At 40.6% G+C, this 126,493-nt stretch overlaps 2 protein-coding genes and 2 pseudogenes across 29 annotated transcripts; all 4 read right to left on the bottom strand.

The window, feature by feature from the left end:
* Positions 1-12,907: 12,907 nt before the first annotated feature.
* OR5AU1 (olfactory receptor family 5 subfamily AU member 1) lies at positions 12,908-14,110 on the bottom strand. The gene has a single exon (XM_004054882.3). It carries the CDS (start codon positions 14,066-14,068, stop codon positions 12,980-12,982), a length of 1,089 nt encoding a protein of 362 aa, XP_004054930.2. The 5' UTR covers positions 14,069-14,110; the 3' UTR covers positions 12,908-12,979.
* Positions 14,111-17,209: 3,099 nt separating this feature from the next.
* LOC101132380 (SWI/SNF-related matrix-associated actin-dependent regulator of chromatin subfamily E member 1-like) lies at positions 17,210-18,467 on the bottom strand (annotated as a pseudogene).
* A 22,193-nt stretch (positions 18,468-40,660) lies between these two features.
* LOC115930600 (myoneurin-like) lies at positions 40,661-41,296 on the bottom strand (annotated as a pseudogene).
* A 24,110-nt stretch (positions 41,297-65,406) lies between these two features.
* On the bottom strand, positions 65,407-125,029 carry LOC115930071 (heterogeneous nuclear ribonucleoproteins C1/C2). Of its 28 annotated transcripts, none has more exons than XM_063698280.1 (11): positions 124,200-124,346; positions 118,522-118,730; positions 118,213-118,238; positions 117,504-117,601; positions 88,850-89,126; positions 85,878-85,953; positions 85,200-85,247; positions 67,832-67,989; positions 66,674-66,787; positions 66,270-66,430; positions 65,407-66,170 (listed from the first exon to the last, which is right to left on the bottom strand). In XM_063698280.1, the coding sequence occupies exons 5-11, from the start codon at positions 89,088-89,090 to the stop codon at positions 66,087-66,089; spliced, it is 882 nt and encodes a 293-aa protein (XP_063554350.1). In that variant the 5' UTR covers positions 89,091-89,126; positions 117,504-117,601; positions 118,213-118,238; positions 118,522-118,730; positions 124,200-124,346; the 3' UTR covers positions 65,407-66,086. The 28 variants fall into 28 exon arrangements, with proteins under 28 accessions (XP_063554350.1, XP_063554351.1, XP_055218409.1 ...); XM_063698281.1 differs by having other exon boundaries at positions 117,497-117,601; positions 118,569-118,730; XM_055362434.1 differs by having other exon boundaries at positions 118,569-118,730.
* Positions 125,030-126,493: the final 1,464 nt, after the last annotated feature.

Raw genomic sequence — 126,493 nt, 5'->3', positions numbered from 1 at the left:
TTGAGACCATCCTGGCTAACACGGTGAAACCCCGTCTCTACTAAAAATACAAAAAATTAGCCGGACGTGGTGGTGGGCGCCTATAGTCCCAGCTACTCAGGAGGCTGAGGCAGGAGAATGGCGTGAACCCGGGAGGCGGAGATTGCAGTGAGCCGAGATCGCGCCACTGCACTCTAACCTGGGCAACAAAAGTGAAACTCTGTCTCAAAACAAAACAGAACAAAACAAAAAATGCTGCTATGAACATGGGTGTACAAACATCTCTTTCAGAGCCTGCTCTCAATTCTTTTGGCTATATATCCAGAAGTGGAATGGAATTGATGGATTATATGGTAATTGTTTTTGCTTTTTTTGAGAGTCTTGCTCTGTCACCAAGCTTGGAGTGCAGTGGCACAATCACAATTCACTACAGCCTTGACTTCCCAGGATCAAGCGATCCTTTCACCTCAGCCTTCCAAGCAGCTGGGATTACAAGCATGTGACACTAAGCCCAGATAATTTTTATTTCTATTTTTTGTAAAGACAAGGTCTCACTATGTTGCCCAGGCTGGTCTCAAACTCCTGGGCTCAAGTGATCCTCCTGCCTTGGCCCCCCAAAGTGCTAAAATTATAAGCATGAACCACTGCAGCTGGCCGGTAATGGTATTTTTAATTTTGTGAGGAACTGCCATATTGTTTGCCACAGCAGTTGTACCTGTTGCACTCCCATTAACAGTGCACAAGGGTTTCAATCTCTTCACATCCTTGCCAACACTTTTTATTTTCTGTTTTCTTGATAGTAGTCATCCTAATGCATGTGAGGTGATATCTCATTGTAGTTTTGATTTTTATTTCCCTAATGATTAGTGATGTTGAACAACTTTTCACGTGCTTATATTCAAATCTTTTGCCTTTTTTGGGGGGGAGAGCAGCGGAGAGGGTCTCACTCTGTCACCAAGGCTGGAATGCAGTCATGTGATCATAGCTCAAGTGGTCCTCCCACCTCAGTCTCCTGAGTAGCTGAGATTACAGGTGTGCACCACCATGCCCGGCTAATTTTTATTTTTATTTTTAGTAGAGATGAGGTCTGACTATGTCGCCCCGGCTGGTCGCAAAATCCTGAGCTCAAGTGATCCTCCTGCCTCAGCCTCCCAAAGTGTTAGGATTGCAGGTGTATGCCACCACACCCAGCCCTTTTGCCCATTTAAAAATACGTTTTGGGGATTTTTTTATTTTTATAATTTTTTTGTTTTAATTTTTGTAGGAACATAGTAGGTATATATATTTATGGGGTGCATGAGCTATTTTGGTACAGGCATGCAATGCATAACAATCACATCATGGAAAAACTGTGTATCCATCCCCTGAGGCATTTATCCTTCATGTTACAACCAATCAAATATCCTTCATGTTCAAACAATACTCTTTTAGTTATTTTTAAATGTACAATTAAATTATTATTGACTACAGTCATCCTGTTGTACTATCAAATGCTAGGCCTTATTTATTTATTTAAATTTTTTTTTGTGCTCGTTAACCATCCCCACCTCCCCCACCCACTACGACCCTTCCCCACCTCTAGAACCATCCTTCTACTCTCTATCTTCATGGGTCAATTGTTTTGCTTTTTAGCTCCCACAAATAAGTGAGAACATGTGATGTTTGTCTTTCTGAGCCTGGTTTATTTCACTTAACATAATGACCTCCAGTTCCATCCATGTTGTTGCAAATGACTTAATCTCTTTCTTTTTTCTAGCTGAATAGTACTCCATTGTGTATAAGTAGCTATGGTGAACAGTGCTACAACACACAAGGGAGTGCAGATACCTCTTCAATATACTGAGTTCCTTTCTTTTGGGTATATATCTAGCAGTGGTATTGCTGGATTGCATGGTAGCACTATTTTTAGTTTTTTGAGAAACCTCCAGACTGTTCTCCATAGTGGTTACTAATTTACACTCCCACCATGTTTGGGTGTTGTTGTTGTTGTTGTTGTTGTTGTTGTTGTTTAGCTCTAGAAGTTCTCTATATATTCTGGATACTAAGCCCTTATCAGATATAAGATTTGCAATTGTTTTCTTTTCCCCATCCGGTGGGTTGCCTTTTATTCTGTTGATATTATCTTTTAAGGCAAAATTTTTTAATTTTCATGAAGACCAATTTGTCTATTTTGTGTTGTTGTTGCTTATGCCTTTGGTGTCATATGCAAGAAATAATTGCCAAATCCAATGTTGTGAAGATTTTTCTTTATATTTTTCTTTATATTTTCTTCTAAGAGTTTCATAATTTTAGGTTTTACATTTAGGTCTTTGTTGATAGCATTAGGCAAGGCTACAACTTTATACTTTTGTGGATATACAATTTCTTCAGCACTATTTCTTAAAAAAAAAAAAAAAAAACTCTCCTTTCCCCCACTGAATAGTCTTGGTACCCTAGGCAAAAATTATTTTACCAGGCTGGGTGTGGGGGCTCGTGCTTGTAATCCCAGCACTTTGGGAGGGCGGGGCACTGGATCACTTGAGGCCAGGAGTTCAGAACCAGCTTTTTCAACATGGTGAAACCCTGTCTCTACTAAAAATACAAAAATTAGTCTGGAGTGGTGATGGGTGCTTGTAGTCCCAGCTACTCAGGAGGCTGAGGCACAAGAATTGCTTAAGCCTGAGAGGCAGAGGTTGCAGTGAGCCGAGATCATGCCACTGCACTCCAGCCTGGGTGACAGAGTGAGATTCTGTCTCAAAAAAAAAAAATCGTTTTACCATATATGTGAAGATCTATTTATGGGCTGTCTAATCTACACTGTCGGTTTATATGTCTGTCTTTATGCCAATGCCACACTGCATTGATAAGAGTAGCTTTGTAGTAAATCAGAAATCAGAAAGTGTGAGTGCTCCAGTACTGCTGAAATCAGGAAGTGTGAGTGCTCCAGTACTGTTCTTTTTTTTTTTTCAAGATTAATTTGACTATTTAGGGTCTCTTGAAGTTCCATATGAATTTTAAAATGGTTTTCTCACTTCAACAAAAACATCATTGGGAGTTTGATAGGGATCACATTGAATCTATAGATTGTATTGTATAGTATTGACATCTAACACTATTAAATCTTCCACTTCATAAACATGGGATATGTTTTCATTTATTGCTGTCTTCTTTAATTTCCTTCAGCAATGTTTTGTAGTTTTGTTTACAAGTCTTTCATCTCCTTGGTTAATTCGTAAGTGTTTTATGCTTTCTGCTGCTATTGTAAATGAAATTGTTTTCATAATTTTCTTTTCAGATTGTTCATCATTAGTGTAGAAAAATGCAATTAATTTTTGTGTATTGACTTTGTATTTGGCTACTCAACTGATTTTGTTTTTTAGTTCTAACAGTTTCTGAGTGCGTTTGTGCAATCTTTAGGGTTTTCTACAAATCAGATTATATCATCTACAAATAGAGGTAATTTTACTTCTTCCTTTCTAATTTAGATGCATTTTATTTTTTTTTCTTGCCTAACTGCTTTGTCTAGAACTTCCAGTACTATGCTGAGCAGAAGCAGTGAAAGGAAGCAGCCTTACCCTGTTTCTGATCTTTGAAAGTAGCTTTCAGTCTTTCACCATCGCACATGATGTTTGCTGTGGGGTTTTTGTATATACTTTTTATTATGTTGAAGTAGGCTACTTCTATTTTTTGTTTGTTGAGTGTTTTTATCATGAAATGGTGTTGACCTTTGTCAAATGCTTTTTCTGTATCAATTGAAATGATCATATGGTTTTTTTCCTTCCTTATGTTAATATGGTACATTACATTGACCAATTTTTATGTGGTGAACCATCCTTGCATTCCAGGAATAAATCCCACCTGGTCATGGTGTATAATCCTAATAATATGCTGCTGAATTCAGTTTGCTAGTATTTTGTTGAGGATTTTTGCATCAATGTTCATAAGGGATATTGGTCTGTAGTTTTCTTTGTAGTGTCTTTGTTTGGCTTTGGTATCAGGATAATGCTGACCTCATAGAATGGGTTAGAAAATGTTTTCTTTCTTTCTTTTTTCTTTCTTTCTTTCTTTCTTTCCTTCTTTTGTTCTTTCTTTCTTTCCTTCTTTCTCTTTCTCTCTCCCTTCCTTTATTTATTTCTTTTTCTCTTTCCCTCCCTCCATCCCTCCCTCCCTCCCTTCTTTCTTTCTTTCTTCTTTCTTTTTTTAAAAAACAGGGTCTCACTTTGCTATCCAGGATGGAGTCCAGGTGCATAATTATAGTTCACTGCATCCCTGAACTCCTGGGCTCAAGGGATCCTCCTGATTCAGCCTCCCAAGTAGCTAGTACTACAAGCATGTGCCACCACTCCCAGATAATTTATTAACATTTGTGGAGATGGGACCTCACTATGTTGTCCATTCTGGTCTCAAGCTCCTGGTCTCAAGTGATCCTCCTGCTTTGGCTTCTCAAAGAGCTGGGATTGTAGACATGAACCACTCCCAAGCAACTGGGACTATGGGTGTTCACCACCTTGCCCAGCTAATTTTTTGTATATTTTAGTAGAGATGAGGCTTCACCATGTTGGCCAGGCTGGTCTTGAACTCTGGGCTTCAAGTGATCCCCCACACCTCGGCCTCCCAAAGCGTTGGGATTACAGGCATGAGCCACCGCACCCAGCCTAATAATTATTTGGGTCTTTCTCATCAATTGTGTTTTAATATCTGGAAGTATGAGTTCAGTATATTGAACTGGCAGAAACAATTAGATTAGTAGAGATTATGCAAAACAAAGAATGGAGGAAAAAAAGAATGGAGAAAAATAAGCAGAGCCTCAGGGAAAAGTGGGACATAATTATTAAGCTCACCAACATATGTGTAATGGGAATACAAGAAGGAGCAGACTCAGAAAGGAGCAGAAACAATTTTTTAAGAAATAATGGCTGAAAATTGCCAAATGTCTTGAAAATTGCCAAATATATTGAAAACCAATGAGTTCACGTCCTTTGCAGGGACATGGATGAAGCTGGAAACCATCATTCTCAGCAAACTGACACAGGAACAGAAAACCAAACACCACATGTTCTCACTCATAAGTGGGAGTTGAACAATGAGAACACATGGACACAGGGAGAGGAACATCACACACCAGGGCCTGTCAGCGGGTCGGGGGCTAGGGGAGGGATAGCACTAGGAGAAATACCTAATATGGATGATGGATTGATGGGTGCAGCAAACCACCATGGCATGTGTAAACCTACGTAACAAACCTGCACGTTCTGCACATGTACCCCAGAACTTGTGGTATAATAAAAAATAATAATAATAAAAATATATTAAGCTTGTTAAAAAAATCTGCAGCCTGGATGACACAGTGACACCCCATATCTGCAAAAAATAAAATATTAACCAGGCATGGTGGTGCATGCCTGTGGTCACAGCTACACAGCTACTCAGGAGGTTAAGGCAGGAGGATCGCTTGAGCCCAGGAGTTTGAGGCTGCGGTGAGCTATGATCATGCCACTGAACTTCAGCTTGGACAACAGTAAGACCCCATCTCTAAAAATAAAATAAAATACATTTTAAAAACATTCGATAAACTATGACTACATAGGGACTTCTTCAACCTGATAAAACCGCACAGCTAACATTATATTTAATGGTGAAAGGCCAGATACTTTTCCCCTAAGGTCAGGAACAAGACAAAAATGTCCACTCTCGCCAGTTCCACTTAACATTGTACTGGAGGTTCTAACTAGGGCTATCAGGCAAGAAAAAGAAATAACAGTTATCCAGACTGGAAAGGCAAAAATACCCACAAAACTATATCTATATACAGATTACATAATCTTACACATGGAAAATCCAATGGAATCCGGTAAAAAAACTATTGGAACTAATAAATCAGTTCAGCAGATTTGTAGGAAATAAGAGCAGTAGGCCGAATTTTTATAGACTTGCAATGAACAATCTGAAATGAAACTAAGAAAATTTCGGCCAGGTGCAGTGATTCATGCCTGTAGTCCCAGCACTTTGGGAGGTGGAGACGGGCAGATCACTTGAGTCCAGGACTTTGGAACCAGCCTGGGCAACATGGTGAAACCCCATCTCTTAAAAAAAAAAAAAAGGAAAGAAATACAAAAAATTAGTAAGGCATGCATGGTGGTGCATGCCTACTAATCCCAGCTACTCCGGAGGCTGAGGAGGGAGGATCACTGAGCTCAAGAGGTCAAGGCTGAAGTGAGCTGTGATTACACCAATGCACTCCAACCTGGGTGACAGAGTGAGACATTGTATCAAAAATAAAATAAAATAAAATTTTATTTATTATAATGCGTCAAAAACTATAGTAACACATTTGACAAAAGAAGTGCAAAACCTATACTCTAAAGACTAGAAAACATTGTTGACAAAACTTAAATATCTAAATAAACAGAAAAAAATCCACGTTCATGGATCAGAAGACTTAATATTGTTAAGATGGCAATATTCCCCAAATTGATCTACAGATTCAACACAATCCATTTCAAAATAGCAGCTGACTTCACCATAGACATTGACAAGCTGATTCAAAAATCCACATGGAATTGCAAGTAAGCTAGAATAGCCAAAAATATCTTGAAAAGAAGGACAAAGTAGATGGACTCACATTTCCTGATTTCAAAACTTACTAAAAGCAACAGTAATCAAGACAGTGTGGTTCTGGGGTAAGGATACACATGTAGATCAATGGAATAGAATAGAGAATCCAAAAGTAAACCCAAACATTTATGATCAACTGATTTTTGACAATGGTGCCAAGACCATTCAATGTGGAAAATATTATTTTCTACAAATTGTACTGGGACAACTGGATAGCCACATGCAAAAGAATGAAGTTTTTCCCTTATCTCACACCATATAAAATCAACTCAAAATTGATCAAAGACTTTAATGGAAGAGCCCTGCGTCACCTACCTTTTGCACTAGAAATGTCCCGTTTTGCAGGTTTATCACGCTGCCTCCTGACCATAAAAGTTTGGGAGTTTTGAAGGCTCTTTTAATTTTGAACTCTGCCCTTTTTAGCCCAAGAGATCACCCTTCCACCAATATAATCCTTTCTAAAAACTTTGTGGGGTTCCTAGGAATCCGGTTTGGGTTCATTCTATTATTCAAAAGCCATACTCACCAATCTCTTCTAGACAGGCCATTCCTAGTTTGGACTGTGGGTCAGGAGGCTGCAAGGTGTCCTTAAGATTCTTCAAAGTCTTTTTTTTTTTCTAGTTAAAAGAGTCTATAAGGAACTGATTAAAGTCTTAATAAAGGGCCTCTCAGCAACACCCTTAAGATTGTCTTGACTTTGAGTTATTTTTGCTTGTTTTGGTTTTTAGTTTGAGAACATTTTGCCATCTGAATAAGATGGGAAAGAGAAACAGTTTTTGGATTTCTTTCAATTAAAAAAATTTTGGGGTAGAAATGGGGTCTCACTATGTTGCTCAGGCTGGTCTTGAAATCCTGGCCTCAAGCAATCCTCCGACCTCGGCCTCCCAAAGTGTTGAGATTATTGGCATGAGCCTTCACACCTGGCCCAGTTTCAGTTTTAATCCAGCAAGCCCTGGCTACTTTATACTCCCTCTAACTTTTGCACACTGAACAGTTTCTTTTTTATTTCATCTTTTTTTAGCCATATCTCTAGTGTAGCCATATCTCGAGTGTTAATCTAATGTAGCCGTATCTCTTAGTATATGCAGCCAAATAAACCATTTGGCACCTTAAACATTCTGCTTGAAAATCTCCTTTGTTGGAGCTACCAGTTCATTAGATACATTAGGTACATTCTATTTTCAATGTTACCAAAATCAACACTTTCACAAAACTTCTTATCACCACATAATGTGTCATATCTTCTCCAGCTCCAATAACATTCTCCTCATTGTCCTTCAAGATTTCACTATCAGTCTCTTCATGGCCCTTCCAGTTTCTGCCCACTGCCCAGTACCAATGTCAATGCCACATGTTTTTGTTACAAAAGCACTCCCGACTTCCAAGTGACTAATTCATTTTTTGTTATCTACTGCTGCGTAATAAACTGCTCCAAAACTTTCCAATGACTTTAAACAACAGGGATTTTATTGTAACACATCTCACAGTTTCAGAAGTTAGGAATTCAAACAGGGCTCAATTGGGGTGATATTTTTTTCCATATGACAGTAACAAAGGTTACTCTGTGGTATTCAGCTGGCACCTGGGCTGGTGTGAGCTGGTCACCCATACATCTGGCACTTTGATGGAGAAGGCTGGGCTCAGCTGGGAGCCTCAACTGGAGTGTCTACACATGGCCTCTCTAGCATTACAACCTCAAGGTAGCCAGACTTCTTATGTGGCAGCTCAGGGATCCCAGAGAGTGTTCCCAGACAGCTGTGCCAAAGGTGCAAGTCCTCTTATGACCTAAGCTCAGAAGTCCTAATATCTGCTACGTTCTAATGGTCAAACCAGACACTAAGGCCAACCCAGACTCAGGGGAAAGAGAATTAAAATCTATCTCTTACTGAAAGCAACAGAAAAGAGTTTGTGGCCCTATTTTGACATCTAGATTGATGTATAATTGCCATTAAATAAACACAAATATTTATAGTGTAAAATTTGGTTAAGTTTTGACACATGTATATCCATGAAACCATCACCACTATTATGATAATAAACATATACCTCATCTCCTACAGTTTTCTTGTGTCCCTTTGTAATCTTCCCTTCTTCCCCTCATGTCTCTTCAGGCTCCATCACCATGGCCTGACCTGTTGGACTTCTAGAATTTTATACAGATGAAAATGTACAATATATACATTTTGTCTGTTTTCTTTTATTTGGCATATTTTGAGATTCTTTTGTGCTGTAACATGTAAATAATAATTCATTTTATTGCTGAGTAGTATTGCCTTGTAGGGACCGGGGGTTTTTCCCCTCATTTACCTGTTAATAGACATTTGGGTTATTTCTAGTTTTAGAGTATTCCAAATAGAGCTACTAAGAACATTTGAACACAAGTCTTTTGTATAGTTTACCATATACGACTATTCCATTTATTATATTCCACCAAGAGAAATAAAAGCATATATCATAAAGCACATATATCGTATGCTTTTATTTCTCTTGGTAGAATATAATGAATGGAATAGTTGTTTTATATGGTAGGTATCTATTGAACATTTTGTGAAACCACCAAACTGTTTTCCACGTGGTTTTACCATTTCACATTCCCACCAGCAGTGTATTAGAGTTCCAGTTGCTTCTCATCCTCACCATCACTTGCTATAGTCAATCTTGTTCATTTTACCTATTTTTTAGGTGTTTTGTTGTCTCGTTGCATTTAATTTAACTTGCATTTTAATTTGCATCTCCTTATGATGTTAAACGTCTTTTCATGTGCTTTTTTGCTTTCTGTATATCTTCTTTGGTGAAGTGGCTGTTCAAATCTTTTGCCTCTTTTCTTACTGAGATGTTTTTATGGAGCTTAGAGAGTTTTCTATGTATTCAGGATGCTAGTGCTTTATCACATATACAATTGAAAATATTTTCTTATAACCTGTGGCTTCTCTTTTTAGTGTGTGTGTGTGTGTGTGTGTGCGCGCGCACATATGTATTTTCAGAGACAGGGTCTCATTATGTTGCCCAGGCTGAAGCGCAGTGTCTATCCACGGGTGAGATCATCACACTGCAGCCTCCTCTAAATCCTGGGCCCAAGTGATCCTCTTGCCTAAACCTCTCATAGTGAGGACTATAAACACGCACCACTGCACTTGGCCTTTTTACTACTGTAAGTCTCTTTTGATGTATTTTAGTTTGAATGAGGCTCAATTTATTAATTTGTTCTTTTATAGATCATGCTTTTTGTGTCATATCTCAGAAATCTTTGGCTACCTCAAGGTCACAGAAGTTTTCTCCTATGTTTTCTTTTAGAAGTTTTATAGTTTTAGGTCTTACGGTCAGGTCTACGATCCATTCATAATTGTTCTTATTTGATGTGATGTATGAATAAAAGTTGATGTTTATGCATATAGATAACTAAATATTCCTACGCCATTTGTTGAAAAGACTATTCTTTCCCCATTAAATTGCCTTGGTAACTTTGTTGAAAATCAGCTGTCCACATTTTGTTTGTGGTCAAATTGTGGTCTCTCTATTCTGTTCCATTGATCTATTTCTACAGCAATCACACTGTCTTGATTACTGTAGCCATATAATTCTTGAAATCAGGTAGTCAGACTTTCAACTTTGTTCTTTTTCAAAGTTGCGTTGGTTATTCTAAGTCTTTGCATTTCCATATGAATTTTAGAATCAATTTGTCAGCATCTGTAAAAAGACTGGTGGGATTTTGATTGGGATAGAATTGAATCTCAAGATCAATTTGGGGAGTATTTACATCTTAACAATATTAAATTTGGTAACCAATAAACTTGGTATATATCTTCATTTATTTAGGTGTTCCATATCTTTAAACAGTATTTTGTTGTTTTAAATATACAGGCCTTTTATGCTTTTGTCAGTTTTTTTTCAGATAAGTCAATTGAGCATAATCCAAGGGATTATTTCTTGATTCTCAGTTATGTTCCATTAACCTAAATACTCATCTTTATGCCACTACCCCCATTATTTTGGTAATTATAGCAGTATGGAAAGTTTTAAAATTGGGTCTGTATTCTTCCAACTTAGTCAATGTTTTTAAATTTTTATTTTTAAGACAGGATCTTGCCCTGTTGTCCAGGCTGGAGTCCAGTGGCACAATCACGGCTCACTGAGGCCTCGACTTCCCAGGCTCAAGTGATCCTCCCACCTCAGCCTCCCGAGTAGCTGGGATTAAAGGCGTGCACCACCACAACCAGCTAATTTTTGTATTTTCAGTAGAGATGGGGTTTTTTCCATCTTGCCCAGGCTGGTCTTGGGTTCCTAGCCTCAAGCAATCCACCTGTCTTGGCCTCCCAAAGTTCTGGGATTACAAGCGTGAGCCACCAAGCCCAACCTGTCCTTCTTTTTAAAATTGTTTAGGTATTCTGGTTTATTTGTATTTGCATATACATCTTAGGACCAACTAGTCAAATTTTTAAGATACAGCCTCTGAGATTTTCCTAAGGATTATATTGAATCTATAGAACAGTTTGGGAAGTATTGCCATGTTAATGATATTGATTATTCCAATCCATGAATATTGAAGGTCTCTCTATTTATTTAGATCTTCTCTAACTTTTCTCAGTAACATTTTATGATTTCCAGTATATGGAAATGACATTTTTGTGAAAGAATTGTTTTCTTAATTTCATTTTTGGATTGTTTCTTGCCAATATATAAAAATATAATTAATTTTTCTATATTTTTTATATGCTGTAATTTTACTGAACTTGGTTATTAGTTCCAGTGGAGTTTTTTAATAGATTACTTGGAACTTTCTATATTCAGGATCATGTTATCTACAAATAAACTCAATTTACTTCTCCCTTTCCAATCTAGATGCTTTGTTTGTTTGTTTTAATGTACTTGCTACAATCTTCAGAACAATGTTAAATAGAGATGGCAATAGCAGACAACTTGCCTTGCTTCAAATCTTAAGGGGAAAGCATTATTTCACTAGTAAGTATAATGTTGGGTGTAGATTTTTCATAAATGCCCAGATATTAGGAAATTTTAAAAAATCCACTCATGGATTAAAGAATAAATGATAATAAAAATTAGAATATACATAGAACCTAATACTAAAAACACCATATTTCAAAACATATGGGATGCAGGCTAAATAGAATTTGAAAAAATTTGTCTTAAATGCCTATATTTAAAAAGAAGACAGCCAGTGCAGTGGCTCATGCCTGTAAACCCTGCATTTTGGGAGGCCGAAGTGGGCAGATCACCTGAGGTCAGGAGTTCAAGACCAGCCTGACCAACATGGAGAAACCCCATCTCTACTAAAAATACAAAATTAGCCAGGCATGGTGGCGCATACCTGTAGTCCCAGCTACTCGGGAGGCTGAGGGAGGAGAATCGCTTGAACCTGGGAGGCAGAGGTTGTGGTGAGCCGAGATCACACCATTGCACTCCAACCTGGGCAACAAGAGCAAAACTCTGCCTCAAAAAAAAAAGAAAAGAAGAAGAAGAAGTAAAAGAAGAAGAATGACAGGCCAGCATGGTGGCTCATGCCTGTAAACCCAGCACTTCGGGAGCCAAGGTGGGAGAATCACTTGAGCTCACGAGTGCAAGACCAGCCTGGGCAACATAGGGAGACCCCATCTCTACAGAAATTAAAAATAGCCCTCTGAAGATGAGTCTTATTTAGGGCATTTGGCTTTGTAGATGAAACTCTGTCATAGAGAGGGTCTTCTCTCCTTGGTTGGCTGGTTGGTTAGCTGACAAGCATTACTTGAGCAGCAATGGAAAATATAAGAGCAATATCCACAATTTGGTCTTGGGGATCTTAAAAATTCTAAGTAATGAAACAGTCACTCACCAAATATATATTCATAGTTTTCCATTTGCTTAGCTCTGTGTTCTCCCTATCAGGAATTTAGCCAGGTGTGGTGGCATGAACCTGTAGTCCCAGCTACTCAGGAGGCTGAGGCAGGAGGATCGCTTGAGGCCAGGATGTTGAGGCTGCAATGAGCAATGTTCATGCCACTGTGCTCCAGCCTCGGGGGTGGAGAGAGAGAGAGAGACAGAGAGAGAGGGAAAGGAAAGAAGGAAGGAAGGAAGGAAGGAAGGAAGGAAGGAAGGAAGGAAGGGAGGCGGGGAGGGAGGGAGGGAAAGGAAAGGAAATACACTAACTGGGAAAAATGAATGAAGCATCTCAACATGGATTACTAAATCTTGCCAACAGGTTGAATTATGCAACAAGCAGACACACCCTTCTCACTTCTTAGTCTCTAGGACACCATCATTTCTTCTGTGGCAGGCAGATGCAGAAGCACCTGCAGACCAGAGGGCATGCCCAATATTCACAGGGGCGGGCATGGGAATGTGCTCAGGGTGACACCACCTAAGGTAAAAGTTCCCTTGACTTTCTAAAGATATGTGGTAATGCATTGAGAAATCATTCCATTGTTTTCCTACCCCAAACCTTTATTAAAGCTTTCTTCACATCCTTGTTTCTCAAAGAGTAGATGAGGGGGTTCAGCATTGGAATCACCACTGTGTAGATGACAGCAACCGTGCGGTCCTGTGTCAAGGAGTAGCTGGACCTGGGGCGCAGGTACATAAAAAGTGTTGTGCCAAAGAAGAGGCAGATGGCAGTGAGGTGGGATGCGCAGGTGGAAAACGCCTTAAACCTGCCCTGGGCCAAGCTCATTCTCAGGATGGTGTTGAGAATTAAGAAGTAGGAGATCAAGATGGTGAGGGTGCAGCTCAAAAGGTTGAAACCAGCAAAAATGAAGAGCAGGATCTCACACAGTGAGGTGTCTACACAAGACAGGGACAGGATGGGTGGTCCATCACAGAAGAAGTGAGTGACGACATGAGCGCCGCAGAATTTCAGACTAAAGATACAACTAGTGTGGATAAGAGAATTGAGGAATCCTGCACTGTAGGAGCCCACAATCAGCGAGGCACAGACCTCAGGAGACATGATGGTTGAGTAGAGCAGGGGGTTACAAATAGCGGCATAGCGGTCATAGGCCATGGCAGCGATGAGATAGCACTCACTGGTGGCAAAACCCGCATAGAAGAACATCTGAGTCATGCAGCCAAAATAAGAGATCACTTTCCTCTTGGCCAAGAAGTTCACCAGGGTCTGGGGCACAACCGTGGAGGAGTAGCAGAAATCCAAGAAGGAGAGGCTCTTCAGGAGGGAGTACATGGGTGTGTGCAGGGTGGCACTCACATGGATCAGGAGGAACATGACCGGGTTCCCCAGCAGAGTGGCGGTGTACATGCCCAGGAACACCACGAAGAGCAGCCTCTGGAGCTGGGGGTCAGTGGTGAGGCCCAAGAGCTCAAACTCCATCCCTTGGCTCAGGTTTGCCCCTTTCATCCTTCTCCAGTACTCTGCGATGGAGAAAGAAGGCGCCACCATAAATGAGGTTGAACACCTGGGGCTCTGACTGGGTTTAATTCTGCCTAAGGACAGCCTTCTGAAGATGAGTCTTATTGAGGGCATTTGGCTTTGTAGATGAAACTCTGTCATAGAGAGGATCTTCTCTCCTTGGTTGGTTGGTTGGTTAGTTGGTAAGCATTACTTAAGCAGCAATGGAAAATATAAGTGCAAATTTGAACACAGAACATTAGCAACTGCTTTTAGAACTCATGGAATGCAATTTGGTGACTTATTTCATGTCACTTAGATGTAACATTCAGTTATCCTTAATCTAACAGCTGTCATTTTATAATAAATCCCACTATTGTAGAATGTGGGCAGTCCTAGATTTGGGTTGCAAATGTCTTTGGCGCCATTGGTGACAAAGGCCAATTCGACTTCCAGGCAAATTAGAGGAATTTAGATAAATGACTGTAAAACTCCCAGAGTGGAAATAACTTGCAGGCGCTTTAAGAAAATAGAAAGGTGGTCATTAGGAGTGGAGTAGAATTTTCAGACCCAGCTTCCCATCTTCTTTCCTTGGTGGGCTGTTTCAATTTAGGTAATAGGTCTGCAAGTATCTCTCTGATTAAAAGAACAAAAGAAGAGAAAAATAGAAATACGTGCAATGCTCCGGACAGTATGGATGAGGCAGGAAGCATACACTGGGGTGGAGTGGTGGGATGGGATGGGGTAGGGTGATGGGTAATACAGTGGATAGCTGATCAGAGCCTCCAGATTTATCATTTACTTTAAAACCACACTCTCTCTTCTGCTCCCCTTTCCTCTTTCATCTCTCTTCTCCAATCTGCACTAAATTCAAAATTCTTAAGAATATAGAATGACTTAAGGAGAGGATTATGGAGAAATTGGCATCTCTGACAGTTGCTCAAAGGATGCTGGAATTACCACTATTTCTATTGGCTATAGTTTGTACCTGTGAATGAAATGTAGGAGGAAAACTTAAAGGTGATCTTATCATATGGGAATGGATTATGGAGTGGAGTGCATAAGAGTGAGAGCAAATGCCTGGGGTCTGTGGATGAGGGAGGCATAGGAAAGAAGCTCTGTTTCTACCCGACTCATTGCCCCCATCCCTGGGATAGCACAGTGAGAGCACATGTGGATATGAAGGGCAGGCAGCCAAGAAAAGCAGCCAGTGAGATTCCTTGAGCAACAGTGATCCCAAACAATGGTTCTTAAACAGTAAACTGCCTTGCCCAAGGTTCACAGGAGAAGCTTGTTACATGTGCAGATTCCAGGTCCCAACCCATGGAAAATTTGATCCAATAGGTCTATAGCTTGGCCTCAAAGTCTGGTGATTCTGACTGAGACAGGAGGTCTCTGAACCTCACTCTGAGAAACACTAAACCACGGGGTACTTGCAGGAGCAGACGGATCTTCCTGAGCCACATATACATATCTCTTCCTAGCTTGCTGGATTTGTCCGTGTCCTGGGAAATCAGCCTGTGGGTAGGATGGTCATCCTGGACATGCTCTTCCCTCCAGAAGACCTATCTGTGGTTAACCATTTCCGGAAATCTGGGTTACTACCTGATGATAATCTAACACCAGAGCATTTCTTCCTTCAAAGTTGCTTCAGATGTCCTTCAGCAAACCATGTAATTCCAGCAAAGCGCCTGGCTTGATGTCAGAGCTGTTGCTGTGGGGGTCAGAACACAAGTCTTCCATAGAAACACAGCAAAGACAAAGCCAGACTCATTGTATTCATAGACTGAGTCTGGGGATCAGAGCCTGTCACCAACTTTAGTCTTTCACGTTGTCAGAGGTGTGAGGCAGCCCCACTCCCTGTGAGCTCCTCACAGCTGATCTTGTGCTGGCAGGAGCCACCCCAGAGCCATCTTTTCCCCTGGCAGCCCAGCAGCTCACCACTGGGGAGGAGGATGTGTTCACTGATTAAAGTTTAAAAGGCAGGTGAGGAAGTGGGACTAATCAGCCCCATGGAGGCCCATTAAAGTGTTTGAAAAGTTACCAGCATCTCTGAGAGTCTACCCATGAGGAAACAAGTGGCTGGGAAACTGGGAATGAGGGGACTAGATCACACAGATCCCTGCAAACATGACGCTCATTCGCCCCAAAACACTACTCCACCTTCACTCTAAACTTGACTCTTACGTGATTATCTGTATTTCCTCGACACTGGAAAACCAGGTTTTTCTTTCTTCTATGCCAGTTACCCAATGTACATTTGTGCTGTAGATGACAGCTGAGGACCTTCCTGCCCTTCAAGATTATAGTAAAGTTAGAGGCATGTTATGTGGTTCCCAAATATTTGGGAATTTTCTAGGTATCTTTCTGTGATTGATTTCTGATTTAAAAGCATATGGTCAGAGAATACATTTTGTATGACTTGATACTTTTGAATTTATTGAGACTTACTTTAAAGCCCAGAATAGGACCTATCTTGGAGAATGTTCTATGTCCACTTGAAAGGAATATATATTCTGTTTTGTTGAGTGGAGTGTTCTATCTGTAACTGCCAATTAGGTCAAGTTGGTTGGTATTTTGGTTCGAGTCTTTCGAGTCTTTCTAATCTGCTGTTAATCTCATCCAGTGTATGTTTTCATATCAGACATTGTAGGTTTCATCTACAGAAGTTTGTTTTCAGTCTCTTTTTATATCTTCATGTCTTTACTTATTTTTTGTGCATATGGAATACAATTATAATAATTGTTTTAATGTGCTTCTGTACTAACTCTAACATCTGTGTCATGTCTGGGTCAGTTTCAGTTGGTTGATTATTTTTCTTTTCATGGGTCATGTTTTCCTGCCTCTTTACAAATCTAAATAATCTTTTTTCAGATACTAGAGATTGTGAATTTTATCTTGTTGGGTGGTGGATATTTTTATAGTCTTATAAGTATCTTTGATTCTGGGATGCAGTTAAAGTTATTTGGCAACAGTCTGAGCCTCTTGGTCTTGCTTTCATGATTTGTTAGGCAGGTCCACAGCAGGGTCAGTCTAGGGCTAATTATTCCCCAATACTGAGGAAATAACTTCCGGAATACCCAAACCCCCATGAGCTATGAGCTTTTCCTGTTCAGCTGGTAGAACCGGCACTGTAATTGGCCCTCTGTAAGCACTGGGCCGTGTTCCCTCCAGTATTTTCAGGTTGTTCCTTCCCTGTCCTTGGGTAGTTTCTCCATATGATGTACTCATCACGACTCTTTTTTTTTAAACAAAAATTTTTTCATTTAAAAAAGTATTTAGAACACATAAAACAAGGCAACACTTATTCTTTTTTCTCATCTTCTGGTACGGGATCTGTTGGTGACTCCTCCACTGTTGGGCTGTTGCTCTCCGAGTCAGTGTTACTATCACTGGTTCCTTCCTCTGCCATACTGTCGATCCCCTCCTGCCCACTCTCCTTGTCTTAAGGAGTAGATGTGCCTTCTTCACTGTTCTGTTGGCTCTCTGTCATTTCTTCAAGGTGTGTCTCCCCTGTCTCCATTGGAATGTTCTCGTCGTCTTTCTTCTCCTCACCTTAGTTGGCCGCGTGCTCTTGCTCAGGAACGATGCCGCTCTGACTGCGCTTAGCTTGCTCTGCCACCTCCCTCTCCCTTTCCTCCTGCCTTTTGTGGGCCTGTTCCTCTGCCTGTGCAATCTCAGCTGCAATTTTCTCCGTATCCACTTCTACCTTCAGACTGCACAACCTTTTAAGTTATTGCTAAATGAATCTGTGCTTTCCAGGAATTTCCTCGTCTTCTGGTATCGTTCCTCTGCTTGAAGAAGTTCAGCTTCTAGTTTTTGCTGATGAACCATTAAGGACTGGACCTGTCATTTGAGGACCTGCATTCTAGCCATTGCGACAACTGACTGAATGTCTGGCACCACACTGTCACTAAGGATTTCATTGATGAGGCTGTGGTTTCTCTGGAAACAGGCAGTGGCTGTATGCTTGCTTCACTGAAACGCCATCATCACAATCATCTGGATCTTCATCACGCTGAATGCTCATGTAAGGTTTTCCTTTCTCTATGCAAGACTGTCTCTGTCGACTTTCTTTCTCTAAAGCAGCTTCTGCACAACTTTTTGCATTTATGTAAGCAAGGTACACGGGAGAATTATGATAGGACTTCATATATTCATAGTACTCTATCTTTTCTGCTTTGTATTCATTTAAATATTCTTGTTTTTCTTCATTAGTGAGATCTTGCCACGTGCCATCAAATAATCTTGCCAATCTCCCACAACTTTAGGTCAGGGTTGGAAGCCTTGACTTTGTCCCAGACCTTTTGGCTGTACCTCATGTAGGGCATCAGCAGCTTATCTGATGGTTTTGGTGGCTTTGGAATCGTAATACCAGAGGATGCCATGACCCGGCTGTTGGTGCCCGTGTTCTCTCCCAGCCTGTAGTTGTTGTAGGTGAGATGACTGTATGGATTGTATCCCACAAACCCTGATGTGCTGGGCATTTGTGTTGCAGGAGCTGGGGTGGGAGGTGAGGCATAAGACGGTCTTTTTGACATCTTAGAAGATTAAATTCTCAGTTCCTAAGAATGAATCTGAGACCCTGCAGGCAGAAAAAGCGCCCGCAGCTCTGGCTTCGCTTCCCTTTGTCCTCTCATCACTGCTCTTATGAATACTTGAGAGACGGCCCTCTGGGTTTCTCCCTCTATGGAAGTTTCTCTGTCTAGTACTCTGTCATAGGAACATTGGCCCATAGGTCTTTCCAAAGTCCCAGTTCCTTCTCAAGTCAGAGTGTCCTCCAGGATCCTTCTCAGTCCACCCTCTCTGCCCTGAGGTCTGGAAACTCCCCAAAGGCAGTAAGCTGGGGCAACTGTTGTGTTCACCTCATTTGTTTCCCACTTCTTGGGGTCATTGTCTTTCATTGTGTCATGTCTGATGTCTTAAAAACTGTTTTATGTATCTTAGCTTATTTTCTTTTTAATTTTTGATGCGATTTTAGGTAGGGAGGTAAATTTGATCCCCACAACTCCATTTTGGCCAGAAGTTAAAGTCTCCCATGGGTAAATTCGATTATAAGATTTCCGCAAATTTGAAGACTTACCATGGTCTGGCTATCTGTTGGTTTCTGTTTTTGCCCATCATATCTTCATTCAGCACTGTGCAGATCTAACAGAAATCTAATACCTTCTTTGCTGCACACACATACCTCTTAGACAAAGCATTCATGTTGAGAATCTATCGAAGATTTTTGTGGGTGATAAAAGAGAGGTTTATATTTAATTTATTCATACATCGCCAAATTGCTTTTATGGCTTTATTGTACTTAAAATTCTCTTTGGCTATCTGACACCGAGGATAGCTCTCTGAATTTCACCCAGAAGTCAGAAGTATATTCTGACTTCTCTCTTTTCTTCTCTTTCTCTTTATCATTTTTCTCCCTTCACTCCTCTTTTTCTCTTTTCTCCTCCAGGCTTTCTTAAGAAACCCAAACACAGGCCAGGCACGGTGGCTCACTCCTGTAATCCCAGCACTTTGGGAGGCCGAAGTGGGTGGATTACCTGAGGTCAGGAGTTCGAGACCAGCCTGGCCAACATGGTGAAACCCTGTCTCTACTGAAAATACAAAAATTAGCTGGGCGTGGTGGCACGTGCTTGTAATCCCAGCTACTCAGGAGGCTGAGGCAGGAGAATCACTTGAACCAAGGAGGTGGAGGTTGCAGTGAGCCAAGATTGTGCCACTGCACTCTGGCCTGGCTGACAGAGTGAGACTCTGTCTAAAAAACAAAAAACAAAAAACAAAAAAGAAACCCAAACACAAATCTTTTTCCTTGTCTCAGTTTGTGCTTTTTTTAAATTTAAGTTCAGTTCCTACCTATATTCATGCCCTTTTGACCACATCTTCAACTCCAAGTTTACATAAACTCAAGAATAATAATAGCTAATATTTACTATGATCAACTGTGATCTATTATGCTAAATCTTTTGCAAAGATGGCAATTCTTCTGACTGACACTCTTGTGGCTAACAGTTCTTCACAATGCTATGCGTACATGCCATTGCCACCATCAAGAGATACAGTCTGTTTTCTTTCCTCCTTGCATCTGTGCTGGCCTTTTGACTTTCTTTGACCAGTAGAATGCAGCCCAAGTGACATTGGTGACTTCTATAGACGAAAATTACAATGTCTGATAAGAAAACATACACTGGATGAGATTAACAGCAGATTTAGAAAGGATACAGTAGACTTCAACAACAGTATCCACCAATTTGACCTAATTGGTTGTTATAGACCTAATTGGAAAGTTATAGATAAAACATTCCACTCAACATTTCAAGTTGAAATAGAACATTCAAGTGGACATAGAACATTCACCAAGACAGATCATATTCTGGGCCTTAAAATAAGTCTCAATAAATTCAAAAGTATCAAGTCATACAAAGTGTATTCTCTGACCATATGCTATTAAATTAAAAACGAATAACAGAAAGATCCCTAGAGGATTCCCAAATATTTGGAAACTACGTAAGATGCCTCTGATTTTATTATAATCTTGAAGAGTTCCAGAGTCCAGCCTTAAGATGCCTGGAAGCTTCTGTATCTCTCTTTGAGCCCTGAGCCACCATGTGATGAAAAGTCTGATAATTCTCCTGAAGATACCATGAAGGGAAAGGTCTAGGCAGCCTCCAGCTATTCCAGCCCGTCACGCTGAAGTATGTGAGTGAAGCCATACCGAACCATCCAGCCCCAACTGAGGCTCTAGATGACTGTAGCCACATGAGTAACTTCAGGTGACATCAGCAGTCTAACCACTCAGCTGAGCCCAGCCAAGATTACAGATATTTGAGCAAATATGTGATTGGTTTAAAACGTTGAGTTTTAGGGTGCTTTGTTAAGCAGTAATAAATAAGAAATATTTATTGTGGGGATCATTACAAATGTTGTCTTATTAAATTCAGTCTTATCAACAGGTATATGAGGTGGGTACTATTATTATCCACATTTTACAGGTGAGAAAAATGAGTATCAGCAAAGTTAATAAACTTTCTAGATGTCACCTAGCTAACAAATTGTTAAGCAGGGATTTGACAACAAGCTGTCTGATTTCAAAGCTGTACTGCACATTAAAACAGTTATAATGGTATTCCATATGTACAAAAAATGTAAAGACAGGAAGATATAAAAAGAGACTGAAAACAAACTTCTGTAGATGCAAACTGCAGTGTCTGCTATGAAAACATAAACTGGATGAGATCAGCAGCAGATTAGACTCAAACAACAACATCAACCAACTTCACCTAAATGGCAGTTACAGATAGAACACTCCACTCAACAAAACAGAATATATATTCCTTTCAAGTGGACATAGAACATTCTCCAAGATAGGTCCTATTCTGGGCCTTAAAGTAAGTCTCAATAAATTCAAAAGTATCAAGTCATACAAAATGTATTCTCTGACCATATGCTTTTAAATCAGAAATCAATCACAGAAAGATACCTAGAAAATTCCCAAATATTTGGGAACCACATAACATGCCTCTAACTTTACTATAATCTTGAAGGGCAGGAAGGTCCTCAGCTGTCATCTACAGCACAAATGTACATTGGGTAACTGGCATAGAAGAAAGAAAAACCTGGTTTTCCAGTGTCGAGGAAATACAGATAATCACGTAAGAGTCAAGTTTAGAGTGAAGGTGGAGTAGTGTTTTGGGGCGAATGAGCGTCATGTTTGCAGGGATCTGTGTGATCTAGTCCCCTCATTCCCAGTTTCCCAGCCACTTGTTTCCTCATGGGTAGACTCTCAGAGATGCTGGTAACTTTTCAAACACTTTAATGGGCCTCCATGGGGCTGATTAGTCCCACTTCCTCACCTGCCTTTTAAACTTTAATCAGTGAACACATCCTCCTCCCCAGTGGTGAGCTGCTGGGCTGCCAGGGGAAAAGATGGCTCTGGGGTGGCTCCTGCCAGCACAAGATCAGCTGTGAGGAGCTCACAGGGAATGGGGCTGCCTCACACCTCTGACAACGTGAAAGACTAAAGTCGGTGACAGGCTCTGATCCCCAGACTCAGTCTATGAATACAATGAGTCTGGCTTTGTCTTTGCTGTGTTTCTGTGGAAGACTTGTGTTCTGACCCCCACAGCAACAGCTCTGACATCAAGCCAGGCGCTTTGCTGGAATTACATGGTTTGCTGAAGGACATCTGAAGCAACTTTGAAGGAAGAAATGCTCTGGTGTTAGATTATCATCAGGCAGTAACCCAGATTTCCGGAAATGGTTAACCACAGATAGGTCTTCTGGAGAGAAGAGCATGTCCAGGATGACCATCCTACCCACAGGCTGATTTCCCAGGACACGGACAAATCCAGCAAGCTAGGAAGAGATATGTATATGTGGCTCAGGAAGATCCGTCTGCTCCTGCAAGTACCCCATGGTTTAGTGTTTCTCAGAGTGAGGTTCAGAGACCTCCTGTCTCAGTCAGAATCACCAGACTTTGGGGCCAAGCTATAGACCTATTGGATCAAATTTTCCGTGGGTTGGGACCTGGAATCTGCACATGTAACAAGCTTCTCCTGTGAACCTTGGGCAAGGCAGCTTACTGTTTAAGAACCATTGTTTGGGATCACTGTTGCTCAGGGAATCTCACTGGCTGCTTTCCTTGGCTGCCTGCCCTTCATATCCACATGTGCTCTCACTGTGCTATCCCAGGGAGGAGGGTATACATAGAGCTTCTTTCCTATGCCTCCCTCATCCACAGGCCCCAGGCATTTGTTCTCACAGATAGAAACCAAACTCCTTTTTAGAAGGGTCTCTATGATGAGAGTTATAGATATACAGTGAGAGACCCTTTTTAAAAGGAGTTTGGTCTCCAGCTGTGAGAGGAATGAAAAATGTTATTCCTTAAATACATAAAATAAGGATATCTTTTGACATCATGTCATCTAAAATACTAGACTTCAGTTGTCCAAGCAACTGGTTCCCTTTCTTCTTAGCTGTCACCTCAGAATTTTGCTTTTGTCTTCTAAGACAGTGATTCATAAAGTATGATCCAAGGGCAATAGCCATGAATTTGTTTTTTAAAAATAAAAGTTCTTTCTATGGTTTTTTGGAACCAATTATACACCATTCTTTAGATTTTAACTTCTATGTAAATCTAAGAGTTTTTTGCTGGTAATTTCCTACGTGATTAATTGAGAAATACTAAAATTTTGTGAGGGTTATGGTTTTTTAAAAAGGCAGTATTTTTCAGATTTTTGAGAAGCCATATCTTTCCTCAAATAAAAGGAGAGGGAGTCCCTCTATGCAAAATAACAGAAATAGGAGCCTCTTTCAATTTTTTTTCTTCCTCATAGGTGGGACATGAAAAAGTCCCCGTGTAACTCATAATGACCCCTCGGAATAGTTTGAACAACTGCTCTAAAAAGATTACTGTTTTTTATTTGAGGGGAATGACCAGCAGGTAACAAAAATAATAGCTATAGAAAAGTGAGAAAGATTAAGAAGATGAGTTTGAATTAAAATATTACTGACAGATCAAATTAACCCCTCTCCCAAAGTGAGGATGGGGAATTTCTGAGACTGGAAGAGACAGAAAAAAGAACAAAGTGAAACCTGAAGATAAAATTGTACTAGTCAAAAATTCTCTGTAGGGAAATAATACCAGGATAATCCATTAGTAATCAATGATGACCTATTGAAAAAAAATTGTAGTTTATATCTGCTGCAGCAGACTCCTCTGGAAGGAATAAAAATTTACCCTTATCACTAGTAAGTAATTGAGTAGGAGAGGAGTTGTGGAGACTGCAAAGTCTGGGGAACTGTAGGACAGCAGTCCCCAATGTTTTTGGCACCAGGAACTGGTTTTGTGGAAGACAATTTTTCCATAGACTGGGGTAAAGGGAGGGAAGTGGCGGGATAGTTTCAGGATGAAACTGTTCCACCTTAGATCATCAGGCATTAATTAGATTCTCACAAGGTGCATGCAACCTAGATCCCTTGCATTGCATAGTTCGCAATAGTGTTCCAGCTCCTATGACAATCTAATGCCGCCACTGACCTGACAGAAGGCAGAGCTCAGGCAGTAATGGAGGTGACGTGGAATGGCTGTAAATACAGATAAAGCTTTGCTCACTTACCCACCATTCACCTCCTGCTGTGTAGCCTGGTTCTACAATATCAGTCTGTGGCCCAGGGGTTGGGGACCCCCTTCTGTACGACCTTAGGAGAAAATAGCTGCAGGTGCTCCTGGATAGAAACACCATGGCCTTGGGACCTAACCTATTGCAAAAGGGAGAGGAGATTCTAGCAGAGCAGCCAAACTTGAAAAAAACACTTGGATTTACTAAAAAGAGTAAGCAAACAGCATGCTTGCCTCTGACAGAATAGCAACATGAGAAGAGGGTCTTGTGATATTAATTCTGAAATTTGTGGTTTCATACATGGTCTCTCTACTAAGTTCTGATATAGGTATATGCAATTATACATATAAAATAGATAAAGGTATATCTTCTTAATTGAAAGATGAAATGTTCTACACTACCAAATTTTTAACAAGTCCATTTCAGATAGAAAAATATTAAAATCTTCTAATGACTTTGGATTATAAATTTCTCCCTCAAGTTCTGTTGTTTTTGCTTTTTGTATTTAGAGGCTATGTTGTTAGGTGCAAAACGTTCATGATTGTATCATTTTGTTATATCATTAATTTAGATAAATAAATAATGTTATTTCTGATTTATTTTTTAAAAAAATAGCTTTGAAGCAGGGCTAGCCAAGATGGCTGACTAGAAGCAGCTAGTTTATGTTGCTCCCACTGGGAGAAAAGAAGGGGCAAGTAAATACAGCATCTTCAACTGAAACATCCAAGTACGTGCATTAGGACTCGTCAAGAAAACAACTCGACCCAGGGAGGATGGAGAAAAGCAAGGCAGGACAACTGTCCACCTGGGAACAACATGGAGCAAGGGGAGCCTCCCCAACCCAGGGAAGTGGTGAGTAAGTGAGTGAGCAATCCTGGGGACTCATGCTTCTCTCAAAGATCTTTGCAAACCTCAGGACAGGAGATCCCCTTGTGAACTCACTGCACCAGGGCCTGTGGTCTGACACTGAGAGCTACGTGGAGTCCCAGCAGAGCAGCCACTCAGGCACACATGGAGCCCCAGGAGCTTTAGATATCTGGACTTCCCAAACAAAAGCAGCTGCAACTCTGGCCAAGAAGGCTAGACCCGGCCGGGTGCGGTGGCTCACGCCTGTAATCCCAGCACTTTGGGAGGCCAAGGCAGGCAGACCACCCGAAGTCAGGAGTTCGAGACCAGCCTGGCCAACATGGTGAAACCCCGTCTCTACTAAAAATACAAAAATTAGCCGGGCATGATAGCAGGCACCTATAATCCCAGCTACTCAGGAGGCTGAGGCAGGAGAATCGCTTGAACCTGGGAGACAGAGGTTTCAGTGAGCCGAGATCATGCCATTGCACTCCAGTCTGGGGCACAAGAGTGAGACTTCATCTAAAAAAAAAAAAAAAAAAAGAAGGCTAGACCCTTGTACATATCTCTGGGAAAGGGGCTGAATCTAGGGGGCTGAGCGGCAATGGTGTGCAGGCCCTACTTCCGTGGCACTTCACAGGATAAGACCCACTGGCTTGGAACTCCAGCCAGCCACGGTAGCAGCATTTCATCTTCTTGAGATGGAGCTCCCAGAGGGATGGCAGGCCACCATATTTGCTGTCTCACAGCCTTAGCTGTTGTTGCCATCTGGCTCTGGGAAGTCCAAGATGAGTAGGGACTGGAGCAGTCTCCTGGCACAGCACAGCAGCTCTCCGGAGAGATGGCCAGGCTGCTTTTTCATGCAGGTCCTGGATCCCATTTCTCTTCACTGGCTGAACCTCCTGACCGAGGTCTACATCCACCCCCTCAGCTGTTTTCCAGCTGGCAGCAATTCCAAACCTCCATGGGACAGAGCTCCCAGAGGGAAGCATGGACCACCATCTTGGTTGTTTTGCAGCCTTCACTGTTAATACCTTCAGATACTAAAAAAAATGAGGTGACTAGGGACTGGAATGGACCCCGAGCATATTATAGCAGGCCTACAGAAAAGTGGCTAGACTATTTGTTATGTGGGTCCCAATCCCATAACTCCTCACTGGGTGGGTCCTCCCAGCCAGTGGGTTTCCAGCCACCCCCCACTGGGGCTATAAAGCCAGTAGCAGCTCTGAAACTCCCTGAGACAGAGCTCCCAGTGGGAAGGGTGGGTTGCCATCTTTGCTGTCTTGCAGCCTTTATCCTTACTGTCTCCAGGCCTGGGAGAGTCTGTGGGGACCAGAGGCTGGTCAAAACCCCCAGCACAGAGCACCCACCTTGAAGAAAAGTGGCTGGGCTGTTCTCCACCCAGGTCCCAGTCCTCACTTCTCCTCACTGAGCAGGGCCACCCAACCTGGGACTCCAGCACAACCAACCTACTCCCGCCTGACCACTTCAATCACAAAGGCAGCCCAGCATTTCTCCAAGGAGGAAATCCCAGAGTCAACCCACAACCCCTCCACTACTGCAGTTGAAGTGGTACAACCTTAACAGCCCTTGGGCTGGGGAAGGAACAAAGGGCCTAGTCACTACACTGGCACCTCCAGCACACCACAGCCACAATAGAGAGAGGAGCCCAGCCCTCTTCCCTGGGAACCCTTGGCACCCATTCTTCACTAGACAGGGCCCCCAGCTCATGACTGCAGAACAGCTGCCCCACCGACAGCTGATTATACCCATTGGAAGTGGCCCAGGGTTTTCCCTGGGGAGAGAACCCCAGAGGCATCCAACAGCCCCTCTGCCACGACCACAGCAGCAGTTCTATCCCTGCTGTCTTTGGTCTGGGGAAGAAACAAAGAGCCTGAGGGCTACACCTGAGCTTACAGCACACCACAGTAACCATATGAAGAGGAGACCAGTCTCTCTTCCAAGTGAGCCCTTGACCCCCGATCCCCAAGCGGAGCTCCAAGCCTATGCCAGCAGTTCAGCTGCCCCACCTCACTGGCTGAACACTCCCAGTAACAGTGGCTCCACATTCCTCAGAGGTGAAGCCCTCAGGGGCAAATGAAAGCCCCTCTGCCAGTGCCTCTGCAGTGGAACTGCCCTTGCTACCCTGAGACTAATGAAGGAGCAAAGACCCTAAGTACCTTATCCACACCTCCAACAAGCAGCAGTCTACCCAAGGAGAGGAGGCCAGTCCATCTCCCATGGGTCCCACCTACTCCTCACTTTCCCCTACCCCACACACTTATCACCCAGCAGGGAACCCTCAGCTTGGGCCCACAGCCCCCATTCAGGGCTGATTGCACTAAGTGATTGCTGACCTGTATCTTTCTGGGGTAGGGCCCCCAGGAGATAAGTGAAAGACTTTCAGCCACAGCCACTGCTAAAGTTCATTCCTCTGATGCCTCCAAGTTAGGGAGGAAACATAAACCCTAAGAACACCCCAGAGCTGCAGTGGGAAGCATGGGAGTGTCAAGCCACAATCTACAGGCAGCACTCAAGTGGGAGAGGAGGGCACACTTTCAGAGCATTGAGAAGGAACATGGCTGCAACTGTGAGGAAATATAGGAGAGCCACAGGACTGAGCAAGAGCCTACCAACTGACCACTAAACCTAAGTGCCACCTACTGGATCACACCCCAAAGCTTCAACACCAAAAATACCTCACTAACCTACCCCTCTGTGAAACCAAACATAAGTCAGCTACAAATAATGACCCTGCACAAAGCCTCAGACCTGTGAAAATACCCAGAAAAGAAGTCAATTTTCTGTACTCAATCTACACCACAGTTAAAGGAATCCCCACGTACAGAGATAAGAAATAACCAATGCAAGAACTCTGGCAACTCGAATGGTCAGAGTGTCTTATGTCCTCCAAATGATCGCACTAGTTCTCTAACAAGAGTTCTTAACCAGGCTGAGTTGACTGAAAAGACAAGAAATAGAATTCAGAATGCGGATAGGAATGAAGATCATCAAGATTCAGGAGAACAGCAAAACCCAATCCAAGGAAACTAAGAATCACAATAAAACAATACGGGAGCTGACAGACAAAATAGCTAGTATAAAAAAGAACTTCACTGATCTGATAGAGCTAAAAAACACACTAAAGGAATTTCACAATGCAATCACAAGTATTAACAGCAGATCATGCTGAGGAAATAATCTCAGAACTTGAAGACTGGCTTTCTGAAATAAGACAGTCAGACAAAAATCAAGAAAAAAGAATGAAAAGGAATGAACAAAACGTCCAAGAAATATAGGATTATGCAAACAGGCCAAATGCATGACTCATAGGCACCCCTGAAAGGGGCAGAAAGAAAGCAAACAACTTGGAAAACATATCTCAGGATATTGTCCATGAAAACTTTTCCAACCTTGCTAGAGAGGCCAGCAGTCAAATTCAGGAAAAACAGAGAATCCTTGCAAGGTTTACACAAAAATACTATCCCCAAGACACATAATTGTCAGATTTTCTAAGGTCCAAATGAAAGAAAGAATGTTAAAGGCAGCTAGAAAGAAAGGACAGGTCGTCTACAAAGTGAACCCCATCAGGCTAACAGCAGACCTCTATAAGCCAGAAGAGATTGGGGACCTATATACAATACCTTAAAAAAAATCTTAAACCAAGAATTTCATATCCAGTCATACTAAGCCTCCTCAGTGAAGGAGAAATAAGATCCTTTTCAGATAAGCAAATGCTAAGGGAGTTTATTACCACCAGACCTGCCTTACAAGAGATCTTGAAAGGAGCGCTAAATATGAAAAGGAAAGACCACTACCAGCCAATACAAAAACACTCCTACAAACAGACCAGTGACACTATAAAGCAACCACACAAACAAGCTGACATCATAACCAGCTAACACCACAATAACAGGATCAAATCCACACATGTCAATACTAACCCTAAATGTAAATGAGCTAAATGCCCCATTTTAAAAGGCAGAGTGACAAGCTGGACAAAAAAGCAAGACCCAATGGTAGGCTATCTTCAAGAGACCCATCTCACACACAGTGACACCCATAGGCTCAAAATAAAGGAATGAAGAAAAATCTGCCAAGCAAATGGAAATCAGAAAAAAGCAGGGGCTGCAATCCTAATTTTAGACAAAACAGACTTTAAGCCAACAAAGATCAAAAAAGAGACAAAGAAGGGCATTACATCAGTGTATTAGTCCATTCTCATGCTGCTATGAAGAAATACCTGAGACTGGGTAATTTATAAAGAAAAGAGGTTTAATTGACTCACCGTTCTGCATTGCTGGGGAGGCCTCAGGAAACTTAACAATCATGGCAGAAGGCACCTCTTCACAGAGTGGCAGGGGTGAGAATGAGTCCCAGCAGGGGAAATGCCAGACGCTTATAAAACCATTAGATCTAATGAGAACTCACTCACTATCATGAGAACAGCATGGGGGAAACCACCCCCAAGATTCCATTACCTCCCACTGGGTTCCTCCCATGAAATGTGGGGATTACGGGAACTACAATTCAAGATGAGATTTGGGTGGGGACACAGAACCAAACCATGTCAGTCAATAAAGGGTTCAATTCAACAAGAAGACTTAACTATCCTAAATATATATCCACCCAACACAGGAGCACACAGATTCATAAAGCAAGTTCTTAGAGACCTACAAAGAGACTTAGACTCCCACACAATAATAATGGGAGACTTCAACATGCTACTGACTGTATTAGACTGATTTTTTGAGGCAGAAAGTTAAGAAAGATATTCAGTACCTGAACACAACATTGGACCAAACGGATCTGATTGACAGCTACAGAACTCTCCACCCAAAAACAACAGAACATACCTTGTTCTCATCACCACATGACACATACTCTAAAACTGATCACACAATTGAACATAAAACAATTCTCAGCAAATGCAAAAGAGCCAAAATCATACTAAACACACTCTCAGACCACAGAGCAATAAAAATAGAAACCAAGACTTTAAAAAAATCACCTAAAACCATGCAATTACATGGAAATTAAAAGTCCTCAATGGCTTTTGGGTAAGTAAATAAAATCACAGCAGAAATCAAGTTATTTGAAACTAATGAGAACAAAGATACAACATACCAGAATCTCTTGGACACAGCTAAGGCAGTGTTAAGAGGAAAATTTATAGCACTGAACTCCCCAAGTAAAAGTTAGAAAGATCTCAAATTAACAACCTAACATTACAACAAAAAGAACAGGAGAAGCGAGAGCAAACCAACCCCAAAGATAGCAGAAGACAAGAAATAAACAAAATCAAAGCTGAACTGAAGGAGACTGAGACATGAAAAAACCCATTCAAAAGATCAACAAATGCAAGAGTTAGGTTTTTAAAAAAATAATAATAACATAGATAGGCCACTAGCTAGACTAATAAAGAAGAAGGAGAGAAGATCCAAATAAACAAAATCAGAAACAACAAGAGATGCTATCACTGATCCCACAGAAATACAAATAACCATCAGAGACTACTGTGAACACCTCTATGCACACAAACTAGAAAACCTAGAAGACATGGATAAATTCCTGGATACATATACCCTTGCAAGACTGAGCCAGGAAGAAACTGATTCCCTGAACAAACCAATAATAATCTCCAAAATTGAGTCAGTAATAAATAGCCTACCAAAAAAAAAAAGCACAGGATTAGATGTATTCACAGCCAAATTCTACTAGATATACAAAGAAGAACTAGTATCGCCGCTACTGAAACTATCCCAAAAAATTGAGGAGAGATTCCTCTCCAACTCATTTTATAAGGCCAGCATCATCCCGATACCAAAGCCTGGCAGAGACACAACAATAAAAGAAAACTTCAGGCCAATATCCTTGATGAACATTGATGCCAAAATCCTCAACAAAATACTTGCAAATTGAATCCAGCAGCACACCAGAAAGATAATCCATCACAGTGAAGTAGGCTTTATCCCTGGGATGCAAGATTGGGACGACATACACATTTATTGATATAAATGAATAAATGTGATTCATCACATAAACAGAACTAAAGACAAAAATCACATGATTATCTCAACAGATACAGAAAATGCTTTTGATAAAATTCAACATCCCTTCATGTTAAAAACTCTCAATGAACTAAATATTGAAGGAACATAACTCAAAATAATAAGAGCCACATATGACAAACCCGCAGCCAGCATCTTCCTGAATGGGCAAAAGCAGTAAGCATTCTCCTTGGAAACCAGCACAAGACAAGAATGCCCTTTCTCACCACTCCTATTCAACACAGTATTGGAAGTCCTGGCCACAGCAATCAGATAAGAGAAAGAAATAAAGGGCATTCAAATAAGAAGGGAGGAAGTCTAAGTACCTTTGTTTGCAGATGACATTATTCTATATCTAGAAAATCCCAGTCTTGGCCCAAAAGCTCCTTCAGCTGATAAACAACTTCAGCAAAGTCTCAGGATACAAACTCAATGTGTAAAAATTACTAGCACTCCTATACATCAACAGCAGCAAAACCAAGAGCCAAATCAGGAATGCAATCCCATTCACAATTGCCACAAAAAGAATAAAATACCTAGGAATACAGCTAACCAGGAAGGTGAAAGATATCTACAATGACAATTACAAAACACTGTTCAAGGAAATCAGAGATGATATAAACAATGGAAAAACATTCCATGCCCATGTATAGGAAGAATCAATATCATTTAAATGGCCATACTGCCCAAAGCAATTTATAGATTCAATGCTATTCCTATAAAACTGACAATGACATTTTTCACAGAACAAGAAAAAATTATTTTAAAATTCATATGGAACCAAAAAAGAGCCCAAGTATCCAAGGCAGTTCTAAGCAAAAAACAAAACAAACGAACAACAACAAAAAAGCTGGAAGCATCATGTTCCCCAATTTCAAACTATACTTACAGGGCTATGGTAACCAAAACAGCATGGTACTGATAGACACACAGACCAATGGAACAGAATAGAGAGCTCAGAAATAAGGCCACACACCTAGAACCATCTGATCTTCAACAAACCTGACAAAAACAAGCAATGGGGAAAGGATTCCCTATTTAATAAATGGTGCTGGGATAACTGACTGACAAGTCATATGCTAAAGACTGAAACTGGACCTCTTCCTTCCAGCATACACAAAAATTAACTCAAGATGGATTAAAGACTTAAATGTAAAACCCAAAACTATAAAAACACTAGAAGACAACTAGGCAATACCATTCTGGATATAGGAATGGGCAAAGATTTCATGACAAAGACACCAATAGCAATCACAGCAAAAACTGACAGAGGCTGGGCATGGTGGCTCATGCCTGTAGTCTCAGCACTTTGGGAGGCCGAGGTAGGAGGATCGCTTGAGGCCAGGAGTTCAAGACCAACCTGGCCAACATAGCGAGACCTTATCTCTTTAAAAAAAAATTGAAAAAACTGACAAACAGGATCTAATTAAAGGTAACAGCAGGCCAGGTGTGGTGGCTCATGCCTGTAATCCCAGCACTTTGGGAGGCCAAGGTGGGCAGATCACCTGAGGTCAGGAGTTTGAATCTAGCATGGCCAACATGGTGAAACCCCGTCGCTACTAAAAATACAAAAAAATTAGCCAGGCATGGTGGCAGGCACCTGTAGTCCCAGCTACTCGGGAGGCTGAGGCAGGATAATCGCTTGAACCCAGGAGGCGGAGGTTGCAGTGAGCCATGATTGTGCCACTGCACTCCTGCCTGGGTGACAGAGTGTGACTCCGTCTCAAACAAACAAACAAACAAACAAAAACCCAAAAAGGTAAAAGCTTCTGCACAGTAGAAGACACTATCAATAGAGTAGACAGACAACCTACATAATTGGAGAAAATATTTGCAAACTATGCATCTGACAAAAGTCTAATATCCAGCATCTATAAAGATCTTAAATTTACAAGAAAAAACCAAACAGCCCCACTAAAAAGTGGGAAAACGACATGAAAAGACATATTTCAAAAGAAGACATGTAGCCAAAAAGCATATGAAAAAATGCTTAATATCACTCATCATTAGAGAAATGCAGATCAAAACCTTAATGAGATACCATCTCACATCAGTCAGAATGGTTATTATTAAAAAGTCAAAAAATAACAGATGATTTCAAGGTTGTGGAGAAAAAGGAATGGTTATACACTGTTGTTGGGTGTGTAAATTAGTTCAACCATTGTGGAAAGCAGTGTGGCTATTCCTCAAAGAGCTAAAAACAGGACAACCATTTGACCCAGCAATCCCATTACTGGGTGTACACCCAAAAGAATATACATCGTTCTACAATAAAGACACATGCATGCATATGTTCATTGCAGCACTGTTCACAATAGCAAAGACATGGAATCAACCTAAATGCCATCAATGGTAGACAGGACTAAAAAAAATATGGTACATATACACCATGGAATACTATGCAGCCATTTAAAAAAATGAGATGATATCCTTTGCTAGAACACAGTTGGAGCTGGAGGCCATCATCCTTAGCAAACTAACACAGGAGCAGAACACCAGATACCACATGTTGTCACTTATAAGTAGGAGCTAAATGATGAGAACACATGGACACAAAGAGAAGAACAACAGACACTGGGGCCTACTTGAGGGTGGAGGGTGGGAATAGGAAGAGGATCAGAAAAAATAACTATTGGGTACTAGGCTTAGTACCTGGGTGACTAAATAATCTGTACAAAAGAACCCCCAAGACACGAGTTTACCAATATAACAAACCTGCACATGTATCCTTGAACCTAAAATAAAAATTTTAAGAAAAGTAAAAACAGCTTTGAGGTATAATTCATGTATCATACAGTTCACACACTTGAAATGTACAAAACAACGGTTTTTAGATTAACTCAACGTGGATGGAAAGAAAAAATTTTTTAAGAAATGGTTTTTAAAATATATTTACATATATGTGCAACCATCACCACAGCCAGTTTTAGAACGTTTTTATCACATGAAAGAGAAACACCGTACCCTTTAGCTGTCACTTTCCTATCCCTCTGTCCCTACTCCCACCTCAGCCTTAAAGAAACACTTATCAACTTTCTGTCTCTGTAGATTTCCCTATTCTGGACATTCATTTGAATGAAATCATAGTCTGTGGTCTTTTGTGGCTGGTTTCTTTCACTTTGCATAATGTTTTCAAGGTTCATCCATGTTGTAGCATGGATCAGTACTGCAATCTTTTTATGACCAGATAGTATTCCATTGTATGGATATACCATATCTTGTTTATCCATTCTTCAGGAGATGGACCTTTGGGATGTTTTATCCTTTTAGCTAATATGAATAATGCAGCTATAAACATTTATGCCCAAGCGTCCATGTGCGCATTTTCATTTCTCTTGGGTATATACCTAGGAGTGGAATTGCTGGGTCATATCCTAACTCTGTTTAATCATTTGAGATACTGCCAGACTGTTTTTCAAAGCAGCTGCATAATTTTACATTCCCACTACCAGTGTAAGAGGGCTCTAATTTCTGGCCGGGCATAGTGGCTCACGCCTGTAATCCCAGCACTTTGGGAGGCCAAGGCGGGCGGATCACGAGGTCAGGAGATCGAGACCATCCTGGCTAACACGGTGAAACCCTGTCTCTACTAAAAATACAAAAAATTAGCCGGGCGTGGTGGCGGGCGCCTGTAGTCCCAGCTACTCAGGAGGCTGAGGCAGGAGAATGGCATGAACCTGGGAGGCGGAGCTTGCAGTGAGCCGAGATTGCGCCACTGCACTCCAGCCTGGGAGACAGAGCGAGACTCTATCTCAAAAAAAAAAAAAAAAAAAAAAAAGAGGGTTCTAATTTCTCCACATCCTCACCAACACTTGTTCTTTTCTGACTCTTATTCTAGCCATCCTAGTTGCTATGAAACAGTATCTCACTCTTGTTCCTAATGACTAGTGATGTCAAGAATCTTTCCATGTGGTTTTGTTTTGTTTGCTATTTGTGTGTCTTATTTGAAGGAATATCTATTCAGATCCTTTGCCCATTTAAAACTGGGTTATGTGTTTTTCTATTATTGACTTATAAGAGTTTCTTATGTATTCTAGATAAAAGTCACTCATCAGATATAGATGGTTTACAAATATTTCTCCCATTATATGAGTTGTCTTTCACTTTCTTGATGGTGTCTTTTGAAGCACAAAGGTTTTCATTTTGATGAAGTCCAATTTACCTGTATTTTCGTTTGTTGCTCATGCTCTTGGTGTCATATCTGAGAATTCTTTGCCAATTTCAAGGTCATGAATATTTACCTTCTAAATGTTTTCTTCTAGAGTTTTATACTTTTTGTTCTTACATGTGAGTCTTTGGTCTATTTTGAGTTAATTTTTGGTGTGAAGTCAGCATTCAGCACTGGCTGGAAATGAGGAGGAGAGAGAGGCGTGTGTTCTCGGCTGCAGTAGTCTGGAATTAAATATTCCTCTCTAGAGCAGTCTTGTTTCAAATACCACAAACTCTCACCTTTCTTACCAAACTTGTGTACATTTTCTCAAATAGATATTTGTTCATTTCCTGCTTACCCTTAGGACCATTTCCAGAGGCTTCATATGGCTTGTGTGTGTGTGTGTGTGTGTATGTTTTTAATAATTTTCTTTTTTTTTTTTTTTTTTTTTTTGAGACGAAGTCTCACTCTGTCTCCCAGGCTGGAGTGCAGTGGCACTATCTTTGCTCACTGCAACCTCTGCCTCCCAGGTTCAAGCGATTCTCCTGCCTCAGCCTCTGGAGTTGCTGGGATTACAGGTGTGTGCCACCACGCCCTGCTAATTTTTGTGTTTTTAGTAGAGATGGGGTTTCACCATGTTAGCCAGGCTGGTCTTGAACTCCTGGCCTCAAGCAATCCGCCCACAGCCTCCCAAAGTGCTGGGATTACAGGCGTGAGCCACTGCGCCCGGCCATTTCAATAATTTTCATCAGTTTCAATGAAGACAAGGTCAACAGAGTGCCTCATGCTGTCATGCCAGAAGTCTATCTCTTACTGGTTTCTCAGTAATGATTTTCATGATACGTTATATTTTGTCTTATGTTAATATTGCCACACTAGCTTTATTTTGGTTAGGTTTTATTGTTTGATTGTTTTTGTTTTTAGAGGGAGTCTTGCTCTGTCTCCAGGCTGGAGTGCAGTGGCGCGACCTCAGCTCACTGCAACCTCTGCCTTTTGGGTTCAAGCAATTCTCTTGTCTCAGCGTCCCAAATAGTTGGGATTACAGGCGTGTAGCACCACGCCTGACTAATTTTTGTATTTTTAGTAGAGACAGGGTTTTGTCATGTTGGCCAGGCTGGTCTTGAACTCCTGATCTCAGGTGATCCGCCCATCTCGGCCTCCCAAAGTGTTGGGATTACAGATGTGTGCCACCACACCCGGCCTATTTTGGTGAGTATTTGAATGACACGTCTTTTCCTATTCCTTCATGTTCAGCTTTCCTGTGCCATTATGTTTCAGAATTTCCCCAAGCAGACCTGAAATCTGCTTCTTCTAGGATGATGAAACATTTATTTCAGATGTAACTTGCCTCACAGTAAACATTCAGAAATATTCTGAGGCTTTATTAAAAGAACTGGTATGACTAGGCAGAGATAAAACAAACCCTATGAAAGAAAACTTTATTAAGGATGGAATGGAATTTTCACTTCAATCAGATGTATCACAGGCAGCTGAACACCTTTGTGAAGATTTGAAAGCCAAGAATAATTGCCACATTGATAGAGTACTGCCGCCTCTTCTTTATGCAGGTATCTTACGTAGATAATTTCTCAGATCCCTTACTTAGCATAAATAAATTTGTGTCTTAAAAGATTTTACCATCACTCTCAGCTTCATCTTTAGACAGTTTTCCTAAAAGTACCCTAAATTTAATATTTCCTACTTGCTGTTTTTTAAAAATTGACCACTAAAAAGTGTATGTATTTATGATGTACAACATAATGTTTTGATATATGTATATATTGTGGAATGGCTAAATCAAGCTATTTAACACATTCACTACCTCATATACTTATCATTTTTTGTGGCTAGAATACTTAAAATCTATTGTCTTCACAATTTTCAAGTATACAGTATATTGTTATTAACTATAGTCACCATGATATACAATAGATGTCTTGAATTTTTTCCTCCTGTCCAGATAAAATTTTGTGTCCTTTGACCAACATCTCCCCAATCCCTCCACCTCACAGGTTCTGGTAACCACCACGCTACTCTCTGCTTCTAGTTGTTCCCACTTGCAGGTTCTTGAAAAAGGTTTGTTGATTGTATCTTTTTTTTTTAATCAACTTTTTTTTTTTTAAGACAGGTTCTCTCTGTGTCACCCAGACTGGAGTGCAGTGGCACAATCTCAGCTCACTACAACCTCCACCTCCTGGGTTCAAGCTATCCTCCTACCTCAGCCTCTTGAGTAGCTGGGACCATAGGCACATGCCACCACACCTGGATAATTTTTGCATTCTTTTGTAGAGACGGGGTTTCGCCGTGTTGCCCAGGCTGGTCTCAAACTCCTGAGCTCAAGCAGTCCACCCACCTCAGCCTCCCAAGGTGCTGGGATTACAGGCATGAACCACCTTGCCTGGCCAAAAAAAAAAAAAAAAAAAAAAAAACCCAACTCAATATTGTTGATATTTCTTATTGTTTCTCTAGTCTCTATTTCATTTATTTTGCTCTTATCTTTATTTTTTCCTTCCTTCTACTAACTTTGGGCTTAATTTGTTTTTCTTTTTCTAGTTCCTTGAAGTGCAATGTTAGGTAGTTTATTTGGGATCTTTCTTCTTTTTTGATGTAGGCATTTATTGCTATAAATTTCCCTCTTAGAGTTGCTTTTGCTGCATCTTATAAGGGCTGGTATGTTTTGCGTCCATTTTCATTGGTGTCAAGATTTTCAGAGACTGGATTTCAAAAAGGAAGGATATTTCTAAATTTCCCTTTTAATTTCTTCTTCGACCCATTGGTTGCTCAGGAGCATGTTGTTGAATTTCCACATAGTTGTGAATTTTCTGAAATTCCTTGTTATTGATTTCTAGTTTCTTTTTTTAAAAAAATTTATTTCCATAGATTTTTGGGGAACAGGTGGTATTTGGTTACATGAGTAAGTTCTTTAGTGGTGATTTGTGAGATTTTGGTGCACCCATCACCCAAGCAGTATAGACTGAACCCTATTTGTAGTCTTTTATCCATCACCCCCCCTCCCACCCTTTCCCTCGAGTCCCCAAAGTCCATTGTATCATTCTTATGCCTTTGCATCCTCAAAGTTTAGCTCCCACTTATGATGAGAACATATGATGTTTGGTTTTCCATCCCTAAGTTACTTCACTTAGAATGATAGTCTCCAGTTCCATCTAGGATTGCTTTGAATGCCATTGATTTATTCCTTTTTATGGCTGAGTAGTATTCCATCATGTATATATATACCACAATTTCTTTATCCACTCTTTGATTGATGGGCATCTGGGCTGGTTCCTTACTTTTGCAATTGTGAATTGTGCTGCTATAAACATGTGTGTGCAAGTATCTGTTTTGTATAATGACTTCTTTTCCTCTGGGTAGATACCTAGAAGTGAGATTGCTGGATCAAATGATAATTCTACTTTCAGTTCTTTAAGGAATCTCCACGCTGTTTTTCACAGTGGTTGTACTAGTTTACAATCCTACCAGCAGTGTAAAAGTGTTCCCTTTTCACTGCATCCACACCTACATCTATTATTTTTTGATTTTTTAATTATGGCCATTACTGCAGGAGTAAGGTGGTATCGCATTGGGGTTTTGATTTGCATTTACCTGATCCTTAGTGATACTGAGCATTTTTTCATATGTTTGTTGGCCATTTATACATCTTCTTTTGAGAATTGTCTATTCATGTCCTCGGCCCACTTTTTGATGGGATTGTTTGTTTTTTCTTGCTAATTTGAGCTCCTTGTAGATTCTGGATATTAGTCCTTTGTCAGATGTATAGATTGTGAAGATTTTCTCCCACTCTGTGGGTTGTCTGTTTACTCTGCTGACTGTTGCTTTCATATCATTATGGTCAAAAAAGATACTTTATATAATTTCAGTCTTCTTAAATCTGTTAAAACTCATTTTGTGGTGTAACATATGATCTATCCTAGAGAATGTTCCATATGTGGTTGAGAAGAATGTGTATTCTGCTGCTGTTGGATGGAATCCCACTTGTCATTTGTTAGTGTTAGCTTTGCTTGCCATCTGTAGATGCTAGACATTTTTTGACCCATAAATTATTGCTCCTTTTTGTTTTTAAAAAAAAAGACTGTTTTATATAAGGTCTTTTCTATAGCTTATCTCTCTTCTCTCATATTTTACTCTAAGAAGCCAGAAGAATCAGGAAATGCTTTTGACATCCATCCTGAAAACCTTCTTAGATCACCCATTTCACTAGGTACATTTTCTACCTTCCATTTTCCTGCAGATTATAGTGGTGCTAGACTTTTTGCCACTATGTGACCAGAATCCATGTTTTTCTAGTTTTTTCAGTTTATTTTTATAGTTTAAGGGGTACAAGTGCAATATTGTTACATGGATACATTACATAGCAGTGATGTCTGGGCTTTTGGTGTAGCCGTCACTTGAATAGTGTACATTGTACCCATTAGTTAATTCCTCATCCCTCACTCTCTGGTACCCTCCCCACCTTTCCGGTCTTCAATGTCTATTATTTCACTATGCCCATGTGTACACATTATTTAGCTCCCACTTATAAGTGAGAACATGTAGTATTTGACTTTCTGGTGCTGAGTTATTTCACTTAAGATAATGGCCTCCAGTTCTATTCATGTTGCTGCAGAAACATGATTATATTCTTTTTTATGGCTGATTAGTATTCTATGGTATGTGTGTATACACACACACACACACACGTTTTATATATATGTATACACTACATATATACATACATGCGTATACACTACATATATACATACGTGCGTATACGCTACATATATACATACGTGCGTATACGCTACATATATACATACGTGCGTATACGCTACATATATACATACGTGTGTATACGCTACATATATACATACGTATGTATATACTCCATGGTGTGTGTATGTATGTATATATGTGTGTGTATGTATATACACAATATATATGTATTTATAACAGATACATATATGTTATGGAGGTGCGTGTATGTGTATATATATGTGTGTGTCTTCCATGGTGTGTACACTACACATATATATATAAAATGTTCCTAGCCGCACGTGGTGGCTCACACCTGTAATCCCAGCACTTTGGGAGGCCGAGACAGGCAGATCACGAGGTCAGGAGTTCAAGACCAGTCTGGCCAACATAGTGAAACCCCATTTCTATTAAAAATACAAAAAATTGGCCAGGCGTGGTGGCAGGCACCTATAATCCCAGCTACTCAGGAGAGTAGACCAGCCTGGCCAACGTGGTGAAACTCCGTCTCTACTAAAAATACAAAAATTAGCCAGATGTGGTGGCACACACTTGTAATCCCAGCTATTTGGGAGGCTGAGGCACAAGAATCTCTTCAACCCAGTAGACAGAGGTTGCAGCCTAGGCAATAGAGTGAGACTATGTCCTAAAAAAAATTAAAAAATCCCAGTACCATTTAATGAAGAGTGTCATTTTCTCAGTGTATGTTTTTGTCAACTTTGTCAAAAATCAGTTGGCTATGAGTATATGGCTTTATTACTGGGTTCCCTATTCTGTTCCATTGATCTATGTGTCTATTTTTATACCACGTTGTTTTGGTTACTATAATCTTGTACACTGGCTATATTAGACATGAGTGTTCTTTCAGAGCACAGCTTGGCTGTGATTTTCCACATTTCTGTTTCACTGTAACAGTTTGCACATCTTGTGCTAGAAAAGAATTTTCCACAGCTTATGTCAGCTCAAGTTCTGAATTATTTCTTTGTGCAACTTGTTCTACTCTGGGTGTGGACAATTTATTTGCATCTAGGAATGATTCAATAGATGCATTCTCTAAAATGTCACTGAGATATTACACTGTTTTATTCTATTCTGTCTTCTGGGAGTTGAAAGACTTCTTATTCTTTTTAGTTTGAGGTGACTTCTTTGCCAAAACCTCTTGTTCACGATTTGCCTGAACTAAATTTGTAGATACTTTTGATTTCTCCCAATTATTACGATCTTACAATAGAGTAAGAAGACAAGTCTGTTGGTTCAATTCAATGTTTCCAGTAGTGCTAAATATCTCTGTCAAGATGTAATGTCTCTATGTATGTAAACTCCAACTGTTTCTGAAATTCATCAGCCTGATTCTGATCAAAAAGACATTATTCTCAGAAGTGCTTCTGTAGATAACACCAAAATACTCACTAAAAGAGGCAAGCATATTCCTATGAGCTTTAAACTGGTCTCCAGTTTTCAGTAACACCTTCCTCATGTGTCTTTAAGTGCACACTTGTAGCCTTCTCAAAGGCTATCAGAATTTAACTAACAGTCTCCTCAAGAAATTTTAGGCTTTCAGTGACACTTTCCTCAAAGTTCTTGCAGCTTCCTGCCACTATGAATGCCACTCCAACTTTTTAGATTTTTACTATGGCAGCATCTCACATCCATGTACCAAAATCTGTATTAGTTACTTATTACCATGTAATAAATTGCCCTAGAAGTTAGCAGCTTTTAAAAAACAATAAAACATTGGCCTTATGCCTGTAATCCCGGCACTTTGAGAGGCTGAGGAGGGCAGGTCACCCTGAGTTCAGGAGTTTGAGAGCAGCCCAGCCAATATAGCGAAACCTCGTCTCTACTAAAAATACAAAAATTAGCTGGGTGCCTGTAGTCCCAGCTACTCAGGAGGCTGAGGCAGGAGAATCGCTTGAACCCAGGAGGCAGAGGTTGCAGTGAGCTGAGATCGCACCACCGCATTTCAGCCTGGGCAACAGAGCAAGACTCCATCTCAAAAAAAAAAAAAAACAATAAAACCGATAAACGTTTACTATTTCACACAGTTTTCTATGAATCAGAAATTTGGGAGCATATAGTTAGGAAATTGTGCCTTGGCTGTCTCATGGGGTTGCAGTTAAGTTGTCAACTGGGGCTGCAGCCAATTGAAAACAGGAAGGATATGCTTAGAAGATAACTTACTCATATGGCTGGTGTCAGTGCTAACTGTCAGCAGGAGGCCTCAGCTTTTCTCCACAGGGCTGAGTATTCTCATGACATGACGACTGCCTCCCCACATAGAAAGTAACAATGTATTTTATGACCTTGGAAGTTCTCAGAAGGCACACGTAGTTATTTTTGCAATATCCTATTGGTTCTCAGGTTAACCCTGTTCAGAGTTGGTCAGGGTCAAGGGGTGCTCGCTACCAGGGTCAGATGTGGCTGATAATAGGAAATGCATTTAATATCTTGAAAACTAGCAAAAGAAAAAAAAGGAAAGGATTAAACATGTATCCTGCATTTCTTTAGATGCAGCATCTAAAATATAAGGGAAAAGATTGAAAGTAAAAGAATGAAATATATATATATATATATCTCATACATTAACCAAAAGAATGCTAGTGTAGCTATGCTCATATCAATCATAGTAGACATAAAGGGGAAGAGCAATACTAGACACAAAGAAGGACGTTTTATAATGACCAAGGGGCCAATCAAACAGAAGGTTATAGTCATCCTAAAACCGTATACATTTAATAACATAACCTCAAACACATATAAAGCAAAACCCAACCAGACATAAAGGAGAAATAGACAAAATTTCAATCATAGTCGAGGAGTTTAACACCTCTCCCTTGGAAAACGATAGATTGATAGGACAATCTGACAAAAATATTGGTAAGGATATAGAGATATGAACAGCACAATTAATAAACTTGTCATAATTGACATATATAGAACACTAATAGCATCTAATATATGTTAGAATATATGTTCTTTTCAAGATTTGTGGATATTTACCAAAATAGAGCATACATCTATCTGTTGTCGCAAGTCTCCAAAAATTTCAAAGGATTGAAATAATACTGACTATGTTCTCTTCATGAATACTGTGAAATTGAGCTGTAAATCACCAAGATAACTATAAAATCCCCAACTGCATAGAAATTAAGTAATAAACTACTGTATAGCCTGATTTCAAATTAAATCACAATTCTTCACTGTTAAATAAATCAATCAATCACAATGGCAATAAGATGCTACAAAGATTATAAAGATAAAAGAACACTATCAACATTATGTCAAGTTTAGAATTAAAATATTTAAAAATTCTTGAAAAACATAACTTACCAAAACAGACAAATAAACTGATAATTTGAATAATCCTATACCTAATAAAGATTTAAATCTTTTATCTAAAATTTCCTTACAGGCCAGGCAAAGTGGTTCACACCTGTAATCCCAGCACTTTGGGAGGCCAAGGCAGTAGGATTGCTTGAGCCCAGGAGTTTGAGACCAGGCTGGGCAATGTAGTAAGACCTCATCTCTACAAAAGAATCAAAAAATGAGCAAGGCATGGTGGCGTTCACTTGGAGCCCCAGCTACTTAGGAGGCTGAGGTGGGAGGACCACCTGAGCCCAGAAGGTAGAGGCTGCAGTAAGCCAAGATTGTACCACTGCATTCCAGCCTGCACAACAGAGTGAGATCTGTCTTAAAAAAAAAGAAAAAAAAAATCTTACAAAAAACCTCTAGGTCCTGGGCTGGGCGCGGTGGCTCACACCTGTAATCCTAGCACTTTGGGAGGCCAAGGCGGGTGGATCACCTGAGGTCAGGAGTTCGAGACCAGCCTGGCCAATATGGTGAAACCCTGTCTCGACTAAAAATACAAAAATTAGCCTGTCATGATGGTGGGTGCCTTTAATCCCAGCTACTCGGGAGGCTGAGGCAGGAGAATCGCTTGAACCCAGCAGGAGGTGATTACAATGAGCTGAGATTGCACCACTCGACTCCAGCCTGGGCGAAAGAGTGAAACTCCATCTCAAAAAAAAAAAAAAAAAAAAATCCGGGGGAACATGTTCTTAGGACCCCCTGAGGTCTGTGTCACGAAAGAAGAATTAAAAGAAAAAAAGTAAAAATTCCCACTTAAAGAATAAATGATATTTATATTACGCAAAATCTTCCAGGGATTAGAAAAAGAGAAAATACTGCCCAATTCATACTAAGAGGCCAGCACAACCTTGATACCAAAACCTGGAAAAGAACATTAAAAGGAAAGAAACCTATAGGTCAATTGCTCTCATAAACATAGGCACAAAAATTCTAAATAAAATATTAGCAAGACAAATCCAGCAATCTATAAAAGGGTAAATGTTGTATGATATTGAGTTTATTCCAAAAATATAAAGTTGATTTAACATTTAAATTAAAGGATAAAAATGCACTTGTCACAACTGATGGAGAATAAGCATTTGATAAAATGCTATACCCATTCAGGATTTAAAAAAAAAAATCTTTCCTATGAATTTGTTCAGCAGCAATAGAAACAAAATAAATAAAAACTTTTTTAGAAACCTTTTTAAGTAGTGATGAAAGAGTATTTCCTTAATTAATCTGAGAAAAGATTACTATAAAAAAGCATAGCAAACAAAATATTTATTGCCAAATATTAAAAGCTTTCCCACTGGCCGGGCGCGGTGGCTCACGCCTGTAATCCCAGCACTTTGGGAGGCCAAGGCAGGAGGATCATGAGGTCAGGAGATCGAGACCATCCTGGCTAACACGGTGAAACCCCGTCTCTACTAAAAATACAAAAAATTAGCTGGGCGTGGTGGCGGGCGCCTGTAGTCCCAGCTACTCAGGAAGCTGAGGCAGGAGAATGGCGCAAACCCAGGAGGCGGAGCTTACTTACAGTGAGCCGAGATCCCGCTCCAGCCTGGGCAACAGAGCAAGACTCCGTCTCAAAAAAAAAAAAAAAAAAATACCAGGTGTGGTGGCGGGCGCCTGTAGTCCCAGCTACTCAGGAGGCTGAGGCGGGAGAATCGCTTGAACCCAGGAGGCGGAGGTTGCAGTGAGCCGAGATTGCACCACTGCATTCCAGCCTGGGCTACAGAGCAAGACCACGTCTCAAAAAAAAAAAAAAAAGAAAAAAAAAAGGTTTCCCCCTGAGATATGGAATAAAATGAGTTTATCCTCTGTCACTATTTTGATTCAACATTAAACTGGACAATTTATATTTAACAATGTGCAATGAGGCAATAAGGAATAAGTATGTAAGTACTGGAAAAGAAGAAACAAAATTTTCATTATTCACAGATAACATAAAAAACTCAAAATGAGGCCGGGTGCGGTGGCTCATGCCTGTAATCCCAGCACTTTGGGAGGCCGAGGTGGGTGGATCATGAGGTCAGGAGTTCGAGACCAGCCTGGCCAACACAGTGAAACCCCGTCTCTACTAAAAATACAAAAATTAGCTGGGTGTGGTGGCAGGTGCCTGTAGTCTCAGCTACTCAGGAGGCTGAGGCAGGAGAATCACTTGAACCCGGGAGGCAGAGGTTGCAGTGAGACGAGATAGGGCCACTGCACTCCAGCCTGACAACAGAGGGAGACTTCGTCTCAAAAAAATAAATAAATAAAGATAAAAAAATTTAAAAACCTCAAAATGAATATACAGAATTAACAAATAAATTTAGCAGGACCTGAATACAAAATCAACACATAAAAATAAATTATTGTTAAAAAAATAATTGGAAAATAAGTTATCTTAAATTATAGCATTTACATCAGTATCCAAAATAAATTAATTCTAATGAAAGATGTGCAAGATCTGTATGCTAAAAGCGAGTAAATAATATTAAAACAATTAAAGACCTAAACAAATGGAGGGTTATAACATTTTCATATATTGGAAGAATCAGAATTCTAAAGATTTATTCCATTTTGCTTATACAATCCCACTTAAAATCCCAGAGGCTTGTTTTTTAAAATTGCCAGCTGATTATTACATTGGCAGATAAAACTGTCCCCCAAACCCCAGTTCTTTCTCCAGCCAAAGAACTGGAAAATGGGTGGCCTAGTAGGAGAGAAAATCTTTTGACAACATTTACAGTACTCCAGCCAAACTTCATGGCAAAAACTGCAGTCAGAGCTGAATGAGGAGCCTATACTTCCGCCTTACCTAGCAATAATGAAGCACCATTCTGCCTTCCTGCAGTGTCCCCAGAAGCGGAGCTGGGTGTCTAGATTTCCACCCCTGCCTGGCAGCAACAGTGCCCCCCTCCCTATACCGGTGGTAGCAGTGGAGGCTGAATCGGGTGTCTAAATTTCTACCCCTACCCAGCAAAAATGAGGCACCTTTCCTCATGTCAGTAGAGGCTCAGGGAGAAGCATGGACTTCCACCTCCACCCAGTGGTAACAAGATGGTGTCCAGGCCCCGCATGGTGGCTCATTCCTGTAATCCCAGCACTTTGGAAGGCTGAGGCGGGTGGATCACCTGAGGTCAGGATTTCAAGACCCGTCTGGCCAACATGGTGAAACCCCATCTCTACTAAAACTTCAAAAATTAGCCAGGTGTGGTGGTGGGCATCTGTAATCCCAGCTACTCGCAAGGCTGAGGCAGGAGAATCTCTTGAACCAGGGAGGCGGAGGTTGCAGTGAAGCAAGATCGTGCCACTGCACCCCAGCCTGTGCAACAGAGCAAGACTCTGTCTCAAAAAAAAAAAAAAAAAAAAAAAACCAAGATGGTGTCCCCTTCCTTCCTCCACTAGCAAGGTGTCAGTGGAGGCCTGCTAAAATATAAAATTTCAATAAGATCCAGAAAATCATAAAATAATACCAGTATGTCCAAGATACAATAAAAAAAATCACTTGTCATACCAAGAACCCAGAAAAATCTCAATTTGAATGAGGCAATGATGGCAGCGGCTGCTCCAGATGGTCTGCCACTACCATCACACCAGCTGCAGCAGGGAGGCACCTGGGGCTGCATGCTTAGTGGAGCCGGAGGGAACAAGCGGGAGCCCTGCCCCTTCTGAACTGGGGCAGGACGTCCCTGGGTGCCGCTGCGGCTACCCAAACGGTGGCTGCAGACCGGGCCTCCCACTTCATGGAGGAAACAGGAGCCCCGCCCTCTTGGGCGGAGCTGCAGCTGCACAAGTTGTGGCTGCAGATCCGAGCCTCCCTGCGCTCTTTCGGGGCTGGGAGCAGGCAGGATCCCTGTCCTCCAGGGCACAGCTGCAGCCACCAAAACTGCAGCTGCAGACATGGGCCTCCCACTCAGAAGAGCAGGCAGGAGTCCTGTCCCCCCTCCCCCAACCCCACACGCAGCTGCCGCCACCCAAACCCTGGCTGGAGACTCAGACATACCTGCACTCTTGGGGACCCGGGAACGCCCCCCTGCCCTCGCAGGCTTGAAAGCGCCTGCTCTCACTGCCTGGCTTCTCCCTGCTGTTCCCCCTTCCCATCTCAGAGCAAAGTCTGGGAGGATACCATAAATGACAGCAGGAGGCAGACAGATTCCTGGGTGGAAGGGGGTAGGTCCCTGGTGAGACCCCACCTTCAGGCCAAGGAGGACTGGGGGCTGGGCTGCCAGTCCCATGGAGTGGGAACTTGTGGTGCCTTTTCCCAGTCACCCATGGCTGCCCATGGACCAATAGTGCACACTTCCTCCCCTCTGAGGGTTTTTATGAACCCATTAAAGCCCTGGATTCAGCCAGAGCTGAGCAGACGACAGGACAACCAGCTGCAGAGAGGAGCTACCCACTCCAAGTCCTCCTCTCTACTGAGAGCTGGGAAGAGGACTGGAAGACCTGCTTGCAGAAAGGAGAAACCCACTTTAGTGCCTCCTCTCTACTAGGAGCTGAACACTCTTGGGACACCCTGGCTGCAGACCCCGCTGTGGGTCTCCGGTAAGTTGTCTATTGCTCAATAAAGCTCCTCTTCATCTTGCTCACCCTCCACTTGTCTGCATACCTCATTCTTCCTGGTCACAGGACAAGAACTCGGGACCCACCGAATGGTGGAGCTAAAAAAGCTATAACACAAACAGGGCTGAAACATGCCCCTTGCTTGCCATGTTGCGGGTGAAGAGGAGAGAAGAGCTGTGACTCCTCAGGGAACCCGGACCTGGGAGCTCCCCAAGCCAGGACTGTGACTCCCTCTTTGGGGTCCTGCAGTGCCTGGCGTCTCCAGGCTTCCAGACACCACTGCATTTCCTGGTGCTAGCCAGGGAAGCTGCTTGCAGTGCACCTGGTCCAGCCACAGCCTCGCAGAGAGCCAGGGCCCTTGCCAGCACCCGGAGCTGCTGGCCCCACTGCAGCAGCTAGCATGTCTGACTGCAGCAGTGGCTGGACCCCATGCTTGCTCACACACCCCTCACCACTCCATGCCTGACTCACCCTTAGCAGATGTGGGATCCATGCTGGTAGTGTGAGCTGAGTGCAGCCTGCAAACCCAAGTGGGCAGAATGAGCCCAGCAGGCCTGAGAAAACTCAGGCAAAGGCACCACTGGCCAGAGGTTTCAGGCCAGAAAATTGACACCCCAAGGATCCCGTAACAGCAACAGATGCCAACACCAAGATGACACAAATCTTATAATTATCTGACAAAGATTTTAATGTAGACATAATAAAAATGCTTTGAGCAATTATAAATATGCATACAACAAATGAAAGATTAGAAAATCTATGCAAAGAAATAGAAGACATAAGAACCAAATGGAAATTTTAAAATTTGAAAACACAATAACTGAAATTGAAAACGAATTGGATGGCTAAAAATAGAATGGAGAGCTGCGGCTGGGAGCGGTGGCTCATGCCTGTAATCCCAGCACTTTGGGAAGCCGAGGCAGGCAGATCGCCTGAGCTCAGGAGTTTGAGACCAGCCTAGCCAACATGGTGAAATACTATGTCTATTAAAAATACAAAAAATTAGCTGGGTGTGGTGGCGCACACCTGTAATCCCAGCTACTCTGGAGGCTGAGGCAGGAGAATCACTTGAACATGGGAGGCGGAGGTTGCAGTGAGCCAAGATGATACCACTGCACTCCAGCCTGGGGAACAGAGTGAGACTTGGTCTCAAAAAAAAAAAAAAAAAATAGAATGGAGATAACAGAAGAAAGGACCTGTAAATATAAAGACAGAACAGTAGAAATTACCCTACATGGACAACAGGAAGAAAAAAAAAAAAAAGAACTGAGCCTTAGGTACCATTGGAAAATAACAAAAGAGATCTAGCATTTGTGTGATCAGAGTCTTAGAAAAGAGAAAGAGAGTGGGGATGAACAAATTTCAAAAAAATAATGGCTGGATGTTCCCCAAATTTGGCAACAGACGTAAACGTAGATTCAAGAAGCTGAGGAAACTCTTGACAGATGAACCCAAAGAAATCCAGAACAAGGACATCATAATCAAACATTTGAAAACTAAGGACAAAGAAAACATCTTGAAATCAGCCAAAGGTGCATTACCTATAAGGGGACAACAATCCATTTATTTTTATTTTTATTTAATTTTATTATTTTTTAAATTCAAATACCAACTCGAAGCAGAGGGGAACAACAATTCAAATGTCATGAGAAATCATAGAGGCCAGAAGGAAGTGGCACACTTTTCAAGTGCTGAGAGAATAGACAACCCGACATTTATGTGCATAAAATATCCTTCAGGATGGAAATTCAGTTACACACATTTTCTCTTTCTCTCTTTCTTTTTTTTTTCCTTTTTCTTTCTCCTTCCTTCCTTCCTTCTTTTCTGGTTTTCTTCTTTCCTTTCTTTTTCCTTCCTTCTTCTCTTCTTTTTCTTTCTCTTTCTCCTTCCTTCTTCTCTTTTTCTTCTCCTTCCTTCCTTCTTCTCTTCTTTTTCTTTCTTCTTTCTTTCTCTTTCATGTTCTTTTCTTTTTTTTTTTTTTTGCAGGGTCTCAATCTGTTGTCCAGGCTGGAGTGAAGTGGTGCAATCAGAGCTCACTGCAGCTTTGTCCTCCCAGGCTTAATTGATCCTCCCACTTCAGCCTCATGAGTACCTGGTACTACAGGCGTGTGCCATCACATCCAGCTAATTTTGTACAGGGTCTCACCATGTTGCCCAGGCTGGTCTTGAACTCCTGGGCTCAAGCGATCTGCTCACCTCGGCTTCTCTAAGTGCTGGGATTACAAGTGTGAGCCACTGCATCTGGCCAAGGCATTTTCAAATAAAGGAAAATTAAGAACTTTTGCCAGCCAATCTATCCTTTAAAATGGCCGAAGGAAGTTTTCGAAACAGATGGAAAATGATAAAAGAAGGAATCTTTAAATAGCAGTAATGAGAAAAGAACAATGGAAAGGGTAAAAACATGGTTAACAACAACAAAAAAATTATCTTCTTGGTTTTTAAAAAGATTACATTTGACGGCAATATTACAGGTAGTCAGGCATGAGTGGCACAGGAGAGGACTGACTTTCCCTGCACCCATTAGAAATGTCTGGTGATGGTTCAGCAGTTACCACATTGCCTCTCTAAAAATGATAATGTGGCAGGGCCAGGGAGAGGCCATTTCCTGATGGTCCACACCTGTTAATTGAATGCAGGTTCCAGGGAGAAGCAACTTCCTGGGCATGGATGTTAAGAGACAAAAATGGTGAAGTATGATTTTCTGGGGACGCACCACCAGAAAAAGGAAGAAAGCCTCAGATTGGGCATGCATATAACTCCCTAAACACACTGCACAGGCTCGGTTCCAAAGGGTAAGGAAAGCACTGGGCATGCGGAAAGCCCACCCTACGGGAAGAATCATGGGAAAGAGACAAACTTACGAAAGTCCTAGGATCATGGTTAAACAGGGCATTTGACCTTCTCTATTAAACTTCACGTGCCTGCTTTTTTTTTTTTATTCCAAGAGCACCTTCCTTTCTTTCCTATTCTAAGGCCTTTTTAAATAAACTTCCATTCCTGCTCTGGAACTTGCCATGGACCCATACAGATAGGCCGCCGGTACCTTGGGGTAACTCAGATCTCTGCCACTGCTAACAGTAGAAGCAAAAATCATGAAATTATTTAATGAGGTTCTCTAATAGGTAGAGGAAATATTTAATACAATTGTATTATGAATGGGGAGGGTAAGGTATATAAATAAGGTAAATTTTCTACATTTCACTTGACATGGTAAAACAATAGTAGTATACTGTAATCCATTTTGTATGTATAAGGCAACACCTAGAGCAACCACTCAAAACAACTATAAAAAGAGATACCCTCAAAAACACTGTAAAATACTACCCACAGAGTGAAAATGCAATCCACAAAATGGGAAAAAATATTTGCAAGTCATATATCTCATAAGAAATTGCTATCCAGACTATATAAATAACTGCTACAATTCAACAACATTAAAACAAACAACCTGATTTTGAAATGGGCAAAGAACTTGAATTAACAAACATTACACCAAAGAAGATATACAAATGGTCAATAAGCACATGAAAAGATGCTCAACATCATTAATAATTAGGTAAATGCAAATCAAAGCCACATTGAGATACCACTTCACACTCATTAGGATGCTATCATAAAACAAACAGGGCCGGACATGGTGGCTCACGCCTCTAATCCTAGCACTTTGGGAGGCCGAGGTGGGCAGATGACCTGAGATTCAGGAGTTCAAGACCAACCTGGGCAATGTAGGGAGACCCCATCTCTTAAAAAGAAAGAGAAAAGAGAAAAAAAAAAAAAAGGGCTGGGCATGGTGGCTCATGCCTGTAATCCCAGCACTTTGGGAGGCTGAGGGGTGGATCACCTGAGGTCAGGAGTTCGAGACCAGCCTGGCCAACATGGTGAAACCCCACCTCTACTAAAAATACAAAAATTTGCTGGGCATGGTGGTGGGTGCCTGTAATCCCAGCTACTTGGGAGGCTGAGGCAGGTGAATCGCTTGAGCCCAGGAATCGAAGATTGCAGTGAGCCGAGATCACGCCACTGTACTCCAGTAAAAAGAGTGGTAGAAGAAACAGTAAAACCAGTAAAAGAGTTCAGTAAGGTTGCGGGATACAAGATCAACATATAAAAATGAATTATATTTCTTTTCTTTTTTTTTTTTTTTTTGAGACAGGTTCTTGCTTTGTTGCCCAGGCTGAAGTGCAGTTGTATGATCTCAGCTCACTACAACTTCTGCAACCCAAACTCAAAGGAGACTTTCACCTCAGCCTCCCAAGTAGATGGAACTGCAGGCATGTGCCACCACATCTGGCTAATTTTTGTATTCTTTGTAGAGACGGAGTTTCACAATGTTGCTCAGGCTGGTCTCAATGAATTATATTTCTATAGACCAGTAATAAACATGGAGAAGATGAAATTAAAACACAATATCATCTGCAATCATTAAAAAAATACTTAAATACTTAGGTGTAAATCTCACAAAACCTGTACAGGATCCGTATGCTCAAAACTACAAACCAATGATAAAATAAATCAAAGATCAAAATAAATGGAAAGACATACCATGTTCATGGATTGGAGGACTAAGCATGGCAAACATGTTCAATTCTCCCAAATTAATATACAGATCTAACATATTTCCTATTATAATGAAACCATCATTGCGAAATTATAACTGAGACAGTGAAAGAGATCTGACCTAACCTCCATCTTGCTTCTAACCTCTAAAGCTGCTCTTGTTCATTCCTGACAGTAGGCCAAACTAAGGCCAAGGAACTTAATGTACAGTCTATAGTTTGAAACAAACATAATAACAGCCCTTTCCCAAAACAAACCCCCTTCTTGCCTGAGGACTAGACTGCCTTTGTAGGACCAACAAATTAGCCAAAAGATCAGAAATTATGGTTTAGGATTCACTCAGCTAGAGGCTACAAGATTCTGACCCTTCCCAAGTTGATCCAGTGGATAACAACACTATTATAAAACCTAAGATAAGTACTTGAAATATTTTGCAAATCCTGTACTCAGTGAATCAACTGATGCCACCCAGATCAATAAACCGGCTCGTTTGGTTTTGGGGCCCCTACCCAGGAACTGACTCAGCACAAGAGGATGGATAGCTTTGACTCCCTATTATTTCATCTCTGGCCAATCAGAACTCCCTGTCTGAACTCAGACTCACTTTCTCCCTACCCACCAAATTATCCTTAAAAACTTCAATCCCCAAATTCTCAGGGAGACTGATGAGTAATAAAACTCCAGTGTGAATTACTCTTTCTCTATTGCAATTCCCATCTTGATAAATCGGCTCCGTCTAGGCAGCGGGCAAGATGAACCTGTGGGGCTGTTTACAACCTAATCAATATTTTTAGAAACAGACAAGCTTATTCTAAAATTCATATGGAGGCCAGGCACGGTGGCTCACGCCTGTAATCGCCACACTTTGGGAGCCCGAAGCCGGTGGATCACGAGGTCAGGAGAGCGAGCATCCTGGCAAACACAGTGAAACCCCGTCTCTATTAAAAATACACACACACCAAAAAAAAAGTTAGCCAGGCGTGGTGGCGGGCACCTGTAGTCCCAGCTACTTGGGAGGCTGAGGCAGGAGAATGGTGTGAATCCAGGAGGTGGAGCTTGCAGTGAGCCGAGACTGTGCCACTGCACTCCAGCCTGGGCGACGGAGTGAGACTCCGCCTCAAAAAAAATAAAATAAAATAGGCCAGTTGTGGTGGCTCACGCCTGTAATCCCAGCACTTTGGGAGGCTGAGGTGGGTGGATCACCTGGGGTCAGGAGTTCAATACCAGCCTGGCCAACATGGTGAAACCCAGTCTCTACTTAAAATACAAAAATCAGCCGGGCATGGTGACAAGCTCCTGTAATCCCAGCTACTTGGGAGGCTGAGGCAAGAGAATTGCTTGAACCAAAGAGGCGGAGTTTGCAGTGAGCCGACATCGTGCCATTGCACTCCAGCCTGGGGGACAAGAGTGAGACTTTGTCTGAAGAAAGAAGAAAGAAAGGAAGGAAGGAAGGAAGGAAGGAAAACTGGACTTCATAAAAATTAAAAACTTTTGCTCTGCAAAAGGCTCTGTTAAGATGAAAAGATAAGTTATAGACTGGGAGAAAATATTTGCAAATCACATGGCAAAGGACTTTAATCTAGAATATATAAAGAATTCTCAAAACACAATGGTTAAAAACAATCCAATTATAAAATGGGCAAGAGGCACGCAGATACATTTCACCAAAGATGACATATGGATGGCAAATAAGCACATGAAAACATGTTAAACATCATTAGCCATTAGGGAAATGCAAACAAATGAAAACCAGTATCAATATATCTCTGACAGAACAGTGAAAATAAAAACTAGTGCTAATCCTATATCCTGGCAAAAATGCAGAGGAACTGCATCTCTTATTGTTGGTAGGAATGTAAAGTGAGACAGCAACTCTGGGAAATAGTTTGGCAGTTTCTTATAAAACTAAACATATACTTACCATATTATCCACCATCACACTCCAGGACAATTATCCCAGAGAAATGGAAACTTATATGCACAAAAACTTATACACAAATGTTCATAGCAGCTTTATTTTTAATAGCCCAAAACTAGAAACAACCCAATGTCCTACAATAGATGAGTGAGCAGTTAGACAAACTGGTACATCCACAGCAATCTTTTAAAAAACGAAAAACTATCGGTACATACAATAAAACTTGGATGGAATTCAAGAGCATCATACTGTGGAGGGGAAACCATTCTCAAAAAGTTACATATGCTATGTTTGTATCACATATATTATGCCATTCATAACTTCTTGAAATGACAAAATTACAGTGAAGATTAGTGATTTCCAGGGGTTAGGGAAGGTGGTGAAAGGATGGGTGATAAGGTGTGACAATAAGTGGGTAGTACAAGGGTTCCTTTGTGGCAACGGAACAATTCTGTATATTGTGGTGGTTAAAGTGCACAACTACACACATACATACACACACACACACACACACACACGAACTGGTGAAATCTGAATAAGATCTGGAGTTTAGTTAATAGTAATGTGCCAGTCAGTGTTGGTTTCTTAGTTTTGACAAAGTTACCATGTTAACATTAAGATATTAACATAAGGGGGAAACTGGATGAAGGGTATATAAGGAGCTCTGTACTGTCTTTGTAACTTTTCTGTAAATCTCACATTCCAACATAAAAACATTTATTTTATAAAAGCAAAGAAAAAATGTTAATATGACACTATTACACATCAACCAGAATAGATGAAATTACAGTGAAAATAGCAGGTAGCTAACATGAGGCAATACTCTTATTTTCCAGTAATTTCCTTTTTAAGCTTTATACCCAGCAGAAATACATATGTTCAACAAGACAATTCTAGAATGTTCATAGCAGCTTTATTCATAATAGCCAAAACTGGAAACAGCCCAAATGCATAGTAACAGAATGAGTAGAGTATATTTATACAATTCAATACTGTATACAACAGTATGAATGAACGAACTACAACATGCAACAATACAGATGAGTTGTATAGACATACTGTTGAGTCAAAGAAGCCAGACACAAGAGTACATAATATATTATTTCATTTATTTGAAGTTGAAAAACAGGCAAAATAAATCTATGCTGTTGAATTAATAGACCATCCTTGGGATAGCGGTATAGTAACTGGAAGAGAACATGCATGGGGCTTCTGGAGTACTGGTGATGTTCCAACTCTTAATTTCATACCAGTTTTTGCATGTATTCACGGTGTGAAAAATCACACCTGTACACAATTTGTGTGATTTTCTGTATGTAAATTATACTTCAATAAAAAATTTACCAAAAAGCAAACAAACAGCAAGTGAGATATCACTACACACGTATTAAAAAGCCTAAAATTAAAAGAGAAATCAATCAATACCAAGTGCCAGCAAGGATGTGGAGCAACAGAAATGTTCATTTACAGATAGTGAGAATATAAATTAGTGTGGCAGCCTCTATATCTAAAGGCGAATATGCACATATTCTATGAACCAGCAATTCCACCCCATTACATACCCATCACAAATGTACACATGCGTGTTCTCAAAAGACATGTACAGGAATGTTCATAGTAGTATTATCCCAAACTGAAAATAATCCAAATGTCTTTCAGTGCTGTTGGAGCTTATTAAAGTCAATTACAGCTCAGAATTGCAGTGAAGTTAACTTCCTTGGGGGCATCCCTCAATCAATTGGAAACAGGAGCCAGCGGATAAATATTTCAGCCTCCTGTTCGGTCAGACAATTCTGGGAAGCATTATATATCCAACCTCCATAATACCTTTCTATTGATTTTTCTTCTGTCTCTCTCTACCATCTTTCCCACTCCTGCATCCTGGAGCCAAACGCCAAATAAACTACTGCACTCAAGTTTTTTTTCTCTGAAGATCTGCTCTCAGGGAAGCCCAAACTTCCATGATTCCATTTATAGATGGCTTCAAAACAAGTAAAACCTATCTATGGTGATATAAGTCAGAAGAGTAGCTAGGATAACCAGTGGTGGTAATGATGGCAGAGAGATTTCTGGAGTGCTGGTTATGTTCCACATCCTGATCAGAGTGGTGTTTCAACAGGCATGTTTCCTTTGTAAATCTTCATCGAGCTGTATGCTTAAGATGTGTCCATTTTATAGTATATAAGTGTTTTAACTTTAAAAATTAAGGAATGCAGGTGTTAAGTGGTACAAGAGATTCCCACTAAGAAAAAAGTGGGCTTTGTAAGGGAAACTGAACTTAAAGGTATTGAAAAACAGATGAACAGCCGGGCACAGTGGCTCACGCCTGTAATCCCAGCACTTTGGAAGGCCAAGGCGGGCGGATCACAAGGTCACAAGTTCATGACCAGCCTGACCAACATGGTGAGACACCGTCTCTACTAAAAATAACAACAAAAAAAAAAGCCGGGCGAGGTGGCAGGCGCCTGTAATCCCAGCTACTCAGGAGGCTGAGGCAGAATTACTTGAACCTGGGAGGCGGAGGTTGCAGTAAGCCAAGACCGTGCCACTGGACTCCAGCCTGGGCAACAGAGCGAGACTCAAAAAAAAAATGGACACACCCAACTTTTTGGATAATGCCCCTCTCTCATCCTTGGCATGAGATTACTGATTACGAATTACTGAGGGATTTGTTGGAGACTGACTCTAGGAGAGGAATGTGAACTATTACAGTGAAAGCTGGACTAGTAAAACTTACCCATAAGAATGCACCCATTTGAGACAGGCACAAGACATTACAACGCTCCTCTAGGTGTGTGTTGAATAGTTAGTTCTTCAGCTTTGCTTTGCATTTCTGCTGTTTGCAAGACTGCCTCACAGAGGGTCAATCCTTCCCTTTTTCCTCTCCCTTTTCTATTTATTCATTCAACATATATTTTGTCTAGACACTGTGCTAACCACTAGGAATATATTAATCACAAGTAATAGATGTGGTCCCTGCTCTTGAGTTTCATTCTAATTTTTAAAAAAACCCACATTAATAATCACACATATCAATGAGTATGACTGTAGTGCTACGAAGAAGAGATTCCTGGTTTTGACAGCCTATCGGCCTGGTTAAGAAAGAAAGGGTAGGCTTTCTGGAGGAAGTGACACAAGTTGAAACCTGAAGGATGAAGAGAAGTTAACTAGGGAACCAAATAGGTGGGGAGCATGACTAGTAAGAGGAACAAAGTCCAATGTGGTTGGAACAGAGAAAGTAAGGGGACATATAGTAGAGGCTGGACAGATCAGCAAGGGTCAGGCTATCTCTGGCCTTGTGGACTGTGTTAAAAAGTTTTGTCATCCTAAGGGCAAGTAATGCCAGAAATGGTTTTAAGTTGAGAAGTGCCCTGATTATATGTGTGTTTTGAAAAAAACCCAATATGGCTGTTGTATGAACAAGTGATTGGAAAGAGATAAAAGTGGATGAAGCGTAGACAGGAGAATACTGCAGTAAGCCAGGAGCAAGGTGATGGAAGCTTGGATTGGCATGGTAGCTGTCAAGATGGAGAGAAGTAAAACTATTCAAAAGATATTTAGAAGGCACATGGGCACTAACAGTAGCTATAAAATATGATGTTCCATCTTTATTTCTAAACAGAACAAATAGACTAATGCATTTACATCAGATACAAGAGTATGCATGTTCTTAACCTTGGCTATTAGTCTTGAGTAGCACATTTCTTCCTAGGGAAAAAGTTATGTGACCAGATTGTACCTTAATTGTGGGTGGGATATTCAGAAGCTGCTAAGTATGAATGTGCTCAAGAAGAGAACTGAGAATTGCCTTCAAGTTGCAAAAGAAAGGGGGACAAGGCTATGGAACCACCAATGAAGTATTAACACCCAAAAGGCATTTAAAGAAAGAGAAAATAGACAAGTGTACAAACAGAAGGGCAAGCAAGAGGCTGCTATCTGTGTGGGACAAGTTTAAATAGGACTATTCAGATAAACCAAAGCTAGGACAATGCTTCTCAAGACCTACAGAGATTTCTGGAAAATGAGCCATCAAGACATTTGAATGAAGACTACAGACTCCTCAGGAAGTGAGAAGCTCTTGAGGAAAGATGTCCTTACACATTCGGGTGAGTGCTTAAAACAAGGCAGCATATACTTCACTGAGGAGTACTGCCATATTCCTGATCCCCATGCTGGGGGAGGTGGTGAGGGAACAGTAGGGCCATTATGCTGCAGGGGCAATTGTATTCCCAGGTGAGAGGGGATAAAAGAGCAAACACTAAGGCTGTCTCGAGAGGTGGTTGGCTAACAGTGAGAAGATAAAGCTGCTTTGATTTCCCCTGGGGAACTAGATTCTACCAAGGGCTACTCCTGCTGCTCAAGGCAAAGAGCTGGGTCACCACTCAAAGGAAAAATACTGAGGGTCAGTCCAGGATGGGGACAATGGCAGGGCAGATCACAGCATTTCCAGCACGTATGAAAACAACTGTTTAGGCTGCTTTCATACTGCTGTATAAAACTTCCCCAAGACTGGGTAATTTATAAAGGATCTTGTTTGACAGTTCTGCATGGCTGGGGAGGCCTCAGGAAACTTAAAATCATGGCGGAAAGTGAAGCAGGCACGTTTTACGTGGCAGCAGGCGAGACAGGGTTTGTGTAGGACGCAAAGGGGGAAGAGCCCCTCATAAAGCCATCAGATCTCATGAGAACTCTCACAAGAACAGCATGGGGGAAACTGCCCCCATGATCCAGTCACCTCCCACCGAGTCCCTCCCTCAACATGGAGATGGGGATCATGAGGATTACAATTACAGATGAGATTTGGGTGGAGAAACAGCCAAACCATACCAACAATTTTGTCAACTAGACCCCAGTGGCACCTGGGACCTTGGGACTGACCAAGCTGGTGCTACAGAAGCTTTTATGGAGAGTGGATATAAAGTTCTGGGGGAAAGCTAAGTTTGGGGGGATGAGTAAACTAAAGTAACGAGAATAATATTGTAGATCTGGGCAAAGTTGGGCTGGCAGCTAGCTCTAGCTGGTTATTTAGCAGACTGCCCTGTGGTTTGAGGTAATTTCCCCCAGGAGGGCCAACGGGGACTTTGAAGTATTTATGCCTCTTTAAAAACTTAAGTATCCTTAAAACAGGGAGGGACAATAAATGCTGCAGACACCAAGACATTATGGTCCATAGAAAGGTTAAGCCTGGATGGAAACTAGTAAAGTTGTTAACCAACGACCACACTAGAAATGGAGTCTGAGTCATTGAACTTGACGGGTGGATTCTTGGATCAAGAATTTTGGGGAGGGAAGGCTATGTCCCAAATTCACTGCAACTTCATTATTGTGGCTTGTGAGGGTCTGCAAAAGTGACTGAATCTTTGTCACTGGACCTCTCTCACATTAATGTCCCTGTGGGAAAGACCAAGTCTTTCTTTAGAACTCGTGCAATGTCACTGCCAGGTGCTTGTAATAGTCCATGGCAGGCATCAAGAGTAGAAAATCGGCTAGACGCAGTGGCTCACACCTGTAATACCAGCACTTTGGGAGGCTGAGGTCGGCGGAGATCGAGACCAGCCTGACCAACACGCGACACCCCGTCTCTACAAAAAACACAAAAAAATTAGCCAGGTGTGGTGTCGAGTGCTACTCACGAGGCTGAGGCAGGAGAACCACTTGAACCTGAGAGCAGGGGTTGCAGTGAGTTGCGATTGCGCCATTGCACTCCAGCCTGGGTGTTAAAGTGAGACTCTTGTCTCCAAAGAGTAGAAACTGTGGTTTTTCCAAGATATTTGGAAGAGTTTGTCTTCTGGGCCAGAAGAAATGGTTTAAAATACACGTTGTGGGTGGGAGAAGCTGTATTTTCTCTATATTCCTGCTTCACTTCTAAAGCCTCACGAAGTCGCATGAAATGGCAGACTTTCAGCTGTTAGCCAGGCACTTCTCAATATGCTCTTCAAACTATTCAATCTATGAAACGACTCTAGCCCTCATTAATAGAATGAAGAGAAAAATGGTATGGGGATATTTTTCCCCTTTTGTTAACTTAGAGAAGTTGCTAGGATCCTAGTCTCTTACCTCTATTTAGGAAATAGTTTATTCAATTTCTAGGACTACAGGCTACAGTTCAAAGACACCATTTCCTCTGCCAAGGTCCAAAGCCCATGGAGTTAAGTCAGAACATAGATCAAATTTTTGGCTCTACCATTTGAATAACCATAGGGTTTTGAACAAGGCAATCTCTCTGAAGCTCCTTGAAGCACAGAAATTACTTGCATACGTACATAATAGAACTGTTGTTTGAGAAACAACAGTCTATGTCAATTAAACGCTGGCCTAACAGGCTGCACACATACGAAGCCTATAAAACATACTCTCTTCCCTGGGCATGAAGCAACTGATTGACAAGATGGGTTCCTATTTAACAATAGTTTATTCTGTAAGAGGCACTGCTATATGAAGGTGTGAGCAACATGGATTAAGCCTGCCATATCGTCCCATTGAAGATGCCCTCACTAGGGAAATCTTCAATATTGAAGCCTAAGGTCTACGAAAGAAAACATCAATGAACTCAGGGCACACAAAATCTTGGAGTCACATTTGTTCATGTACGTTTGAGTTAGTAACCACTAGCAGCACTTGTCTGGAAACTTCTCAATATTCTACAGCACTTAACTATCCAATAAAGTAGTCTCACGTCACACGTCTCTAAATAAAAATTTAAATCTAACTCTTCACACTAGCCACATCTCAAGGCTCAGTAAAGTCACCAGTTGTTATACTGGTCAATGCATCATAAAACACTTCCATCGCCACAAAGTTTTACTGACAGTACTATAGCTTTAACAGCTCACTATAACATGCGTTGATAACAAGGAATTTTTTCCCCTCCCTAACCACCAGATGACTCTTTGGGTGCCTTCTTTACTCTGGGGCCTAGACTTTAATGAGGGTACACCTTGGCCCTTTTAGCTGCCTTCAGTTCTTTGATGAAAACATACCACTCACATGTCCTCTTACTGCACTTAATCCTGACATATACAGTCATCCCTCTACTAAACTTATTGGCCAGCCACCCAGCCACCGTTTCTTGAAACCCCTGTGTCCTTTCCTAATCCTCACCCCTCTTTATCACACAGGGTTTTTTGTTTTGTTTTGCCTTTGGTGTGAGTGGTTCACAATTTGGGCCAAAAATTGGAATTATGGCAACTTAAAAAACATCGAAGAGTCCCAACCCCAGAGATTTAGTAGGCCTGGAGCACACACCTGGACATCAGAATTTAAAAGCCCATCCCCCTGCTCCCAGGAAATTTTAATGCACATTGAAAACCTATTAAACAACTCCACAAATTTGGTAATGTAATAATCCAAAAGCCACAATTTTCCTAGACTTCTGAAAGTCTTGTAGGAGTTATTTTTGCAAATGCAAATTTGTCAGAGCTTCAGGGCCATGTTTCTCCAAACTTTTATTTCTGAGTGCCACTTGAAAAAACAATCCAAACATGCTTTCCTCTTCCTATCTGCATTTATCTTGGGTTCCAACTCCTTCCTACTAATCCCTTTGTCGTTTGCATTCACCCCCTTACACTGTTCTCCCCTTCCTCTTACTATGCTTTGTAGTTCTACTCACAAAGGGCGTTAACTCCAATAAAGAAGCCCTGCTTTTCAAAATTGAGATTTAACTTCAAAGTTACTAATGCAAACACAAATTCTGCAATTTTCTACTTTATTTACTTCCTGTCTCCTAACACTTGGAAAGCTTTTGTCTGGTCAGGTATGTCTACGTTCTTTTACTCTGCAGTTCAACTGGCTACATTTTTACTTTATACCAAGTTCTCTCCAAACACTAGAATTCTCCAACAGAGTGCTCCTTCTTAGTGTGAATGAGGTGCTCAGACCATAATCCACATATTATATGTAACTCATTTACTGGTCAATCATTTCTATCTACATCATATGTTTACTACTGTCGACTGGTTTTCTGGTCAGGGTACTTTTTCTTGGATGCTTCTAAATTCCTATGAAATGCATTTTTTTGGTCAATGTGATGTGAACTAGGGTCCGGCAACTGAAACTCCATTTGACAGTGTAGCTGAATTCTCCTAATAAATAAAAAGGTCAACTGTCAGTAGGAATAAGTATGCTTTCTGGTTTTCCCCTGAAATAAAATTGGTCAGTCAATGCTGACAGGCCAGGCATATGTTCCTGAGCTGATCACATTAAATATACACGATTTCTCTATCCTGCAACTACTTCCAAAAGCACGTTGTTTCATCAAGGTTATCTCAAAACACTAGTACTTGTATATAGTGTATCATCTGCTCTACTTCTGTACTTTCTATATTATACACCGGGTTTTGCTTCCCCTAACGAATAAAACATACTGCCAAGTTATAGTAGATTCGTATGTTGACACTTCATGGTTATCTTATGGCTTAAATGATGGTTACATCTATTGTACTATTACATTCTTCCCAATCCTAATTTGACACCTGTTCATTTCCTTCCAATTTACCACCTTTTTCTTCCCATTTACATTATTTTCCTTTTCTATTACACCCGGTTCCCTCTGAAAAAGAGGCTTTAAACCACGTAAGTGGTTTAAAGGTACTAATCACACAGTCTTTGCATGTTGGGGTAATATTAACATCAGAAGTGAAATACAAGAGGAGCCCTCCTTTTAAGAATCCCAAATTTAGCATCCATTCCCACCTGACAGCTTCCAGTTAGCTCATCCCACTGAGACAGCAGCAATTTATTAAGTACCCTAGGCAGAGGAAGTTTCCCAATTATACGTTATGCAGCACCAGAAAAAAATGTTACTAAGGATTTTTTTTATTTATCTACCTCCCCTCCTGCTTTCTAACCCTGAAATGAAAACTGCATTCTTGAATGATTGCAGGACATTTTCTTAGATTTCATGGCATACTGAGAAACTTGTGTTCCGAATTTTATCCCAAATTAAAATGTTTTTACTTTTAAAATGTTTTTACTTTTAAATCTTACTTCCACTAGTGCAGTGTAATCAGACTATCAATCTGAAATCCCTCAATTATTAAATCAGAAATCACTCAATTATTACTGTCAGATCTAACCCCTTTACCTGCACTGCCATGCCTACTATTCTGAATTTCTATTGAGCCAACTCAATTCTTACTTTGCAGGGCCCAGGCTTAAGTAATGTCACACTGACTATAAGCATATCATCTGATAAATGGCCTTTAAAAACACTAGCCCCTTTCCCAGAAAGCCTGTACTTATCTGCATTAGATCAGATTTTAAAAAGCCTTTTACCATGTGGTATTTCAATCCTGGTCTCTTTACTTTGCTACAGTTTTGGCCTAGGAACCTAAATGTCAAAGTATTCAATGAGTACACCTGTGATTATAGAAAGCCTAGAGTACTGTTGTCTTAAACACGAGGAAATTTAAGCCACAGTAGCGTATCCTAAAACCAAGAGCATGAAATGACTTCCCCATCAACACAAACTAGACATGTCAGTATTCCAACAATAACCCTACCATATGTGTGTATAGATTTTCAATCTGTGATCATGCTCTACGGCTATTTGCAAAAGTAATTGCAGCTAATTAAAAGTAATGGCAAAAGCCACAATTACTTTTGCACCAACCTAATATTAAAAAGTGCTCTCCACAGCTTCATTCAATACCTGCTTTCCTAGAATAAAATGTATAGTTGGCCCTCCATGTTCATGGGTTCTGCACATGCAGATTCAGCCAACTATAGATCGAAAATACTAGCAAAGAAAAAAAACTAACAAAGGTTAACAAAAATATAAATAAAAAAAGTAGTTACAACTATTTACATACCATTTACATTTTATCAGGTATTTTAATGTAGAGATGATTTAAAATATACAGGAGAATATGCATAGGTTACATATAAATACTATGCCATTTTATGTAAGGGACTTGAGCATCTGCAGATTGTGGTGTTCACAGCTAAACAGACTGCTCTGTGCAGGGAAAGAGGCCCTACAGTGAAGGGAAAAGTAGACACTTGATTGTGGACTAATTTGTCCAGTATTTCCCAAAAACTTACAGCTAACAACATAATATTAAACAGGTTTTATTAGCATCTTATACATCTGACACTCTCTCTCCTAAGCATCCAGTTTATTTTCTAGTCGTGGGTTACTTACTAAAAGTCTGTGTAACATGAGCTCACATCAGATTAGAAAACATCAAGTGGGTAGTATTTTTGACCGAATTAACATACAAAAGAAATTGCCTATATCATGTATATGGGCTCCAAGGGTAGTTCATACTTCAGCCTCTTCATTCTTTTCTGCTTTTGTCACCTGTTACAGAAAATGATCTATAAAATCCTCATAAGACATGAGTTTTGCCCGTAATGAGTAGGAAGAAAAAAGGCCAGTGCCGCATGCTATGAAACAATAGCAACTTTACAGGGGAATCCAAGGTTTGCGTGCACAAAAATTATAAGCGGCATTTTCTGCTGTGCTGGAAAAACTGAAGTATAAAACACAAATGAACTAAGCCTTTCAAGGATGAGGTATCACCAACACTGGTAGCTGTTTAATATATTCATCTTACAACTGGATGCTAAAAATGCAATCGCTGTAATTAATAAAGTTGAGGAAAACACAAAGATTAGCTAACAGGGGTAAAAGATCATTTAGAGTAAAATAAATGTGTAACATTCTCTATGTTCTCAATCACCTGGGAAGGCAGTCTATGGAATATCAGGAAGTAAGTTTTCTTGTTTTCAGGAACATGGAGGTATATACACTTCAGAATTCAGAAGGTAACTGGGGCTATAAATACTAATTAAAAGAACAAAATAGAAGCAGGGGGGTTCCATTATGCAGCTGTTGCAATTTTGCTGAAATCTTGATGTTTTTGAGCCTCTCCTATTTAAGGACAAAACCATTTAGCACAAAACACAAACCTCAAAAAGGGTGCCAGCTGGACCACAAAGCACTGATGAAAAGGCAGAGAGGATATACTTCCCAAACTTTCATTAGGATGTAAAAGCCATTTTGAAAAAGTCTCCACTCTATGTCAAGTTGACTCCTCAATGCAACATGCATCTCAATGAAATATAATTTGAGTAGTGTTGTGTTGGTATGCATCGTGATTATGACTCCAAGAAAAATATATCTAGTGCATTCTAGAGGTTTTGTGGAGGACGCTGTAAAACAAAGTTTGAAGTAAACAATAATAAAATACAAAAATAAAAAACCAGGGTTTTTTTTTTCTCCAAATTCCTGGTTTAATAAGGACTTGTTTATTTTGAGGAAAAAAGGTCCCAAACATCAGGCTGTTCACAAAAATAACCCACAGTATCAACTTTAGAAAACAAATCTTAAGACTATAACACTAATTATTTTTCTAGAGGATGCATTTGACATGCCAACTCTCATTCACAAAAATACACTGTTGTTACATTTGTGTTGAACTGCCCCACACAGCACACTAATGTGGGGGTGTAACACACATACTTCTAACTCAAAGCTGCTTTCAAGAGCTACTCAACTAAATGAGATTGCCTTTGCAGTTAGGGAAGCAACTACCAAACTTATGTATGAATGAAAAGAACTGTACTCCCTGCATAACAAGAGATTATTTTGGAGACAGTTGATAAAAACCATACATCCTTTTTATTGTTAAGTCATAAAGAGGTATCAAAATTAAAAGCAAAAATTACAGGGTAAGACTTAACAAAACTACTAGGAGCGTCAAAGGAAGTGAAAATGGGACTAGGCGCGGGGCAATATGAATTAATGAACATGGGAAGGACAAGGATGGGGAGAACAGTGAGCATGTGCTGAAGATACTAGGGGAGAGGATCTGGTGAAAAATTTGATCTTAGACAAGCGCCTAGGTAAAGAAATAATGGGATAAGATTTCTAAACCCCACTATGTGCTTAAGAGTCATCCTCGCCATTGGCGCTGTCTCTGTCATCCTCTCCTTCCTCAGCCTCTTTTTCATCATCCTTGATCAACTCCAGCTGTGAGAAACAGACACAAACAGGATGGAGTTAGAGGCACTCCATGTGTCCCTGAGCCCCCCTCCACCACCTTTTTCTTTCCTTTCCCGTGGTTTTCACCTGGTCATCCCCCCGATCTTCATTATCATCATCATCCAGTAGGTCCCCCTCCTCAGCAGAGTCATCTGCACCCCCCTCAGACTCCATCTTCACATTAGTCTCATCTTTCTTCACAGAGCTGCTGCTCTGCTCCTCTTCTGACTTATCATTCTTCATCTCTACTGGGGATGAGAAGGACAAGTCTGTCTAGGGGCAGTAATGTCCACCGGACGTAGACAATCCCCACTAAGGATCACAGAACTGAAGCACAAATCTAAATCCTCCCACACAAATACCCTTCCCAATTCACACTCCCCAAGTTTCATATTACATTGCTTTATATTCCACTATTCCAACATGTACTTTCAAGTGCCTTATGTAACTAACCCAACTGTATACCCAGGGCAAGCAGAAAACCCATTTACCTGCTTGTTTGCTCTGTTCCTTTTCAATTTTTTCCAGGTTTTCCAGGAGAGAATCCACTTTTTGTTTTATCTGGGTCAGCTCCTTCTTAATGGCCTGAAGGTCATCTCCTTTCACTTTAATATAAACAAAATACTAGATTAAAATCAAATGTACCGAAGATATGAGTTAGCAAATACACTGCCACCAGACTACATCAGGAGCTCACAGGAGATACCCAGGGAGAAACAAAGCCAGTACAGATTTCTCGGTAATAAAGGCCCTTGGTTCTATTATAAAGCACTTTCTGTAATGGTTTTTATTGTTTTTAATGTCTTTTAGATCAGGGCTGTCGCTGTGTTGACCAGGCCTGAGGACAGTGACTATTCACACGTATGATCACAGTGAACTTAAACTCCTGGCCTCATGAAATCCTCCCACTACAGCCTAGATCCCCAGGGTCTTAGCCTCCCCCTAAGCATCTGGGGCTACAGGCACACACCACTGCATCAGACCTTCCGTAATGTTTTACTGCCTTCCATATTTCCAGTTACAGGAGGAGTTCAATATAGAAAAGTTAAAAAAAAAAAATCAACATACTGAACACTGTCTGAATTTTAGTTTTTAAATAACACAAAAAAATCTCAGGAACTTAACACACACCTCAACTACATAAAGTCAAATGACATTTTTAAAATTACCTAGCTGTTGCAGTCTAGAATTGGCCACTCAATCACAATCTTGTCTCCTCTATCATTTTGGATTTTTTTTTTTTTTTTCCTGAGATGGAGTTTTGCTCGTCACCCAGGCTGGAGTGCAATGGCACGATCTCGGCTCACTGCAACCTCCGCCTCCTGGGTATAAGCGATTCTCCTGCCTCAGCCTCCCAATTAGCTGGGATTACATGCACGCACCACCATCCCCGGCAAATTTTTTGTATTTTCGGTAGAGATGGGGTTCCTCCATGTTGGACAGGCTGGTCTTGAACTCCTGACCTCAGCTGATCCACCCGCTGGGCCTCCCAAAGTGCTGGGATTACAGGCATGAGCCACCACACACCCAGCCTCTTCCATTATTTTGAATACACAAAGTCATGTGGCACAAAAATATTGTAACTGCATTAGCTTCCCTATTTCAAAACACAAGAGATATCAAAAATCACAAAATGAAATAATACATACACTTTCCAGACTTGGAAGATCCCCGCTGTCCACTCTTAGAATTGAAGCCACTTTTGCCCCTTCGTGAAGTGTTTCCTGATACACGCTGACGTTTCGAGGGCACTACAGCCCGAGCAATAGGAGGAGGAGGAGGTACACGTGCTGGGTAACTGTACATCCTATTGGATAAGAGGAAGATGGAATTCATTCAAACCTAACATTAACTCAGCACAATTCAACAGACCTTATGATAAATAATAAGTGAATATTGTCTCTAGTCGTTTCCTTTTATTAAATTTCATTAAGAAGGCCAGCAAAAACCTCCACAGTGGGGTTTAGAAATCTTATCCCATTATTTCTTTACCTAGGCACATAAAATAGTTGTAATACTGTAGCAACTTTTCCTCAGGAAAATAATACATATATCAAATTATATGGTTGGCTGGCCTTTGGCACTGGATATAAATGATTCCTCTGTACTAGTATCAGTATTAACAGGGCATTTATTATAATGAATAGCCTTTGTCTGGATCTTATTATTTTCAAATATACATTACAATAAACAATTCACATAAGGTCAAATACTCTTTAAAATGTTCCAATTAAAAGGGTATATAAACAGTGGTATATGGCATTAGCGAAATCTCTGATTCTTTTCACCCACAGAAGCACACGAATTATTACAACTAGTGATATAAGGTTGAACCATATAAAATTTCAGATCTATAAAATCAGGGCAATTTCATGTAACCGAGGGAATCATAGCAAAATGTGTTGGCTGGGTATAAATACTACTGATAAAAAATACCTCATATAAAAACAGGTAGTATCATTTCTAACTAAATTTACGCTTAGTTCCAACAGGGCAGAGACCACTGTCTATCTTGTTCACTACTCACCTGTGTCTAAATTCACTGGCCAGTACACACTTAGCACTCAGTAAACACTGGTTGCTCAACTAATTGCTGTTTCTATTAGAAATCTTAATTTCAAATGTCTTAAACTTAGTATCCTAGTGATTGATAAAGATACACCAAACCAGTGGCTTGGTACACTTACATTTGTAAAGAGAAAATTCAAAACAGAACAAAATACTTCTTACATGGACATCAGTTCTAAACTTTCTACATTCCACATTGTCATTTCCATATGAGAACCTATGGCAACATATGAAAAGGTCTTCAATTCTACAAGCTTTTTAAAAATGCAACTAACAACGCAAAGGCCCAGGTACTCTATAAAAATACACCTACCAACTGTTCTAACTCCCAATATTTCTTTAAAAACAAATGTGATAGTCAAGAACTTTAAAAATATTATTAATCACCTTTGTGATGATTTTCCCTCTTATATATATACAATAGTGGCAAGTTATTCCGAGTTGTAATATCTCCAATCTTCCTGTAGTGAAAACATTTACAAGATCTCATTGCTAATTCTCTCCTCTGTTAACTTAAAAGTGTTTCCACACTATTTCAACAAAGCAATGTTTAATCTTGTCCCAGGAGTGGCTGTGGACAGGAACATTTTCCTAAATTAATAAAGAGCAAGGAAAGCTGAGATGGAAAGACAGGTTGAGCCCAGGAGGTGAGAGAACCATGACTGCACCACTGCACTCATGCGGAACAGAGCAACACTGTCTCAAAAAAAAAGAAAACAGAAAAAAGTTTGCATTTCCCCTAAGTATGGTTAATCTCTTAGTTTAATCCATTCATGGGAATTAATGCAAGAAAAAGATACTGAGTAACTTTTTATTATCACTACTTTCCCATTTTGACATAAAGCTTTTGGTCTTTTTGACCAAAATCTTTCAAAGTATAATGATACAGAAACTATAAAATATCAGTGTTCAGAAACTCATATCCTTTGTGAGAGATGGTAACACTTGCACAAACACAAATTGCTTAACGACAATTTCTGGAGGTGAATCAAAATGAGTTATCCATATCCATGAGCATTAAACTGAGCTTAAGCCTCAGTCCAATGGAAATAAATATCTAATCTACCTCCTAAGCCACAAACCTTCACCGGCACCCGTATCTAAACCAATGAGCTAGCTAGCTAGTTCTGTACTATCACTGGAATTTCTTTTTAAAACCTACTATTTCGTCTGACCACAGCCAAAATAAAGCAAGTAATACAGTTTTGTTTTGAATCTATGTAACAGTCTCATGAACACAATTAGGAGTCAAATTTTCTACTTTTCTGAAGAAAAATATTTCAAAATATTTCAGCCGGTTAAGGCTTTTAGTTACACAGAATGCTGCTCAGGCAGAAATGGACTCTCATTCACATCTGAGGAAGTAGTCCTTGCCTCGAAAAATGTTCAGGAGGGTAAGTGTGAAAATAGAAAAAAAACATACATAGTGTGACAACCTTTAAGTTAAAAGGGATATATATTAAGAAGCTCAGTATGACTACTTCAAGCACCAGCTAAAAATTAAGCGGACATTCTCACTATGAGAAAGCTATACAATAGATGAGGCAACAATAGCTGATTACTTACTGATTAAGGCTAGGCTGTTTAAAATCTTTTACCAGGGGAACAAGGACTAAACCCTAGGAGAATTGTAACTGCACCCATAATCAAACTTGATGGTGTTGGTATAAACTCTAGTCAGATTAAGAAATTAAAACACTCTAGAGACATTAATCACCTGAACAGATTAAGACAAAATACACCAGCCAGGCGTGGAGGCTCATGCCTGTAATCCCAACATTTTGGGAGGCAGAGGCAGGTGGATCATGAGGTCAGGAGTTGAGACCAGCCTGACCAACATGGGGAAACCCCGTCTATACTAAAAATACAAAAATTAGCCGGGCATGGTGGCACACGCCTGTAATTCCAGCTACTCAGGAGGGCTGAGGCAGAAGAATTGCTTGAATCTGGAAGGCAGAGGTTGCAGTGAGCTGAGATCATTCCACTGCACTCCAGCCTCAGTGACAGAGCAAGACTCCGTCTTAAAAAAAAAAAAAAAAAAGAAAGAAAGAAAGAAAGAAAAGGAAAAGAAAAAGAAAAAAAAAACAACAAAACACACCAGCTGGATGCAGTGGCACACCCGTAATCCCAACTACACAGCAGGCTGAGGCACGAGAGTTGCTTGAACCCAGGAAGGAAGCGGGGGTTGTAGACAGCCATGGCACTCCAGCCTGGGCGACAGAGTAAAAACTTTTGTCTCCTCCACCACCAAAAAAAAAAAGAGAGAGAGACAAAGAATGTCTACCCCAATTCCAAAGTAAAAGCATTACAAGACATGTACTAAGAAGAGGTTTTCAAAGGGAAGCTTCTTAAATGGAAATTCTGACCATAAGACATTAGCTGCAAACAGTGACATTTCCTGGGTCTCAAAAAACCTAGTAATACATGTCAACACTACACCAGAGTAGACGTTAATCTATTAATAATAAAGCTATCATTTGGTACGTGGACCATTTAATGGACCACAGCTGATTCTCATCTTAAAAATGTTAACAGATTGAAATAATCTGTTTTGCCGGACAGGGTGGCTCACACCTGTAATCCCAGCACTTTGGGAGGCTAAGGAGAGCGGCTCATTTGAGGCCAGGACATGGAGACGGGCCTGACCAACATGGTGAAACCCAGTGCCTACTAAAAATACAAAAAATTAGCCAGGTGTGGTGGCACATTCCTATAATCTCAGGTACTCCGGGGACTGACGGACAAGAATCGCTTGAACCTAACAGGCGGAGTTCATAATGAGTCAAGATCCCAGCACTGCACTCCAGCATGGATCACAGATTAAGACTCCGTCACAAAACAAAAATTAAGAGAACCAAAGGAGCAGTTTTTTCCATTCTATCTCCAGTAAATACTTAACTACCAACTGATGACAGACATCTGCCTCAAACTTAACTATGTAGATAAAAAAAACTGATATAAAAAAGTTTAACACGGGTTTACATTAAAATTTAAATAACAATATGTCAAATTGTGACCGAAAACAATAAAATCTGTTAAACTAGCTAGCTAGCTAGTTCCGTACTATCACTGGAATTTCCTTTTAAAACCTACTATTTCATCTGACCATAGCCAAAATGAAGCAAGTAATACAGTTTTGTTTTGAATCTATGTTAACAGTCCCATGAACACAATTAGGAGTCAAATTCTCTACTTTTCTGAAGAAAAATATTTCAAAATATTTCAGCCGGTGGGGCTTTTAGTTACAAAGAATGCTGCTCAGGCAGAAATGGACTCTCATTCACATCTGAGGAAGTAGTCCTTGCCTCAAAATGTTCGTAACATAGTTGGAATTCTTGATTTTGTGCTTAAAAATAAATCAACCAGCAAAATTTTTGTAGCTTGTGTTTTATTTCTAAACTGAAATCGATGATTTCTAATGTTATTTGCAAGTACTTCACCACAAACATGCTATCTTAGTCTAGCATCAGTTTACCCGGATACTATCAACTGCAAGCACCACTCATTTAAAATATAAAACGACTAAATGGTAAACCAGTATGCTCATTTGCACACCACTGGAGCTATACAAGGTATTCACCACATGGGGAAACTCTAACATAAATTTTAAAGAAAATATAATTCTGGTAATTAAGGGAGAAAAAAATGGAAATAGATTATTACCACATTGTTGGGTTAGCCTTGTCCAAAGATCACTGATATGGGTTGGGGAACACCACAAACACAAACATACCTACTACCAAAGAACAGGTAGCAATAGCTCCTATACTGAGCCAATGGCATCAATCAATAATTGGTTCTGTAATATTCTATCAGAAAGCATTACAAATATTAGTATTTAGGGATATTTTTGTAAATTCTAAGCCATTTGATTGAAAATGGCTCCACGAAGAAAAAATACATTAAATGTACATATTTATTTTAAGAGGAATAACATTTGACATCTTAATGAAATGTTGCATATTAAGGGGAAAAGTGGTGTGTCTTGATGATTTCATTAGGAAACTATCTTAACACAAAACCAGACATTTCATGGGAAGACAATTTGAAAATGCACCTGAAAACTTTCTCAGTCAAAAAGAATCTAGTCTGTAACAAGCAGGTTGCTTGAGTCCTAGATCAATCAACAATTCAGAAACTTGACTGGATTCAAGACTGTTTTAAGAAAGGGAAAAAAAAAATCCCTGGCTTTTCTTCTTTATATGCCTCAGTCTCCCAAGTAGCTTGGATTGCAGGTACACGATACCAAGCCAAGCTAGTTTTTGTAATTTTAGTAGAGATGGGATTTCACCATGTTAGCCAGGCTGGTCGTGAGCTCCTGGACCTCAAGTGTTCCACCAGCCTCACCCTCCCAAAGTGCTGCAATTACAGGCATGAGCCACCGTGTGCAGCCCCAAATAACTTTAACATTACTCATTTGTCATGGTATTCAACAATACACACACTCCCATATGTCAGTGTTGATCTTTACCAAAGATAAAAATTTTAAACTGACAATGTGGTGCAATTTTATTTTTTAAAAAACTAAAATTGAGGCTGGGCATGGTAGCCCATGCCTGTAATCCCAGCACTTCCGGAGGCCGAGGCAGGCGGATTGCCTGAGATCATGCGTTAAGACACCAGCCTGGCCAACATGGTGAAACCCAGTTTCCACTAAAATACAAAAAAATCAGCAGGGTGTGGTGGCATGCACCTATAGTCCCAGCTACTCAGGAGGCTGAGGCACGAGAACTGCTTGAACCTGGGAAGCAGAGGTTACAGTAAGCCAAGATCGCACCACTGCATTCCAGCCTGGGAGACAAAGCGAAACTCTCTCTCAAAAAAAAAAAAAAACAACAACAAAAAAAAAAAACTGAAATTGAGTCACATGCAGTGGCTCTCATGTGTAATCCCAGCACTTTGGAAGGCCAAGGCAGGCAGATCGCTTGAGCCCAAGAGTTCAAGACCAGCCTGTGAGACAAAGAAAAACAAAATTGCTGGGCGCAGTGGCTCATGCCTGTAATCCCAGCACTTTGGGAGGCCGAGGAGGGCAGATCATGAGATCAGGAGTTCAAGAATAGCCTGGCTAATATGATGAAACCCCATCTCTCCTAAAAATACAAATATTAGCTGGGCATGGTGGCACGTGCTTGTAATCCCAGCTACTTGGGAGGCTAAGGCAGGAGAATCGCTTGAACCCAGGAAGCAGAGGTTGCAGTAAGCCAAGACCGCGCCACTGCACTCCAGACTGGGAACAGAGCGAGACTCTTTCTCAAAAAAAAAGAAAAGAAAAGAAAAGAAAAGAAAAACAAAGGGGAAAAAAATTACATATTTTTAAAACTCTCATTTTATCAACATAGAAGAGTAAAAAGTTCTTTCACTTACAATAAAATTCCTTTTAAGGAACAGATATGATTGCTAGGGAACAGAGTGAAGGTGCATTTCAGAGAACTGGGAACTATTTCTATCTTGGTTATAGTTATGGTTATATGACTATGCGTTTTGTAAATCAAATGTGATGTAGAAATTATACACCAAAAGGGTGAATTTTATTGTATGTTTTCTATGCTGACTCCAATTTCTATCTTTCCATTCACTTGAAATCTGTGTAAGATTTCTGCCTTTAACAGTACCTACCTTTGTCAAAGGTCACCAATGACACCGCTAATTCAAAAAGACGTTTTCTAAATTCTCATACTACTTCAACTATTAGTGACATGAAAGACCTCGTTTGCCTTTCTACTCTTTTGACATATATTCATACAGCTTCCAAGATACTTCATGCTTCTCCATTTTTTTTCATTTTGGCATTTTCAATCTCCTTTGCTCATTTCTTCTTTACCGCCACATTCTTTAAAGGTCACAGTACCCCCAGAATCTCTCTTCTGTTTCCAATCATCCAGTATTGTGGTTTTATAAACTCTAAGCAGATGATTCCCTTAGAACCATATAAACAACTGCTTACTTAATATCTCTCCAAACGGATCAACTTTAACATGTCCACAACTGATCTATGATATCTGCTCCTCACCTTAGCTCCTCCCAATCACTGTCACTGTAAATTCCATAATTCCAGTTGTCCAGACAAAAACGCTGGCCACATCTGATTCCTCTCTCAAGCCTCACAACATAAGCAAATTTCTCAGCAACACCTTTAAAATCCATCTGCTTTTCATCACTCCCATTGCCATTTCTCTGGTCCCACCAAAAACCACTGCTTCTCTGAACACCCACCCATTATCTTTCTCAGTAAGAGTGATCTTGTTAAAATATGAGTAAGACCCTCCCATTCTCTTCACAAAGCCCTCTAATAGCTTCCCATCTCATTCAAAGTAAAAGCTAAAGACAGTATGCCTTATGCGTCACGTGATGTCTTTAACCCAACCCCTTTTCTCTGAGGCCATCTATTTCTGTTTTTTTGTTGTTGTTGTTTTTTTTTTGGAGACGGAGTTTTGCTCTTGTTGTCCAAGCTGCAGTGCAATGGGCACGATCTCAGCTCCCTGTAACCTCCACCTCCTGCATTCAAGCGATTCTCCTGCCTCAGCCTGGGACTACAGGCGCCCACCACCACGCCCAGCTAATTTTTTGTATTTTTGGTAGAAATGGGGTTTCATGTTAGCCAGGCTGGTCTTGAACTCCTGACCTCAGGTGATCTGCTCGCCTCGGCCTCCCAAAGTGCTGGGATTACAGGCGTCAGTCACCACTCTCAGCCTCTATTTCTTATTATAGTATTCCTGCTATATACAATGCCTCACAGCAGGATCATAACAAATATTTGTTGAGTAAATAAATGAAGTTCCCAACTGACTTCTAGGAAATAATAATCCATAAATCACACAATCAACAACGTGTAACAAACCGAACCCTATCTATGTAATAGCTGATAAGCCAGGATTGGTGTTTTGATTTTCTAGCTTGATAAAGATCAAAGCAGAGGATTTCCCAATGAAAATCAGATAAAAGTTGAATATCATACTTTACCAAAAAATTCTATCTGTTTTCAAGGTATTTATTTAAAAAAAAAAATAAAAATCAGCTATTGGCCAGGCCCAGTGGCTAATACCAGCGGTTTGACACCAGCCTGGGCAACATGGTGAAACCCCGTCTCTACTAAAATCCACAAAAAAAGTCAGGTATGGTGGTGCGCCGGTATTCCCAGGAACTCAGAAGAGGCGAAGGCAGGAGGATCCCTTGAAACCGGGAGGCAAAAGGTGCAGTGAGCTGAGATCGTGCCACTGCACTCCTGCCTCAGCGATAGAGCAAGATCCTGTCTCAAAAAAACAAAAAACATGCAAAAAAACACAGCTATTGTGCCTGCGATAAACGTGAATTTGGAGCTGAAATCATATGCCTGCTGTAAGGACATCACAAACACCAGTTTATTTCTACAGATGACTTTCTCCTATTTAATCTTTCAACATTCGCTCTACAACTGCAGTCTGGGTTATTTCCTTCCTGAAGAGTAGGCTTTAGTCATTACATTTCTTATAACTTACACAACTCTAGACTTATTCTACCCAGTAAAACTGATTTTTGCAGCATTCTAGACCTGCACTATCCAATTCTATAGTCACTAGTCACATGTGGCCACTGAACTTAAATGTTCTACTGAACAGCAAGCAATGTTCTAGTCTGTTGTCTCCACAAACTTCCATCTACCGCTTATATGTAATTACCAGAGTCCAGTAATCTATAATTTACTCAGTCTATTACAAAACCCATAATCCTTAAAAACTCTACGAAACGACTTAGCACAAATGGATAGTTACATATCTCCTATACCTACAGAGCAGGATGGTGGAATTATAAGAAACAGTTAAAATTTTCAAACAGTATCAGATGTTGTACTCAGAGTCTTGTTTCCAGAATATATAACGAATCCTACAACTAATTCTACAACCTAATACAAAAATGGGTAATAATCTGAATACATGTGTGGAAGAGTAAACAAATGGCTGGGCTGAGCACGGTGGCTCATGCCTGTAATCTCAGCACTTTGAGGCCGAGGCAGGCAGATCACGAGGTCAGGAGATCAAGACCATCCTGGCAAACATGGTGAAACCACGTCTCTACTAAAAAATACAAAAAAATTAGCCGGGCGTGGTGGCGGGCGCCTGTAGTCTCAGCTACTCGGTAGGCTGAGGCAGGAGAATGGTGTGAATTCAGGAGACAGGGCTCTTGAGATCACACCACTGCACTCCAGATTGAGTGACAGAGCGAGACTCCGTCTCAAAAAAAAAAAAAAAAAAAAAAGCTGGGAAACACGTGAAAAGACATTCAATATTTTTAAACAAAATGCAATTAAATCCTGACTGAGACACCACCACTCTCTCACTAGATTAGAATGGATAAAAGCAAAAGACAGATATGAATGTAAGTGGAGGAACTGGAACCTTCCACATGACTGATGGGAATATAAAAGGGTACAGCCACTTTTAGCTGTTGGTCAGGTTGACCATATAATCACCATACAACCCAGCACTTCTCCTAGGTATATATACTCAAAAGAAATGAAAACACATGACCACACAAAAATTTGCATACCAATCTCCATGGCAGAATTTGTTTTTGTTTTTGTTTTTTCCTGTACAGATTTGCCTATTTTGGGCATTCATATAAATGGAATCGTACAATGTGTGTCTTGTGACTGGCTTTGTCTGCTTAGAATATTTTCATGGTTCATCCGTGTTGTACCATGTATCAGTACTTCTTTCATTTTATGGTTACTACATTTTGTTTATTCTTTAGTCAGTTGATGGACATTTGAGTTTTTTTGGTACATCTTTAAAAATGCTGCTATGGCCGGGCCCAGTGGCTCCCGCCTGTAATCCCAGCACTTTGGGAGGCCGAGGCAGGCAGATCACGAGGTCAGATCAAGACCATCCTGGCAAATACGGTGAAACTGCGTCTCTACTGAAAATAACAAAAAATTAGCCAGGCCTTGTGGCAGGCGCCTGTAGTCCCAGCTACTGGGGAGGCTGAGGCAGGAGAATGGCGTGAACCAGGAAGGCAGAGCTTGCAGTGAGCCGAGATCGCACCACTGCACTCCAGCCTGGGTGACAGAGGGAGACTCCGTCTCAAAGAAAAACCAAAACCGAAACAAAAAACAAAAACACCAGCTGGGCGCGATGGCTCACGCCTGTAATCCTAGCACTTTGGGAGGCTGAGGCGGCCAGATCTCGAGGTCAGGTGTTCGAGACTAGCCTGCCCAACACGGTGAAGCCCCATCTCTACTAAAGATACACACACAAAAAAAGAGCCCGGCGTGGTGGTGCATGCCTGTAATCCCAGCTACTCCGGAAGCTGAGGCAGAAGAATCACTTGAAACCAGGAGGCAGAGGTTGCACTGAGCCAAGATCTCGCCATTGCAATCCAGCCTGGGAAACAGGGTGAGACTCCATCTCAAAAAGAAAACCAACACCAAGGAGGCTAACAAAATCTACCTGAAGAATGCCCTCAAGAAGATTCATAAAACACCAGGATACCTTAGTGTTGGGTAAAAATGGAATCAGATCACTCAACTCAGTCATACAGCAGACTGATTCAGACCCAAATGCCTCTCCTACAAAGAAATATCTCCCACCTACTAAACGAGTCTAGGACACAATAAGAAACTAATCTAAAAGGAATACTAAGAAATAAATATTTAGCAAAATTTAAGTCCAGCCAGATGCTATAGCTCACGCCTATAATCCCAGCACTTTTGGAGGCCAAGGTGGACACATCACTTGAGCTCAGGAGTTCAAGATCAGCCTGGGCAACATGACAAAACCTAATCTCTACTAAAAACACAAAAATTAGCCAGACAAGGTGGCATGTGCCTGTAGTCCCAGCTACTCAGGAGGCTGAGGCAGAATTGCTTGAACCCAGGAGACAGAGGTTGCAGTGAGCCGTGATGCGCCACTGCACTCGAGCCTGGGAAAGAGAGCCACATCAGGTCTCAAAAAACAAAAAACAAACAAAAAAGACTAATAACTGATTTGTTCCAAAAGTGTATGTATACTAATCTATGTCACCATCTAAAATCCTTCTGGCACCTATATGTATGATACACAGGTTCCCAAAAGAAAGATATAATTAACAGTGCAGCTGTGAGCAAATCCAAAACTTCCAAGCCCAGAGTGCCCTTTCCACCTAAAATGACACCTCTGAGAGTCATGTTAGCTTTTCAAAGTAGCCTAGAAGTCTCCTGCTCTCTGAAACACCTGCCTTTCAATGCAGAATGTCCCCAGTTTTCAAACTTCAAATAACCTAAGTATTTTGGCACTCTCTCCCTTCATACATATATATAAAGAAACCCATCTCTCAGGTACAGTGTTACTCAAAAACATCTGAAAAATAGAAAAGGAGGTCAAAGTGCCTGCTAATCTAAACTCAGTAAGGTGAAGGTTCTCCTTCAACCCATATTGTTAATCCAAAGCCTCAGGCTTTGTGTGCCCAGAACAAAATTAGGGCTATTAACTATTAATAGTTGAAGAAATGATGGTTTGACAGCTCTGTCTTGAATTTCAATGGTTTCATTTCAACTAATTTTCTCTCTCTACCAAGATACATTCCTAGAAAAGTCAGGTAGAATAAAACCAGCAGCAAAATTGCTTGTCTTCATGTAACCATTAATGGCATAATCTATCATCTAGTCACGAAGATAAAATCTCAGCTTTTGACTATTATTTTCCTACAAGCACCTACTTTCATACCTTTAGTCCAACCAATCACATCAAGACCAATCTACTTCAGAAATTCTCCCAACCTCCTCTCCATTCCAACATTTACAATGTTAACCATTTAACACATCTTTTTTCCTCCAGCCACAGGCCTGTTTCTAAAATATCACCTATAGGACACAATTCCAGAACATGTAATACAAAGCCCTTTACAACTAACATTCTTTACAATTTTCTTTACAGCTGGCTGCTCCTCAAACACATCAAGGCCCCTCACAACTCAATCTTTGTTACATGTGTCATCTTTGATCTGTGAGTTCTTGAAGATTTGTCTATTTCTAATGCACTGACATATTAATATATTTAGCCATGGAGTAATAACAGCACTCTGAAAACCCCTAAGAATTTCATACTCGTTACTTAAATACTGTATTACTAGTCATGCACCACATACAAAATGTGCTAAGTTTAAAAAGTCCTCAGAAAGACCACCGAACTAAACCAGTCTTTTTGAACCAGGTTTCTTGCTCACCAAGTCTCCGCTGTCATAATAAAGCCTGTTATCAAACCTGCCATTTATTGGCAGTTTCTATTTCGTGTTGCCCAAAGTTCTCCAAATAAGAATTAAAGAGGCCAGGAGCGATGGCTCACATCTGTAATCCCAGCACTTTGGGAGGGCGAGGTGGGTAGATCACCTGAGGTCAGGAGTTTGAGACCAGTCTGGCCAACATGGTGAAACCCCGTCTCTACTAACAATACAAAAAAAAAAACATTAGCCACGCATGGTGGCAGGCACCTGTAACCCCAGCTAATTGGGAGGCCGATGATGCACAAGAATTACTTGAACCTGGGAGGTGGAGGTTGCAGTGAGCCGAGATCGAGCCACTGCACTCCAGCCTGGGCAATAGAGCAAGACTCTGTGTCAAAAAAAGAAAAAAGAAAAAAAAAAGGGATGAGATGACTCAAGAAAAGAGCTGACAGTAAATCAGTCTCTGTGAAGGCTAGCAAGATGGCCCACAATGACTGAGAGTTCTTTTAATTCTAAAAGGTGTCCATCCTCAGGCATAAGAGTTACCTTTTGAGGCTGGTAGCACCAGACGGGTTTCATCTATGTCTCTAACTGGCAAGTATCCTGACGTGGGGTCCACGAGATATGACAAAAAAGAATGGCTGTCCATAAGTCAGTGATGTATCCTTTTTCAATTGTAATGTCGCATCCATTTTCAATCAAAATGTCATTCACATACCATAAAATTCACCATTTAAAAGGGTGCCAATCCGTGGTTTTTATTAGTTCTGCAATATCACCACTATCTAATTTGAGAACAATTTCATGGGTGATCAATTATAAGGGAAAGTGGGGTTCCAATTTATTACAATCTGAAGAAAATATATCTAGTTTATCTATATCTAGATATAGTTTTAGTATGAAAACACTGCAGTATTTGTGGCACAAATCGGAAAACACACATAGATCAAGACTTTTATGAGAATTTTTTAAAGAATTATAAGAATAGTGCCAGGTTGGGCCAGGTGCAGTGGCTCACACCTGTAATCCCAGCACTTTGGGAGGCCAAGGTGGATGGATCATGAAGTCAGGTGAGGAGTTTGAGACCAGTCTGGCCAACATACTGAAACCCCATGTCTACTAAAAATACAAAAAATCAGCTGGGTGTGGTGGTGTGCACCTGTAATCCCAGCTATTCGGGAGGCTGAGGCAGGAGAATCGTGAGAACCTGGGAGGCGGAGGTTGCACTGAACCGAGATCCGCACCACTGCACTCCAGCCCGGGAGACAGCACGAGACTCGTTTCCAAAAAAAAAAAAAAAGAAAAAATAGTACCAGGGTAGCTGTTGACGAACATCAATTTCATGTATATGCCAGCCTACCTAAGGACTTAAAGATCTATTTTTAGAGTATTTCCCAATCTCGCTTAATTCAACAACTACAGCTTTGAATACTTGTGCATTCCCAACATTGTGATAAAGATTCACTTTTATTACAACACCTTTTGCAAAACAAAACCAGCGCCTTCAAATGAATATTAAAAGAGGGCCAGGCGCAGTGGTTCACACATGTCATCTCAGCACTTTGTGTGGCCAAGGCAGGGAGATCCCTTGAGCCCAGGCGGGTGGACCATCTGAGGTCAAGAGGTCAAAACCAGCCTGGCCAACGTGGACAAACACTGTCTCTACTGAAAATACAAAAATTAGCTGTGTGTGGTGGTGCACACCTATAATCCCAGCTACCTGGGAGACTGAAGCAGGAGAGTCGCCTGAACCCAGCAGGAGGCAGAGGTTGCAGTAAGCCAAGACCAACCCACTGCGCTCCAGCCTGAGTGCCAGAAAAGACTCCATCTCAAAAAAAAAAAAAAAAACAGTGGACAGTGATTTTTACTCCGATTTACATATGAAGACCCAGAGCTTTCACTCAGAGCCAATTTCCCATCTCTTTGATTAAACAATTTAACATAGTCAATGCAGTATCGCTGTTACCATTTAAAATAAAAATCTAAACCTTATGATAATGAATCTTCAGAATGACTTCTTAGAAGATATTAATACCATTTTTCTAAGTTGTTCTTCCACCAGGTCATACCCAACCTATTTCCCAGGTCCAAATTGACCTAACATTTTCCAAACCAGGAAAAAACTCCTGTATCTGCCCCTCTCCTCACTAAACAAACACTCCTCCTCCTTTCACCTTCATTAACATCTATCATATAAGACACACACTCAATTCCTCAATTCTCCAACCCAACTTGAGTAAGTTCCCATCATGTGGACACCTCCTAAAATTCATTTTCCCAACAAAGATCTCAGTACTCTAAAAGTCAGCTCTTTGCCAGCTATTACCTAGTTGCTCCACTAGTTATCAGTAATCATTATCTACTGGCTGACGTTAGAACAATAGAAGGCATTACTTTTCACTGACAATAATATGCAGCAATATATCCGACAGTAACTACTAGTATCGGCTGGTGCAAAAATAATTGCGGTTTTGCTTTTTACCATTCCAAGAAATGTCAAAAACGGAATTACTTTTGCTCAAACCTAATATATTGTTGTCTATTGAAAATCTGAAGAGGCCACCAATTTCTGTGAAGATATTTCTGCAAACATGTGATTTCTTTAGATTCTCTGCAGTATATATCTCATTGTCTCAACTAATGTTTTCCAAATTCCCTGCTCAAATTTTCAAATTTCCCCATTCACAATGTGCCTTGCCAAGAAAAGACTTTTTAATGAGAACTATTTTCAAGAAGACTGTCACTGTATACTGCTAAAACTTGATACACTCATAAAAAACATCAACTAAGAGTCCATGACATCCCTGAAATTATACCAACAAAAGTGTGAGTTTATTAAACTGGTCTGAATTGAGCCATGACAAACAAATAGGATAATAATACACAGAAACACAACCACGTCCTTAATCTTTTATTAATGATTCTCAACTCTGACTGGACAAAAGAACGCATAGAAAGCACTGAAAAATATACTAGTACTTAAGAAAGTCTGCATAAGACCAGTTGTGTAAGAATCCCTATAGGAGAAGCTGGCATGAGTATATTTTAAATGTGGTCAAGCAATTACCATGTGCAGAAAGGGTTAAAGGGCAGATGCTTCAGACACACTCACTGGGTTTCAGTGCCTTCAAGACACCTGACCAATAATTAACCCATCTATGCCTAATGTTCCATTACTGGAATGCTAAGCTTGTTGGAGTTATTTATATCCTACTGCATTAGGTCATTACCAAGGTCTGACTGCAAAAATTCAAAAAATTGCAATTTCAGGAATAAATGGGCTAAGTTCACTAGTAATGTCCTGATTTATTTTCAACTGGAAGTTCTCCATTGGTTTTTATTTTATTTTATTTTTTGAGAAGGAGTCTCACTCTGTCACCCAGGCTGGAGTGCAGTGGCGCGATCTCAACTCACTGAAACCTCCACCTCCCGGGATCATGCAGTTCTCCTACATCATCCTCCTGAGTAGCTGGGACTACAGGCGCGTGCCACCACGCCCAGCTAATTTTTGTATTTTTTAGTAGAGACGGGGTTCCACCATATTGCCCAGGCTGGTCTTGAACTCCTGACCTCGTGATCCACCTGCCTTGGCCTCACAAAGTGCTGAGATTACAGGTGTGAGCCACCGTGCCCAGCCGATTTTTATTTTTTAATAATTTCAAAAATTTCAACAAAAATAAAAATAAAGAATTACAAAACTCCTTAGTTTTCAAAATGTTCACACATAACTGTAAAAATCTGAGGAAACGGCTGGGCACGGTGGCTCACACCTGTAATCCCAGCACTTTGGGAGGCCAAGGCAAGTAGATCACCTCAGTTCAGGAGTTCGAGACCAGCCTGGCCAACATGGTGAAACCCAGCCTCTACTAAAAATACAAAAATTAGCCGGGAGTGGTGGTGCATGCCTGTAACCCCAGCTAGTTGGGAGGCTGAGGCAGGAGAATTGCTTCAACCAAAGAGGCGTACGTTGCAGTGAGCCAAAATCACGCCACTTCACTCCAGCCTGGTGACGAGAGCAAGATTCCGCATTAAAAAAAAAAAAAAAAAAAATCAGGCCAGGCGTGGTGGCTCACGCCTGTAATCCCAGCACTTTGGGAGGCCAAGACGGACGGATCACGAGGTCAGGAGATCGAGATCATCCTGGCTAACATGGTGAAACCCCGTCTCTACTAAAAATACAAAAAATTAGCCGGGTGTGGTGGCGGGCGCCTGTAGTCCTAGCTACTCAGGAGGCTGTGCCAGGAGGCGCAGCTTGCAGTGAGCCAAGATTGCGCCACTGCACGCCAGGCTGGGCGACAGAGCGAGACTCCGTCTCAAAAAAAGAAAGAAAAAAAAAAAAGAAAAACAAATCTGAGGAAACCGCTAATGTCAAATGAAAAAAACATTCTGATGATGCATTAAGGATGCTCAACCACACCATTTTATTATGGCATTCAAGGCCCTTTACAATCTGGATTTGAATTCTTTTTCGGGCCTTACTCTTCTGGCCTTTTAATGACTACGTACCATATTCTGTGAGGTTATTTCTCAAACAGAAAGTCTATACTTTCATGTCTGACACTTTCAGTGTATACTTCATGGTATTTAACGGCTGACTTGATTCCTTTACAACTCCCATGCATGACTGATTAACTCAGTTCAAATGTTAAGCATTCCCCAATCAGTAATTTTTATTCTAAAATCAGACTGAATTGTTATATACAGTAATAACATTAAAATACTAATGACTGGAATACTGGCATTCTAAGACAAATAGTATATAAAGTAATATGTTTTATATATTGCCATGTTTAAAGTCTATTGCATACAATAGTTTGCTCCATATACTCACATATACTGCATGAGTTTGAACGCGACAAGCCAAATAAGTCTTAACATTTCCTTCATGTTAACTGAGACTGATGTTATCAGAATGTCAGTGTGGTAACACTCTTAAGCACATCATCCTATTTCCTGTTAAGTATTTGCTATCAACAGCTCTAAATCTATTACCCAAAGCCACCCATAACCCAGTCCCTAGTCACCACACTCAGCGAATTTTTTTGTATTTTTAGTAGAAACGGGTTTCACCACGTTAGCCAGGGATTATGAAATAATGCATTAAAATCAGTATCACCCTATCTAATAATCTACTTAATGATTTAGAAAAAGCTGTTTGTTTTGGAGTTAAGGGAGTATGTTTGAAAACATCTTTGATGTTCATCACCACAAACTAGAAAAACGAAATGGCTCTCACTAAATAGCTGTTTAGTAGAAATACAAAACATTTTAACATACCTATCATAATAGTCCCGTTGAAAGTCATAGTCCAAGTCAAAAGAGGAGCTGAAAAATAAATACCGAAAAGGGTTAATTTGGAAATGTTGCTACTAATTCACAATATCAGGTGAGGGGAGAACCATGCCAAATAAACCACAACAAATAGATCAACAAGATTAGCACTGAATGATCCCCAATCATTCATACAATAAATCACTCAATTCCAATCACCTTAGACCACTGGAAATGTAGCGGTCAAATTGGTGATTCAGGTTAAAAATCGCTAAGATTTCCACATACGACATAGCTAAACTAAACACTGAAAAACAGAATGGTAAACTAAGCATTCTTATACCACACTTCTACCCTCTCTTACTCTCTAGTGTCTTAGAAGCTCAACGATCCTGCAGAAGTATTTCAGGTTATGCTATAAATATCAAACTACTCTTTAATATCAATAGCAAAAACCTCAGGGATTTTTAATTCTCTAGAAATTTTCTCTAGGGCAAAAAAGAGACATATTAACACAAAAATAATAAAACCTTATCTATACACAGATAAAACACAGTACACTTAACCCTCCCCACATCCAGAAAACAGAAAGAGAAGATGCCCACTGATGGACACAATGCAGTTATAAATAATAAAGTTCCGGACCTGAGTAGAGGGGACGGAGAAGGGTGTTCTGTTACTGACCCGTACATCTCCGCTGCAGATCGTTTCACACCTGCTTTTCCTCGGTTCACTTTTGGCTCTGCAGCCAGGTTAATATCTGAAAAACAAAAGTAAAAATGTTAATGACAACTTTGTATCCAGGTAAAACAAACTACAAAGTTTATTTTTTTTTATTTTTGAGACATAGTTTCGCTTTGTCGCTCAGGCTGGAGTGCAGTGGTGCCACCTCGGCTCACTGAAACCTCTACCTCCCGGTTCAAGCGATTCTCCTGCCTCAGCCTCGAGAGTAACTGTCACTACAGGCGGGCACCACCATACCCAGCTAATACAAACTACGAAGTTTAGAAAATCACACAGACACATAAATTAGAAAATATGGAACAAAACAACTCATCTTTCCTTAAGACACTGTCTCACTGTCATACAAGCTGGAGTGCAGTGATGCAATAATGGCTCAATACAGCCTAGACCTCCGAAGCTCAGGTGATCCTCCCACCCAAGTAGCAGGGACCACCACGCCTGGTTAATTTTTCTATTTTTCGTAGGGACGAACTCTTGGGGTCACGTGATCTGCCTTGACCTCCCAAAGTGCTGGAATCACAGGCGTGAGCTATCAAGCTCAGCTTCATCTCTCCTTTTAATATTAAAAAGGCTCACAAATTTTTACAAGGCTAAGACTTCATCTTCCGTTTCTTTGTAGTCTGTTCTTTACCATTCAAGTGTTCCTGAGACTAACATTAAGTCTGTCTTTGGTACTCTCCACCCTCAGATACCACTTCAACCCAACTCTCCCCCATTCAAGGTACTGACTGTTCACTCAGTTACTATTACAAGAGAAAACTATCACTGGTTGCCTTTCCAAGAATGGTTCAGTTCATTCCGAATTATTACAAATATATTAGAATGAAATATATTAAAATATATGCCAATTCACAAATTAACATAGTGAAGTGTGACAACCTCAAATCATCCTCAAAGGCAACTTCAGATTTTCTTTATAAGTAAGGATTAGCTGTTCTACACGTAAAATATCCTGGGTTAACGACTGCTTTCTGAATAATTGATCAATTGCTTAAACAACCTTTACACACACCAAAAAAAATAAAAGAGCAAAGGGAAACAACCCTGGTTTTCAAATACAATTTGTAACACGTGTGCCCAGCTACCTACTCGGCCACCCACTGACTACCAAACAAGAATTTATCTTCTCCTTGTTCTAAAAAGCCCATGTCAGAAAGCCAAAAACTCTCCAAAATTCAGTTTACCTTCCCAGTCATGCTACAGCACTCGAGTCAACAGTAACTCCGTTCTCATATATACTGCTTTTATTAAAATGAGCTTCATTTTAATATACAAATGCCCCAAAATATACAAATTCCAAATTCCACCTCTAACCATTAACTAGATGAGTCTGGGTATTTTTTTAGACAGTCTTGCCCCACTGCCCAGGCTGGAGTGCAATCACGGCTCACTGTAACCTCCACCTCCCGGGTTCAAGCAACTCTCCTGCCTCAGCCTCCTGAGCGGCTGGGATTACCGGTACCCAGAACCACAGCTTGCTAATTTTTTGTATTTTTAATAGAGATGGCTTTTCACGGTGTTAGCCAGGATGGTCTCCATCTCCTGACCTCATGACCTGCCCAACTCAAGCCTCCCAAAGTGCTGGAATTACAGGCATGAGCCACCCAACCTGGCCAAATGTGGATATCTTAAACTTAATCCTATTTATCTTCCCTTGTTATACAAAAGCAGCTCATCAAATGACGAACTGAAAACTGACTGAGGCCAGGTCCAAGGGCTCACACCTGTAATCCCAGCACTTTGGGAGGCCAAGGCGGGAGGATCACCTGAGGTCAAGAGTTGAAGACCAGCCTGGCCAACATGGTGAAACCTCACCTCTACTAAAAAATACAAAAATTAGCCAGGTGTGGTGGCGCATGCCTGTAGTACCAGCTACTCGGGAGGCTGAAACAGGACAATCGCTTGAACCCGGGAGGCTGAGGTTACAATTAGCCAAGACTGCACCACTGCACACAATCCTGGGCAACAGAGCTAGACTCTGTCTCAAAAAAAAAAAAAAAAGGACTGAATATATTGTCTATTTGCTGAACACCATTACATGAATAACCTTCAGGTTTTGGTACATTAACCTCATTTACAATTCTGACTTTGAAACCATATAAAGTGTTTCAAAACTAAAGAGAACTAAATTTCTGAAAAAGCAATCCACTAAGATGTAAAAACAATGAAATAGACCCAAATTATGTATCTGGTTGGTTACATAATATTATCAAAGAATTGTTTCACGTAACTCTAACCTACCATGCTTTGAGTCAATATACATAGTAGAATGTATACAAAGAATAAACCAAATCACAAATATAAAATTAAAAATAATCATCTTAACTTTATAAAAACAAAGGTATGATAATTTTGAAACTGAGGCACAAAGTACACATAAAATGAGAAGTTAAAACAGACATCTAGTACAACTAATCAAATAAACACGTGGACACTGGATTCTGGCTTGAATAAACCAAATCATAGGTAATAAGTACTCTGAGGTGTCATTACATTTTAAAAGACAAGAAAATCTAAGACTGAGCCAAACTGCAGTCGGCCCAACGGATGGAGTGAAACCCCAATGAGGAGACAAGCAATCAACAACACTAGAGGGCTCCTCCAGTCTGCTGTGGGCAGGACACAACCATTTAGGCAACGTTTTTACATTGTGAAGTGTCATTCCCAGCTCCCCCTACTCATGATTGCCAAATGAGAGTTGTCCTAGCTCTACTACACAAAATGGTACAATGAAGAATATCCTTTACTTAGCCAATTATAACTATAAGCCTAATGTATTTTTATTAGGCTAAACAGTCGCAATATCCAGAATATCTCATGCTGTCAGTTTTACAGACATTAAAAAAAAAAAAAAAACCGTGAATAGAAAAACTCAGGCCTGAATTAGATCATCAATGAAAAAATTCACTTACCTAAAACCTGGCCAGCAATCATTCTGCCATCCTCTCCTGCTACAGCAGCCCGGGCATTTCTCTCATTAACATACTGAACGAAGGCAAAGCCCTTATGAACAGAGCAGCCCACAATTTTGCCATACTTCGAAAAGATTGCCTCCACATCAGATTTCTTGACCACAAGAGTGTTGAGATTCCCAATGAATACACGGGAGTTCATGGAGCGAGGATCTGTCTTGTTGGTAACGTTGCTGGCCATTGTGTTTGATGGTAAGGTTTCTCACAAAGCCGAAAACTGTAAAGCAAAAAAAAGTATACAGGTGAACAGATGCTAAAAACAATATTCCTTGATAAAACATTCTCCACTCTCACTCTGAATCACTGTTAACTGCCCAGAGTATCAGGCAACTTAAAGGGACTCACAGCATTAAGTATGTATTTGCTAATAATTTCAGAGACTCCAGCCTCTGAATATACTCTAGAAAGTCAACTTCTTCCTCTTCATTCTATTTCAGCAGCACTAAACTCTAAATTCTCAGGAAAAAAAAAAATTCTCCCTGGCAGATCATTGGCAATATAATTTCCTTGGACATAATTCCAAGTGGCCCTCCTCTAAGTACTCAAGCAAATTAGAATTGCCTAAATTCTGACACCAGTTTCTGCTGTTTTTCACATTACAGGTCATGCTAACCATTCCCTGCCATCAATAATCTTGATTCACGTTGCTTTTATTGAGTTTCACCGGTTCTGTATATATACACACAGCATAGCAAATGTCAAATTCTGTCCCAAGCCATTCATTAGCTAGATTAATATGGATAGCTTACACTTACCCATTAAGTATAATTTTCTTCAAAAGGCAATAAATAGAATCAATTCATTTACACTGCAAACACCTATTTCCAGATACTTCAATTAATCTGCAGTATGCTTTAGATACATAAGTATCAATACCATCTTTTTACAGACTGCAATGACTCCAAGGCTACTTTTTATATAACCTAAAATATAGGACATTTAATAATATCGGATGGTGATGATGATAAAACTAGCCAGTGGAACACGGCATGAATCAAATTAAAGATTGGGGAATTAAAGAAAAATACACAACTTTTCACGCATTGTTTAAAACCAAAAATTATCTGTCTTTATGTATGTGATGGAGGCTCAATCCTACCATAACCATATGCAGATTCACAATACCATCTCAGGTCCCGTAGAGCGAAAATGTTTTATTTCATTCTTTTAGCATTTTGTTTCCTGCCTCTTCCCACTCCAACCCCCAATCTTGAACAAGATTTAAAAACATTCTTAAGATTGATTTCCCCTTCATCCCTTTGAAAGGTACTGATGAATCTCAAAAGATTCCAGTACTTGTTATCCTTCCAATCCTCAAGTGAATCATGACAAACTAGTTCTCACGGATGATGTAAAAAAGTCTAATGTATACATATATGTACATAAAAACAGGTAGTTTAACACCATTTCATATATACATGACTCCTATCATTCTGATGCTTAATACAGTCATTTAACAGGCAGTACTGATTTAAAAGCTCAAACAAAACTTCACTTCCTTCCAAATCTTTCTGAAATTCAAAAGTCTGTCTTTGTTACTTTCTAAAGTATATCTTTACAAAAACTTCTTAATATTTTAACACTAAGCAATAAAAATTAACAAACAGTAGCCATTGAAATCCACCAACAGCCTTTCAGCTATTAAGCATGCCAGAAAGTCTGAGGACACTAAAGAGGAATTAAAACAAAAATCTGCATTGAGGCCTAACTGGTTTCAGATACTACTGCTGGTTATTAAGATTTCCTATTATTACAAGTGGAGGTATAATCTGGTTTTAAGCAACTATTTTTCACAAATAGGTTTATCAATAGAAAATATAATCTCCATAGGTTTAATGAGAAGAAATTACCAGGGGTGAGGGGCTCCGAAAGCCAACACAGAATACTGAACATAAGGGAAAAAACCCATCAAACCACAGTCCAATGTTCCAAATGGACATTTGCAGAAAAATACAGATGTGATTGAAAGGGGTACCCTTTGGAATCAGACAGAAATGGATTTAAATGACCATTTTCTCAATTTTCACAAGTCTGAGTACATAGCTAGTACTAATCAAGATGCAAGGAATTCATACCCCCACGGCATTTTTCATGTGTATCAGGGCTTCTCTCAAAGATCCACACAGGAAAAACTCAGTAGAAAAGCATCCAGGCATACAAGGATGCTAGCAATGGTTGTTATGAGTTTAAGGATATGATTTCTCATTTTCTTTATGGTCTGGTGATTAAATTTGCTACAAAAATCATGAACTACTTATTCTTAAAATACAATAATCCCAACTTCCAAAGTTTGCCTAAAATTAATAAAATACCCATACTTACTATGAGGACTTAAATTCAAGATGGAGGCAACAGTAAAGACAGATGTACTCACAAATACCGATTAATTCCACTCTTAGTAATGTGTCCTCCTAAGGAATGAACAGTCACTAAAAATTCATTCATTTTGGGGGTCAAATATTTACTAACCATGTGCTGAGTACCACATTCCAGGGAAAATCCAGGGCACAAATAGTAACAAAGACTGTCCTGAGAGCTTCCTTAAATTCCAGTGGTATTGCTACTTCAAATTCTATGGAAGAGGTACATACATTTCCTGAAGTTTTAGAAATAACCAAATGATGTCAAGTCACGCTTCATTCTACTTCAAAATTTTAAGGTATCATACAGGTGAAATTTCCATAAAGGGAGGACGATACTGTAACACAAAGAAACTACTACAAAAGAACTGGGATTCTTGGAAGGGGGCAGCAAGAGCAGAGTAGTTTTTGAATCTCTGACTCCCAAAAGAAGACTCAAGATGGCAAAATCACTATCCTACAGACAGCATTTAAATCAAAATTCCAAAATGCAAGGCAGTAAAGGCAAGCCAGCATATATGGTTTCACTGACTGTGGGAGAAATAAAAGGTAAGCAACTTGGAGAATAATAGACTTAGAAATACAAGAATACCAAAATAACCAGCAGTTATTTATTGAAAAGCAAGAGGAACGAAATTTTAGAAAAGCAGTCAGAACTTGGAAGTTTCACCTGCTCCAATAGTGGGTGAGCACAAGGGACTTCAATAAAAATGTGTGAAGGTGCAAGAGCAGTTGCGTCCCTGTAAAGTCTCATAAGTAAACAAACCCTATGTGGTTGATTCCACTGCCAATCCCCCTTCCTCTCACCAAAAGGTAACAACCATTATGACTTTACTAGCACTTTCTCACTTTTAAAATAATTCTAATGCCTAAATGTATAACTGTAGACATTCTAGTCTTCCCAGAAAAATAAACGTGATGCATTTAAAGCATTTTTGTAGGTAAGTTCCGCTTCTATTGCATTAGGTTAAAATTTATCTCTTTAAGAATCCACAGTATTAACCTGTGGTTTCCCAGTCTGTATTTTCCAGGATTGATACTCTCAGAACAATTCCACATATTCTTCTGTAACTCCTGAAAGCAGCAGCTGGGACCAAAGGCTTACTCAGCCTCATCTGCAATATTTTGTCAAGACTACCTCGTCCTACAAGTGGCAATACCTTTTTGTGGTGTTACTGATGCTTAAACAATACCATCTCTCTAGGTAGTATGGTGTGGTTTCTCGAGCACCACTTTTAACATGTTATGCAGACTGTTGTTAGAAATCCTAGGAACAGTCCCTCAGTTCTTTCACGTAACGGGTTGCCAGCATCCTTTTATAGTAGTACAACAGTTTTGATAAGTAAAACAAACTCCTTGATCACATTTTTTTCAAAATTTTTTTGAGTTGGAGTTTCACTCGTTGCCAAGGATGGAGTGCAATGGAGCAATCTTGGCTCACTGCAACCTACGCCTCCCTGTTCCAAGTGATTCTCCTGCCTCAGCCTCCCCAGTAGCTGGGATTACAGGCATGCGCCACCAAGCCCGGCTAATTTTGTATTTTTAGCAAAGACCAGGTTTCTCCATGTTGGTCAGGGTGATCTTGAACTTCTGACCTCAGGTGATCCGCCTGCCTCGGCCTCCCAAAGTGCTGGGATTATAGGTGAAAGCCACTGCACTCGGCCCTGATCCCATTTTCTTGCCTTGTTACTCCCTTTACATCTGCAAGGTGTAAAAACCACTTGTAGAATGAATAGGTCTACTTTTGCTTTTTGCCTCATACAGATCTAAATTACTTGGTCATATTCTATATGAATTTTTATAACCGAGTTCTAACAACTAACAACCCAACAGTAATAAATGTCCAGCAATAATAGTCTTTTAAAAATACAACTTCAAGTGATGTGCAAATTATAATTTGAGTCAAAAAGACAGTATCTGAAAACGTACAATACATAGGAGACATAAATGAACTACATAAAAATCTTTTAAGAACGGACAGTACAGAAACACATCAAAATATCTTAAAATGTTCTGCGGGTACTCTGCTTGTGATTAATCTTTACCATCATTTTCACAGTTTCTCTGTATTTCCCAAATTCACTACAATGTACATACAAGCTTGGGATTTTTGTAGGAAAAACTCATTTAAGCCAAACAAATATTCCTTAAAACAGAAAATCCATTTGGTAGAAATTTTAAAAGGTTAATCACATTAGTAATAATAGTCCAAGTCTTAATGCACCTGTATATACTCAAATATTTTGAGGTCAATGCCCCTCATCATCATATTTCCCCTCTTCTAGTTGAAGGGGTCTAGAATTTTTCTTTTTTTAATGCAAGCTAACCCAGGGATCCTACTCTATCACCATTTACTAGTATGTAATAGTCGAATAATGCTGTTAGATAATAAAGTGGCACTAATTTACATGAACTAGATTTAACATTAAGAAATCTGGGGCTGGGTGCAGTGGCTCAGGCCTGTAATCCCAGCACTTTGGGAGGGCGAGGCATACAGCTCATGAGGTCAAGAGATCAAGACCATCCTGGCCAACATGGTGAAACCCCGACTCTACTAAAAATACAAAAATTAGCCAGGCATGGTGGTGCATGCTTGTAGTCCCAGCTACTTGGGAGGCTGAGGCAGAAGAACCACTTGAACCCAGGAGGTGGAGATACCATTGAGATCGCGCCACTGCACTCCAACCTGGGTGACAGAGGGAGACCTCGTCTCAAACAACAACAAAAAAAACTAAAACCTGAAATCTTGATGGAGAATAACATTTCCAATTCATGAATCTACAGTTCACATATTCCAAGCCGGGTGAGGTGGCTCACACCTGTAATCCCAGCACTTTGGGAGACTGAGGCAGGCAGTTCACATCAGGTCAGGAGTTCAAGGCCACTCTGGCCAACATGGTGAAACCCCATCTCTACTAAAAATACAAAAATCAGCCATGCGTGGTGGCCTGCACCTGTAGTCCCAGCTACTCGGGAGGCTGAGACAGGAGAATCGCTTGAACATGGGAGGAGGTTGCAGTGAGCCGAGATCATGCTAATGCACTCCAGCCTAGGCAACAGAAGGAGACACTGTCTCAAAAACAAACAAACATACAGTTCAAATATTCCAGCCTCCATTATTTGTAAATCAGAGGGTTAAATACTTCAAAAGTGAAGCAGTAGTTTAGTCACATTTCCAGCCAGGCACTTTGGGAGGCCGAGGCAGGTGGATCATGAGGTCAGAACGAGACAGTATCCTAGCTAACATGGTGAAACACCACCTCTACTAAAAATATGAAAATAATTAGCGGGGTATGGTGGCACGCACCTGTAGTCCCAGCTATTAGGGAGGCTGAGGCAGGAAAATTGCTTGAACCTTGGAGGCGGAGGTGCAGTCAGCGGAGATAGCGCCACTGCACTCCAGTCTGGGTGACAGAGCGAGATTCCCCCTCAAAAAAAAAAAATGTCCTCAACAAATGAGAACCTTAGGTGCTATTTCTTTCTTAAACTCAACACTGTCATGAAAAGCTCTGTCATGAAAAGGATAGACTTCAAAAACCTAAAATTAGGCCAGGCACGGTGGCTCACACCTGTAATCCCAGCACTTTGGGAGGCTGAGGCGAGCAAATCACCTGAGGACACGAGTTCGAGACCAGCCTGGGCAACATGGTGTAACCCGGTCTCTACTAAAAATACAAAAACTAGCTGGGTGTGGTGGTGGGTGCCTGTAATCCCAGCTACTTGGGAGGCTGACACAGGAAAATCCCTTGAACCCGTGAGGTGGAGGTTGCAGCGAGCCAAGATCATGCCACTGCACTCCAGCCTTGGCAACCGTGTGAGACTGGGTCTCAAGAGAGAAAAAGGATAAAAAAAGAGGAAAAATAGTGGTTAGCACTCAAATTTCTATTACACACATGGACAAATGCGTTTGTATATTATATACTATAATTTCATTACAGGTTCTTATTCCTGTTTTTAATCAAAGGATCACCAAAGACCTGTTTTACCTAGAAAACAAAAGTCAAAACCAGGAATACTAAGTTATTTCTAATGCCCAAAAACCTGTGTTTTTGTCTGATATGCTTGTCTGTTTTATCATATGCTCTATCCTGAAGCAATAAAAGCGATACAAGATTTTAATGGTAGTGGGAAGGACAAGAAATTTCCTGAATATAGAAATTTGCCTCTACTCGCACTCTCACCATCCCAGCCACAGCTTAAAAGCAAAAAATAAGTAAAAACTCTATCTAGTTGGGATATAAGCCAAACTGTCAATTTTATTTCCAACTGTTCATTGTAAGTGTGAGGTGCTATCATGCCTCTTCACCCTTTTGATGGAGGGAAACCAACCTTGGATTGTCAATCTAGCTAAAATTTTGAAAATATATTTATAAAAATACTCCATTACCATTACATTGACTTTAAATCTCAAGTAATTCAATTCTACTTGGAAAAGGTACGGCAGTTTGCATTATCTGAAGATTTTTTACATAAATAAAGTTCAAGTGGTCCACAAACAGGTTGTGAGAGCCCTGGAATTTGCTGAGAGCTGAGCCAAAATGAATTTAAACATGGAGTCAAGACTTCAGCTTCCTTTGTTATCTGGGCACTGTATGCCAGCTTTGATAGAGTTCAGGTCATAGGAGATAGGTGCCGCTCAACCCAACTGTTTTCAGTATATCTTGGCTTATTTAGTGCAAAAGTATGCAAGTTAAACAAAGTACAAGATGTTTCTACTGGGCATTTATTTCAGCAAGCCCTGGCCACCTCTCCACATGGGTTAATCACATTATACTTAAAACACATTATCCATTGGTCCAGGGAAAAAAAATTAAACATGCTGTCACTTTCACTTACCAGACATTATCTCACACTAGAGACAAAGGAAAATATATATTACCTCAGATTTGGAAATTCAAAACCCTGCCTTACAATTTCCTTTATTACTGTATCTTAAAACCTCAACTAGGCCAGGTGCGAAGGCTCACGCCTGTAATCCCAGCACTCTGGGAGGCCGAGGCGGGTAGATCATGAGGTCACGAGTTCAAAACCAGCCTGGCCAACGTGGTGAAACCCTGTCTCTACTAAAAAGACAAAAATTGGTGGTGGCAGGCGTCTGTAATCCCAGCTACTAGGGGGGGCTGAGGCAGAGAACTGCCTGAACCCAGGAGGCGGAGGTTGCAGTAAGCCGAGATTGCACCCCTGCACTCCAGCCTGGGCAACAGAGCAAGACTACGTCTCAAAAAACAAAAAACAAACAAAAAAAAAACACAACAATAACAACAAAGAAACCTAAAGTAGCCCCTGCATTCAATTCAAATCAAATGCCAATTCTATATACTAAATATGCTATATATGTAAAATTTCCCTTCTTTGCAGAATTTCAAAGACAAAAGTGACACTAGATGGCAGCAATGAGTTGTCAATTTTCTAAAAGGTTTACTAAATCTTCTGTATTCCAAGGTTTTCAGTCATTCACAATTTCTTAAGTTTCTGAATACTCTTTGGATACTATAAATTCCACTGCATACTTGGATGATCTTCATTTGATCTAAGTTGTTGAACACACTTCAAGTCTTATTTTGCCTATTTCGGTCCGGCTACCCTATCCCACATTACTCTCTATCTGGTCACCATTTTTGTACCCTGCTTCCTATGGATCTTATTGCTTTCAACTACTTCCCTCTGGCCTCTTCAGAGACCAACAATGCCTGGAAAAATATGTGCATTTTAATTTGCTGAACTGCCAAGAATCATTAGCTCATTTAATCAAAAACAGTATCTCAATGTAAATACTGTGAGAGTAATCTCTGAGAAAACAGTAGTACCTGGGGATATTACTAAGACATTTTCAGCCTATGAAGAAACAAAGTTGGCTACTTGTAGAACACATTATGTTAACTGCTATGTTTAAGTATTAGAACTAAGAATACCTAAGACCTTGTACATCATGGGGGTAAAATGAATAATTCAATAAATGGTACTACTAGGTAGCCATCTTTTTCAAAAATTGGAACCAACCTCACTCTAAATCCTAATGTAAATACAAATCGCGTAAAACTGCACACGCAAAGGTCAAAATCCAAATGAAATAAAACAATTCTCAAAAGTAAGAGTAACAAAATTTAAAAATGGCAGGAAATCCAAACGAATGGATCATAAATATAATAACATACAATAATAAGCTGTGGGGCCAGGCAACGTAGCTCACGCCTGTAATCCCAGCACTTTGGGAGGCCAAGGCAGGAAGATCACGAGGTCAAGAGGTCGTGACCAAACTGGTCAACATAGTGAAACCCCATCTCTACAAAAAATACTAAAAATTAGCCGGGCGTGATGTCAAGCGCCTGTAATTCCAGCTACTCTGGAGACTGAGCCAGAAGAATCGCTTGAACCCAAGACGTGGAGGTTGCAGTGAGCCTAGATCGTGCCACTGCACTCCTGTCTGGTCGACAGTGCAAGACTCCGCCTCAAAAAGATGTTAAGACACATTATTTAAAATTTATTTACATTGGTGAGGATTACACCAATTTAACATATGAGAGTACTGTTGATGTATGCTAAAAGCGCCAGGTAAAACTTGGTGAGTGGAGTACAGGATTTGCCAACAGATTACTCTCTATAATTACATAGGGGGAAAATGTACCTTTACAATGAAGACCTGGAGGTCTCAACCTAAACTAAGGGATCATAGTAAGAAAGTTGTAGGACAACCTAACATTGCATGCCTCCTGATGTGACACGCTTAAACACGCATTATCACCTACGCATTATTCTCAGCAAGCTATCTTTCTAGAATCTATATATGGGGGAAACAATCAGACAATTTCAAGTTTGTGGGAAATCACAATACAACTGGTTTGGACATCTCAAAAAATAAAAACTAGGGGCCTTTTTCTAGATTAAAAAAGCAGTGCCGGCATGGCCAATGTGGTGAAACCCCATCTCTACTAACAATACAAAGATAAGCTGGGTGTGGTGGCACATACCTGTAGTCCCAGCTACTTGGGAGGCTGAAGCAGGAGAATTGCTTGAACCCTAGAGGTGGAGGCTGCAATGAGCGGAGATCAAGCCACCTCACTGTCTCAAAAAAAGGGGAGGTGGCGGGGTGGGCAGTGTGTGAATTCTGACTGAATACTAGACTGGGGAAAAGAGACATTTTTATCTAGATAATTTTCCTATGAATTGTTTAATTACTGAATTGGTGTTCATTATTGTTTTGATAATATTTTGGTGGCATATATTTCCTTTATGCTTAGGAGATGCAGCCACATGGAAGCTCCTAACTTCAGTGCATATCATGTTTGCTGAAGTATCATGTCAACAAACTTTGAAATCATTCAGGAGAAAAGTGTAGAGAGCAAACATGGCAGTTGCTATCCAAAGAGTGGGGCTTACACAGGAATGGTTTATTCTATGTATGTATATATTGTGTTCAAAAGTTTTCTTAAGATGCTATATATAGCAGATTCGAAAATGATATATACCAGAGTGCACACTTCACCAAATTTCCAAAAATGATATATATACCAGATTGCACACTTCACCAAATTTCCAAAGAAAAGATTACATCTTTTTTTCTGTCAAATCTGCTTATGTAACAATGATCACGCAATGAAGTGAAGGAAAAGAAACTGGCATTTCCATTGTTTTAACTAACTAAACCAGTACACGTTTTGTAGGCTCATATGAAAATTCTCAATAAAAGGTATCAAGCAATGGGACGGTAGGTCCCTATATCTGTATTCATTAATCAACTGAGGATATTCAATTTCAAGTACTCCCATGTTTGCTTGGAACTGAAAATGTAATCTTTTATATAAATCTGTGACAAAAGATACTTGACAGCCATTAAACAAAAATGTGGTAGAATACTTACTGACTGGAAAACATCTACCACGTAGAGGTTCTAACACTATAATAATTACATATTAGTAAAATATACATATATAAATACCTGTAGCTACATAAGACAGAGAACAAGAACAAAACATAAAAATGTTGATGGTGGTTACCTCTGAGTGCTGATGACATAAGTAAATGAGTAAATACTATTTTTATCTGCATGTTTCCTGCAAGTTTTTGTTTTTTTTTTTTTAAAGCTTAGCTCTTGTTGCCCAGGCTGGATTGCAATGTTGCGATCTTCGATCACTGCAACCTCTGCCTTCCGAGTAGCTGGGACTACAGGCGCCCGCCACCACGTCTGGATAATTTTTTGTACTTTTAGTAGAGATGGGGTTTCACCATGTTGACCATAGCTGGTCTCCAACTCCTGACCTCAGGTGATCCGCCGACCTCCACGTTCCGAAAGTGCGGGGATTATAGGCGTGAGCCACCATGCCTGACCACAAGTTCACTCTATAAAGCACTTTTATAATCAAAATTGTTTCCTTTCAATGTATGAATGAGTGATGTAATGCAACAAATAAAAAATTAAGGTCTTAAAACATCTCGATGTAAAAAACTAATTCATGTAGTTTAATTTCCCTCGAGGTCCCTCAAAAGATGCTAAAAATTCCATTTAAGGTATCCTTTCTCACTTACCAATGGTGGAGCTTTTGAATTGCCAAAGTCAGAGAACTCACAATCTAATGATATACAATTCTAAATCATAGTTGACTCTTTAATTCTTCCCTTAGCTCTATCCTTGGAATTACATTCATCAGTAAACCAATTAATCACACACTGCTTAATGACAGGGAAATGCGTGAGAATTGTATCGTTATGCAATTATGTCACTGTGTTAATGTCGTAAGAGTGTAGTTACCCAATACCAAGCTAGATAGCGTAGCCTACCACACACCTAGCCTGTATCGTATAGCCTATTGCTCCCAGACTACAAACCTGCATAGCATGCACGGTACTGAACACTATAAGAAGTTCTAACACAGGCCGGGAAAGGTGGTTCACGCCTGTAACCCCAACACAGAGTTTGAGACCAACCAGACCAATATGGTGAAACCCAGTCTCTACTAAAATAACAAAAATTAGCCAGGCGTGGTGGCATGCGCCTGTAGTCCCAGCTACTCAGGAGGCTGAGGCAGGAGAATCGCTTCAATCCCGGAGGCAGACGTTGCACTGAGCCAAGATCACACCACTGCACTCCAGCCTGGGAGACAGAGCGAGACTCCATCTCAAAAAAAAAAAAAAAAAAAAAGCGAAAGAGAAAACAAGGGCTGAGTCTAAGTTCTAACACAATGTTATTTGTGTACTTCAAAAAAGAAAAGGTACAGTAAAAATACAGTATAAAAGATTTCAAAAACGGGCTGGGAGCAGTGGCTCACGCCTGTAATCCCAGTACTTTTGGAGGCCGAGGTGGGTGGATCACCCGAGGTCAGGAGTTCGAGACCAACCTGACCAACACGGAGAAACCGCGTCTCTACTAAAAATACAAAAATTAGCCAAGCGTGGTGGTGCATGCCTGTAATCCTAGCTACTCGCGAGGCGGAGGCAGGAGAAATCGCTTGAACCCGGGGGGTGGAGGTTGCAGTGAGCTGAGATCGCACCACTGCACTCCAGCCTGGCAACAAAGCGAGACTGTGTTGCCAAAAAAAAAAAAAAAAGATTTCAAAAATGGTATACCTATATAAAGCACTTACCATGAATGGAGCTTTTAGGACTGAACGTTGCTTTTGGTGACTGTACTGAGTGAGTGGTGGGTTTCAAGCCCTAAGACATTACCATACACTACTGTAGACTTTATAAACATGGTACACTTAAGGCTACACTAAGTTTGTAAAACAAATTTTTCTTTTAATATACTAACCTTACTTAGTTTACTGTAACATTTTTACTTTGAAAAAACTAAGACATAAACATTAGCCTAAGCCTATAGGTGTTCAGGATCAGCAAGATGTCACTAGGCAACAGAAATTTTTCAGCTCCATTATAATCTCTTTTACTTTTTAGTTCTTTTTGAGGAGTCTCCCTCTGTCACCAAGGCTGGAGTGCAGTGGCGCAGTCTCGGTTCACTACAACCTCCACTTCCCAGGTTCAAGCGATTTTCCCACCTCAGCCTCCTGAGTAGCTGGGAACACAGATGTGCACCACCACGCCTGACTACGGGGTTTGACCATGTTGGCCAGGCTGCTCTCAAATTCCTGACCTGAGGTGATCTGCTTGCCTCGGCCTCCCAAATTGCTGGGATTACAGGCGTGAACCACCACACCTGGCCTGCTCCATTATAATCTTAAGGGGCCATAATATATGTGGTCTGTCATTCACCAAAACATCTATGCAGCAAACGGCTCTGTATTTTTCTTCGACAAAACATTCCATTCAAACTCTTCCCCATCCTAGCCATCTATGAAAATAAATGATGCCTCATAGGCTGGGCACGGTGGCTCATGCCTATAATCCCAGCACTTTGGAAGGCTGAGGCTCGTGGATCACAAGGTTAAGAGATCAAGACCATGCTGGCTAACATGGTGAAACCCCGTCTCTACTACAAATACAAAAACAAAAAAATTAGCCGGGCGTGTTGGCGGGTGCCTGTAGTCCCAGCTACTTGGGAGGCTGAGGCAGGAAAATGGCGTGAACCCGGGAGGCAGAGCTTGCAGTGAGCTGGAGATTGCGCCACTGCACTCCAGCCTGGGAGACAGAGTGAGACTCCGTCTCAAAAAAAAAAAAAAAAAAAAAAAATGTTGTCTTATAACAAATAAAAAGTTAGTCTGCCAATTTCCCTTTAACACAGTACTCCAAATTTTGAGTTCCCTTGGAAAAGAAAGGAATATTCTGGATGCTCTCCAGATGCTACTTTTCTGTTTACTTTGGCACTGTCAACACATACAGAAACAATTACAACTGACCCTTGAACAATATGGGTTTATACATGGATTTTCTTCAGCCTAAACCACCCAAGACAGTAAGACCAAGCCTTCATCTTCCCCTCAGCCTACTCAATGTGAGGACAATGAAGAAGACATTTGTGATGATTTACTTCTACTTAACAAAGTCAATATATCTTCTGCTCCTTAGTAACTTCTTTTCACTAGCTCACTTTCTTGTAAGAATACAGTATATAATGTATAATATACTGAATCTGTGTTAATTAACTGTTTATCAGTAAGGCTTCTACTCAGCAGTAGCTCATCAGTAAAGTTTTTGGAGAGTTCAAAGTAATATGTGGACTTTTTATTTTTGAGGGGGTGCTGGCAGCTGGTGCCTTAACACCCCTTGTGTTAAGGGTCAACTGTAAATATAAGAATCCTTATTTATCAATGTAATCCTAACCTCTATGTTTTGACAACTCTTTTGTTGGACTTTTTATTAAGTATAGGGCTTAGCAGTTCGTATTTCATCCTCTTCTACCTAGTTCATAATCACTGAAGATCACATATAGCTCCAGCGTTAAGAAAATTTCAGCCTTTGATTTTGCTGTAAAGTATAAACAACCCCTCTCAATTATGTATCCTTCACTGATAGGACATAACCTCATGAGTCTCATCATTACCCAATTTTCCTCCAATACAGAAGTTTTTCGTGATATATTTCAATTTTTGAACAATGATAATTAGTAAAGTCAATCTCAAATGAAGCTGTCCTGCATTATTTTTTGTACCCTGAAGTTATACTCTGGTTTAGTTTTCTATTTTTTGTACCCCGAAAAGTTATACTCTGGTTTCGTTTTTAGCACAACTGAGTAAGTATGTTTAAAAAAATAAATCAAAATTTTAGGTAACTCATACTTCCAAAATGAAGTAAACTGAAAGTGGATACAAAAATACCTATCCTTGGCTGGGTGCGGTGGCTCACACCTGTAATCCCAGCACTTTGGGAGGTTGAGGCCAGTGGATCACTTGAGGACAGGAGTTCAAGACCAGCTTGACTAACATGGTGAAACCCCATCTCTACTAAAAATACAAAAAAAAAAAAAAATTAGCCAAGCATGGTGGCAAGCGCCAGTAATGCCAGCTACTTGGGAGGCTGAGGCATGAGAAAGAATCGCCAGAACATGGGAGGAGGAGGTTGCAGTGAGCCGAGATCATGCCATTGCACTCCAGCCTCAGCGATGGAGTAAGACTACATCACAATAAAGAAAAAGAAAAAAAAAAACCCATATCATCACAAATTCAAGCCATGTCCACTATGACCGAACCTTAAAATGAGGTCACATTTTAAATAGAGTATAAACAAAAAACTTTTGGAGGCTGAGGTGGGAGACTGCTTGAGCCCAGGAGTTAGAGACCAGACTGGCCAACAACGTAGCAAGACCTTATCTCCACCAAAATTAAAAATAAAATAACGCCCAGCTAACTTTGTTGTACTTTTAGTACAGACGGGGTTTCGCCATGTTGCCCAAACTGCTCTCAAATGCCTGGTTTCAAGTATCTCCCCATCTCAGCCTTCAAAAGTTTGGGATTACAGGCGTGAGCCCCTGCAACCAGCCTAGACACATGTGTTTCAAGATCAACAACTTGTTAGCGGCATGCACTTTCTTTGGGAAGTCAATCTCTTTGAAAATCAGCTTCCTTATCTGTAAAATGAGTATCATTGATAGTATTTGTCTCACAGGATAGGAATGAAGCATAAATGAAACAAGGTACACAAAACACTGGAAAAGATGGTACCTGGCACATAACAAGTGCTGCTGCTGCTACTGTTATTTACTGTTATTGGTACATACCAACAAAAAATGGCCCAAGGACACAAACAGGTGACTAACAATACTAAAGGTATATGAAGATTAAAAAGATTAACACTATCAAGGAAATATAAATTAAACCAAGTACCATGTTCCACCTACCAAACAAGCAAATACATTTTTAATTACAGTATCTACTGCAAGCAATGGTCAAAATAAATGGTCCGTATGAACCCATACTGCATTTCCAGAAAACGGGATCGTTTCAACAAAAGTTTTAAAACTGCGTATTTTTTGACTCAGTAATTTTACCTTTGAGAATTCATCTGAAGAAACAATGGTGTGGACACATTAACAGTAAAAAAGGAGAAAACAAGTGCCTGACAATGAATGAGTACAAATTATTTCAGTGCAGCAATCCAATGGAATGCAATTTAAATGACACGTGACATTGACGTGGAGGAGCATAACCAAAGTATGTACAAGTTATCTAGAAGATTACATACCAAGGTGACATCTAAGGATGGGATGGGGTTTTGAGTTTTTTAAATTTTTCTCAACTTTTCACTAATAATACATAATGCTTTTGTTATTCCTTCTGCAAAGATAGCAAAATGCTACCCTGAAACTTAGTCATCATGATACGCAGATAACTGAGTCAGCAAAGCTCTTCTGCAAAACCCTAAGCAAAAACTGGGCCCTTCTCTTCCCCAAGAGCAATTCAGAACTAAACAGAATCAAGGAATTGGGGCTGGGCGCAGTGGCTCACGCCTGTAATCCTGCCAGCACTCTGGGAGGCCGAGGCAGGTGGATCACCAGAGGTCAGGAGTTTGAGACCAGCCTGACCAACATGGTGAAACCCCATCTCTACTAAAAATACAAAAAAAAAAAAAAAAAAATTAGCCAGGTGTGGTGGCACGTGCCTGTAATCCCAGCTACTTGGGAGGCTGAGGCTAGAGAATTGCTTGAACCGGGAAGCAGAGATAGCAGTGAGCCTAGATCTCGCCACTGCACTCCAGCCTGGACAACAAGAGCGAAAACTGTGTCTCAAAAAAAAAAAAAAAAAAAAAGAATCAATGAATTGGGTACCTCTAGATCCACTGAACATTGTATTACGTATTTTGGGGTCTATTAGCCATTGGAAGTCCCAAATTACATAGAAATTTCTCTCTACATTCTCAACCTTCACATTTAACTGTGCCATCATTAAAGTGTTTCGGGGGTGTTACGACATAAAAGTCCATCGTACTCTAACGTAGAGCAACTTCTGTTTGGAAAACACTTTTTAAAGAAAAGGTTCCAGAATCTGTAAGTATCCAAAAAACATCAGGAACATTTTAAAGAATGCTTTACCTAGGTTAAGATTTAACATTTCAAAATGACTTCTGTAAGGTCAATACATCTTTACTGAGAACTGAAACATCAAGAGAATATGCAATATGCAAAAATAATGAAACACAGGAAGGTCTTATTTCTAATATAACTGATAATCTATGTGAATGAAAATAACAGCATGGTTAGTATGACTACCTGTATACTAAATCCATTAAAAAATACAAAAATTAGCTGGAGGTGGTGGCGCACACCTGTAGTCCAGGCTACTCGGGAGGCCAAGGCAGGGGAATTGCTGTAACCTGGGAGGCAGAGGTTGCAGTGAGCCGAGATCGCACCACTGCACTCCAGCCTGGGCAACGGAGCGAGACTCCACTTCAAAAAAAAAAAAAAGAAATCCACATTTAAATACTTAGGGGTCCTTTGTCTTCAGTCAGCAATTTCCTTGCAAATGGTTCAGCAAAAAAATAAAATGAAACATGGCAATCCTGGTGGAAGGTATATTAAGAATTCATTAGACTGTTCTGTATGTTTACATATTTTCCTTAAAACACTCAAGGAAAAAAATTATCGTAACTATGACAGAACTACCTTGATTCGCAAGGTATTTTGAATGTTAATCTCAGCTTTCATAACCAAGAATGGTTATATTACGCCAAGATATAATATGATCTGCATTAAGAGTTCAGATAATTCAAAGCACGTATCTCAGAATAGCATATGTATCTCCAGCCTGCCAGCTTTGAAATTTTTAATTCTATTTGTAATTTAGAAGTCATTATTTCAAATTTTGCAAATAAAATGCCATGTTTTATATTGTATTATTTCCAATGTAAAGTAAATGTGGCTACACTGTATTCTTCAACATTCTCCACAAACATCAAAAACCACTCCTGCCAAGAAGTCCACCGAAATTTGTAATTCCCAAGCCAAGTAATAAAAAAGGAGTGAAAAGTGTTCTAGATTCGTTCTTTTCAATGTGCATATCGGTACCACTGGGGTAGGGTGAGACTATTCCTAGGTAGCTCCCAGATGGTGATGATGCTATGCTGGAGCACAGGCTATTTTCTGAATAGAAAGGGCCAACATTCATTCTCAAGACTTCCATTTCCGGCCCGGCGTGGTGGCTCACGCCTGTAATCCCAGCGCTCTGGGAGGCCGAGGCGGGTAGATCACGAGGTCAGGAGATCGAGACCGTCCTGGCTAACATGGTGAAACCCCATCTCTACTAAAAATACAAAAAATTAGCTGGGCGTGGTGGAGGGCACCTGTAGTCCTGGCTACTCGGGAGGCTAAGGCAGGAGAATGGTGGGAACCTGGGAGGCAGAGCTTGCAGTGAGCCGAGATCGCGCCACTGCACTCCAGCTTGGACGACAGAGCAAGACTCCCTCTCAAAAAAAAAAAAAGACTTCATTTCCTTGTTATCTTATAGAAAGTTTCAATTTTATCAGTGACCTCAGACTAAGCATGAGTTGTAACAAAGTATACTTTAAGTCTACTCTGGTCTACAAATGCTTGCAGCCAGGTGTGGTGGCTCACACCTGTACTCCCAACACTTTGGGAGGCAGAGGCGGGCAGATAAGTTGAGGTCAGGAGTTCCAGATCAGCCTGGCCTACACGGTGAAACCCTGTCTCCGCTAAAAATACAAAATCTAGCCAAGCATAGTGGTGGTGGGTGCCTGTAATCCCAGCTACTTGGGAGGCTGAAGCAGGAGAACTGCTTGAACCGGGGAAGTGGAGGTTGCAGTGAGCCAAGACTGCGCCGCTGCACTCCAGCCTGGGCAACAGAGACTCCGTCTCAAAAAAAAAAGACACATGTATTAGGAAAAATAGTCTCAGATTTTAGAAATACTATGCTTTTTTTGCTGTGTAGCATCTGGGAGAGCACAGTTACCACATCAAATATTTCTGTAGGAATATATATAAATTTTCAGTAAATGTCACACGCAGAACATAAATAATCTCACATCAGTTAAGATCAGTTTTTTTTGCCAAATTGAGTCTTGGTGTCAAATGCAAAATTTGTCAGATTTTAAAATTTCTAAATTATGGATAAGATTTTAGACAGGTATAATAAAATAATAACCTAGCAGCCCAGAATAATTTTTAACAAGGATATCTGACTTAAAGTTATTACAGTATTCTCTTAAACAGCCAAAACAGGAGATTATATCTAAATTTGAGAATAGTAAAAGGTTTGATTTTTATCACCAATGAGTATAACCATAAGACCCCCCACTCTTAAGAAAATTTCAAAACCTACCTTTAGTAAACAACACTTCCAAAATTCCATACAGGACTATGTTAGCAAAAGAACAAATAAACAAAAAGACCCCACCAACCATGTTATCCCCGTAGAAATAAAACAGCATTGAGGAATGCCTTACTCAGTTCTCAGGGTAGTACTTCTGATACTAAATGGACTTGTTGGTCTTTTGTTGTTGTTTTTGTTTTAAGTCTCACAATATCACCCAGGCTGGAGTGCAGTGGCAGTTATCTTGGCTCACTGCAACCTCTGCCTCCTGAGTTCAAGGGATCCTTCTGCCTCAGACTTCCAAGTAGCTGGGATTACACGCATGCGCTGCCCTACCCGGGTAATTTTTTTGTATTCTTAGTAGAGACAGGGTTTCACCACATTGGCCAGGCTGGTCTCGAACTCCTGGCCTGAAGTGATGTACCCACCTTGGCCTCCCAAAGAGCTGGCATTACAGGCATAAGCCACCATGCCAGGCCTCTAAATATGTTTAGTATTAAAATAGTTAATTTATTAAATGTTTTTGGTGGGATAATTGTGGTTAAGTCCTAATTCTTTTTAAAATACACTGAAATATCTACAGATGAAATATATCAAGAATTTGCTTCAAAATAACATGGGAAGGGGGTGGATGGGGAGATGTAGATACAAACAAAAAGACTGGCCAAGGATTATTAAAGTGAGACAAGTACATGGAAGTTCATTATACTATTCTCTTTTGTGTATGTGAAATTTTTTCACAATTAAAAGATAGCACCAGCCAGGTGCACTTGCTCACACCTGTAATCCCAGCACTTTGGGAGGCCGAGGCCAGCAGATCACAAGGTCAAGAGATCAAGACCATCCTGGCCCACATGGTGAAACCCCACCTCTACTAAAAATACAAAAATTAGCCGGGCGTGGTGGCGCGTACCTGTAATCTCAGCTACTCAGGAGGCTGAGGCAAGGGAATCGCTTGAACCTGGGAGGTGGAAGTTGCAGTGAGCCGGGATCGCACCACTGCACTCCAGCCTGGCAACAGAGCAAGACTCTGTCTTTAAAAAAAAAAAAAAAAAAGACTGGCCAGGCGCGGTGGCTCACGCCTATAATCCCAGCACTTTGGGAGGCCAAGGCAGGCGAATTACGAAGTCAGGAGATCAAGACCATTGTGGCCGATATGGTGAAACCCCATCTCTACTAAAAAAAAAAAAAAAAAATACAAAAAATTAGCCAGATGCCTGTAAGACCCAGCTACTCCAGAGGCTGAGGCAGTAGAATGGCGTGAACCCAGGAGGCGGAGCTTGCAGTGAGAGAGATCACACCACTGCACTCCAACCTGGGTGACAGAGCTAGACTCCATCTCAAAAAAAAAAAAAAAAAAAAAAAAGATAGCACCAAAGATGTGCATGCACCTGAAAACAAAAATTACATGTGAATCTCAAACTATACACAGAAATATAGACAACATTGTATCAATGTTTCACTCCAAATCTATCAACATTTTTACTATTCAACTTAAAAACTTAGCAAACCCTTCAGAATAATACAGGGTCAAATCTTAAAGCAAAAGATCCAAAGTAATTCACAAAACTAGAAATTAAGTATTAGTGGCCACTAACACTGCCAATAAATTGCTAAACTTATTAGCTTCTGGAGAACAAACTTAAGAACTTTTTAAAATGTGCGGCCAGGCGCGGTGGCTCAGGCCTGTAATCCCAGCACTTTGGGAGGCCGAGGCGGGCGGATTGCCTGAGGTCGCGAGTTCGAGACCAGCCTGGCCAGCATGGCGAAACCCTGTCTCTTGTAAAAATACAAAAATTAGCGGGGCGTGGTGGCAGGCGCCTGTAATCCCAGCTACTCGGGAAGCTGAGGCAGGAGAATCACTTGAATCCGGGAGGCGGAGGTTGCGGTGAGCCAAGATCGTGCCATTGCACTCCAGCCTGGGCAACAGAGCGAGACTGTAGTCTCAACAAAAAAAAAAAACAAAAAAACTCCATTTTAAACAGCATAGCCATAACTCTAGCATGAATTCCACAAACTTAAGGGTAATAGCACGAGAAAACTTTTCTTCTCGCTCTGAAGCTAGAAAACCCACTTATGTGAAGATTTTATTTAAAGGATCATAGTTTATCCTCTTCAGAATACCTATTTTGGTTAGAGGACTGGAGGAAAATTTTTGTTCAAAATGTACTCTACTAAACTACTCCTAAATGTTATTCAAGACTAGCCAGAAAAGCCTAAATCTGGTTCAATGAACTCCTGGAGTTTTTTCAGTTTTAAAATCAACTCAGGAGCCATAGGTCAATATAATTAGAAAACAGGAAGAATATTTCAGACTGGTAAAGTCAGAATCAGATTAGGTAGAAATAATAAAAAAAAAAAGTTCTCTAATTCACTCTACCTCATACAAATAGCCATGCTTTCTCAGTAGAGAATACATATTTTTAAAATGGTCAAGCTCTCCCAAATGTTGATACAGGCAACACGGTAATCTATGTGCTCAAATGCTAACTCGACTCATTTTATCACAGCTAAACCTTTTAAAGCAGTTTCTTCAACCATTAACACTGCTTACTAAACCCCTATTACACAGACTAGCTATGCTATTTATGCCCACACAGAATCACAAGAGTTGATGTACATTTTTAAGCTTTTTAATTAGAAGGAAAATACTACCACAATGATCATTATAATACTCAGTCTTAAGCACATAGTACACAAGTTTCAAATCTCCTAAATCCCACTTCTTGCCCAGAGGCAATCAATGTTAATTGTTTGGCATATGTATTTCTGGACATATCTCTTATGTCTTTACATAGAAAAAAACAAATTCTACCGTTGGTGATAAGTGCTAAAGAGTATTTAGGAGAAGGGGAGCTTAAAGCACTAAATAAGGGAAGACACATCACTAAGGGGGTAACTTCTGAGTAAAAAATCTCAGAAGAACTGAGGAACCAAACTGTATGAGTCAGAGAAAATTCCAAGGAAAAGCCCTAAAGTGGAAACATATCCAATGTGTTCAATACAGTCAAGAAGGCCAGTGTGGCTGAAGCACAGTACATTAACAGCAAGGGAAGGGACACAACAAATCACGTGGGATGCCCTGTAAATCACAGAAAAATTTTGACTTCAATGCTGAAAAAGGCAGCCATTAGGTTGTTTGTTTTCAGGCAAAACATTTTTCAATGGCCAGGCGTGTTGGATCACGCCTGTAATCCCAGCACTTTGGGGAGGCGGAGGCGGGCGGATCACAAGGTCAAGAAATCGAGACTATCCTGGCCAACATGGTGCAACCCTGTCTCTACTAAAAATAAAAAAAAAAAATAGCTGGGCGTGGTGGCTGGTGCCTGTAATCTCAGCTACTTGGAAGGCCGAGGCAGGAGAATCGTTTGAACCCGGGAGGCGGAGGTTGCGGTGAGCCAAGCTCGCACCACTGCACTCCAGCCTGGGCAAAGAGAGCGAAACTCCATCTCCCAAAAAAAAAAAAAATCCTTCAAACAATACATTTTAGGATAAATCTAGCTATCACTTTTAAGAACAAAACTAGTGGGGAGGGACAAAAGAAATACAAACCTATTATATATAATAATGCACAGGAGACAAGGGTGGCTTGAAATTGGACCAAGTGTCGACAATATGAGTAGTGGTATATTTTGAAGAGCTGACAGCATGATTTTTTCTTTTCTTTTTTTTTTGTGATAGGGTCTTGCTCTATCACGCAGGCTGGAGTGCAATGGTGCGGGTACGATCTCGGCTCACTGCAACCTCTGCTTCCTGGGCTCAAGCGATTCTCATGCCTGTCTCTCAAGCAGCTGGGACTACAGACACTTGCCACCACTCCCGGCTAATTTTTGTATATTTTTGAAGAGACAGGGTTTCACCATGTTGCCCAGGCCGGTCTCAAACTCCTGAGCTCAAGCGATGGGCCTCCCTCAGCCTCCCAAAGTGCTGGGATTACAGGCCTGAGCTACCATACCTGGCCAACATGATTTTCTAATAGGCCAAAGGTGAGAAGAATAAAAGTCAAGGATGGCTAGCCAAAATCTTTGGCCCAAGAGACACAAAAATTGTTTCATTAACTGAAAAAGGCAACAGTACACAAGAGACTGGTTTGAGGCATGAACATCAGGAGCACAGTTTTGCACTTTTAAGTTGACATATTGGATATTCAACAGAGTTGTCATGCAGGTAAACTGAATTGGTATGACATTCGAAAGAAAAGTATAGGCTGTTGATCTTAAGTGTCGAAATCAGCTTATAGGTGGTATATTACATCATGAATGAATCTGAATGAAATTGGACCCAGAGTGTGGACAGAAAAGAGAAGTGGAAGGACTGAACCATGGGGCACACCAACAGAAAGAAGTTTAACATGTAACAGAAACATGTAACAAAAACCTGAAAGCAAAGTAAAAAAAAAAATAAAAACGTTTCAAGGAAGAGCTCTGGTTAAATGGAACCAACAGGTCAAGTGAGATGAAGATTGAAAAAGGACCCCTGGGCTTAGTTAATGCATCCGTCTCCGTGGTTTTTTTTTTTTTAACCATAAATAATTTTTTTCCAACTGAAGTTCACTTCTGTTTTATAAGTCTTAAAAAAAAAAAGATAGCTCACTTTTGTTTTTTTACTTTAAGAGATAGGGTCTCACTCTTGTCACCCAGGCTGGAGTACAGTGGTGCAATCATAACTCACTCTGACCTCAAACTCCTGAACTCAATTAATTCTACCGCCTCAGCCTCCCAGGGAGCTACACTACAGCTGTGTGCCACCACGCCCAGCTTTTTGTAGACAGGCTCTTGCTATGTTGCCAGACTTTCCTGGCCTTAAGCTATCCTCCAACTTCAGCCTCCCAAAGTGCTGGGATTATAGGCATAAACTGCTGCATCTGGCCTAAAGCTCACTTTTAAAATGTGCTTGCTTCTCTATTAACAATGCCATCACAACCATGGTAACATTTTACCAAGATACGTCTACCTAAACAATTTACTACCTTGCACATATACACATCTTTAAGCCATTTAAGGTATTTCGAATTCAAGGGCAAAAATATAAACATATTTAGTTTTAAAATTTTAACAATAAAAGTCCAAAGTTCTTCTTTGGAACTTTAACCAAACTAAAATTTGTTTTTCTAGAATGCTCAGCCGGACACAGTGGCTCACGCCTGTAATCCCAGCACTTTGGGAAACCGAGGTGGGCGGATCACGAGGTCAGGATTTCTAGACCAGCCTGGCCAACATGGTGAAACCCCATCTCTACTAAAATATAAAAATTAGCTGGGTGTGGTGGTGCATGCCTGCAATCCCAGCTACTCAGGAGGCGGAGGCACAAGAATCGCTTGAACCCAGGAGGCAGAGGTTGCAGTGAACCAGAGATCATGCCACTGCACTCCAGCCTGGTGACAGAGCGAGACTCTGTCTCAAAAAATTAAAAAGTTCAACATATCAAAGTGACGAAAGCAGTCTACTATCATTAAGTGTTGAAATCTGCACCCTTAATCCCAGGGTTGAATCCATGCTAAACCACTAAAGCAGTTTAACTTTAGGCAAGTTATTTAAATTCTGTACTCCAATATTCTCACCTCTAAAACATGAATAACAGTATCTACTCCTACTCGAGGTTTTGATGATGATTAAGTAAGTTAACACAAACTCACAACTTTAACAGTGGTGGACATAGTCAAGTGTTTAGAATACTTCCATAAGAGAAATTAATGTCCTGCTACTTTTTCTGCCAAATCAGAAAGCCATTATATGACCCAACAAGGTATCAGAAATAATTAGTAATTTCCTGGAGCCTCATCAGTTCTCAACCTATCTTACTCAGACTGATTTTGCTCATTAATACACCCAATAAAAACTCATTTGAAAAACCAGGGCAAGTTATTGTTAGGCCTGGGATGATTATTTTCTTCAAGAGATTGAGACAATGGCCTACTCTAATAGGTCTCCAAACTTACTGCCCTACTTGCCCTCTTAGTTCTCATCACTAATATTCCCTACGCAACAGAAGATAAACCAGACCTCTTCTTCAAAATCCTTCAATAGATTCTACTTGTGCCCAAGACAGGATCTTAAACAAGACCCTCTAAGGTCCCGTGCTATGAATGTTTGGTCCTTGCCTACCTCTCTAACTCCATCCCTCATCTATGTATTCTTGGTAATTATTTTCCAGTATTATTTCTTACTTGGAGGCCAAGTCTTGTTCCCCCTCATTATCTGTGCTTTCACATATGGTTTTCTTACAGAATGAGATTGACCATTAGCTACTTCCACGTAGCTAAGCTTCCCTGGCAGCATCCCCCAAATTCCATGTTCTAATTTTGGTTCCCTTGCCATCTTCTCATCCACGCTGTTCTTTTCCTTCATCAATCCTTACTGTGAAAAGTGCTATTTCCTTTGTTTCTTCCCTCAATGATCTATAATATCTAAGAGGGCAGGGGACATGTTTTGTTCATCCCTATATGCCCAAACCTAATAATGATTTTCAAAATGAGTACTCAGATACTTAATAAAACATCTTATACTTGAATGTTCCTTGAACACCTCCAAGATGTTTAAAATATTCTTTTTCCCACCCTCAAACTATAATCTGCTCCCTTCATTCATTCCCCAATATCTATCCCTATCCTAGAAGCTAGAAACCAGCAATCACGCCAAATCTGTGTTCTTGTCCACCTTACCACATCCGTCCTGAGATGCTCCTAATTTTAACTCCTAATCTCTGATCTCATTAGCATTACCTTTGTCCAAGCCAGGTCGTTATTCTTCCTTGGATTCTAATATCTCCCTTATTAATCTCCTACTTCCAATCTCATTTCCTCTACACCATTTCCATACTGTTATTAGAAAGACATTCCTAAAAATTAAAATCTTCCAGGAGTTTTTGAGACCAGCCTGGGAAACAAAATGAGACCTCTCTCCACCAAAAAAAAAAAAAACAATAAAAAATAGTCAGGTGTTGTGGTGCATGTCTGTAATCCCAGCTATACAGGAGGCTGAGGCCAGAGGATAGCTTGAACCCAGGGGGTCAAGGCTGCAGTGAGCCTTGTTAATGTCACTGCAGTCCAGCCTGGGTGACAGAACAAGACCCTGTCTCAAAAAATAAAAATAAAACGAAAATCTGATGTCACTTTCCAGTTTAGAATATTTCTAAAATGGCTCAACATTGGTTTCTGGATAAAATATAAATTCCTTGGCATGTATGGCAATCAAACTTTTATTCTCTGGCCTTAAGATTCATTTCAGTACACTACCTCTCTTAAAAGGATCCCGTCGGCCAGGCACAGTGGCTCACGCCAGTAATTCCAACACTTTGGGAGGCTGAGGTGAGCTGATCACAAGGTCAGGAGTTCAAGACCAGCCTCGCCAAGATGAAACCCCGTCTCTACTAAAAATATAAAAATTAGCCAGATAGCCGGGCGCAGTGGCTCATGCCTGTAATCCCAGCACTTTGGGAGGCCAAGGCAGGTGGATCACGAGGTCAGGAGATCCAGACCATCCTGGCTAACAAGGTGAAACCCCATCTCTACTAAAAATACAAAAAATTAGCCGGGTGTGGTGGTGGGCGCCTGTAGTCCCTGCTACTCAGGAGGCTGAAGCAGGAGAATGGCGTGAACCCGGGAGGCAGAGCTTGCAGTGAGCCGAGATCGTGCCACTGCACTCCAGCCTGGGCAACAGAGCAAGACTCCATCTCAAAAAAAAAAAAAAAAAAATTAGCCGGGCATAGTGGCAGGTGCCTGTAATCCCAGGTACTCGGGAGGCTGAGACAGAGAACTGCTTGAAACCAGGAGGCAGAGGTTGTGGTGAGCCAAGATCACACCACTGCACTCCAGTCTAGGTGACAGAGCGAGACTCCGTCTTATTTAAAAAAAAAAAAAAAAAAAAAAAAATCCCTTTATGTGATTAAGGTAGAACGGATAAATTTATAAATTTAAAGTTATAAATAAAAATAATAAAAAAAGGATTCCCTGACCTCTCAGGGTTAGTTAGGTAACCATTTCTGCATGCTTTCTTTTTTTAAAAACAGATGGGGTCTCGCTGGGTGCGGTAGCTCACACCTGTGATCCCAAAACTTCAGGAGGCTGAGGCGGGTGGATCACCTGAGGTCAGGAACTTGAGACCATCCTGGCCAACATGGCATCTCTACTGAACCCTGTCTCTACTAAAAATACAAAAATTTAAGGCCAGGTGCGGTGGCTCATGCCTGTAATTCCAGCACTTTGGGAGGCCGAGGCGGGCAGACCATGAGATCAGGAGTTTCAGACCAGCCTGGCCAACATGGTGAAACCTCGTCACTACTAAAAATACAGAAATTAGCCGTGCATGGTGGTCCGTGCCTGTCGTCTCAGCTACTCGAGAGGCTGAGGCAGGAGAATCGCTTGAACCCGGGAGGTGGAGGTTGCAGTGAGCCAAGATGGCACCACTGCACTCCAGCCTGGGAAACAGAGCGAGACTGTCTCAAAAAAAAAAAAAAAAAAAAAAAAGATGGGGTCTCATTATGTTGCCCAGCCTGGAGTGCAGTGGATAATCACATCACACACTACAGTCTCTCAAATCCTGGGCCAAGGGACCCTCCTACCTCAGCCTTCCAATTAGTTGTGACTACAGGCTTACAGGCAGGTACCAACGCCCCCAGCTTATTTTGGCATGCTTCTATAGGATATGTGTTTACCTCTCATCATATATGGACATTATTTCATTCATGTGTCTCCCTCACTAAGCTGCAAAGCCCTTAAACATAATAAACTACTTTTTATATCCCCAAACAGAACATGTCCCATAAAAATAATAAATTTGTTCAATTAACAAGGAATAAATCATACTGAACCTACAGTGAACAGCTTCCATACACTGACAGCAGCAAAGAAGAAAAAATAGCTCTCATACAATAGAGAGCATCAATAAAACTTGCACCTATTTAAAAAATAAAGATTCCCATTCTTTTTCTAGATAACTTCCAGGAATCTTTTGCTTTTTCTCCCATTCTGTTTTGAGTGTACCTTCGGTGTTCACTTTAACTAGATTTCACTTTTCATCCGAGTATGGTATAAGGGGGCAAGTTTGTGATTTACCCTAGTACAACAGTACCGAATATGCCTTCAAAAAATTATTCCAGGTTAGGTGCAGTGGCTCATGCCTGTAATGTCAACACTTTGGGGTGTCAAGGCAGGAGGATCGCTTGAGCCCAGGAGTTCAAGACCAGCCTAGACAACATAGCGAGACCCTGTCTCTACAAAAAATAGAAATATTTTAAAATAAAATCTAATTATCTCCCAGCTTGAAACCTATCAGAGCAACTCTAAAATGGTTATCAAAACATTTTGCTGCAGTGAGTAAAATACTACAGGTTGCTAAACTTCTCTTTGGCTATCCACATCTTTACTAATCTCTACACCATTCCTGTGAATAACACAGAATACATTCCTTCTTACCATAGAACACATTAGAGTTCCTAATCTAGCATTAGAACTCTATGAATTCACATTAGAATTCCCAAAATCTAGCTGGGTCTTGAGTCACCACTGTAAAAGGGTTAGCCTTAGACGGTTCCTGATTTGGATGTAGAGGTTAAACAGATTTCCCTGCTTTGTGAGGTCAAAAAGCCTATCTTTTTTCAAATTTTTAAAAACCCTCCAGTGAGACAGCATTTTAATATTATGTTGTATCTCCTATGGTTTGACTCTTGTGAAATATTAATGAGATAAAAACAGTCTAAATAGAATATAATCCAAAAATGTCACAAACCCAAGGAATATGTTAAATGACAGAAAATGTTTACTAATTTGTAATAATCTAAAAAAAGGACTCCCCAATATATTGTCTTGTTGCTAATCATTAAAACAAGCCACTTTCATTTTAAACTTCAGCTGCTCTTTCCAAGTATCCAAAATGTTCTCATCAGCCCAAGTTAATTAGCAACTCATATTATTCCATTAGTTTACAAATAACTGAGGTGGTCCCCCTTGGGAAACACCTCAAGATGCACACACAAAAGGCTTAATCCAAACACTTCCAGATGCTATGACCTATACACATCAGCTAAACTGTTAAACGGGTTTATTTCCTAGTCTTTGTAATGAATCCAAGTGGACCTCACACCTCTTACCATCACCCAGGAAGGGTGTGCATCTGTTCCGAAGGCCCCCCTGGCTCCAGGTCATCCTGGCTGCTGCTGCTCCAGGCTGGGCATCCATGTTGCTGCAGCTTGTGGTTTGTGAGGGGTAGTGTACAGGAAAAGCAGGATGGGATTTCAAGGGAAACAGGAGGAAGATGGCTTTCAGGGAAAATGCCATCACGATCATAAGTGTTAAGTAGTACCACACACATTTTATTGCAGCACAGTTTAAAAATTTAACAAATGAAAGATTAAAAATAAAAAAACAAAAATAAAAAAAATTAAAAATACAGACGTCCAGAGATGCTCTAAAACAGTTAAGTTAAAGATCAGGAAAAATAAGGTCATAGACTTAACAGCCAGTAAAATTCTTTTCAGTGTGGGGAAGGGGATGAGGGCAAGGGTGGGGTTGGGAGAGAAAAGGTTTATGTGATCAAACCACTTAAAAATACTAATGCCTTCGCTTTCTCTCCCAAGATGCAAAACTCCAAAGTCAATCAGGAGGCCGGAGAAATTCTTAGAAACATTCAGAAAAACTCGATTTTAATCCGGTTAAAAATCATCAGTGTCATTATCATCATCATCATCACCATCATAAGTATTAATATAATAATAATAAGTAATAGTAACTAGTAACAACAATAAAAAGGAAATCAGCGGAAAGTCAGGAAAAATGTTAAAAAAAAATGGAATAACTTACTGTAGCTGAAGATCAAAAAAATCTCACTGTAAAAAAACAAAAATAAAAATAGCCCAGATTAGAAAAACGGGAGGTGCAAAAATGTCAAGTCAGTAAAGTTCATTTCTTTTCTCTTTCCAAAAGCAGTTTCCACAAAAACCGCAAGGATAAAGTTTTCAGTAGCAGACAAGCAAAGCCCTTTCCACATCATCAATCAATCTTAAAAATACACGAGGAAGTAGAGAGGTCAGTTTATGAGAGGCTAAAAGGCTCCTCCTCCTCTAACCCAACTGCTGCAGAAAAAATAGAAATAGAAATTTTAAAAATTACATGTTAAATCCAGGTCCCGGTTTTGGAAACAATTAAAAAAAAAACACCTGTACATTTGCCGTAGTGCACACCAGTTGCATCATTATGTTTAAAATGTCTTTATAAAATCAGTTTTGGAATGGAATGTGTGTGTTCTGGAAGGGTGGGGAAGGGAGGTTAAAAATCAAAGCTGAGCTCCAGTGAGTAGGGATGGGGTTCGCCTTGCTGCCCTGTGAAAGGAGAAGGGACAGATTGAGTCAGAGTTCCTCAGAAATGTTGTGCCCTAAACCCCCAAGACAGAAACATCTGTCTACTGCAGCTAACACATTTTGGTAAAGCATTAACATTCCACTGGGATGGGATAGCCTCCATAGAATCACCTCTACCAGTGACTGTCTTCACAATTCTTCAACATCAATAGATGATTAAAATTAACTAAATTCATGTCAATATGCCCTTGAGGGTCTCAAAAAGAGTATATCCAAAATGTTCATCTTGATAATGAGCAGTTTGGGCAAAGAAAATACAGAAAAACCGGGCCAACAAATAGAGATGAAATAGTGAGCAAATGTCAAATATTGAGATTATAAAACATAAGTAGATTCATGGGTTTTAAACTTAAAGTCCGTGGAGTTTTTGCTATGAGTAATAGACTGAAGGTGAATGGCCTACCATGAAGATCTATACTAGAGATGACTCATCTATTCTCAAAACCAGTGAGTAATCAAACCACAAGACCTAATAGGTTCTACTGTTAGGGGAAAAGATGTTTTAAATAAGGAGCACATTATTCCACTCACTGACAAAACGAAAATACAGATGGAATAAAAAAAGACTATTATGGCTACTGAATATTTAAGGTCATAAAATAGGTGAAAAAAATTAAGGTCCTTATGTTAATACTTTTGTTTCTGTAGTCCACTATTTACTATGTAGCGTGTAAAGCTAATTTCAAGTTATGGATTCTAAAAATCTGGTACATAACACCACACTAAAATAATTTCCATGACAAACTGGTTGTTTCATCGGCTAAAATAGGAACTGCAATTAGACTGTAGTTCCTTGTGCAAACAATGAACTAGCTGCACTCACTGTTCAATTTAGCCATGAGGTCTTATTCTCCTTTGTAAATTTGAGGAAATTAAAATATTTTAAGGCCAAGTGTGGTGGCTCACACCTGTAATCCCAACACTTTGGGAGGCCGGGGTAGAGCATGGCTTGAGCTCAGTAGTTTGAGACCAGCCTGGGAAACATGACGAGACTTTATTAAAAACAAAAAACATTAACAGGGTGTGGTAGCCTGAAATCCCAGCTACTTAGCAGTCTGAGGAGCGAGGATCACTTGAGCCCAGGAGTTCGAGGCTGCAGTGAGCTCTGATCACGCCACTGCACTTCAGCCAGGCCAGAGAGAGACCCTGTCTCAAAAAAAAAAGTTTTTAATTGAGCTTTTAGAAGTGTTCCTTGAGCCAACTATACATGAATGACTACAGCAGCAACAAGTACCATAAATTTTTAAAAAGAACAGTGTAGGAATGACAGTTAATTTTTACATTTGATGTGTGAAAACTGTATGAATGTACAAATTGCGGAAAAAGTTTGTGAACTGTAAGAAATATACATCTGAATGTTCTTTTCCTGTTTATGAAATACAGTTATGGTGAAACATTTCATTTTCTTATTTGGAGCCACAGCCCAAACCTGGTAATCAATTTTCAAGATACATAACTTTATAGCTCAACCACAACCAAATCCTTTGTACAGGTGCCCCAAGACATAAGCTTAAAAATAAAGAAAAATGTGAAAAGAAACCAATTCTATCTTTCAATATCAAAAAGCTCAGTATCTCCCAAGATGTTATTTACGTTAAACTGAAGAGCTACCACTCATAAAAAGACCAACTTTAGCACTATTTTCAATCAAGAATATTCCTTGAGGCCAGGTGGCGTGGCTCACACCTGTAATCCCAGCACTCTGGGAGGCTTGGGGCGGGTGGATCACCTGAGCTCAGGAGTTCAAGGCCAGCCTGGCAACATGGCGAAACCCTGTCTCTACCAAAAATACAAAAAATTAGCAGCACTACTCAGCAGGCTGAGGGCACCCCTTGAGCCCGGGAGGCAGAGGTTGCAGTGAGCTGAGATGACACTACTGCACTCTAATCTGGGTGACAGTGTGAGGCTCTCAAAGAAAAAAAGTATCCTTACCTAAAGCTCAAAGATAGTTTTAGAGAAAAAGTATCTCTAGTTATTCTTTGTCAAAACCTGCCTGAGGTTTGGATCCCTTCTTCTAAAGGGGTACCTCTCAGAATCAGTGATGCATGAGCATCATCACCTGGAACTTACTAGAAGTGCAAACTCTCAGGGCCCACCCCAGACTTACTTAATTAGAAACCCTGGTGGTAGAGATCATAGCAATCTGTTTTAACTAGCCCTATTGATTCTGGTGTTGGCTAACGTTTGAGAACCACTGTGAAGATTTTAAATTGGGAATCTCTCTATTCCCCAGTTTAGAATCAATTATTATTATTTTTTTGAGATGGGGTCTCACTCTGTCGCCCAGGCTGGAGTGCAGTGGTGCGATGGCTCACTGCAACCTCCACCTCCCAGGTTCAAGCAATTCTCCTGCCTCAGCCTCCCGAGTAGCTGGGACTACAGGCGAGCGCCAGCACGCCAAGCTAATTTTATTTTCAGTAGAGATGGGGGTTTCACCATGTTGGCCACGCTGGTCTCGAACTCCTGACCTCGTGATCCACCTGCCTCAGCCTCCCAAAGTGCTGGGATTACAGGCATGAGCAGCCACACCCAGCCTTAGAATCAATTCTTTAAACAAAATGGCTGACCTTCCAGTGTACTGTGACAGAATCAAGTTAGAGCACCAAATAATGTTTTCCTGATACAATATAAATAAACCCAAAAACACATAACCTATGATAGTAAATGTACCAAAGAAACCTTTTTTCCTTTTATGTTAATAAACTCAAAATTTCCAATATCGAGAATACCTGTAGTTATGCTACACCTCAAAGTTCTGGTTCTCACCAATCCTCTAGTAAATCTAGTATGCACAAAACCAAAACCTCCCCATTTCCAATGAGAATACGTGAATATGCATATTAAGAGCAAATAATGCTCCCCAGAGACAACTACTAATAAAGTACTTGAAGACTGAAATAATGTGGTTAAGAATAGTAATAATAACTACCAATTTAGAAAACCGGGGCCGGGTGCGGTGGCTCACGCCTGTAATACCAGCACCTTGGGAGGCCAAGGCAGGAGGACTACCTGAGCTCAGGAGTTCGAGACCAGCCTGGCCAACATGGTGAAACCCCGTCTCTACTAAAAGTATAAAAATTAGCCCGGTGCGGTGGCACACGCCTGTAATCCCAGCTACTCGGGAAGCCGAGGCAGGAGAATCGCTTGAACCCGGGAGGCGGAGGTTGCAGTGAACCGACATTGTACCACTACATGCACTCCAGCCTAGGGCAACAAGAGTGAGACTCCGTTTCAAAAAAAAACAAAACAAAACTGCTTTTAATAAAACTCAATCTGTACAGTTTTTAGTCTTCTGGCAACAAAAAATTTGAATTAGAAACTAAAAATTAAAATAGGTTTAAAAAAAAAGTCTAAGTCCCCTTATTTGCCTAAGGAGGATTAAAATCTATTTCTCCTAACTCCTAGGCAAACTTACTCCCCAGCCAACACCTCACATTCAACACTTAAATATTAAGATTTAATAATTTGCCCCTTAGTCTTTAAAATTAGAGCAACTAGCTATTTTGGAGTTTATTCTTTGCTTGTTTCGCACAGCCATTCCATCCAAAACAAGGTCGAATGCCATGTCAAATCCTCTAGAGATTTAATTACAAACGTAAGCTGTTTAAATTCTCTACAGAAGGAACATCAACCACCAAGTATTCCCGAGAGTGTCACTGGCATGAAGGGGGGAAAAAAAGGTCAGAAAACCTGCAACCTGGCCATCCTTCTTCAACTTTTCCCCCTAGCCAATATGAAAATGTTACTAAACGCCTATGTAGTTGAGAACACACCTAGAATTGCGATATAAATACCGTGGCAAACAGTTTCGGATATTAACTCAAAGAATTTTTGGTGCGCTGATATACATACTGACCGGAAGGAACCCATTTTCTAACACCTCAAAGAAAAGTGCCCGTCAATCAATTTCAACTACTATTAACAGTTCTTAAATACTAATTCCTGACATTTCTCTTTGCCAACATTTTTACTTCATATGATTTCCCAATTTACTTTTACCCTCACCTCATTTCTAACAGTTCAGCACAATGATAAACTTTAGTTTTAAGTTCCTGTAATAATATAAATGTTTAAGCCTTAAGAAAGGGGTCGCGATGTTTTTGACCCTTATTTTACTTCCTATCAAATAGATTGCCTTACAGATGAATTTCTTACCCTGCAGAATTGGTTTAAACTGTGCTTAACAGCTTTAGTTTTTGTGAGATTAACAGATTGTGAAAAATAAACTTAGCCAAATCTCATGTCAGGATTAAAAAAAGCGATGTCCCAGATAAGTCAATGTGACACTAAAGATCTATATAATTTTTTTTAACTTTTAAGTTTTTTATCAAATTTCAGCACCCAGCAAATAATAGGCCCTGTTAATATTTGCTTAATATAACGTAGCTGTGAATTTTTGCCCAAGTTTAGGCGGACGGGAAAATTAACGCCAGAATATCCCGAAAGTCAAATTTTGTCATCTTACACTTAGGAAGTTACGTTAAAAAATTCTCAAGTCTCGTAGTATTTTTCTTAAGCGCAATTTGGGAATTTCCAGTTACCTCGTGGTTTCCGTCATCAGGTTCTTGGCAAAGATTGCAATATAGTAGTTTTAGAACTATATTAACTAGGTATTCCATTAACTAGGTAAAAACCACTCGACTGACCTCGTGGTCAAATTCCTTACTACTAGTGCTGCTACTGACTTAATATGACCCTAGCAACCAACACTTTTCTGCCTCAGTTTCTGTCTGAGAAAGAGAGTTAATACCTACCTCAAGCCAAGTTCCACTAACTTATATATTTCAAGTGTTTTGTAACCTGCAGATGAAAAGTCAGCTGTAAATATTAATATAGTTATATCACAATATTTCCTTTTACAAATGTAAGTGAAAATAACTACTTCGAGCTCCATCATTTGCTCATAGAGAGGAATAAAATAAAAAGTTATCAGTAAAATGCTAAATCTTTTGTTAAACGTTTCTCGTAGGCCACGCGGCACGATCCAGGATTTAAAGGCTCGCGATACATCTACTTGGTAACCTTCCCCCCTTCCCCTCCCCCACTTTTTACATGTAAGAAGAACGGAGGTAATAGAAGGCATCGGCGCTACGTTAACTTCGACTATATTAATGAGCATCGCGATCTTCATTTTCATGATCCCGTAGTCCTCGAGGTCGTAGAAAATGAAAGGAAAGCAGCCGTTAACACAGGAAGAGCGAAAAAAGGACATTTTCCCTGGCGATCGTGGCCTAGAGGACACCAGGTTAAACCTACGCAGAGGCTGAGGCCTGTAAAACTGCCCCCGGCTTCAACCTAATCCCCCAAAACAAGCAGAATAAATGAGGGCCCGATTAGTTAGGGGGAAGGATTCCCTCATCTTCTCTCCCACACCCCCTCTCGCTTTCCGAAAAACCCAGCGCCTTCCCTGCGTCCGCCCTCTCCACTTACCAAGAAGGGGAGGGAGAAGAGATTCGATTCTGAGTCTCCTACTCCCGGGTTCTGCGTAGAGAAGCCGACTGCTGCTGGGGGTCGGCAACGCGGCCACAACCGCTCAGTCTTCGTCTCTTCACAAAATGGCCCCCGAGTCTCCTCTGCCGCCGAGGCGAAGGCCTAGTCCCCGCCCCATTCCTGAGACTCTTCCTATTGGCTGTGCGTTTTTTCGCTCCCGCTCCTAATTAGACAGTTCAACCGCTCCTCACAATAATATCCAATCACAATTAGCAGTGGGTTAGACTAAGCAGGCGAATTTCCACATGCGTGAGAGAAACTAGTTTATAACTGGTTAGTTTTCCTGTCACTTATTGCCTGGAGAATGCTTATTGGCTACTGCACGGGACGGCCCTCTGGGTGGAAACTCGCCTTTGTATCGCGCACCGTCTCACATCCGGGTATCTGGGAGGCCTGATTGGCGGCCGCGGCGTCCTATCGCTGCCCTTTAGAGTGCCTAGTAGAAGGTCCGCCCAGACCTCGGATTTCCGGCTGCGCGGGGGCGGGGAAAGGGTTGAGGGGCGTTGTTAGGTGACGGGCGCAAAGGACCTGCCCTAGCCGCGGGCCTAGGGAAAAAAAAGCGCGAAATGAAGCCTCCGTTGTGCAATGTGAATAAAGAAAGGACTTTTCTTAAAATGAGGAGGGAGCAGCAGTGACTAGGCCTTGTTAAAGTGTGTAGAAAACTAACCATCCCTGCAGTTTTTCCAACCCCAGACCCTTTCTCAGTTCCAGATTCGAATGTCAGCTATCTCGCAGACATCTGCTTCTCAGCCTATTAAACCCTTCTTCAGACAACACATGTTGCATCCAAACCAACTGGCTTCCTTATTCCTCTCCAATATAAAAAGGAAGTGCAGAATCGTGGCCTCTGGCCCCAGGGCATCCCACTAATATCTTAAGTGCCAGCAAAATTGGCCCATCCCTCCAAATCTGGTCCCTTAATTTCCCTCCTCTTGAAATGGCTTGTCTCCTACCTACCCCCGTCACCTGCCAGTCCCTCTGGTTACATTATAGGAACTGCGCACGCAGTGGGGTAGCATCAGCTCTACTAAGGGAGCGGTTTCTTTTTTCTTTTCTTTTTCTTTTTTTTTTTTTTTTTTTTTTTGAGGCAGAGTCACTGTCGCCCAGGCTGGAGTGCAGTGGCGCGATCTTGGCTCACTGCAACCTCCGCCTCCCGGGTTCAAGCGATTTTCCTGCCTCAGCCTCCCGAGTAGCTGGAACTACAGGTGCGCGCCACCATGTCCAGCTAATTTTTGTATTTTTAGTACAGATGGGGTTTCGCCATGTTGGCCAGACTGTTCAGGTGATCCGCCCGCCTCTGCCTCCCAAAGTGATAGGATTATAGGCGTGAGCCACCACGCCAGACCACTTTAAACTATTTTAAAAAGCAAAGACGAAAAATATGGGAGAAAGTATTCACTAAAGTGTTAGTAGTGGTTCTCTCCTGGTGGGAAAATTACATGTGTTTTTTTTTTTAACTTTTTTTTTTTTCAAAGGGAGTCTCGCTTTGTCACCAGCCTGGAGTGTAGTGGCGCCATCTTGGCTCACTGCAACCTCCGCCTCCTAGGTTCAAGCGATTCTCCTGCCTCAGCCTCCCAAGTAGCTGGAACTACAGGTGCGTGCCACCACGCCCAGCTAATTTTTGTATTTTTAGTAGAGACGGGGTTTCACCATGTTGATCAGGATGGTCTCCATCTCTTGACCTCGTGATCCGCCCACCTCAGCCTCCCTAAGTGCTGGGATTACAGGCGTGACCCACCGCGCCCGGCCTTAAAATCTTATTGTACTTTTCTATATTTTCCAAATCATCTACTTTGAGCAAGTAATCAGAGGGAGAATATCCTACGAGTGCTTAAAGCCTCGACTCAATTGCCACATTGCAATTTATTTAAAATTATCTCGTAGCACCGTGGGTAGTTTTACACTCCTCTCCCTTCCTGGATGGTAAGATTTTTTGATGGCAGAGTTTAATTCTTACTCTTCAATATATTTTCCTTGTTTACTACCTATTAATAAATTAATAAAATATTAACCATTAACTTTTATTTATCAGGGGAAATTTTTATTTTTCCAGGACAAGCAGATAGACTGTCCTTTTTTTCTCTTTCTTTTGAGATGAGGTCTTGTTCTGTTGCCCAGGCTGTAGTACATTGGCATGATCCCGGATGATTACAGCTTCAACCACCCAGTCTCAAGCAATCCTCCCACCTCAGCCTCTGGAGTAGCTGAGACCACAGGTGTGCACCACCACGCTG

This window comes from Gorilla gorilla, chromosome 15 (genome assembly GCF_029281585.2).
Source record: "Gorilla gorilla gorilla isolate KB3781 chromosome 15, NHGRI_mGorGor1-v2.1_pri, whole genome shotgun sequence".
Taxonomy (NCBI): Eukaryota; Metazoa; Chordata; class Mammalia; order Primates; family Hominidae; genus Gorilla; species Gorilla gorilla.
Note: the sequence above shows the minus strand (reverse complement) of the source record. Positions and strands in the feature narration are given on the sequence as shown.

Excerpts from the sequence above, each read along its gene's own strand:
- OR5AU1 (XM_004054882.3), bottom strand. The coding sequence starts at position 14,068 with ATGACAGAGTTTCATCTACAAAGCCAAATGCCCTCAATAAGACTCATC.
- LOC115930071 (XM_055362424.1), bottom strand. The coding sequence starts at position 89,090 with ATGGCCAGCAACGTTACCAACAAGACAGATCCTCGCTCCATGAACTCC. Across the intron at positions 85,954-88,849 it reads GATTGCTGGCCAGGTTTTAG|ATATTAACCTGGCTGCAGAG; the intron begins GTAAGTGAATTT and ends TTTGTTTTTCAG. Across the intron at positions 67,990-85,199 it reads CAACGGGACTATTATGATAG|GATGTACAGTTACCCAGCAC; the intron begins GTATGTTAAAAT and ends CTTATCCAATAG.